The 144,179-nt window shown below is 40.1% G+C and overlaps 1 protein-coding gene across 4 annotated transcripts; it reads left to right on the forward strand.

Annotated features, from left to right (window-relative positions):
* Positions 1-16,002: 16,002 nt before the first annotated feature.
* LOC131223815 (probable serine/threonine-protein kinase WNK5) lies at positions 16,003-87,910 on the forward strand. Of its 4 annotated transcripts, XM_058219324.1 has the most exons (8): positions 16,009-16,646; positions 48,644-48,681; positions 52,857-53,084; positions 53,819-54,042; positions 79,470-79,627; positions 79,717-80,056; positions 80,511-80,861; positions 87,159-87,910. In XM_058219324.1, the coding sequence occupies exons 1-8, from the start codon at positions 16,557-16,559 to the stop codon at positions 87,650-87,652; spliced, it is 1,923 nt and encodes a 640-aa protein (XP_058075307.1). In that variant the 5' UTR covers positions 16,009-16,556; the 3' UTR covers positions 87,653-87,910. The 4 variants fall into 4 exon arrangements, with proteins under 4 accessions (XP_058075310.1, XP_058075308.1, XP_058075309.1 ...); XM_058219327.1 differs by lacking the exon at positions 80,511-80,861 and having other exon boundaries at positions 16,003-16,646; XM_058219325.1 differs by lacking the exon at positions 52,857-53,084 and having other exon boundaries at positions 16,006-16,646; positions 48,644-48,729.
* The last annotated feature ends 56,269 nt before the right edge of the window (positions 87,911-144,179 follow it).

Here is a 144,179-nt window from a genome sequence, read left to right on the forward strand (position 1 = left end):
GATTCAACCGGTCATTGTAGGGCTTGTGGAGAAGAAGAACCAAGTGAAGAAAAAGGTATTTTTCCCAAAATAAAAAGCAAAACTCGAGTTCCACGACTGGTCATGTACATACTAAACCAGTCGAGCTACGACTGATCGAGTGTGTACTCGACTGGTGGTGCAACACTGAAAATTTACAATTTTTTTTATCTATTTGAATTTTTTAAAATTTTAAGATAATAAGTATATACTTTATGATACAGAAAGGCACAAATCATCAGTTCATATTGCACATACCAAGATCAAATTTTAATTTTGCAAACCTATTTTTATCGAGCGATTTTGTGAATATGTCTGGAAGTTGATTCTCGGTCGGAATATATTCCAATGAAATTATCTTGTCTTCCTCTAGTTCACAAATATAATGATATCTAATATCAATATGCTTGGTTCGTGAATGCTGAATTAGATTTTTAGAAATATTAATTGCGCTTGAATTGTCACAATATAAAACCACGGATTCTTGTGTAATTCCGTAATCACTTAGCATTCTCTTCATCCACACAAGCTGAGTGCATGCATTACCAACAATAATATATTCAGCCTCAGCTGTGGAGAGCAATACGAACTCTGTTTCTTACTTAGCCAAGAAACTAAAAAGTTCCCAACATAGAAACAACCACCGCTGGTCGATTTACGATCATCAATGTTACCAGCCCAATTCACATCCGTGTAACCAGTTAATTGCACACCAGTATCATGTAGATACCAGAGACCAAGATTAGCTGAACTAGCGACATATCCAAAATGCGCTTAACAGTAATCAAATGTGACTCTTTAGGGTTCGACTGATATCTAGCACAAATTCCTAGCTAAAAGAAATATCAGGTCGGCTCGCAGTTAAATAAAGTAAACTACCTATCATACTACGATACAATTTAGGATCCACACTTTTACTTGTTGAATCCTTAGAGAGTTTTAGAGTAGTAGTCATTGGAGTATCAAAATTTTTCTCACTCTTAAATCTGAACTTTTTAACTAAGTTCAGAGCATATTTGGTTTGAGAGATAAAGAAACCATCATGAAGTTGTTTGACTTGTAACCATAGGAAATATTTTAGTTCTCTAACCATGCTCATTTCAAATTTAGATTTCATAAGATCTGCAAACTCAATAGTCATGTTAGCATAGGTAAATCCATAGATAATATCATTAACATAGATTTGCACTATAAGAATGTGATCATTATGTTTCTTTACAAATAATGTCTTATCAACACTTCCCATTACAAAGTTATGACTTAGTAGAAACTTAGTCAACTTTTCGTACTATGCCTTGGGAGTTTGTTTCAAACCATATAGTGCCTTTTCAGGCGATAGACATGATTAGCATGCTTAGGGTCTTCAAAACCCTTTGGTTGTTCAACGTACACTTCCTCATGAAAATCGCCATTTAAGAATGCACTCTTTACATCCATTTGGTATATTTTAAATTTTTAAAAGCACGCAATAGAAATAAATAGTCTGATTAATTCTAGATGAGCTACTAGGGCAAAGGTCTCATCATAATCAATGCCTTCAATTTGAGTGTACCCTTATACAACCAGCCTAGCCTTGTTTCTAATAATATTACCAAGTTTATCAGACTTATTTTTGAAAATCCATTTTGTTCGGATAATGTGCTTATCTTTTGGTCTTGGAACTAAGTACCAAATATCATTTCGAACAAACTAATTTAGCTCTTCTTGCATTGCAACAATCCAGTTTTCGTCAGTAAGAGCTTCGTTTACGTTAGCTGGTCCTATCTAAGATGTAAAGCACACGTAGTTACACATATCTTCTAGTTGTTTATGAGTGTGCACACCAATGAGAGGGTTTTCAAGGATTTGATCAGATGGATGATCTTTAACTGTCCTTAGTTCAGTGTTATTTTGACTATATGAAGGGTCTAGTTTATCAAATAAAAGGACTTCATCATTTTATGGACTTGAGACAGGTGTATTGAAGTGATCATCTATAACCACATTAATGGACTCTTGAATTACACCGGTCCACTTGTTAAGAACTCGATACGCTCGACTATTCAGAGCATACCCTAAAAATATCCCTTCATCACTTTTGGTGTCAAATTTACCTAGATTTTATTAATCATGTAAGATGTAGCACTTGCTACCGAAAACTCGAAAGTACTTGACAATAGGCTTCTTATCAAACCACATTTCATAAGCCATTTTACTATTTGATTTTCTAGTATAAATGCGGTTAATTATATAACAAGTAGTATTTATGGCTTCAACCCAAAGATTCTTAGGAAGCTTTATACTATTTAGCATTACATTTGTCATTTCTTGAAGCACTCTTTCTTTCCACTACACCATTTTGTTGTGGTGTTTTGGGCACAGAATATTCATGTGATATTCCTTGATCACTGCAAAATTTTTCAAAACTATTATTTTTAAACTCAGAACCATGATCACTACGGATCTTAGTGACTTTTGATTCTTTTTCAGTTTGGATACGTTTTAGTACCCTTTTTACTTCATCAAGAGTTTTTGACTTCTCTCTTAAGAAGACTATCCAAGTATACCTGGTAAAGTCATCTACAATCACCAGAATATACTTCTTACCACCTCAACTCTCTATTCTTGTTGGTCTAATGAGATTCATGTGGAGAAGTTCGAGCGGTTTAGATGTAGCTTTGGAGTTCACCTTTTTGTGAGCACTCCTGGTTTGTTTACCAATCAGGCACTCGTCACATATTTTATCCACTTTTTGTATTTTGGGTAGACCTCTTACCAATTCTCTTTTGCTCAATTTATACAAGTTGTGATAGTGTACATGTCTTAGGTGCTTATGCCGTAATTCGGTCTCATCGGTTTGGACCATGTAACACGATAGCTTAGATGAGCTAGAATCACTAACAATGTAGTAGTTCTCAGAAGTTCTATGACCAGTTAATATTATAGAACCATTCTTATTTAAAATTTCACACCCTTGGTAAATTTTACACTATGATTATTATCGCATATTTGAGAGATGTTTAATAAATTATGTTTTAAACCTTCTACATATAAAACATTCTCAAATAGAGGGAGGTTAAAGAGCTAAACCATACCTTGGCCAATAATTCTGCAGTTGCTACCATCACCAAATGTGACTGAACCATCAGTCATGTCTTTAAGACTGGTGAACAGACCTTTGTCACCTGTCATATGTCTAGAGCAACCACTGTCTAGGTACCACTTTGAATAGCTTGAAGCTTTGAAAGCGGTGTGAGCAACCAAATAAGTAACATTAGGGACCCATTTCATTATAGTTTTGGGTTTAGGAGCATAGTTGGTCTTCTTATGTTTATAGTTGCTATAAGTCCTACCCACTGAGTTAGATTTTAAGAGCTCCATGAGTAAATTAACAATTTTCTCAGCTAAATGATAACGATTCTGATTTTTATAGTTGATATGGTTGCTTTTAGGTTTTAAAGTCTGAAAAGTTTTAGTATTTTTAAAATTACTTTGATTCTGACTTTTCCCTTTTGAGTTAGAAGACTCCCCTTCAACAAATTTAGGTGGAGTATTTTTATATTTGGGAGGAATATTTTTATCATAGCCCAATCCAAATCGATCACCACATTTTCTAGATCTAAATAAAAGTTTTTCTAATGTAGGATCACTTTGGGCATACCTTCATGTGTCCTTCAAACTCAAAAGTGAAGAGACTTCTATTTTTAGCTTTTCATTTTCAGATTTTAAGTTTTCAACTTGGGAATTTTTGAAATCTAAGTCGCACTTAGTTTTTTCAAAGCAATCTAAAATGTGATTTTCTAAGACTAGATTATCAAAATTCTCTTTTAGTTTTGAAAACTTTTCTTTCTGAAGTTTTAACTTTACAGCTATTTTGCAACTTTCCCTGTATAAGGCATCATAAGCATCCTGAAGGTCTTCTTCATTTTGATGGTCACTATTAAGATTTTCTTCGCTGGTTGAATCATCATTATCTGAGAAAGTGAACTTGGCTAGAGTCATTAGGGCTTTAACATCATTAGTGAACTTAGTTTCAAAATCTTCTGACTCAGAAGAAACTTCAGAGTAGGAAGATTTATCCCATGTAGCCAACATACCTTTCTTTTTAGACTTGTCCTTCTTAGGACATTTGTTTGCTAAATGCCCATATTCATGGCAGTTGTAGCATTAACTCTTTTAAAGATTTCTAAGATTTAGATCTAGTTCTTTTCTTTTCAATAGTTTTTGCAAATCAACCCTCTTTTTACTTTTAAAAATCTTGTAAAATTTTTTTAGCTAAAAGAGTCATATCATCTTCAAAAGTTTCTAAATCAGAATTATTTGTATTTTCATGAGAAATAATTTTAGAAGACTTAAGGGCGATGGACTTACCTTTAGGAGCTTTAAAGTTTAACTTGTAAGTTTGTAAAGAACCAACCAGTTCTTCAACCCTCACATTATCCGTATCACGAAGTTCCTGGATCGCGGTCACTTTTGAATTGAACCGTTCAAGCAATGAGTGCAGTATCTTTACACAGACTTTACTTTCTGGGATCCTATCACCAAGACCCCACATAGAGTTGACAATGTCATTCAATCTTATATAGAAGTCCATGAAAGTTTCACTTTCTTCCATACGTATTTCCTCAAATTTGGTAGTGAGGATTTGAACTTCAGATTTCTTGACAATTGTTGTACCCTTGTGTGTCATTTCTAAGATATCCCAGGCTAGTTTTATAGTGTCATGGGATATAATTCTCTTGAATTCATCCGGTGATAGTGCACCAGTAATAGCATTTAAAGCCTTTACATTGGCACTGCTCTCACTTTTCTGAAGAGCGGTCCAAGAAAAGTAAGGTGTGACTTTTACAGTTTTAAATCCATTAGTACCAGTCACTTCAGTGGTAGGAGGGGTCCAATTGGTCACCATGGCTTGCCACATGGTCTCATCCATGATTTGTTTTTAAAAAATCATCATTCTAGCTTTCCAATAGGCATAATTGGAGCCATCAAATGGTGGAGGCCTAATGACTAAAAGGTTATTAAAATTTGACATCTTAAAAAGCTCATATTGATTATCTTAGGAAATTAATCCAAATAACAAAAAATAAATCAAGCTATTAGGCTCTGATACCACTTGAAAAGGCCGAGCAAAGAGTCCTAGAGGGGGGTAGGGGGGTGAATAGGACTATGCTAAATATATTTTTTTAATACGGAATAAGAAAGAAATAAATAAAGATAGCACTTATCAAGCCAAATAGCAGAAATGAATAGCAACCTCAAATGCACAAATATTGAGAGGTTGATCTAGATGTTATTCTAAGGACAACCTTACACCTAAAACCAATGGCTTATGGTAGGACGACCTAATTTCAAGAACGGTCTATGTATCAAAATCTCAAACAAATACAGAGGAAAAAAAGAATAAAATAGAAATAAATTTCTATTGTTATTACAACATTCACTACATGTGCAAAAAATAAATTACAAACATTCTCCACAAAGGCTTAAAGAGAAATTACAACATTCACACAAAGCCACAATCAAACATCCACCACAACACTAGAAATTATAGTGGTTCGCTTGTATGTACACCAACTGTTAAAAATAGCCACACAACTACTCCACTCTCAATGTCCTCACCCATAGGATATTGGCGTTCACTATAAAATAGGTTTTTCAAGGTTCACATAAAACCTTCACAATTGTGTCTTTCAAGTGGGCTTACACAATTAAAAACCCCACACTCTTAGATTTTCTGGATAATCTCAGACAAACCAAAAAGGAAAGAGAGATTTTTCTGGTACAACCTCAAAAACCAAAAAGAGATTTACAAAAATGCAAATATACTTATCTGGATATTCTCCTTTGATGAAGACCGGTAGAACCAATTCAAAGTAGTGTTCAATGTAGATGTTCAATGTCCACGCTCACTTATAAAAGGGTTCTAAGTTCTAAATGATTGTTAAATTAAATCACCTTGGGCTAGCTTGATTTGATTTTGATCTCAAGAAAGGGAAAAACTTAAATCCCTTCTTCAATTAAGATTGGAATAGAGATTTCAAAATCAAATACAAAAAGCTAAATTAAAGTGAACATTAAATGAACACAATATAGCTTAAGAATGTCACAAACTTATCTCTCAGAGTGGTGTCTTGATTTTGCTTGAATGACTTACCAAACTCTAAAATTCGTACGGAATTTATAGGCACAAATACTGTTAACTCGACTAGCCCAATGGCAGCTCAACTGGTCGAACGACCAATAAAATTTCAAATATTTCGAGTGTGATAAGATAAGACCGTTCCTCGACTGGTCGAGTTGCCTGCTCGACTGGTTGAGCCCTGCACTCGACTGGTCGAGTGAGACCAAGAACGGTTGCTAGACTTTGAGTTGAGCCTACTCGACTGGTCAAGCATTGTTCACTCGACTGGTCGAGCAGTCTCCAGGACTGGTCGAGGGTCCAACAGAAAATCCCAAAAATTAGTAATAAACCTTGGACTGGTCGAGGAAATTCTTGGACTGGTCGAACTAGTGTCTGGACTAGTCGAACATAGGCTTGGACTAGTCGAGAAAAAGCCTATAAAATTATATAATGACCCAATTTAAGTATGCAATCAACAGGACCTAACCTATGGTCAATCTAGGGTCATTCATACCTTATAAGTGAAAATTGAACATTAAAACATCATTTGCTTCGGTTGATAGTTTATCTTGAAGTACTTTGAAGCTTTTCATATTGACGTACTTTGAAGCTTGTCATCTTGATGTACTTTGAAGCTTGTCATCTTGAAGTACTTAGAAGCTTGTCATCTTGAAGTACTCTGAAGCTTGTCATCTTGAAGTACTTGATGTTGTACTTGAATCTCTTATTCTTGTACTTGAACTTCTTGAACTTTTATTTGAGATGCTTGATCTTGAATTTGAACTTCTTGAATGTAGGCAAGGATGATATAAAGTTGAGCTACACAAGATACAGATTTCAAGATGTTTTGGCACTAAAAAAGTTGGCAAATCCAGGAGCTAGATAAGATAGCATTTACAATGTGCCCAATGTTATAATAGTTTAGTGACACACATATCACACATGCAACTCTTGGAAGCATTTTAGTTGTAATCCAAGCTCTCACCTAGGATTTTAAACCTCCTCTTTTTTTTTGCTTTTTTTTTTAAAAAAAAGTTCTTAACTGTTACATGGTGACACCAAGTCCCAATGTCCATTTTCTTTTCTCTCGCTTTTCTTTTTCTAAAAGTTTAACTTTGTGCTTGTTGGTCAGGTTTCAACCAAGCCCGAATCACTTATCCTACTAAGTCTTTAAATTCCTATGTTAAATCTTACTCTCTAGAGCTACGATTTATTGAATTTACTCATTTAAACTCGAAATCACACATACTCAAACACTTTATACACGACAAAACTAACCTGGACGGTCCTAAATATCTTATTTCTAAATTTAGGTTCAAAAGCATAAAAAATTAGGGATTTGTTCCTATTATTCATCATTTCTAAGTTTAAGTTCAAAATCATCCAATAATATATAATTTTATCTTAAAATTCAGTTTCTAAGTTTTGAGTTTCTAAACACAACTAGGCAGAGAATTTAGTCCTTGGTTCAATTAAGTGTCTCAGCACCTAGTTATTGTGGTTTGTATATTCCTCATTTCCAAGTTCCCAAGTGTTAACTTAATAAACTACATATGTGTCCTCATTCATATTCATGTTTATTCAACATACAAATCATCAGAGTTGGGCAATTCACTTTAGCGAAAGCAAAGCGAGGTAGAGATAACAAAAATCAACAAATATAGGATAAAAAATCAAAGTACAATTAAAAAGTGGTGTCCACCCAAACGAGGATTATACAAGCCACAATATACATACCTAAGAAGGTTAAAGTATAGTGTTTTTAATTTGCACCAAATCCTCCAAAACATAAATACGGTAGCACAAGACGATCCAAGACTACCTGTCTGAGGTTTCATTAGTACCAACATCAATGATATGCCTAGTTAGTATTTTAAAACACCATCCCAAGTGGGAGTGAGTATCTAACTCAGTGATTCCATTAGTTCTAAGTCATACATGTTATTAACTCAATTAGTGCAGTTAATGATAAAATAAGAAATTAAGCACTTTTTAAATACTTTTGTTAAATGCATGAGGGAGTTTATTAAATGATGCATGCACCTCATGATCCAACAATCTCTCACAAGTAACTTCAACGCGTATTTCGCAAATGCCAACAATCCCTCATTATGCAACTCTAATGCCAAATCATCACATCATAGCTAATGCAATGCGATTGATGCGTATGTTAGCCGAGTAATTATTAAGTTCCATTCATGCAGCATATTGGCAAAATTAGGATACCGACGTCATATCACTAGTCTTTATCTAAATCACGTGGCTCATTATAGCATGTATCGGCTCCTGAGCAGTGTCCCTTGATCCAAATTTAAGTATCACCCATTTATCTCACAAATCAACAATTTCAAAGATAAGACATGATATCTAAATGTATGAGGATCAACCCAGTATTGGTCATCACCCAAACTGGGTTTGATCACTCAGATATGAGGTGTAGGCTTGTCACATATAACCAAACCATTATAAAGGAATGGGCTCGTCACCAAATTTCATTCACGTCCGGGTCATTTTAACAGTACTTTGGGATGGAACATCTGTCGGGTAGTTTGACGGGGGCCGTTCGAACAATGATCTATCACCTCTATTAGTGCTCACTAGTCACTATGGTGAGGCTCGTCACCCCAACGTAAGTCGACAGATCGTAATGGACTAACGGTTATGAATGGACTCATCCATTGGGAACGGGGTATCATAGATTCTATTTAGTCGTGTCACGTATTTTGAATATACATGATCAGTCAGCTAGTGGACTAATTTGATTGACTTGAAAAAACCCCAGCGCAACCGACATTGGGTGTAAGCATCGCGTGTAGTCCAACTACTATCAGTCATTCATGTTCAACCCGTGTCGATCGAACAATCCTAGGATGGCCACTCTAACTCGAATCATCCCTTTAGTTCGGGCGGTTAGCCAACTGACCTAACATCATAGTAATCATAAGTATCGATATAGACTAAATACTACATCACGCAATTATAACATAGGTTCTACTATAAACCCACTTAAGCATTTCATCGAACATGTAAGCATCCATCAGGTATTACGTTCACTAACGCATTAAATCAAACATGTGAGTATAAATTAAGTAATACAATCACTTAAGCATTAAATCAAGCATATGAGCATCGACAAAGCAACACTTTCCACCACTTAAGCATTTCATCAAAGATGTGATCATCCACATTCAACTAATATCATATATTATCGCAAAAATCAAAATGTTAACATATTACCATGCACCAATTTATCTACAAGCTTCTAGTCATTGACTGTGACCCTCAAGGGTTGATAAAAGATAACCTAGAGGTAATGGTCCACACCTTTAAGAAGGAATCTTTGATTTATATCTCTCAGGGTTAGAGATTTGGAGAAAAACAACTCCTACACCAATTTCAAAGAAACTATGTGAGACTCATGTAATTCAATATAGAAAAGCCTAGGTTGGGAAATAGGGTTCGTTTCTTACCACTTGATCGTGAGTGTGATGGATTCGATGGAGGAGAACATCGAAGCTAGGGCTTGATCGAAGGAAATCTATTTAGAACACTCCAAGATCTCCCTCATAAGATCTCCATCCTTCTCTCTTTCTCTCATTCTTTCTTTCATTCTTGGGTAAAATTCATATGGAATGATGGGGTTCCCAAATAAAGCCCTTATATAGTTCTAGAAGTTGTGTAAATGGCCTTAAGAGCTAGGTTTTTAATATACTAGTCCTATGGGAGAGTGTTTCTAACTTCTACGGCCCATAATGCAGTGTATATGTCGTATACGCCATATGATAGTTAACCCAAATGATGATCTACGTATGGATATGATAGGCCTGCCATTTGGATGCATCGGTTGACAGATATGACTAGAAGTCTGTTCGACAACCACCAATGGTCGATCAGCGCCGTGGCTATGCGAATATGTATGGGGAAATATCTTTAGTCGGTACGCCGAATTTGTCCATAAATCGATGGTTCGAAAGTTACAACTTTGCGAAAGAGCAAAGTGTTAGTTTCACTTAAATTTTAAGTTTTCACGTAAGGCATTCACACATCTCATGCACTTGGCTTACGTTCCAAGTTTAGCAATTCGCGATGCGACCTTGGCTCGATATCTCATGATAGACGTCAAGCCCACTAAGACGAATGTCTTTCTATAGTCTCGTGTTTAATCACCCACTAACGAGCAGTCTAGAGCTTGTTTGGATAATCAGGACATTTCTGGAATGAATTTAGAATCTAGATTTCTTGTACACAATGATTATGGTTTGGATTGGCTAAGTTTGTAGTGTGGCTTATTTACAATTAGTGAAAATGGCGATTCGGTCAAAGTCACTCTAAGCCATTTGTTCTTAGGCTGAAAGGATAATTGGGTCACTTTGGTTTATTAATTAAGATCCAGCCCCTAGTTGTCTCGACTTTGGGTAGATCTTTTTTTAATTACGGTTGTCTCGATTAGTTAGTGATAGTTCGGCTACATTTGGGCCCCATGTTAAAAATTTTGAGGCTAAACTCGAAGTTTATTTAAGTAATCGGCCAGATTCATTGGCTTCCTACAGTCGATTAATCATATTTGTGTGGTTCTTTATTAGTACCACTCGCTTATAATCTAACATCGAGTGTTAATGGTCACCAAGTGACAACATAAGTTAATTATAATGAGAATTCTCAAGGGCTTTTGGAAATCCAAAATAGCGAAAATCCAGGACATTACATGCCGCCCAAGGGAGGTCAAAGCGTAGTTCGGCTCCCATATGGGGGATGGATTGGTGGTCAGCCTAGTGAGCAACAAGGCCCTCACTCAGGCCTAGAATTCGAGAGGATGACCGAGTAACCACCATCTTCACAAGGGCAGGACCGCCCAAGATCGGCGGATCCGCCACATGTTGCACACACTACCTATGAGGCGACCCCCAATGTGCCGCCGAGTGTTGGCCCAAATCATGTCGCATCCCTTACACCACCTACGCCTTAGAGGAACCCTACTCTGGACATGATGGGTCATATGCTACTTTTGATGCAACAATAACAGCAACAACAACAACAACAAGAAGAAACCTTGGTCGCGCTTGTGAGAGCCATCACCCAAAATCTAAATATGCCTCCGCCAACACCATCCACACAGGCATAGGCTCCGATAGCACCTGCCACGAGTAGTCTATTCGAGCGGTTTTAGAGGCTCCGACTACCCACTGACCCGAAGATGTCGAGTACTGACAATATCGAGTCTCAAAGATAATTAGGCCACTTCATTGCTCTGAGGAGAAGCAAGTTGAACTTGTCATGGGTTTGAAAAGGAAGCGGATTTGTGGTGGGATAACGTTCTGAGGTCTGTACTCGTAGGATTTGTATGGACATGGGGGGAGTTCGAGATGCGCTTCTTTAAGTATTACCCACTCACCTATAGCAACAAGAAGGAGAGCGAGTTCCTCTGCTTGCAACAGGGAGGGATGTTGGTGGTGGATATGAGAATCGCTTCAAAGAACTATCAAGGTATGCACCACGAATAGTGACGGATGAACAAATAAAGATGTTGCGTTTCTCTAAGGAATTACGGGCATGCATCCACACAAAGATCTGTTGTGCCAACATCCGCACCTATGTCCACTTGGTTGAGATGTCACTGCGGTCCGAGCAAGATGGGGAACTCGTTTCCTGGGCTCGTCTGCAACTAGGCCCAAGCCACATAATTGAGGCTCAACCCTCGACACTCCTAGGCAATAGGCCTAGAATGGACTCACCCCCAAGACCCATGGCTCTGCCAACTTTCCAAGTAAGGCCTGACTGCATATGTACTTATTGTAAGAAAGTGGGCCACACTACCCCTTTTTGTTTAACAAGAATGAGAGATAGAGGTTACACGCCCCCTCAGTGGATGAACCGCCCACCTCAGTAGGAAATTGCAGCCCCTCCTCTACAAGCTGTGGAACCAGTGCAACAATTTCATCATCCTCCTATGCACTAGAACCGGCCGCCTCAACGGCCCGCTACTACACCGCCAATTATGCGCAGCAAGCACAGCTACATGCAATGATTACTGAGGGCACTGATGCTGCTGTCGCAGTGCCATCTGCATTCGAAGTCACAACCCACATCCAAGGTACCCCTGTATTCCTCTTAGTGGACACTGAGTCTACTGCCTCCTTGATATTGTGTACAATTGTTAAACATATGAAATTGGACACCACCCTATCTCGGGGATGAGGACTATCACCGCAACGGGGACCTTCTCTAATGCTTCTAAGATTTGTTGTGGCTGCCCTTATAGATTTGGGACGTAAGGAGGTACTTGTTGATTTGATCGTGACAAAAAATTTCCACTACGATGTCATCCTTGGCATGGATTGGTTAACCGAGATAAAGGCAGAGGTCAATTGCGAGACCTAGGTAGTCACAGTCCACGAGATTAAGGGCGCCTCCTTCATGTTCCCGATCTAGGTCAGCCACCCGCTTCAAATTCACTGTTACACTTCTCTACTGGATGGGTATGACGGTTCCCCACTTACGAATACGCCTATGGTTCGAGAGTTCATAGATGAGTTCAAGCCGATACCTGGACTCCCTCCACAGCATGAGATCGACTTTGTAATCGATCTCATGCTGAGTGTGAGACCCATTTCCTTGCTGACATACTGCATGCCCCCATGTGAAACGGAGGAACTGAGGACTTAAATTGATGGCTTGCTAGAGTCCGGCTTCATCCAGTCGAGCGTCTCATCGTGGGCAGCCCTGGTGTTATCAGTGAAAAAAGAAGGATGGAACGATGCGACTATGCATTGGTTATCATATGTTGAATTAGGTCATGGTTAAGAACAAGTATCTTTACCCAGGATCGATGACCTGTTCGATCAATTAAATGGGGCCAAGTACTTCTTGAATTTATACTTGAAGTCCGGATATCATCAAGTGCGTATCAGGAAGGAAGACGTACAAAAGATGGCCTTTAGAACTAGCTTCGGACATTACGAATTCCTAGTCATGTCATTCGGGCTCACAAACATGCCGACAGTGTTCACGGATCTTATGAACATAATCTTTAGGCCCTACCTGTACAGATTTGTCATCATATTCATTAATGACATCCTGGTATACTCGAAGTGTTGAGAAGACCACGAGGAACACTTATGGGTAATCCTTAACACTCTAAGGAAAACCAAATTGTTTGTCCAGTTTTAAAAGTGTGACTTTTGGAAAGAGGTGATCAAGGTTTTGGGGCATGTAGTCTCGAAGGACGAAATATTGGTAAATCTTGCTAAGGTGGCGACAGTGTAGGATTCGAGGTAACCAAGCTCAGTTTCAGAGGTGAGAAGCTTCCTCGGACTCGTGGGCTACTACCGCAAATTCATTTAGGTTGACATATCATCCTTTACCCTCCATAATCCCTAAAATTACCAAAGAACCATCCAAGGGGGCTATTAATACCCCATCATCTCTTCATTCCAAACTAAGCAACTCTTACCAAAAGAATGTTAATAAGAGAGAGACAGAGAGTAAGTTAGTGAGAGCGAAAGGGAGTGCTTGAGTTTTTAAGCTCATATCTTCTTCAGCCCACTTTAGCATCCTCTAACCATCTTTTAACCTCCTACACCTACCTAGGTCAATCCTTCCAAACCATAATGAACATAGATTATCCAAGCCACATTCAAGTGCAAGCCGAAGATCGTGCCATCATCACTTGCATTCATACTTAGTCAATCACATTATTACTTTCCTTCTCAACCTTCCTGCTTCTTTAGGTTGTCATTGAATGTATGCTTTGTAATTTTTCGGAACTCCGGATCCTATTACATCAAAAACTCATTGTAGCTTAGTCCTCTTACATAATATTCTAACATCATGACACATCTTTTCTTTAATGTGTTTCTAGACATTCTCTATACATATGATCTGTGGCTTGTCACATTATAAATTCAAGTATGCCTAGTCTCATTTTAATACTTCACATCATATTATCTTATTCCCTAAAATTAACTTACCATAAGAAGTAGAAACTATTCACCCCTATGAGTAGAGAGGGTGCCTAACACATCCCCTCCATATAACTGAGATCCCTTACTCGGAATCCCAGGTCGCAGATCAACAGTCAACTTAAAGAAAGAGAGTCTGGAATCTTTGGCTTTTACAGATTATACAGGTTTTAGTTGACTATGCGATTTTAAGTTAATTGACTAGTAGTGACTCCAAGTCTAGTACATCATCAATCCAAATAAGCTCATACACCGAAAAAACAAAGATAAAAGCGTGGGCGTCAATTTTCAACGTTCACATATTCGTTGAATAAGAAAAACCCACAAGATCTATAAATAAACCACCACACCCTCCTCCCTTTCACAAACTCTCACCACACCCCCTCCCTTTCATAAACTCTTACCATTCAAGCCCACTAATAAAGAGAAAACAAAGAAATATAAGAAACTTACCTATGCTCACCATACCATTCACTTCAGAGATTGTGGCAGGAAAACTTCATAGAAAATTCTTTCTTTTTTTTCTTTTTTTTTTTTTTTAATAACTTGAGAAGTAGATTGAGTTTGGCTGGATCTTGCCGGAGTTTTTTGTCGTCTCCCTGGGTGTGGAGACCGGCCGTACAACTACCAACTGTTGAGGAAGCTTCGACTTCATGTGGTCCCCAGAAGTGAAAAGAAAAAATGAAGGTGAAGAAGAAAAAACTAAAACAATCAAATGGCCTCGTGTAGTAAGGGCTCAATGTTTTGAACCCATTCACATCTTATATATGGCCCATTGGGTTGTCTTGAAGTAAATCTATACTATTTATGTGTAAGGGGTTTTAATTTCAAGTCATCGGCCCAACTTTAAGGGCAAAACTCATAATAGATGGATGAAGAAAATAGTTTAGAATTAACGCACAATATTAGTGTAGTTATGAACCATATAAAACTTCAAATAGATAACAGAAAACCCCTCTTATGAGTTCACGGTTGTTCGATTAAAACGAACGGATCATATTAACCAATGAGTGAGCCAAATTTCGGTTTTTTTGTTGGGCTACCTATCTTTAAAATTTTTTAAAAAAAAAAAAAAAAAAAACACTTCTCCTTTTGAGATCAGAACTGGCTATACCAGAGGTAGCTACAGGAGATGGCCATTTTTGTCCTATAAAGAATGTAAAAGTGATTTCAAGGCTTATGAAAACTTAAATTTGATCCGTATAGACTGATGACACAAGCATGTCAAAGTACGGAGCTATTTGGAACAAAAACCTAAAGAAATATATTTATACAGTAATTCTCTGTGAATAACTAACGCTGTGATTTTAAATTTGCATGAGTGGAGGGCAGTTGGACCCAACGATTCAGAGATCCGAACTGTTGAAATATTGCGTCCCACCCTATCAAACTACCCCAGTTTGGAAGAATCCATACCTCCGATATGTAGTAGTAAAAAGAAAAGATGTTTAATAGATATAAATCAGCAACGGCACAGATTCAATCTATAAAAAGCATATGTAGAATCTTCGAATCTTGGTGGTTTTCCAGTGCATAGGCCATCCACGGTTAGGCCAGTCATAGCAAAGGTGTAATACAGGACCATGGGGCCCACTTGTGCACTCGAAATCCGAATGGCAGTACGCAATCTGTGGGCCCGCGCACTATACAATTAACATGTTTATGTAAAGCTGGCCGAGCCGAGCCAAGCCAGCCATCTGATCCACACGGCTTAGACGTGGCGAGGTGGAATCTTTCTCCGCTGGATAACGGCCGTTTTACATCCTACGTCATTTGACCCCATTGCATCCACACTAGGAGCGTGCCACGTCATTCATCTCAAGTGGGCCCCACCAACAGTTGCCGTCTCCCACTCTCTTATTTACATCAGCGCCCCGACCTTCCGTTCCCCACCACCATCTCTTGTCGTTTTTGTTCTCTTGCCGTCTCTTGTTTTTTTATCTATCGTTTGCCCATACATCGCTCTCTCTTTCCTTCTCGCTCTCTGATATCCACGCAAATGGTACCAACAAAGCGCAGCCACAGATTTTTCAAGTTCAGAAGCCCCATCACTCAAACTCCCACATTCTACACTCTGTAGAAAAAAACATCCAAAACTGCCATCGCGACGAAACAGGAATTACCCTACCCAGGGTAGAACATTGCCTAGAAAGTTCCCTGCACCTCACTTTAAGAGAAGAAAAAAATCCCACGTCTCTCTTTCTCCTGTTACATCAATGTATGCCCAGGACTTCGACTTCTCTCGTTTGGTTGTGACCATGGCTTGGATCATGCTCCGGATCGACTACTCTAGGCTCTTCTGGCTTCTCTTCGGCGTCTTCTCCTATGAAAACCACGAAGGAAAGCCTCGGATCTAGTGTTCGATTGTGTTCAAATTAATAACAAACTCTACGATCTCCATTAGATTTCCTATTTTATCGTTTTTTTTTTTTTTTTTCTTTTTCCTTTTCCGTTTTTTTTTTTTCCTGGGGGTGGGAATGTTCAAAGGGCGGTTTGGCGGACGTGTTGATGGCGGCGAGGATGATTATGGATACGTTGAAACTGATCCAACGGGCCGGTATGGACGAGTAAGTTCTCTCAAAACTGGAATTTTCTAATTTCTTAATGGAATTCTATTTGATTGTTCCATCTTCTAACCTTAAACCAATCAAAGGATGATTACATGTTTGAAATAAGCTTATAATTCTTGGGTGAAAGGGAAATCAAAAGTAAAAAAATGGGAAGACATTGAAAGATTTATTTTTATAGCTGGAAATGATATTGAAGTTGTATTTTTTGATGAAAATGTCTCAGAAACTCTTCATTGTATCATTTTATACATGGTCTACGAGTTAATGCATATCTAGTATCATTTAGTAAATGGTACCATAACACTCTGGGATTGTGCACATGCTGACAGATCTAGACCGTGAAATTAGTGGGACGTACGCCTCTTTGGTGAGCCATGTAGTCAAATAAGAACAATAAAATGACGAAGAGGTAAGAATATTTGGAGCAATGTTCCAGAAATAATGTTGTTGGAAAGAAAATTTTCTAAATAGCTGATCAGGCTGATTTTTGGGCAGTGGCTACCTAAGAAGTGGCCCATTAATTGGATGGTCCTGGTTGATCGATTCCTCTGCCAATCTTATGAGTGGCTCACCGGTGACGGTACCATTTACAAAAAGGTTCTTTAGCCACTGATGGTTTTTTTTTTTTTTTCTTACTTAAGTCAAACTTATTCAAGTGTTTAAAATCATGAACTTGGATGTCTTTCTCTATTTTCTGTTATGGCTGGCCCTCCCAACTTGGCTATCGAGTGGCTGAGAATTTCTCTCAATTTCTTAAATATTTGATTTATAATAAAATCAGTTACACTGGTCATAATTTCATTAAAATTATGAAAATTAGATAAAGAAGAAATATATTATTAAAACTTATTATCAAATGTTAATAGGATTTTGAAATTTTAGAAATTCTAAAAATAAGGATAGAAAAAATATTGAGTACTCAATAATCATAAGGGATACCCTTTTTCTTTTCTTTTCTTTTCTTTCTTTTTCTTTTTCTATTTTTCTCTGGCTTTTCTTTTTTTTTGGTTATTGTTGTTAATACAAATTGTTTCTCTAGCAAGGCCTCACCATGGATAGTCCATGGTACAACATATGCCCCCATCTACTAATCCTTATCATTCCATTGGTGAAATTTTGATCATTAAATCTATTTTTTTAACTTTCCATTTGCAACCACTAAATCATTTAGGTTTATATAATGGAAGATATTTTAGGACATGGCTAATCCTGAGATAGGATAGAATTAGGAATGAATGAATTTAAGGGAAATTAGGAGTAGTACAAATAAGTAATAAGACAAGCAAAAGTAGGCTTAGATGGTTCGGCCACATGCAGCCGACACCAATAAATGCAATGGTTATGAGTGAATCTGTTGAAGTTGAAGAATATAAAAGGGCAAGAGGAAGGTCCAAAAACACACTAAACAGAGATAGTAAGAAAAGACTTTAAAACTTATTGTTTAAATGAGGATACTGTCTATTATAGAGTGAAATGGTGTAGAAGGATTTATGTAGCTGACCTAATTATTTGGGATAAGGCTTAGATGATGCTGATGCCATGGTGCCAACTAAGTGGATTGTTAGGATCTCTATGATCAACCTTAACGAAATGGTTATTAGGGTCAATATTAGGGCTACCCGTTCCTTGGGTTGTTTCATGGATGGATATAAGTGAATACAATGTCTTTCTCTATTTCTTTATTTGTGATTTTTATTTTTTATTTTTAAGTGACAAAATTTTGTTAATAAATTGGGTCCTTTGGAACTAGATCACGAAGAAGTCAAGATTGCAAATGGGACACCAAGATCCATGATTGCAAATGAGACACCAAGATCCATGATCCAATGACTAGGGAAGGGTATGGCAGTGTCTCCCCTTAGATCTAATGACTGTATATAAGGGGTTAACTAAATAGTACACTAATCATCAACACTAGATGTGATTGAAAATTGGAGATGAAAGATGTGGAAAACAAAGAAGTAATAGATGTCGAGCTCTCTACCGTACCATTTGTCAAAAAAATAAAAAAAAATAAAAACCTAAAAGAATCGTTGATTCAATGTGAAATAAACCAAATACGCATGGGTAGACTACGGATGTGGCACTTTTTAATTTGCATCATGATCATGCACCAAATATTTAAATTTTGGAAATTCAATCTTCTTATTGGCCATATATAGTTACCCGATCATCATTTTCTGGAGGTTTTGAAGGGAAGAATGCATGGTCAAGGTGTTTTGAAAAATTGAAAATTTGACTTAAAAATTGATTTGAATACACAGAAAATTTATTAAGATGTGGGAAATTTTGAAAGATTTGAAAAAAAAAAAAAAAAATCTAAAAATGGTGGCTAGGATATCCATACACACTTTGGTCCACCTTTGGGAGAGAGATATACAGAGGACTTGTACAGGGAATGTAAATTTAGGAAAACCAAAAGTAAAATGTTCAATTTCATAATTTATCTAATTAGTATACATGAGTCAAAAAAAAAAAAAAAAAAGAAAAAAAAAAAAAGAAAAAAAAAAGAGGAAGGAATGGAAAAGGCTAAAATGTTGATATGTATCTTCACTGCTCTAAAGCATACATAAATCCTCCCTCAAACTTCCAATGGATCAAAACAATGAAACATACATAAGGAAATATTGCCAAGAAAATTTTCTAATAGAGTAGCAAGCAAATTCAAGGCATAACATAGTTCTCTTGCAAAGCACTTAACCACTATCTATTTGAATGGCATTCTGATTATCATAGAGGAGTGAAATCAGAATCCCCATCTTAATGCCGATATCTGCAAGTAACATAAGAAGTCAAACAACCTCAACCATTAGCTGATACATGGCATAATACTTGGCCTCGACACTAAAATGAGCCACAATATCTTGCTTTTTATGTCTTAAAGGAATAAGAGAATCTCCTGCAAATACACAAAACTCGGAAGATGAACATCGATGAGAAGGATTAACTACCCAATTGACATCTCAATAAGCCCAGGGCAGATGAAGATGAAAGGAATAATGTGAGAAAGGGCCACAAATATTTTTGATGATGCTAAGAATGTGGATGGCTGGAAGTGAATTGATCGAAGAGCAAATATATATTTGTCACCATGTGAGTTGCATTGGTATTGTTGATGTAAAAATCTCGCACACCATTTTTAGAACTTCGAGTACCTGCATAATAAGAAGACAAAGGAGACCTCGGCTAGAGCAGGGGACCCTCCAATGCCAAAGTTAGGCTAGAAATTTGTGTCTAGTAGTATTAAGGGGTTTTGGGTGAGAGATTCTGCGTACCTCTTACTATAGACGGGTCCCTAATTTATAGTGTAGAGGGGTCATTATTGGGATTAGAAATGATTCTCGATCACAGGAGTAATCTTCGTGTATGTTCTTCAACCATTACATAGAATTTGTGGGCGTGATAAGTGTTGAAGTGGTCGGCCCTAAAATCATGTGATGGGCGGTCGAGGCCAAGCTGAGTCGGGCCTTCGGTGAATTGAGCTGACCTCCATGGTCGGCTTCAAGGTGGGCTTCTAGGCTAATCTCCACTAGTTGGTTGACCAGTTCCTTGGTCTGTTTGCATTTGGGCTAGGGGGACATGCTCATTTCTTCAGCAAAGATTGTCATTCCAGATGACCCCTCGATATTGGTCTCCTGGTCGTCTGTCGAGGCCACGCTAAGCCGAGTTTTTGACCAGTCGAACTGATCGTACAAATCTGGGCATTCCTCAGGGATTGGTAGGAGCCTAAAAATGTATGGTGTCGTGACCTCGGCTCGAGAGTTCGGCTCCCGCTATTCTCCAGATCAATCTTGATGTCGTTGGGCCCCTCGGCCATGATCAGTCTTGATCGTGCCTTTCAACCTCAGACCGGGAAGCATGTCTTCATGAGTCCGAGCTGACCTCATAAGCGGTCAAACCGTTTTCACCCATAACAGAAGGCCCCTACTTTTGAGTTCATTGTGCAAACTCAAGAAGTAAGTTGGTGAGATCAGGTCGGGCGTACGAGCTGCCTCGCTTTTATTGTTAGCGGACATAACGCATGAGTGAGGCGTTGTACGTTGTAACAACAACTTTTTCAATTTATGGTTCGTGTGGTGCGGAACCATGGCACTGCCCGGGGAGTCGGGTCGAGAAGGCCAATGGGGAGCTAACGCGTGTAAAGTGGTGGGCGTCGAGACATCTCTTTGCCTGCAGCATTTAATGCAGGTCATCAATACTCGTGGCCGAGGAGGTCTATAATAGCGGAAGACCTCACAGACCGCTCGACTATTTGCATTTCGACCTTCCCATTACTGCTTTAGAGTTCCTTAAGTAGGCGATTTCTGGTGAGTCCTTAATTCTTCTCCGGCCACAGCTGCTTCTGCTCTCCTCCTCCCTTTTCTTTCTCTTTCTCATCTTCTCTATCCGATATATTGAATATGTCAGGCAAAGGGCATGAGGTTTACGCCTTCGAAGGCGATTCAAACCAGGGAAGCATCGACTCCCGATCTAGGGTCCCTTCAGAACCACCTTCTCTGGTTCCACTGGGATTCAGCTGGGAAGTGGCTTCCGACCTTACTGGATGGACGAATGCTCAGACGTCAGCTGAGTAACCAATCGATGTCGGCCTTGGGGGGTCGACTTTGAAGGAAGCAGCTCTGGTCAGGATTCGATTAGAGTTCCAAATCCCGGACTTCGTCCGACTCTAAATTCTTACTCTTTATGAAATCCCCGAAGACTTGGCCAATGGGGAAGTAGCCATCTTCGTCGTCGCTCTTTAGTGCAGGCTTCAACTTCCGCTTCACCCGATCGTGAGGGTGGTAACCTCATATATGAGGTTGGCTCCAGGACAACTCATCCCGAATGCATGGAGGGCACTTCTGGGAACATACATCCTCTGGTTTCAGCAAAGGAACAATGAGATGATAACCAAGGAGTTTATGTATTTGTACCAAGTCAATGTCCATCCCATGCAGTCGAGCTGGTACTACTCAGCATGGGCGAACAGAGGCTAAGGGCTCATCGTCAATTTCCTTACTTCCAACAAGGATTGGAAGAATAAATGGTTCTAGGCATCGAGAGAGTGTGAGGCACCTGCCGCAGAGTTGGTTCGTCTGCAAGTTCGGGTCCCCACCAAGTTCCCCACTCCATGTTGGGTACTGTTAAGGAGTTGAACTTAGATTTCCTTTATAAATTTTTCTTGCCCTGCAATATTCTTACCATTTAACTATTTTTACAGTCTTCCCGAAGGGTCAACCCAATCTACCTGACCTCCAATGCAGGCAAGTGGATAAGGCAAAGGTTTTGAAGGATAACTTTCACCATTGGAACGTGATGATCACCCTAGAGCTGATCTGCCGATCCAAGCTCTGTCAGTCTATCCTTCCTTAACAACCGACCTCTCTCCACACTCCTACCTTTGCTTCCTCTCGTAAGTGAAAGATTGGAAATTTATCAAAGCTAGTAGGATCCGATGCCAACATTTGGCTAACTTGAACTTTGTTATGTGGACATGGCCGAGCCCCCGAAGTCAGGGAAGAGGAAGATCCCTCCTCCCATAGAGGAGACAGTCAAGAAGAAGATCGTAGCTTGGAAGAAGGTGGCGGTCCCTTCCATTGCACAAATACTCACCTCCACTATGGAGGTGAGGTCGGGAGTCGACGCCGAGCAGTCCTTGGCAGGCCAGACGGCTTCGGTCACGACAGGTGAGGGGGAGGCTCCCACTCTGATTGCCCCTCCATGGCCAAGCATGGTGGAGGTGGTAGATTTGGATCTGAAGGAGGCACTTTTAGCCTCCAAGGTCCATGTGACTGATGACACTGAGGCCATCCATGTGGGTGAAGACATCGAGGCCAACATTGCAAACGAGGTTGCACTTGTTGTCGAGGAAGTCGAGCCTCCAGTGGTTGAGGAGACTGATTCCTTGTCAGCCCTTGCTAGTGCTGAAAGGGGTGAGGCTTCAAGCTCCCAGGCCACTGAGGAGCGAGGGCAAACTCGCCTGGTCATCACCTGTCTCGCTTTGCCGACTAGGCGGTGAAACATGTTCCGGAGGCCGAGATTGCCGACTTGATAGATTCCCACCAAGAGGCCTTCCTCACGGATATTGTTGTGCTCTGCTATAAGGTACATTTTTACACTAATCCCATTTTTTATTCTTTTTTCTCCATTTTGCTAACTTATTTCCTTTTTCTCAACTCGTCCCTGCGCTGCTGACCACCCACAAGAAGGTGAGGCAGATAGCCAACGAGTGCGAACAGACTAAGGCGACACTTAAGGAGAAGGCTTCCGAGGTTGAGGCCCTTAAAGCGAGCCTTCAGGAGAAGGCGGTTGAAGTTGAGGCCCTAAAGGGGGTCTTGGGGTGTATTAAGGAGGAGCGAGATGCTCTAAAGATCCAGTTGAATGAGGCCCGACACAAGGAGGGCTTGGTGTTGGCTTAGCTCGAGGGGACAACGTCACACATTAGCTTAGCATGAACTGAGTTGGGGAGGGTGAAGGCGCACCTCTCATCCGTCGAGGAAGATGCCACGGGGCTAAAAGCGGAGCTGGAGAGGGTAAATACGAGCTTGGCAGCTAAGTTGGTCGAAGTCAAGGCGACTTTGCCACTCAACTATATGAGTCTGAGGCGGTTATCCTGCAGCCCTGGAAGAATACAAAACCTCAAAGGAAAGAGCTGACAAGGTGGATGTAGTCTACAACTACAGCTACGACTGTTGTGTCGAAGATGTCGGGTGACTTTACCCTAAGGTGAACTTGGATGCTCTCTTCAATGATAAAGCCTCAAAGGAGCAGCACAGCCTGAAGCCAAAGCCGAGCAGCCTCCTCCCAGAGCTAAATAAATTTTTCCTCTTCTTTGTAAAGCTTTTTGTAATCCTTCTTGCATTGAATGAAAATCTTTTTTGCCCCTATCTTATTTGTGTTATGTATATTTGCATGTAGTAGTTGGTTGAACCTATTAGTTGAGGCACATTTAATAACACTAAGTCCTGAGGGTGAATGACAATTTGACCTTTTTATTGTAGGTCGGATCATCCATTGCTATAGTTAATAGTCCAACCTCTTCTCTAAGGATCAGTTTTTTAGAGGAACATCTCTCCTTACATTGAAGGAGGTTCTCGGTAGTTCCAGTAGCTAGACATAATAGTAGAATTTAGATAAAAATTCCTCATGTTAAGGAGGCTTTATTGTAAATTTTCAATAGATTTACATGTATTTATGTCATTCCTGACCTTGACGGTTGCCCTCGCTTCGTGGCCTGGATGGCCTACAGGTAGTAGATCTTTAGGTGCTCGACATTCCACGGGTGCGGCAAAGGTTGCTCTTCTAAATCCTCAAGTCAATAGGCACCAAGTCGAGTTATTCCTGTCACCCGATAAGGTCCTTCCCAGTTCGGCCCTAGGCTCCCGACCCGGGCTCCCTAATGCTCTGGAATGTCTTGCGGAGGACCAAATCTCCTAGTCAGAATCTTTGGATCTTTACTCTATAGCTGTAGAATTGAGCAACCTATTGCTGCCGAGCCGCAGTCCTAAGCTTGTCTTGTTCTTTCTTTTCTTCGAGAAGGTTGAGGCTCATGGTCATCTACTCGGCATTCTGAGCTTTATTATAGGATCGTAAACGTGTTATAGGGAGTCCCACTTTAACCGGGATGATGACCTCTGTTCCAAAGGTCAAAGAGAATAGAGTCTCCCAAGTGGACGTCCAAGAAGTAGTCCAATAGGCCCAGATCATGTAAGGGAGCTCCTCGGCCCAAACACCTTTTGCCTTCTCGAGCTTGGTCTTGAGGTGGTTTTTTATTATCTTATTGATTGCTTCTACCTGTCTGTTAGCATGGGGGTACCGAGGTGACGAGTAGGCATTATGAATACCGAGCTCCCGACATATACCTCAGAACTTGTCATTATCGAACTATCTCATATTATCTGAGATGATTGTATACGGGATCTCGAACTGACAAATGATATTCTTCCAAACAAAGTCAGTGATTTCTGCTCGGTAATCCTAGCCAATGCTCGGCTTCGACCTACTTGACCACATATCGGGTCTGACCCTTACCCATGGGTAATAGGCCGATGATGTCGATCCCCCATGAGGCAAACGGCCAGGGCCCATTCATTGGAGTTAGTTCCTCGGTAGGCTGGTGAGGAACAATCGTGAACCTCTGACACTTATCGCAACTCTGAGCATACTACTTAGTGTCCTTCTAAATGGTCAGCGAGAATCACCCATGTCGAACGACCTTATGCAAGAGCTCGGCCTCTAAAATGATTACCACATATCCCTTCATGAATTTCCTTCAGTACATAATCGGCTTCTTCAGGTTAGAGATACCTGAGATAGGGTAGAGAGTACCCTTTCATGTATAAGATATCCCATACCATCATATATTGAGCTAACCTAATTCTAAGCTTACATGCTTCTAGTTGGTCGTTGGGAAGCTTGCCTTCTCGAAGGTATTCGAAAATTAGGTCCATCCAGCTCAGGGTTGAGCATATGGGTAGGGAAGTTTCCTGGTCGAGCTTATGAATGCTCGGCTCGGCCAAGAATTCGATAGAGATCGACCTCAGGATGTCTTCCTCAGTACAAGATGCTAATCTCGCCAACACATCTGCCTTTGAATTTTCTAACCTTGGGATTAAGCTGACGTCGCACCTCTGAAATTTGTTTATCAATTCTTGAGTTTTCTGTAAATATGTGATCATTTGCTTCTCCTAAGCTTAAAATTCATTGGCGATCTAATTAACGATGAGTTGGGAGTCACAATAGACCTCTAAGACCTGAGCTCCCATAGATACCGCTAACCTGAGCCCTGCTAGTAGTACCTCGCGTTCCGTAATATTATTAGATGCGTGGAACCCGAACCACAGAGTGTACTGGGTAGAAGTCAAGTCAAGGGTTACAAGGACAATGTCGACCCCGCCATGCTTAGAGTTGAAAGATTGTCGACGTATAATGTCCAGGTGTGCTGGTCGGTTCCAATTCTCTAGGCATCCTCGATGATTGGTCGAGCTCTGGATCACTTGATGTGGTGATTGACAAGCCCATGTTGATTAAATGATCAGACTCGTCCATCGAGTCGGTTGCAGGGTCGTCATTCTTATTTGATTCATCTGAAGCAACTTGGTCTTTATGATCAGTGAACTCGATGATGAATTCAACCACTGCCCGACCCTTGATAGCTCTCCTCAGCTGATATATGATGTCAAACTTGCTGAGTTCAATCACCCATTTTGTAAGTCTCCCCAACACTTCAAGCTTTTAGAGCACTTGGCGGAGAGGTTGATTAGTCGGGACCACTATCGTGTGGGCTTGGAAGTATGGGCGGAGGCATTGAGATGAGATTATCAAGGTCAAGGCAAGTTTCTCTACATCTAGATACCTGATCTCAGCTAGGATCAGGGCTTTACTAATGTAATACACAGGGAGCTTCTTTCCTCCGGATTCTCAGATAAGGGCCGAACTGATCGCTGTTGTCGAGACTACTAAGTTTAGACCAAGGGTTCTCCACGTTTAGGCTTCAAAAGCAGTGGGGGTGATCCCTGTACACAAACCCAAGTGTAGGGTGATGATGTAATAAGAACCCGGTGCGACCGAGGTTGAATCTACATAGACTAATCTTGTACGTTTCTAAAAATAACTAGAACTAAAACTAGAAGAATATCTGAATTAGAAATTTGGAACAAAGAGAGTAATCATGGATAATGTTTAAACTATCAATTTAAGGTGGGAACTAGGGTGCTAAGGATCCACTTGTAGCTATCAGGATGCTACCTCACTTGATCCAGGAAACACAACTGATATTAGAGTCCTATCTTATCTAGTTGGAAGAAGAGATGATCAAATCTCTGAACTTTTCATTGAACTAGCCTCAATGGATGAGGATTGTGAAGATTTAGAAAAGATTCCATCACTCTACCATGCCCAGGAGACGATGGTGAACAACTGGATTTACCAATCCCACAATCTTAAATAGAAAAAGAAGATATTCAAAGCTATCGCAGTGCCTACTATAATTTAAGTCACAACAAACCATTGAAAACTGAAAATATTCCTTAAAATCAACTAGAAATTAATGAATTTCAATATAAATAAGAATTAAAGCAAGATAAACATCCTAATCACGCTACAAGCTTCACCTCTTAGCCCCATCTAAGAGGTTTAGTTAACTATAGACATGACTAAACCAAAATCTCTCAAACAAAACATGAAAACAAACTAAGGAAGAAGAAGAAGAATTCTTGACAGTGGCTCTCCACCCTTTTTCTCTACTCCTTAAACCCTAGAAGATTCCCAGGAATGTCCTAGGGACTCCTATTTATAGTTGTGAAGTTCAATCTTACAAGCTGACTTGGAATTTTCGCAATCTAATCGCGAAATCGCCTCAATTTATGCAACCTCATTACGCGTCGGTCGGACCGAACTCAAGTCTAAAGCTTGACATAATTTTATTTCGTCAGTTGCCCAATTTCGGTTGGACCAAGCTTGGGTTCATTCGGACCGAACATAAGTTGTTGGTCGGACTAATTTAATCTTCGCTCAAACCGACTTAACTCCTTTTAGCACTGGAGCTTTTTGTGCACTTTCGGTCATGCCGAATTAGCTTCTGAATTTCATCTTTAGTCATTGGACTATTTTGTATGGTTTCGGTTGGACAGAACATGGGTTTGATCAGATCGAACTTGTCTATTTTCTGATGCGGATTCTACATTATTTCAAGTCCTTTCTTCATCCTTTGTACTTGGTTTCCTTGGATCTTTGGCATGTGAACTCTTCATTATTGGTCTCCTAAGATCCATCATGTTCTATGGTGATTCTTGAGCATCAAATCCATGCTTTTAACATTCTTTTCAATCCAAGCTCTCAGATTCACCTTGCAACACAAACATGTATAAAATATACCATTAAGCATTGTCATGTTTCTAAAACCAAGATATAATTAGGGAAAAATATGCAATATTTGACACTCAATAATCTCAGGTATTTCTTTAGTTGCTGGAATGCTTGTTCCCAATCCTCGGTCCACTCTACCCTCTTATTACCCTTCAGTTGTTGGAATAAGGGGAGGCACTTGTCAGTTGCTCTGGACATGAAGCGATTGAGGACAGAAACTCCTTCGGTGAGACATTGGATTTTTTTAAAGGTCTAAGGTGAGATCATATCTAAAAAGGCTCTAATTTTGTCAGGATTCCCCTCGATCCATCTCTGGCTGACTAGGAAGCGGAGGAAATTACTTGAGATGACCCCAAATGCACACTTGGTCGGGTTTAGCTTCATCCGATGTTGTTGTAAAATTGAGAACATCTCCTCAAAGTCGATGATGTGGTTAGCAACTCTGACACTTTTCACAAGTACGTCGTCAACGTAGACCTCCATAGAGCGCCTGATTTGCCAAGCAAACATCTTATTCACAAGTTGATGCTAATGTGGCTCCGGCGTTCTTTAGTCCAAAGGGCATGACTTTGTAACAGTAGAGCCCTTTGTCAGTGACAAAGGTTGTCTTATGCTTGTCGTGCTGGTGCATGGCCATTTAATTATAGCTTGAGTATGCGTCCATAAAGAAAAAGAGTTCATGCCCTGCTGTGCTGTCGACCAACTGGTCGATCCTAGGGAGAGAAAAATTGTCCTTAAGGGCAGGCTTTGTTCAGGTCGGTATAATCAACAAAGACCTACCACTTTCCATTAGACTTTTTCACCAAGATGACATTGGCAATCTAATCAGGGTAATAGATCTCTTCGATGAATCCCTCATCAAAAAGTTTTTTTACCTCTTCTGCAATAACGGCGTACCGCTCTGGCTTAAAAGCTCGCCTCTTTTGTCTAACTGGTTAGTAGTCAAGGTCCCATTCAGTTTGTGAACTATCACCTCTGGATCGATGCCGGGTATGTCTTGATGGGACTAGAAAAACACATCGGCATAACATTAAAGGAGGTCCATTATTTTGCTTTGTAGATCGGGAGTTAATGATAAATTGACCTGAACAACTCGAGTCAGGTCAGACTCATGAAGGGGAATGGTCAGGAGATCTTCCATTGGATATCCTCTTTTGAATGATTCCTATATGGGGTCAATGGAAGTGACTGCCACAGCATGGACATGGGTCTTTGCTTTCAGAGTGGTGGCGTAGCACTGATGAGCTTCATATTGGTCTCCTCAGATCTGGCCAACCCCATGATTGGTAGGGAACTTCATCATGAGGTGGTAAGTGGACACCACTGCTCTCATGGAATTGAGGGAAGGTCGTCCGAGGATAACATTGTAGGCTAAGGGACAGTCAACCACTAAGAAGTTAATCATTATAGTGGTTTGGTTCTATCCTTCTCTAGTAGTAACAGGGAGTTGAATGGACCCCTCGCAAATGAATTTATCTCCAGCGAAACTAAGTAGTGGAGTCCTGACAGGTCGGAGTCATGACTTGTCTATTCCCATCTTGTTGAATGCCTCAATGAAGAGTATATCGGCCGAGCTGTCGATGTCCACAAGAATGTGAAATACCTTACGATTGGCTATGGTCATAGATACGACCAGGGCATCATTGTGCAAGTGTTGGACTCAGCATGCATCTTCTTCAGATGTCAAATCGCAAGGGCACATCCGTTGCTCCTTAGGCGGTATGCAGGTGAGATGGATGTAGTGGTTCAAGCTACTACTCTGAGCATGGGCCTTTTCAGCTCAGTTCAAGTCCCCTCCTCCTGCAGGCCCACCAAAGATGGTGCGGATTTTGCCTGTAGGCTAATTATTGATCCCTCTGCTCGGCAGCTCATCTTTTCGATATACCCGCTCCTCGCTCCTGTCAATGTATTCGCACAAGTGTTCGTTGCGAACGAGACCCTTAATTTCTTCCTTGAGATCAAAGCATTCACTGGTGGAGTGGCTGTGGATGTGATGGAAATCACAATACTTTTGTTTGTCGTGCTTGTTGATGTCAGCTTTCATTTTATTCAGCCATTTCAAAAGTCGCTTGTCTCAGACCATAATGAGGACCTGCTCGGGTGTAGGAGCTGAACCGACTTTCAAGTCGTCTACTCGAACCTGATCCTTTGGTCGATTTGTCATCCTTTCTCCTCATGTTGTCAGTGCACAAGGAGTTGTTTCTTCCCTTCGTTTCTTGGCTTTGCTTGAGCCCTCAGTGTCTCGAGTGGCCTTCTTGGAGCTGAAGAGCTCCTCGGCATTAGAGTACTTTTGAGCTTGGTTGATGGGGGATTCTTGCCTACAAAGGAAAGGAACTTCCCTTCTCTTAGGCTGCATATCACAGTGGTTAGGGAAACCTTGTTGGAGTAGTCATCCACCTGGACTGCTTCCTCATTGAAGTGTACAATGTAATCTTTTAATGTATTGCCTTCCTTTTATTTTACGGATGGTAGGTGGGTGGACAAATTTCTTTGATCCTTTTCGACTATGAACTGAGTAAGAAATGCCTTGCTGAGGTCCGAAAAGGAGGCGATGGACCTCGACTTCAGTTGTCGATACCATCTTCGCAATACTCCTGTTAAGGTTAGGGCAGAGGGGTGGCATATGATGTGCTTTAATGCTGACCGAAGCTCCATCCATGCCATGAAGGATTCCAAGTGCATAGCAGTGTCTCCTGATCTGGAATAAGGGGAATAGGTGGCATCTAGAACCTCAGAGGAAGGGCGATTCCATGATGTCATCCGTAAATGGCGGCTCGATTTCTTCTAGCATCATATCTATTGAGGTCGTGGCCTGCACTCGATAAGGACGGAGCATATCACCAGTCTGACCTCGTAGTTCCTCGAGATGAGCCTCTTAGGAGCCCCTGTTTTCCATTACAGCTTCAGGGGTGGGGACCACATCTAGTGCTTTTCTGTGCCTTCTTTCCTCTAACACGTGATGTAGGTCGGAGGTGGTTAACGGGGTTGTTCCTAAGGCTTGGGAGGGCACACATTTTGGTCGTTGGTCTCTCTGGGATCCCGCTGGTATTTGGGATGGCTAGGCGACTTCAACAGTGGTCAACATAATGAAGGCTTAGATGGGGGAGAGATTTTCCTCTCTAACATCTACTTTATCTGGCCAATGTTGCTAGCCAGCATTTTAACCTAGTGTATCAGGGAGAGAAGATGGCCTCCTCAGTTTCATGATCGCTAAGCCGGGCCCACGGGAGCTAACTCAGCATGGAACTGGGAAGAAGAGTCTCGATGTTCCTTAGGTTAGTCTGCTGGCACTAGGTCGATTGCGGCAATCGAGGTGAGGGCCTTCTTTCTTCCAATTGCCATCGTAAACCTCTTGGGGGGCTGGAAATGGTTCTAATGTCATTCCCACAGACGATGCCAAAATGTTAATGCAAAAATTTCTTCCACCCTTTTTAGACCTTCGAGTACCTGCACAAGAAGAAGACAAAGGAGACCCTGGCTAGAGCAGGGGACCTTCCGATGACAAAGACAGGCTAAGAATCTAGGTTTGGTAGTATCAAGGGGTTTGGGGTGAGAGATTATGCGCACCTCTTAATGTAGACGTGTTCCCTATTTATAGTGTAGATGGGTCATTATTGGGATTAGAAATGGTTCTCAATCACAAGTGCAATCTTTGCATATGTTCCTCAACCGTTACTTGGAATTTGTAGGGGTGATAATTGTTAAAGTGGTCAGCCATAAAATCATGTGATGGGTGGTCGTGGCTAAGCTGAGCTAGGCCTTCGGTCAATCGAGCTGACCTCCATGGTCGGCTTCAAGGTTGACCTCCACTAGTTGGTCGACCAGTTCCTTGGTCTATTTGCATTTGGACTTGGGGGACAGGCTCACTTCTTTAACGAAGATTGTCATTCCGGATGACCCCTCAATATTGACCTCCTAGTAGTCTATCGAGGCTACGCTAAGCTGAGTTTTTGACTAGTCGAACTAATCATACAAATTTGGGCATTACTCAGGGATTGGTAGGAGCATAAAAATGTATGGCATTGTGACCTCGGCTTGGGAGTTCGGCTCCCGCTATTCTCTAGATCGATTTGGAGGTCGTTGAGTCCCTTAGTTGTGATCAATCCTGATCATACCTTTCAACCTCAGACCAAGAAGCACGTCTTCGCGAGTCCGAGCTGATCTCATAAGCAGTCAGACCGTTTTCACCCATAACAGGTATCTTGTCGAGAAATTGTTAGATAGATCAATCTCAACAAGAAGTTGTTGATAAATCTATCAAAATTTCAAAATGGATTCCATATGTTGGGCAAAGCTTAACATTAAGCTAAAGAGTTGTCTCAATTATATTTTCATTAGAGATACAACAACTGCTAGCAACCAAGTTAGTAGCATATTTAAGTCGGAAAGTAAATTGCCCTAAACCACTAATCCTATAAAATACTTTAGATGGCATATGCCAAGAGGAAGGGGAGAATTTGAGAGGGATACGATATAGCAAGAACATGAGATGCTTAGGGTGTATTGAAACCCTAATCCTCTATTCTTAATAATGTGGATGGACCCTATGGGCCTTATTATATGAACTTGTGGATTTAAACAGGAATAAATATTGTCACTTCCATCGTAACCACAATCACAACATAGCCAACTACTTTGATCTTAAAGATGAGATTGAGTCTCTCATTTAGAGAGGCTATCTTACTAGGTGAAGAGAAGACCGACCAACTTCTCAGTAGGAACAATGCGAGGAGCACAGTATAACGAGCCAATTGGGGAGCATGTTGAGCCCAAACCTAGAGTGTGAGAACCACTAACGAAAGCCATCAGGTAAACTTCACCGATCGACCTAGGAAAGAGCCTAAGATAGACTCATGCACGATCACCTTTATAGATGAAGATGCTAGGGGAATTCAACGAGGAACTGCATTATCCCGACTAGCTGGCCAATTTAGTGCCAGTAAAAAAAATTAGAGGAAAATGGCAAGTTTGTGTAGACTACACCGACCTGAATAAGTCCTGCCCAAAAGATAATTTTTCGCTACCGAGGATCGATCAGTTAATAAACGTTACCGCTAAGGACACACTCCTCAACTTTATAGATGCATAATCAAGGTACAACCAGATCAACATGCACGAGCACGACAAACAAAAGACCACCTTCATCACAGACAGAGGGTTGTATTGCTACCAAGTAATACCCTTTGGATTGAAAAATCCCGAAGCAACATATCAAAGAATGGTGAAATAAATGTTCACTAAGTAGATTGAAAAAATAATGGAAGCCTAGTTGACACCACGCTCGTCACGAGCATAGTGGCCAAGGACCATGTGATAAACCTGAGAGAGATATTTAGCATCCTAAGGAGATACCGGATGAAGCTTAACCTGAGCAAATGCACTTTTGGTGTTAGCTGGGGAAAGTTCATAGGTTTCATGGCCCACTAGAGAGGGATTGAGGTAAATCCCGATAAAATTCGAGCTCTCATTAGAATGAGCTCGCCTAGCTTGACAAAAGAGATCTAACACCTCATAGGCAGAGTAGCGGCGTTGAACAAATTTATATCCCAGGCTATAGATAAGTGCCTTTTCTTTTTCAAGCAGCTGAAGGGAAGTAAGAAGTTGACCTGGACAAAGGAATGTGAGCAAGAGTTCTAACAGATCAAGACTTACCTAGGGTCCCCTCCATTGCTCTCAAAGCCTATGCAAGGGGAAGAGTTACTATTGTACCTCGTTGTTTCATCGACAACAATTAGCTCAGTCGTAGTTAAGGATGACGTGGTTGCCCAATGACTCGTCTACTACATGAGAAAAGCCAAGGTAAACACAGAGATGCACTATCCAGATATAAAAAAGATGGCTTTGGCCTTAGTCACATTATCTCAGTGACTCAAGTCATACTTTTAGGCACATACCATCATTACCCCAACCAATATCCCCTCTGCCAAATATTGTAAAAACCCGAGGTGTCAGGTTAACTCACCAAGTGGGCAATCAATCTCGGAGAATTCAACATCATATATCGACTCCGAACAACCATCAAAAGGCAGGCTATTAGTGAGTTTATTGTTGAATTTACCTACTCTACAAACTGGCACCCAAGGAAGGGATTGAGCAGAGCACATCACTACAAACATAAACCCTCTACATAGATGGGTCCTCAAATACCCAGGGCAGCGAAGCAGGGCTAATCCTGACCATGCTAAACCAAATCAAGATCAAGTACACACTATGATTTGACTTCTGATCCTCCAATAATGACGAATGATGTCGAATATGAGGCACTCGTGGCTAGTCTACGATTAGCTAAAGCAATGAAAGTTAGAAAGCTAAAAATGTACAACGATTCACAACTATTGATCAACCAAGTGACCACTGAATATCAAGCCAAAGGTGAAAAGATGATCGCCTATCTGACCAAGGTTCGTGAGCTACTCAAAGGATTTGAAAAGTATGAAATCATACAAGTCTCGAGGTCCAAGAACACCAATGTAGACTCCCTAACCAAATTAGTCTCAACGATTGACAACGATCTTGCTAGGACCATCTTGATCAAGTTCATGTCTAAGCCGAGCATCGCTCAGCCTAATCAGAAAGCAATCCTCCTTGTCCGTCATGTACCGAGGTGGATGGACCTGATTGTGTGCTACTTACAATAGGGTGAGCTACCTGAGGACAAGTTGAAAGTTCAGAAAATTAGATATCGATCTGCTTGGTACACGATACTAGAGGACTTCCTATATGAGAATGGGTTCCCATTATCCGACCTAAGGTACTTATGACTAGAAGAGGCTGAATATGTCCTAAGAGAAATCAATGAAGGGATTTTTGAAAACCACTCGGGTGGGAGAGCCTTGACGCACAAAGCAGTCCAACAAGGATACTATTGGACTACTATGCATGACGATGTCAAGTAGTTTTTAAGAAAATGCAATAAGTGCCAGTGCTTTACGTTACTGCCACAACAACCACCAAAATAGTTAGCCTTAATGAGCAGGCATTAGTCATTCACGCAATGGGGGGTCGACATAATCGAGCCCTTACCAACTAGCAAAAGGCAAACCAATTTCGCCATCGTTGCCGTTGATTATTTTATAAAGTGGACAAAGGTCGAGCCCTTAGGTTGAACCATAGGGTAGAAAAAAACTGACTTCATTTGTAAGAACATCATCTGAAGATTCAACACACCCTAAACTATTGTTTCTGATAATCGCAGACAGTTCCACGATGCCAGGTTTTGAGGATTGTGTGAGAAGCTCGTCATTTGCAATGCCTTCACCTCACCTCGGTACCCGCAAGCTAACGACCAAGTGGAAGCAGTCAACAAGAACATCAAGGGCCACCTCAAAACCAAGCTTGAGAAATTCAAAGGAGCTTGGGCCGAGGAGTTGCCACATGTCTTATGAGCATATCAGACCACTGCTCGATCGACTATCGGGGAGACCCCCTTTTCACTAGCCTTTGGGGCAAAGGCAGGAGTCCCAGTGGAAATCAGGATGCCATCAGACTGAACTGAACTATTCTGACTAAAGGAGAATGACCCACATATACTACTGATTCTCGACCTGCTTGAGGGACTCACAGACAAACATAGGTGAGAGTCGTCGCCTACCAATAGAGAACTGCTCGATACTACAACTCAAGGGTGATGCAGCGAAGATTCAGGGTAGGAGACCTAATACTTCAAGAGGTCTCCCTGAGCACGAAGGAGCCCAGCTCAGGAGCCCTAGGACTAATCTAGTAAGTACCCTACAAAGTCACCAATATAGCCTGACTAGGTACATACCAGCTAGAGGATTTAAAAGGATGAGCCCTACCTCACCCATGAAAGCTGGAGCAATTTGTTCACTCCCCAAGTATAGGGTTGTGATGTAGTAATAAACTCGATGAGACCGAGGTTGAATCCCAAGGGACTGAAACCTCTACGTAATTTGAAAATAACTAGAACTAGGACTAGAATAAGATGAAATCTAAATCAAATGAAATTTAAGGAATAATGGTGAAAAAATTATCTAAAACTTAAAGAATTCAGGGAAACAAAACTAGGGATTCAAAGGATCCACTTGTAGAGATCATGGAGATCTTATGCCTGCTTCAAGAACTCAACTAGACTGAGAGTCCCATCTTCATCCAGTTAAAGAGTGTAACCATAGAAATCAAGACTGAACTTCCTTTGATTAAGTTTTCAAGAGATGAAAGGTATATGAATTAAAATGGATTCTATCACCAAACCACGCCCAGGAGACAAGGTAAACGACAGAATTAAACCAAGTAACAACCAATCATAAGATGTATGAAGGTTAGGAAGGGTACCATCATCCAACCATGCCCAAGAGATGATAGTGAACAACAGGGCTTCCTGACGTCATAATCAAAATAAGGAAAGGAACATGCTCAAAGCTATCATAGACCCGTTGTAATTTTAGTCACAACAAACCATTAAAAACTAAAAACATTCCCTTAATTAAACCAAAATCAACATCAATTCAGTCTAAACAAAAGGCACAAGCAAAAAGTTCTCCCACCACGCTACAAGCTTCACCTCTTAACCCTAGCTAAGAGGTTTAGCCTATCATAGACATGATTAACTAAATCTCAAAAGAAAAGGAAATAAACAAAAACAGGAAAGAAAAAATCTTCTTCACAAGTGCACGGCCTCCACGGCTGCTCGTCCAAAGCTTGGATGTCTCTCTTCACTCTACTCTCTCATGTTTTATAGGCAACAAAGGACAACTGGAGTCTTTACACATAAGAGGCGGTATATGTGCATAAGTGTTGTTTACGCAGCAAGGCGCTTTTAGAAACTTCTTTATGCACGCCAAACCATGCACTCTGTTCTGCAGCCGTGTTCGTACCGAGATTGAGAGGGGAGATCACCTCATCTAAGTAATCTGACTTCATGGTGGAGTAAAAAACCCATTTCTCAAGAGATTGAATGGTATGGATCATCGATCCGATCGTCCTTAAGATCACATAAGAGCCCACTGGAGTCGGCAGCGTCCAGGTCTTTTCGGACTCTGTTACATGCATAATAAATGCAAAAACTCTAATTCTGCGTTAACTGTAGGGCCCACATGCCCTGGTGTTCAAAGAATCAGCGTCGTCCATTGAAATACCCTCGAAAAACCAGTCGAGAATAGACGATTTTAGATTGGATTCAGTGTGGCCCATGTGGTTTTTTGCTCTGTCATTTGTCTTGTGTTTGGACGGTTAACAACTGATATCTGTTATCATTTGAAATACCGCCACCTAGGCGATGGTAATATAGACTAAGATGGTCTAATGGACAGTCTGGATTGGACCTTCGAATTATGATGGTGGCCCACAACAGAGGACCGCAAGTCCCTGTTCATTTTTGTTTTTGAATTGGGACCATCATCGGGTCAACGTAAGCTGACCGGTTTTGGTTATTGTGGTACATGGCAGGTGTACACCTGCTGTGTACACCATCCACATGAAGTGGGGCCTACCTTGACGTTTTGAGAAATCAGTTCCACCCATCTGTTCTATCATATCATTTTGGGCGTTGAGTCCAAAATTGAGGCAAATCCAGATATCAAGTAGGCCCTAGATCAAGGATTTAGTGACTGATTTGTCAATTGGGCCACTTCCAAAGGGATCCGATGGCTCAAATTTAACATGTAAGGTTAATTCATGGTCTTCAAGCCATATATGTAGTTTTGAGCTGAACGAATGGTGGGAACCCTATGATCTTGTATTTTGGTCGACTTTCAGGCCACTTAAACTTCACTTTCTCGATTTTCTCGGATCTCTGGCATGTAAATCCGTCATTCTTGGTCCCCTGGGGTCCATCCCTTACCTTGGTGAATTCTAAGTGTTAAATCCGTGCTTTTAGCACTCTATTTCAATCTAAGCTCGTAAATACACCCTGCATCATAAACACGATTAAATCGGGCCGTTAAACAGTACCATGCTTGTAAGTTCAGGCAATAACTGGGGTTTAATATGCAATATTTGACCCTCAACACAATTGAAGTCTACTACCAGTAGAAATTGCTCATAACGAACTCTACAAGCACCCCAAGCATGTCAAATCAACAAAAACACCTTAGGTGTTGCTTGTAAAAATCTTTCAAAAATCAAAATGTTCATTTTCCCCAACATTGATGATCTATCATTAGTGACAACTACAATGGTTAAAGATCATAAGAGCAGCCAAAACACAAGGAGATGCCCATCCAACTGTAAAGGACTCAATGATTGGAAAAGCCAAGGAGAGGGAGAGGCTAAAGAAGGCACCCTGCAGCTAAGCTCATTACCTTAATAAGGTAACTAACCCAACCTGACACAACTATGGACAGATGTCCAACACCAACCTAAGTGCTTGGGAGGAGATAGTCTTGAATAGACTCCTAGAGGGTCTAACCCCTACTATCCCTCATTGTCACACTTTCGAGCTCCAGCAAGCTCAGCTTGGAAGTTGGGAGGGGCATAAAAAGCATAAAAATTAAATAAAAAGTGACATTGATAGAGACAGAGAATAAAATTTTCATTCATAAAACTTTGACTATAAAAGATATATAAAAAAAGAGAGAAAGTGGAGTACAAAAGATGTTATAAAAGGCCCAAAAATAGCCAGCCTAAGAAGGCATGGCTCCCTCCTATTCGAGGATGACCTCAATAGTATCGCCTTCCTTGTTGCAGATAACTCGGAGATATCGGTGACATCTTTAGCCATAAAGGTCACATCCTCATACAAATAGGTCAGGTCGAGCTCAGGGAACCGACGCTAGACCTCCTCCCAGTAGTTCTAGTAGTTGTCATTGAAGATCTAGCTCAACAATGTGGCCCTTAGAGGACTTATAAGCTTCCACAATAGCTGCCTCCTTCACTAGCATAACAACGTCTACCTCACTCGCTTTGGCCTCAACCTCCCCCATTCTCACCCCTACCATGGTAGTTGTAGCCTCCAGCTTAGCCAAGCAGGCCCCCGCCTCGGTAGCCTGTGCTTCCATTTCAGTGACTCTAACTGTCAGCTTAGCCTTTTTGCGCCACTTCACTGCCAACAGGGAAGCATCAACTTCATGCTCCTTCGAGGACACCCTTAAGGCATCAAGAAGGGCCTTGACCTCCACACAAAGTACCACTTAAGTCTTTGTGGTCGACAACAACTCCGAGGCCCTTGCCTTTAGGTAGTCCTACCAACACTGAGCTTCTGGTTTGCATCCTCAACCCGGGCTTTTAGGTTGAACAAAAATTAACGTACAACAAGGGCCCTAAGTACTCCCTACAAGATTAAGGGAAGACGAGTTAGTAGCAGGACATTCTAAAAGTGAAACACAACTTGACCACGACACTATGACTATAGATTCACCTGAATATGCAAGCTCACCATTGCCCCAAGGAGGAGGTCGGGATGGAGGGACAACATCAAGTTTACTTCTTCCTCAGGGACATAGCCCCGACCCTAATTCACTAGCATGACTAAGTGACTATGGATGAAGGAAGAAGAAGCCCCCGATTACAACACCCTTAGGGACCGAGCTCTAGTGCTCAGAGGAAACCTCATTACCCCGAACTGCCTTAGCCTAGGTTTTCTCAGCATGCAGAGAAGGCACGTCAAGATCCACCACCTCCCTCAGCTAAGTGTCCTATGGAGGGGTATGGGTTAGCATAACAACCACCACACCACTAGCCACTGCATGGACCTCCATGGGAGAAGAAGAAGCCTTAGCCTCTACATAGATGGCTTGGGGAGGAGTCTTGATGGCCACCTCAACCACTGGTCGTTCTACTGCGAGGGGAGTAGGTCTGCCCATAGGAGCATTGACAACAGAGGGCCAGACCATATCAGCTGGGGCCACCTTCTTTGCAACATCCTTTAGCTGCTCCATCTCAGCTACAGGTTGCATCTTCTTCTTTTTTGTTGTGGGTGATCTGACATCTCTGTAAGAAATAGGAAACAAAAGTAAGAGTGCAACCTGAAAAGACTTACTAGAAGGAGCAAGGCTACACTGATGATGTAGTGTGAAAGTCACCAAATTTTGATGATCCTAATGCTTGGTAGGTCGGTCCTGAGCAATCCTGATCTAGTGTTCATGGTACACGGACAGGTTAGGCTGCGATTGGGAAAAGGCTACTTCTTATTACAATGTGGGAAAACCCAGACATTTGGGTTTAACTCCTCAGGGGCGACTCAAAGATGACAAAAGACTCCGCTCACCAAGGGGTGGAGAGGCAGATGATGATCATAGGAAAAAAAGGTGGAATAAAAGGCAAACCCCCCCCCCCGGGAGGTCAACTAGGAACTTCCCCAGCTCAGGGAGATGAAGTCCCACCAAGCTGGGAATGGAGAACTCCGACCTGAGGGAGTGTAGGTCAGCTATGTTTAGCCTCAATACAATGGTGACAATAGTAAAAAAAGGTCATCAAAGGACTAGGAGGCTAGCTCGGGTGGTGGCACCACCCTAGTTGGAGAAGTGGGTCTCTGGTGACTAGACTCAACAAATGGGGGAGCAGGCCCCATGAGACCAAACTCAGATGATCCGGCGACGGGCCATGACTAGGATTAAAACATGCCATTATCTGACTCCTCCTAGAAGTGGTTAAAGATTGTAGCTGCCCTAGAGTCCTCCTCAGAAGACATCGGAAAAATGAAAAGAATATGAAAGAAGGAGATGAGAGGGGCTATGGCATACCAGAAGATTTCTTCGGCACAAACTTGGAATTGATGAACGTCGGGAAGCAAAGTTGTTCGGGCAAGGTGAAGACTAGACACAAGTTGGAAGAGCTCAGGCTTCTCAAAATTAAAAAAAATTGAACCGAGGGGGGAGGATCAAAATATTTATAAAACTTCATTGACAATGCATTTACTCTTAAGGTGATGCTTCAACTGACGCGCCCCTCAATGTCGTAACATGGGATTTGTCTGAGCAAAAATGCTATGGCTCAAGTGACAGTTATTAACCCACGATTTGCTTAAAATATAAATGGTGATCTATCATTAATGCACATCACCTTGTATCCCATGACAGTAATCATGCCTTTTCGACCTCCGAATCAGTGTCAGCTTTTCAGCTCTCGCCTTCACCAGCAAACATCAAATCCGACTACTTAAAATTCAAATTTCAATTTCCGTACTTTCAGAGTACTTTAAGCTCTTACTTCTCAATCACGTGCAGGCCAAGCTCGGAAGTTGGGGGGAGGGGTAACTATTGTGTGGAAAACTGAACTGGTCCACCATACAGAAAGAATGACCAACCACAAGGAGCCAAAGCCACTGAAGAGCCAAGGCAAGCTTCTTCTCAAGCTATCAGAGCATAAAGCTTGGAGATAAGGCAAGAAACTCTCCCGACAAAGAGATGAGCCCCTGAGCTGAGTTGTTCGAGGACATAACTCAGTAGGGGAAGAGTCATCTAACCAGAAATGTCTACCCTATAGGAAAAGTTAAGGCAAGTAGCTCAGGATCCAAGCTCCCTTGTGCTCCGAGCTGACCTGGCCAGTCACCACCGAGGCAGTACGAGTAACCCGAAGGTGATTATGCCCTAGACCCATAAAAGGAGGGCCCAACCTAATCCTGGCTGAAGATCACGCTGGGCAAGGCAGGCTCGACAAAAATTTTAAGAGTAGTTTTCCATCCAAATAAGGACCCTCTATCATAACCTATTAAGATACGAAGGTTTCATAACCGCTCATGAACCCTATAAATATAGCCACCTTAAACGGGAGGGGGTATGGAAGCTCAAGTATTTGACTAAGATCTACCTATCTAACTTAGGCATAAGAGGGTCCATGACGGTCATCAACTCCCCTCGTTGTCCACATCTTCTAGTTTCCTTACAGGTCCATTGGTAGCTACTTGTCCACAATCGATTATATCTGTTCCCTAGATTCTGACAATAACACTTATAATTTTACACAAGTTGTCCAATAGATAAAATGATTCAAAGAGATACTAAAAATATAGAGATTAGATAGAAGTAGATGAGCACATTAAGGAGAAGATAGAAATAACCAATTTTAGCAACATGTAAAGCAATACCATCTATATTAGAGATACTAGATGATTAATTTGATAAAAATAATGAGCTAAGAATGATTAATCTTAAGTCATATGCTGAGAGCAGTGAAATCAAACAACCATAAATAGGAATAATTCACATCGAATCTTGTTACTATGGTGCACATGCATAGTACATAGTGTTGATTAATGTCTTAAATTTGTAAATCAGCAGGCCTACCAATGATAGGTTCGATGCCATCGAGCAGACTTCGATGCCATCAAAGTCTGGCTCAATGCCGGAATTTATTGAGTTGGTTACTGGATAGTCTAGGTTCCCTATTCGATGCCATCGAAGGCTGGTTGATGTCATCAAAGGTTGTTCAATGACGTCGAAGGCCTGCTCGACGACATCTGTAAAATCTAGGAAAATTAGGTTTAGTCACTGGAACGTTTTGTTATTAGTTCATTGCAATCAAAGACTATTCGATGCCATCAAAGTCCCATCGAAGTGCCATCAAGAAAATTCGTAGAGTTACACAAAGTTGCGTATCTATATGATTTATTTCTGATTTTGATTGTGATTCTTCTTATGGATATATATAGGGGTGTGATTGGGATTGAGGTGTATCAACTAGCTTTTTATTTCATTCCTAAGATTTTCAAGGGCTTGTAAGGGGAGATTCAAGGCTTGTTCGAATCAGGAATTCTCTTTATCTCTTGTAATTTCTACTTTCATAGTAATATTTGTTGCTTTGAGCCGTGGTTTTTTCTCGAAAGGGTTTTTCCACGTTAAATTTGGAGTCCTTGGGATTGGGCTTAATTGTGCGATTAGAATACTTTGCTTGATTCATCTTTGTGTGCTTTCACGATTCCCCAACAAGTGGTATCAAAGAAAAAACGTTGGGACACCGGTTAAATCTAAAAGCTAGTATCAATGGCATATAATCCTAATTTTGGTGTTAAGAAGTACTCCGAAAAAAAAAAAAATTTTGAATTATGAAAGGTCAAGATGATTGTTTTATTAGTTCAGCAAGGATTGGATGATGTACTCCTTGAGAAGTGACCGGAATCCATGAAAGATGATGAATAGAACAAGATGGATAAGAAAGTGAGAACCTTTATCCAATTATTCCTAACGGATGAGGTCCTATATTCATGCGAAGTTAAAGGACATCTATGCGAAGAAATCTCTTGAAAATTGTTTATACTTAAAGTTGTAGTTGTCCAATCTAAAGATGATAGAGGGAGGTAAAATTGAGGCCTATATTAACAACTTTAACAAGATGATTTGTAAATTACTGGATTTGAAGGAAAAAATTATGGATGACGATAAGGCATCTATCTTTTTGAATTCTCTCATGGCTTTGTATGAGTCTTTTAAAGACACGTTGTGCACCGTTAAATCGTCCATTATTGTTGATACTGTTATCTCAGCCCTTTAAGGAAAGGAGATGAAAAAGAAAAACAGTAACATGGGCGCCTCTACTGATGTATTGGTTATGAGGGGGTGGAATTCTGAGCGAGACAGTGGATCTTCGAGATAGAGATCTAAATCTAAGGGCAAGGGAAAGGGAAAGTTAAAGTGTTAGAACTGTGGGTTGTTTGGGCACATGAAGAAGGATTGTACAAATCCTAAGGCAAGAAAAGAGAACTCAGCGACTTCTTCCAAGGAAGCTAACACCACCGAGTCTTATGAATGTACTTGTAGATGTGATGTGTTGTTAGTATCTTTGGTCAGACACTCATACGATGATTATAAGGACGAGTGAATTTTGGATACTGGGGCATCATATCACATGACTCCTCATCGGAGTTGGTTCACCAATTATAGAGAGTACAATGGTAGCCAGGTATTTATGGGCAATGACAATTCCTGTAATGTGGTGGGTGTTGGATTGGTGTGCATCAAGATGTTTACTGGCATATAGCATACCTTGACTAAGGTAAGACACGTTCCTGATATGAGAAAGAGTTTGGTATCTCTTGGAGCACTCGAGGCGCTTAGGGGCAAATTCATTGGCTTTATTCATGTCCTTAAAGTTTCAAAAGGGGTACTCTTGTTATAAAGGCACAGAGGAGTAGAAACCTTTATAGGTTGATCAGGAGTATTTCATTAGGTGGAGCCGCAACAACTATAGCAGATTCCATATCTAGACGCATGTGGCATGCATGTTTGGGCCACATGAGTGAGTAAGGCATGAAGGCACTTTTTAATGGTTGTTCAATTCCAACTTTTAAAGTTTTTGATTTAAGTTTATGTTAGCATTGTATACATTGTAAACATTTAAGGTTATCTTTTAAATCTAGAAAACATGCATTTAAGGGTGTCCTTAATTATATGCATTTTGATGTATGGGGGTCGTCGCCCGTTGTTTCCTCTGGAAGGTCGTTGTGGTTCATCACAATCATTGACAATTTGTTAATGAAAGTATGGATTTATTTCATGAAAAATAAATCTAATGTTTTCACCAATTTTAAGCAATGGAAAGTAATGGTGAAAAAGTAGTCGGGGTGAAAGGTGAAGGTTGTAAGGACAGATAATAGTGGATAATTTACTTCAAGAGAATTTAATCAATACTGTAAAGATGAAGGGATCATGAGGCACAACACAGTGTGCCACACACCAGAGAAAAATGATGTGGCCGAGCGAATGAATCAAACTCTCTTGGAGAGGGCTCGATGCCTGATTAGTAATGCTGGGTTGGGTAAAGAATTGTGGACTGAGGTCGTTAATATGACATGCTACTTGGTGAAGTATAGTGTGTTTAAAAGGCAGACTACTTAGGATAGCGTGTGTTTAGTTGTCAAGCTTTTTGGTTGTGAATCTTACTCTCATGTACAGTCAATTGAGAGAGATAAGTTAAACCAAAGAGCTAAAAATTACATTTTTATTGAATATGGTGGTGGTGTGAAGGGATACAAGTTGTATGACTGAGTCATATAGAAAATCATCATTAATCGTGATGTCAAATTCGCCGAAGAATCCTTATTCTATAAGGATGAGAAAGAGGAACCGAAAAAAGTTGGTTGTGGACGTTCAGGTTAACACAGATGATACTTAGACAGAGATAGAGATATAGACAGAGGTATAAGAGTAGGTGGAGTAGCGACTGGTAAGAAGGAATCCGTCGAGGGATCATATGTTACCGGCGAAATAAAAGGATGACTCAAATATTGCATATCCCTCATTACGAATGAGGGGGATCCTTCTACTCTTCAGGAGGCTCTTGATGAGCTAGATGTAGAAAAGTGAAAAGCTGCAACGGATGATGAGATTGACTCCTTATACAGAAATGAGACGTAGAAGCTGATGGAGCTTTCTATTAGCTAAAAAGTGATTGGATGCAAGTGAATATTCAAGAATAAACAGGATAGGTACAAGGCAAGGTTGGTAGTGAAGGGATATGTTCAGATGGAAGGCATCGACTTCACTAAGATGTTCGCGCTGGTTGTGAAGAAAATATCTATCAGATTTGTGTTGGCGCTGGTTGCCCAATATGATCTAAAGTTAGAGCAGATGGATGCGAAGATTGCCTTCCTGCATGGGGAATTAGAAGAGCATATCTACATGAAGCAACCAGAAGAATTCAAAATAAAATGGGTAGAGAACAAGGTTTGCAGGTTGAAGATATCGTTGTACGGTTTTAAACAGTCGTTTAGGCAGTGGTATAAAAAGTTTGATTCTTTCATTGTGGGTTGAAAATTTACTAGGAGTGAATATGATCATTGTATCTATTACAGGACACTGAGTGATGGGAAGTTCATTATCACGGTGTTGTATGTAGATGACATATTAATCGACAGTCACAACATGTCTAAAATCAATTTACCAAAGACTCAGTTATCAGGCACATTCGAGATGAAAGATTTGGGGGCTGCAAGGAGGGTTATCAGCATTGATATATACAGAGACAATAAGAGGAGTAGTCAATAGTTATCTTAAGTAGAATACATTGAGAAGGTATTGATCAAGTATGGGATTGATAAAGCAAAGCCAGTTAGTGTTCCCCACGAAGCTCACTTTAAGCTATCTTTAGAACAATGTCTTAAAACCGATGAAGAAAAGTAGGAGGTGTCTTGTGTACCTATTCGAATGCATTTGACATTTTGACGTATGTTATGGTCTGTACTAAATCGAATATTTCATATGTAGTTAGTATTGTTAACAGATACTTGTTTAACTCCGGAAAGTAATACTGAGAGGTAGTGAAATGACTACTTTGATACATTCGAGGCATGCAAGACTACCTCTTATCTTTTGAGAAATCAGGGGCCAAGTTAGTTAGATATGTAGATTTTGATTACGCAGGCACTGTGGATTCTAAAAAGTCGACTTCAGAGTACTTGTTTGTACTAGTGGGTAGAGTGATCAGTTGGATGTAAAAGCTTTAGTCTGTAGTGGCTCTTTCCACAACCGAAGTTGAGTATATTACAGTAACAGAGGCATTCAAGGAAAGCGTTTGGTTCAGAGAGATGATAAATCAATTGGGGCTTCAACAAGAGGCCATGCCAATTAATTGTGAGAGCGAAAGTCCTATCAATTTGGCTAAAAACTTTGTTTATCACTCACATACTAAACACATTGATGTTTGCCACTATTTTATCCGACAGGTGCTTAGGAAGAATACGTGACTTTGGAGAAGATTCACACGAGCGTGAATCCGGTGAGCACGCTCACTAAGGTAGTTCCCACAGAGAAGTTCAAGTTCTGTGCAACTTCTCTGGGCTTAGCGAAGGCATAAAGGGGAGATGGAGGATGCACAAGAAGCAATGGTGGATCTATGCAAGGCAGAATTAGAGAAGAGGAAAAAGAAGCTATGAAGAATGTCGATTGAAGACATGGTGGAGATGTTTGATTAACGTCTTAAATTTATAAATCAACTGGTCCATTGATGACAGGTTCGATGCCATTGGTAAATTTTAAAAGTTATTGAGTTAGTTGTTGGAAACTTTAGCTGCCTTATTTGATGCCATCAAAGGCTGGTTGATGCCATCGAAGGTTGTTCGATGACATCGAAGGCCTGCTCAATGACATCGGTAAAATCCAAGAAAATTATATTTAATTGATGGAAAGTTTTGGTGTTAGTTCAATGCAATCAAAGACTATTTGATGACATCGATGGCTGTTCGATACAATTGAAGTCCCATTGAAGTGTCATCGAGTGAATGCGTAGAGATACGCAGAGTTGTGTATCTGTAGGATTTGTTTTCAATTTCGATTGTGATTCAATTTCAATTATACCCCCAATTATATATAGGGGTATCATTGCGATTGAGGTGTATTAACGAGCTTTCTAATTCGTTCATAGGGTTTTCAAGGGCTTGTAAGAGGAGATTTGACGCTTGTTCAAATCGGCTATTCTCGTTACCTCTTGTAATTTCTGCTTTTATAGTAATATATGTCACTTTGTGCCATGGTTTTTTTGTCGAAATATTTTTTCCATGTTAAATTCGGAGTCCTTGGGATTGGGCTTGATTGTGCGATTGGATGCTTGATTCATCTTTGTGTACTTCCGCGATCCCCCAACACAGTTTTTAGGGTTAGAATAATGCTTTTATGTTAATGAATAGAGAGGGGTAAGGACCAGAGCCCTAAAGATAGTGGGGAGCCTTCTTAGAGAGAGACTTCTTTTTCACATGTACAGAAAAAGGAAAATTAAAGTTGGGCCTTTAACTCCCCTCCCAATCTCTCGTTACGATATATATATATATATATATATATATATATATATATATAGAGAGAGAGAGAGAGAGAGAGAGAGAGAGAGAGAGAGAGAGAGCCATTTACAAGCTCACACCATACTTACGGATCTGATAAAAGTACACATGGTTTAGAGTAAGTTGATGAATATTATTACAAATAGGTAAATAGGTAAATCTGAAATATTCAAACTCAAAAATCTCAATGACAACATAATGAATCATAAAAAAAAAAATAATAATAATAAATAAATAAATAATAAAAAATCTAAACCATCATAAATGTCAACAAGAAATTCTGGACAAATTCTTAATGATATAACCTCAAAAATAATAATAATAATAATAATAATAAAAAATTAAAAAATAAAAAAATCTTGCAAAATATATAAAATTTCCATTTCCTTTGAAATGTGCAACATTAAATCAATCCCTCGAATTGATGATGTCATGCTCATAAAAATGAATATAGACAGTAATATGCAGGATCATATTAAAAGTAATCATACAAGATCAGCAAAACATACCTTAAATGTGTGAATCGCCAAAAAATTTTCCAAATTAAAGCTTAAAGATTGCTTGGAAAAGGGAATAGCGTAGTAAGAGTTGAAAACTGCACCAAAATATCCCAAAAATGTACTGACTAAAAGATTGTTAGATTATGTTACAACGAGCCCAAGATTGAGTGATTCCAATATGCATTGAGGGAGATATTCCTTAAATACCAATTATAGATACCAAAAAGCAACAAAAAATGACCAAAATTAGATTTATTTAAAAATTTAAAAAAAAAAAAAAAAAAAAAAAAAAAAACCTCTCATCATTCATCAAAGGGTTACCAAAAATAGATTGACTCCAAGAAAATCTTGATGTGTATCCAATAATAAAGACCTTGATCCACCATGTTTGTAGAACGTGTTCTGAGACCACCCAAGTACAGTGTCAAACCAATCTACTGTTTGTCTGAGCCCCGATGCAAGTCCTAGTTGAACTGAGATCGAAGCCTAGTCAACTTCTTAAAACTCTTTACCATTGGCCTCTTGATTTCCTTGGAAACAAACGGAAGGCATATTAGAATTACAATATCTTGTCAGAGGAATTTACATATGAAAATAAAATGCGGGATCATTGGCTTTATTATTATTATTGTTATTATTATTATTATTATTATTTTGCCAAAATGTCAATGCGTAGGATAACTATTCCGTGAAAAATGTAAGCAACACCATGATTGATGGCCTAATATAAAGATCAGGTCGCTCCGCTAATCAATCCTTGGGAGGACGACATCAAATCAACGGCCCTTTTATTTATCAGATGATTTACCTATGATTTAATACAACATTGCAGCGTATTGAATACTTACAAATATGAGGTGGTGAAAAGCATGGATGTCTCAAAACTTATATGATAAATGCACTTTATTGATATTCTTTCTTTTTAGTAAACAAGACCTCAATTCATGACCATCTCTAATGATTTTACTAACAAGCCGATGCACGTGCAGTTTGCAGAAGTTCTCGGAAAAGGTGCCACCAAGACTGTGTATCCTTTCCAACATGTTATACCTAAAGCTTCTACGAACATTTTCGGGTACAAATGTGCAAATACACCCCTAGCCCAAACAAGCCCATTCCATGGTGGATGTGGACCATTGGGCTCAAAATCTGAACCGTCCATGTGTTCCATCACCTCATGAAACCCACTGGGGCTGACTCTCACTCTAATCCAAAACTTTGGTAGGCCATGAGAAAAGAGAGACAAATCAAGGGAGGAAATTGTTTCCTTTTCCAATGGACCATAAAAGTTTTGGATTAGTTCTGAAAGTCAGGCCCCTGTGGTTTCACAGGGTGTTGTAACACCTTAACGCTTCAGATTCTGGGCCCGCATCACGTGTGATTAGTTCTGAAAAAGTTATTAGAGTTCTGTCAGAACCGGTGCCTAAGGTGAGCATTCCTCTCTCTTTCTCCCCTCTTCTCACCTCATAGCGTTCCTCTCTCTCTCTCTCTCTATATACACACACACACACACACACACACACACACACACACACACACTTCAAGGGAACTTCCCATGAGGTCAAGCTGTGTGGGCTCCACCATGATGTGTGTCAAACATCAACACTATGCATTTGATGGGTTCCCTTTAAATTATGAGATATCCCAAAAATCAGTCATCTACGGAACTTAGGTGGGCCATACCATCTAAAATCCTACGAAGACATGCATAAAACATATAAAAGCATTTGGTGGAACCCACCTGGTCTGAGAGAGAGAGAGAGAGAGAGAGAGAGAGAGAGAGAGAGTGTGTGTGTGTGTGTGTGTGGTCCTATGCAGTTGACCTCATGGGAACTTCTCATGAGGTTGAGATGTGTGGGCCCACCATGATGCTTGTCGAACATCTACCCCATCAGTCGGATGCACCATTCCATAGTAGGCCTTGGGCTTAAAAATCAAGTCAATCTATGACTTGTGTGGGCCACACCATATACAAAAGTTAAGAGGGAGAAATCATTTGTTAGTGGTCCACTGAGATATAGAGTGTGCATCTGTGCGAGATATAGACTCTGCCGTATACACAGCCTCACTCACACGCATACCTCTCACGAAGTACTCTCTCATTCCCCCTTCCCCCCCCCCCCCCCCATTCCTCTCTCGCATCTTCCCCCATCACCACCAATGCCATTGCACAATGCACATCAGCTCTCTCAACCTCTCTTACCTCTCCCTCCAATGCAACCAAAGCCATCTCTATTCCTCCAACGCCATCTCTCTCTCTCTCTCTCTCTCTCTCTCTCTCTCTCTCTCTCTCTCCCCCTCCCTCCAATGCAATCACAGCCTGACGAAACCTCTGTTATCTCTCTCTATTATGGGCTGATGCTGGTCAGGGCTTCCAAGATTTGGGGATTGGAAGTGATGATATGCAGTGACCATCTATCTGGTACCATCAAATTCAGATTCCAGATTGTGATGAGTAGATGTTATGAGAACATGGTAATGCCTTTTGGGTTGTCGAATGCATCGACATAAGAGACGTTTTCAGCCAAGAAACAATAAGCAAACTTGAGAGAGTGCCACTTGACAACAAATGCCATTTGGTTTGCGTGTGTATCTGTTTCAGCTTAAAAACAAGATAAATCCAAAGATCATATTGGTTATAACATCAGGAAAAAAAATGAGCACAGGCTGCCCACCATCAAAACCCTTTAGATGTGTGTAGCCGCAAACTTTATAGTCACTTAATGTGGGGCCGATGAAGCCATGGCCTCCATTTTCAATTCAGCGTCACTCTTCCCACTAAGGGAATTGCCAACGTTCACGAATAGATCTAAAATCACCATAAAATAGAATCTTGTCACTCAGAGGTGTGTTTGATGGATCAAAGATCGACACCTTAAGAACTAGAGCTAGCAATGCCTGGTATCCCACATGTGTGGAGGCAGTATTGGTGCTCATCTGGCGGTGCATCATGCGGGCTTGATCATTCCTTTGGTAATCTCTCATCAACTACAATTTCATTACTGGTGGCTTAAGTTCTCAATGGGGACATGCAACACTACCTAGAAGGTTAGATGAGGGATGCAGTAAAGGAAAGTGGACGCCAACGACATTAGAGGATTGCAAGGACCAGACGGGCCCCAAGAGTCTCAATGGCCCTTCAAATATTTAGTTGAGAAGCATTCTCAATGTGGTCTGAATTTATGCATGTTTAGCAGTTGGTGTAGATTTACAATCTATGAATGGGAATTTGACTGGAGAAAGCCCATTTGGCTCAGTCAATGCAACAATCATATCAGGAATATCATTGTGTTAAAAATAATAATAATAATCAGATGCAAGACTTTGCATGATTAACTTTTCAACAGAAATTAGAGTTGTCTTCAAAGGACTTTCCACCAATCACCCATTTAGGCTAGTGGACCAAAACATACCATCCATCATCCGAATTACAAGATGATATTCACTTCTTCATGGTTACTTTGACACTAACATCATCTATTGTGATAGACAAAGTATTAACCTGATTCCCCAATTCTTGAACTTCAAACCATATGAAGTACCTTTTTTGTCATTTCTAATTTTTTACTACCTCCGATTCTCTCTTTAGCAAATCACATTCTTTCGCCTCGAGTTTCCCCAGCAAATCTCCGAGTCCTCTCCTATCCTCGTGGTTTGACATAGTTGATAATTTCTCTACATCGTACTTGTACAGTATATTTGGCTTTTTTTTTTCAAATATAAAAAACTCAAATTCCTAGCTAACCAATTAATCCCTAAATCTTAGAAGCCTTGACCAGCATTAGCCCATGACAGAGAGATAGCTGAGGTTTCGTAAGGCTCTGGTTGCATTGAAGGGAGATAGAGAGAGAGAGAGAGAGAGAGAGAGATGGCGCTGGTTGCGTTGGAGGGAGAGAGATGGCATTGGTTGCATTAGAGGGAGAGGCAAGAGAGGATGAGAGAGATGACGTGCATTGTGCAATGGCGTTGGTTGTGGTGGAGGAATATGTGAGAGAGAGGAGAATGAGAGAGTACTTCGTGAAAGGTATGCGTGTGAGTGAGGCTGCATGTATGAGAGAGTCTGTGTCTCACTTCTATTACTTGCGCAATGCGCACTCTCTCTGATGAGAATTCTGCCCACATCCCAGCCGTTCCAGACATCCAACGGCTGTGGATGAGGTGTGCATGTAAGGCCGTGCGAACTATATATATATGTGGAAAAGGTTGGTTGAGCTCGTGGGAACTTCCCATGAGGTTGAGCTGCATGGGCCCCACCATGATGTATGTCGAACGTCAATACCGTGCATTTGATAGGTCCCCTTTAAATTATGGGATATCCCAAAAATCAACCGTATACATAACTTAGGTGGGCCATAGTATCTAAAATCATGTGAAGACATGCCTAAAACATATAAAAGCACTTGGTGGGGCCCACCTGAAATTTGGATGCGTCTGAAACTTGGTTTGAACCCTCATCCAAGTGGGACACACATAATGGATGGGCTAGATTTGTGAACCACATCTTGGTGGGCCCAACAAATGATTATGAATGTTTTAATGGAGGGTAACCCCTCTCAACTTTTGTATGTGGTGTGGCCCACACAAGTCATGGATTGACTTGATTTTTAAGCCCAAGGCCCACCATGGAATGGTGCATCTGACTGATGGGGTAGATGTTTGACACACATCGTGGTGGGCCCACACAGCTCGACCTCATGGGAAGTTCCCATGAGCTCGACCGCATGGAAGCTTTTCCCACACACACACACACACACACACACACACACATATATATAGACACACACACACACGCACACACACGCTCCTCCTATTTTCTAGTAGCTACTTCTGAATGCACATATGTAGCCCCAAAATGCAAGGGGTCCACATGTGTACGGAAATTTGGGGCATTCATCTAAGTTGTGAACCAGCAATTATGGAGCCATTGCCCAAAGAAAAGGTCAGAGTGCTCATCAGATGGACCACTCACATATATTATACATTGAATGTAAACTAATGGACCACTCACGTATATTGTATATTGAATGTAAACTATGTATTATATCCTCCTTGGACACTCGTGGGCCCACTCACGTATACCTGATGAGTACACCGGCCCTGTTTCTTTACCAGGACAAAATCACATGTGGACCCACCTGATTAATATCAGAATCATTCGCATTCCTTGTTTGGATTGAAAATTTTCTTTAAGCAAGAGAACAGTTACAGAGCATTTGATGAGGTGCTGGGGATGGAAGTTGCATGGAACCAGGCCAAACTCAACGATGTCTTCCGATCGCCAGAGGGGTTAGAGCGACTGTATTCTGAAGTCCATTTACTCAGCACCCTCAATCACGATTCCATCATCCGATTCTACACTTCTTGGATCGATGTCGATAAGCGATCATTCAACTTCATTACTGAAATGTTTACTTCCGGCACTTTGAGAGAGTAATAATTTCTTCCCACAAATCTCACTTATAAATGGAGTCTCCTGTTCTGCCCCTCTCTCTATAAGTCGATTTCTTTGGGTAATGATCCATTCTATTGATCTGATAGGCCCCACTATAGACGTGGAGTCCGCCTCTTGGATGGGATGGATGTCATAAAAACATTTTGGTCATTGTGTCATCGTACAATATCATAACTACATGAGCCGGGCAATGTTTGGCCCAGCCAATTCTTTTTAAAGAAAATAAGTGAAGAGCATTTTGGTCATTGTGCCATCGTGCGTCCGGTCAAGACTCAGAGGATACTTTTGAAAATTCAAAATAGTCAACTGTCTTTCCAAAAATTCATTTTTTATGATGATTATTATTATTTTTTGAATAATAATTCCTGATTAACCTTGAGCATTACACACCGTTCTCTTGCGTACAAGATCTAGGGATTCTGGAATCTGGATCAATGGCTCTAATTTATCTATTATTTTACCTTTGCGTACATCCATTTTCTTTCTGTAGAAGGGCTCCAGTAGAATGGTTAGGATTGCCTAATCATTGTGATTTTTGGGGCATGGCACATCCATGGTAAAGCCTCCTAGATGATTGGTTCAGATCTTGTACGAAATTGCCACGTGTGACTAATCCAAGTTACTGATGACTATTATTGAAAAGAAAAATGTGTGAAAAGCCTAACGTGCACCTTGATCATCTAAAGACTAATAACGAAGATGATGGTTTCAGGTACAGACGCAGATACAATAGAGTGGATATCCGAGCCGTGAAGAACTGGGCCCGCCAAATACTTCGTGGTCTTGTCTATTTGCATGGTCACGATCCGCCGGTGATTCACAGGGACCTCAAATGCGACAACATCTTTGTCAATGGTCATCTTGGAGAAGTCAAGATCGGCGATCTCGGCTTAGCTGCGATTCTCCGTGGATCGCAGGCGGCCCACAGTGTCATTGGTAAATCTCTCTCTCTCTCTCTCTCTCTCTCTCTATGTGTGTGTGTGTGTGTGTGTGTGTGTGTGTGTGTGGAAATCTGACATGTTTCTTCGTTTAGTTAAGAGGCCGCTGAACTCACTAAGTCAACTCGGAACTCAATAAATTGGAGATGAGTCCAAAGAAAAACCGTTTTGTAGACAATTGTCCACTTGCCTGATTCCTACTATTCTAAGATCTTTTCTTTTTCCTCTACTTAGTTAAATTAAACTAAATTTTTTGCACGTCATTTTTTTTCTTATTTTTATAGAGATTTTAGGCAATTTGTTGATTCTTTTGACTCAGTTGAGTTAACTCACTCGAGACTCGGTCATTTCAAATGTTGCTATAGGACACAAGTGAGGTAAGACATGACACTTGTATTTTTAGAAAGATTAGACCAAAAGATGCCCAAACGAAAGTAGTAGTTCGTTAAAATCGGACCTAGTCCTACATAGGGAATGATGTAACTAGGTACTAGGCGTCTCAAGTTTGAAGAGAATCATTCCGGATATGGAGAAATTGTTGTCTGAGTGTTGACCCTAAAATGACCATAAAATTTGATTCGTGAATTGTCACAAAATGCACAATCTATCAATCTTTATGTAATGATGGTTTTAGGGTTAATCGATTGTAAAGTATGTTGTGGACGTCTGTTTCACGAGAAATGCTTAAGGGTCAAAATCAAGAGTTTAGAAATTTTTAACTACTTTTGGTAATTTATCTTTCGTCGTATCTCCCTATTCTTGTATGTTTAACATTTTTATCTTATTTACAAATTGCTTGTAATAATGTCGGGAATGCTCCAACCAAGTATATTTAAAATATTATTCTTTTTAAGGTAATTTCGAATTAAGGCTTGAATTTTCTTTATTGGTAGTTTAATCAAGAAATCATACACACATTATTCAATAAAATTTACCCAAAATTTCTCTCTTAATTCTTGTGGACTCAAAAATTACCTTTTTGGATTCAAAGTTTTGATTACTTGATGAGGATTATGATCTTCTTCCTTGTTATTTTACACTTTTCCCCTACATCAGTTGTTATTAGAGCAAGGCTTTTCTTTAATTTGATGGCATCTAACTATAGTTTGGGCAACAACCTTGCGAATGATACTCAAGGGGATAATTTTATGATAGTGACAATTGTTGAAGCTTTGTAACAGAAGAATCTACATGCCATGCATGGACTGCAAGCAGCGATCGATTGTTTGACAGAAGCCTTAAGATAAATCCATATTCGTAATAATGACCAACCTAATATCAGCGATGAATCTCGCAGTCATTATATTTATGGATCGACGCCGGTGGCGAATCATAGGCCACCACCTTATAATGATGAATGCAGGCCACCACTTTGATCGTGAGGAAGCTGTTATATACACTAAAGAAAGAAATAGATTTACAACGGCACAATATCTTTCGAATGAAGTGCATCGTAAAGAAAAAGATCTATGATTTGATCATAAATGGAGGAGAGCAGTGAGAATATAGTGTCGAATACTCTGGTGGAAATTAAAGCTATAACTAAAGACAAAGAAGCACCACTCTCCAATCACGATTGGATGAATCAAGAAGGTTGGTGAAAAAATGTATTTGAATTATGTTGAATTCTCATTTTCATTGGTAAATATGATAAAGATGAAGTAATATGTGACGTAGTTGATATGGAGACTTGTCACATATTACTTGGTCAACCATGACAATATGATAAAGGCTAGGATAACATATTTATTTTTATCAACGATGGTAACAAGATTATCTTTGTCCCTATGAGAATGGAGAAGAAACCTAAGGCTTCTAAAGTGGAGGGGCAGTCTCTCTTAACCGTATGAGATTTCATTAAAGAATATAAGGAGACAGGGGAGATCTATGGATTGGTGGTAAAGGGAAAAAAGTACAACCCACGAACATTCTAAAGAATTTACAAGAATCTAATGTCGATATAAGGAAGAGGCTAAAAAACATCTACGTTAGAAGGAGTTTGAATGGTTGAAAATGTGCTAGTTCACATATGTAAGGAAAGGTTTCTGATGGGGACATATAATAAGTTAAATAATAAGAAGATTGACCATGTTTCGATACTTAGGAAAATCAATGATAATGCTCATGTTGTTGATCTTTCTGAGAGCATGGATATCTCACGAATTATTAATGTGCCAGACCTGTATGACTCTCATGAGCCAAGTCTATGGAATAACTCAATGACAAGTTCTTTCCAAGTGGAAGAGACTAATGTAGAACGCGCCACATATGTATTCTTAGCACGAGTGGACTAAAAGAAGTCTAAACAAAAGTGGAATTAGTCCATCATAACTAAACCCATTTGTACGTAGGGCTTGACATAATTGAGTCCTAGGCATGTCCGACTCAAAGAGAATCATTTCAGATATGGACAATTTGTCATTTGAAGTGTTGACCATAAAAACCATAACTTTTGATTCGTATATCTTCAAGAAACACACAACCTATCGATCTTTATGTAATGATATTTTCGGGGTCAACTAACTTACAAAGCAAGTCAGGCATGTTCGTTTTGCGAGAAACTCTTATCTTAAAGGTGAAAATCGAGATTTTATTTATTTTAACTAGTTTTAACCATTTCTATTTTTTATTATATCTCCATAGTCGTGCCATTTTTTTTTTAGAATTTATTTTGTAAAAATTTCAGGAATGGTCCGATAATGTTTACTTGACATTTCTATTTTTAGCAAATTTAATCAGTTGAAAGAGTTTTTGCTATTTATTTATTATTATTATTTTGTAAATTTGAATTAGGGTTTAGATTTTCTTTATTAGTGATATAATCGAGAAATCATATATACATTATTTAATAAAATTTACTCAAAATTTCTCTCTTAATTCTAATGGTCTTAAGAACTACCCTTGTAGATTCAAGGTTTTAATTACTTAAGCAAGATGGTAATCTTCATCATTGTTGTTTAACACTTTTCCTCTGTCAACAAGGGATCAATATAATGTAGTGATCCATGGTTGGTCTTTCTTACGTAATAGATACACAAAGAAAATGGCAGAAAGATCACCATATTCTCTCTAGCAAGATTTAAATCCACAAGGAAAAAATCTCTCAAAAGAGAATAAAAATGACAATAATGTTTTTTTTTTTTTTTCATTCTACATTGTACTATATGTGACTTTTATAACAAAGACATTCAAGACTCCTACTTTGAACATAACTATTAAAAAATTTGAAATTGTAAAACTTACTAAAAATAGTAAAAATGTTAAACCTATTTAAACTCATTAATCTCTCTTTATTAACCCAAAAAAGAATTTTGAAATAAAGCGAGACTCCTAGAACCCTAAAATCAATGAAAATAGAAAATTTGAAACTTTTAATAAATTATAAAATTTGACCTCAAACTAAAATTTAACCAATTAAATGACTTTATTATGAAAAACACTCAAGGGAAATTACCTTTAATAAATTAGCCAGGTCATAGGGCTAATTGGTAGCTTTCAATTAATATTTCATGACTTGACGAACTATGATGGATGTTGATGTTCACATGTGTGGCCCATTTCATATGGAATTTATAGTTTATATTGTTTTATTTTATTATTCTTTTTGTTTATTCATGAAGGTGATGTATTAGCATTGAGTTTAAGAATATGTATGGGCTTTGGTTGTGGGTAACTAAGCATGAGGTATTATTTATACTTTCACATATATTATGAAAACCATAATACTAATAAGAGTGGCTAGGGGCCGCACCACTTTCTAAGCATTCTCTCTTTTCTCTTATTTCTTTTCACACACACACACACGCACTCTCTCTCTCTCTCTCTCTCTCTCTCTCTCTCTCTCACAATTTAACTCAAGGAACATGGTATCTGAGTGGTAAAAGATTCGTATCACATTCCTTCCCGTTTTCTTTCAGTATTTTCATATTCTCTTCCTTTTTCTTCTTATTATGGGCTTTCTAACAATGTACTTATATGTTAGAACCTCATTGGCAAGTCAATTTAGTTTAATCTTCTCATAACGGTTCTGAGGGTTATGTAATTTAGTTCATGTCAGTTTATTCTGGATTACGTATGACAGGTGATATAGTTATGTTGTCTAAAGAAGGTTTTAAGAAATTGCTAAAAAGATTGTTCTAATTACACTTTCTCTTCCACTGTAACTCTTGGTTAATCAAGTATAATATATTTTATGTCTTTTGAAATGTTCATTAGATAATTAATTTTAAAGCTTCAGATCATATGACTAGTAAGCATAGTGTCTTGTTTCAGTTAGATGATACTCCAATTTCCTCTATAACATTAGTTTATGGTACCCTAATTTGTGTGTATGAGTTGGATACTGCTCATCATGCATCGTCTATTCCATTACCATTAGTGTTATATATTCCTAACTTTCTCTAAATCTATTATAAGTAAATTATCTAGATCCTTAGATTGATCTGTTACATTAGATCTCTCCTATTATGAATTTCAATATCTAAAGGAAAATGGATGATTGATGAAGGACATAAAGTGAAATGTCAATAGTGGAGTATTTTGAATGATGTTAGAAGCAGATGCCTCTCCTCATCAATGACATTGTAGGCTTGGTCACCCTTCATAAGTGGTTTAAAGAGTTTTGTTCCATCGCTATCTTTCATTTTTTGAGATAGAATGTGGAGCTTGTGAGTTAAGCTTGCACCAGTCTCATTTATGTCTTGTATAGACAAAATGAGTGATAGTTCTTTCTCTTTAATACATTCGGTTGTATGAGGTCCAATTTGTACTACTATTTATTTGACTTCAAGTACTTTATTATTTTTAGATATGATTTTTCTTTCATGAGGTAGTAATATTTAATGAAAGATCTCTCTTAAATCTTTTCCAACTCTAAAGAATTTCATATGAAAGTTCAAACACAAATTAATGATGGGGTATGCATTTTACATTTAGATACTGTTATGAAATATATATTTCATGAATTTAATTCATATCTCTCATCTTGTTATATTATTTATCAAACTTTACATGTACACACACCATAATAAAATAATGTCATTAAATGTAAAAATTAACACTTACTTGAGATTACACAAATTTTTTAATAATATGAAGATATTAAAAATATTTTGGAGTAATGCAATTTTAACTTATGTTATTTAATTTAACAAATCGAATACTTTTAAATTATATATATTTTTTAAATTTTATTTAAATTTTTTTTTTTTGTTTTACCGTTGGAGCACAAAAATCAGCAAGAAAGAAGTAATAGGAGACTAGAAGTTAAGGAAGAAAAGAGACAAAAGAAGAAAATTTTCTATCAGGCGTAGAGAAGATGTATTGCGCTTGCAACAAGTATGTTGTACTGCTAAATAAGTGGCCCATTGCACAGTGCTCAATAAGTACTCTATAAGTCCGCGTAAGGATGAGTGATTGAGTGGAAATTAGGTTCACACGTGTGGTGGTCTATAAATACCCCTCCCCCCCTTCATTTGATTCATTCATAAGTGTAGAGCTCTACAAAATTTTGAAGAATTTCGGGATTCATATGAAGAATTTTAGGTATACTGCAGAAAAAGAAGGAGAATGGGAGAAACCCTATTGCTCAAAGGCGCGCAATAGGGACCCATTGTGCACAACGCAATGGTCCTGTTGCGCATGCAATGGATTTTCAAGCATATGTGTTTCGTTAGTTCTTCATAGAGGCAATAATTTCTGATGGGATTTGATTATTTCCTTCAAGATTATTATCTCAGATAAATCAGAATAGAAGTGGAGGGTTTATAAAGGATTCCTAGATCCACATAATTCCTCCTTTATTAAGATAAATGCCCCTCAAGTCAGAATACTGCCTAAATCATAATTTGTAATATTTTCATTTACGTTATAGCATTCATTAAATATACTTTGTATTGGAATCAAAAGAAATACGAGAATGTATATTGATTCTAGAATCAATAAAAATATTTAATGATGATTGTTCTCTTATGTTTATTTATTATTATTGAATAAGATATTCCAATTACGATACATTTATTTATTGTCGAAACAAAATGACGATTCTGCTGGGAAACTTATCTTATTCAATATTAACTTAGGAATTATCTGAAAAACTTTTATCATCACAAGACGTCATGATGGTGCTAAAATGGCAACTCTTAATGGGAATATTATCCCCTTCATCTCTAATATAAAGTATATTTTGTTTGGTTTGTATTACTAATGCATTCTCATTTATTTTGAGACTTTTAACTTTTCCTAACCACAATGACTTCTTCACCAATCACATTGTTTTCTACTTCACGCCCAATGAATTCGTTATTGAATATGTACAAATGTCATCTAAAACAATGGTCGACAAAGTTCAATCGACTCCGACCATGAACAACAAGATGAAATTGAATATTATACATAATAGTGAAAAAGAATGGGCGATAATGTCATCCAGGAAAATGAAAGCCCAATCCCCTCCAGCTATAAGTCCAATTCCACTATGGGCGATCAGAGGGCTTATTATTCATAACATTAAAAGAAAGAATACCGCATTAGCTTCACCTTCACTATATCCAAGACAAGCAAAAGCTGCTTCCTTCACTGCAGAGGATTTCTCGACTCTTTTGGTTATGGTTTCACACTGGACTCAGAAAGAGAAAGAAAAGGCACCCTATATTATATATACGCACAAGTGAACATGACTAATGCTACAATGGCTTGTCAAGAAATGAGTTTACAGGTAGTAAAAGGTAGTAATGAAGAAGTCAAACATCCAGAGACAGTTCTTGAACAAATAGAGGATGGGGGGCAACCGACAGTTGATACATTACGAGAAGTGAATCTGGGAAGTGAAGAAGAACCCCGAAATACTTACATAAGTGTCAGCCTATCAAAATAAGAAACCGACCGGTATATTGAATTGTTAAAAAGAAACGGAATGTATTCACCTGGACATATGCATAAATGCCTTGTTTGGAACCAACAGTTGTAATGCATCGACTTAATATCTCTAATGACAAGAAACCGATTAAATAGGCACTGAGACAATTTCATCCCAATTTAACACCCTTAATAGAAAAAGAGGTGATTAAGCTGATTAAAGTGGGGTTTATAAGGGAAGTCAAATATCCCAAATGGAATCAAAGTCGATCTAGGAAAAATCAAAGCTATTTAGGAAATGTCACCTCCCAAAACATTAAAAGAACTCAAAAGTTACAAGGAAATGTGGTGTATATTCAATGTTTCATTTTAAACTTAGCTGGAAGATGCCAACCATTTTCTCATCTTATGAAAATGGGGTAAAATTCGTATGGGATCAAGCATGTCAGAATACATTTGACTCCATCAAATAGCTGTTGAAATAGTCTCCGGTGCTGACGATACTTGTGAAGGGCAAACCTCTGATTTTATATATCACTGCACTTAAAAACTCTTTAGAAGATCTGTTGGTTCAGCACAATGAATAGGGAAAAGAAAGTGCCCTCTATTACTTGAGTAGGACTATGATAGGAGTAGAGTGTAATTATTTTCCTAGTGAGAAAATATGCTTGGCCCTTACATTCGTCGTGTAGAAATTGCGGCATCATTGTCTTTCTCATGACATAACTTTGATCTTGCGAGCAGATTCGTTAAAATATCTGATGACAAGATCAATGTTGTTTAGGAGATTAGCCAAATGAATGCTACTTCTCTCTGAATATACGATTACTTACGAACCATTGAAAGTAGTAAAAGGACAAGCAGTTGTGAATTTCTTGGTAGCACATCTGATTCCAAACAATGAAGAAATTTTTGATGAATTACCAGACGAACAAGGATTGTTAATTGAATCGCCTAACTCATGACAAATGTATTTTGATGGCGCTTCTCGAACATTAGAAGCCGGAGCTAGAGTAATATTTATTAGTCCTCAGGGTGATTTACTGTCATATTCTTTTACATTAGGTCTAATATGCATTAATAATGAAGCTGAGTACAATGCTCTCATCATATGTAATGGCCCGACTCTTCTAGACTCGAGTATATGACTCGTTTTTCAAAGACCTGAGTGTTAACCTTAAAGGATGGTCAAATTCGAGTATATATTTTTTTCAACTATCAGAGTAAGTAGATGAGCATATAATGGACAAGTAAGCATAAAAGAAAAATTGTAATTACATTTAGAATATACAAGAGGTTGCCCATAATGACTTATACAAACCAATGTCTCAACATTAACCATTACAAGATTTACATAGATGAGAAATATAATATATATATATATATATATGAAAGTCGCAAGACTGTGCAGCTTCCTTGACAAGTATAACCACACATCCTTGACAATCATAACGGTTCTTCATCAGTCAGAACCTGCATATCACTTAAGCCACCTGTACTGCCTGTATAGTTGTATATTTGATGGATGAGTGGCCAACTTAGTGTGAATTTCCCTCACGATTACACACCGCCGCATTAGGTAATCATAGTTATAAAATAAAGCATACAAAACAATACATGATATAGGCTTATTAGATACATGGATGCATGAATGCAGTCATCGCCCCAGGGATGCACATTCACGCAGAAGTTGGGCTCGTCACCCATGCAATCATCAAACCTGGAAAAATCATCTAGTCAGACAGAGGCTAGTCGCCAGTGAAAGCATACTACGTTTGGCGTAACGACTGCCTTTCGTACATCATGTACGTTAGCGATAGACGCTGGTCTGTGCCATGTATGCATGATTAGCCAAACCATTATTAGTCCAGTTACAATCAGCCAGTTTTAAATAAGCTCAAGGTCACTATGGGGGCTCGTCACCAGCGTACGCCGCCAGCTCGGGCATAGGTCCCATACCACTATCTCCAGCTCATGAGACTACCATCTTAGGATGTTTAATGGAAACCTGTTGACTAGTGGCCAATCATATTACAGTATATGGGACTTATCATCGTATGGTTGCACAGTATAAAGCATCAAACCCATATAGAAAAAATACCAAGATAAAGCCACATAAGGCCAATATTAAAACAAGTCACAAAGGGCAAATATCAAAATAAGCCACATTGGGCGGGTATCAAAACCATGCGATAAAAGACCATCCATCCTTGAAAACCAGTTAGACACAACAACCCTTGATGGTAGGCCCACATCAATGATTCATTTAGACTACCACTCAATAACCACAAAGTCGAAGGTCTAATTCAATCACAACCAGTCGGGTTACATCCCAAGTATGGGTGTACATTTATAGGTGGGAGTTTCCTACTGATGTACCAGTTTAAGTTCCATAAGCAATGCACAAATAATTCACAAGCATAAGATAAGTATGCAGGATAAACATTAAGCATGTAATATAGCAATTCAATTTCCACCAGCTAACACATGTGATTATAAAAGGGAGATATCAATTATAAATTAAAATACAAACTATAACTTAAGCTAATTGGAAGATGGAAAGCTCAAGGGGAAGAATCATCACTTTATACTTTGAATCACTAACTGACGTTGTTAGGAAGCGCGTGCACCCTCAGAGTTGAGTCCTACCATGGATTGTGAAGTTGCACATAAGATCAATGTTCTACCAAGTGTCTATGGTCAAGATTTATAACCTAGGGTTTAGATTACTTTTAGGATTTTAGTATAGAATTAGGACTTCATCCTATAACTTACATATAAGCTTTAGATTATAGGATTTAAATCCGAGATTAGTATTACTATTATTATTATTATTATTATTATTATTATCATCGTACGATGAATCGAATGATATTCATAGTAGGAGTACTAATCCATTATTAATGATGGCTCCTAGGTTCCTATTTAAATATACCGACATTATCTAATATTCCTATAATGACTAAAAATCTACTAAATAATGTAAGTAATAATGATAGAATCTTTAGTAACGATAATAATAAGGGCTTACGCTAGTAATTATGTCAACAAATATTATACTAACTTCATAAGGAAAACGATAAATATTTTCTAATGCTAACAGTCACAATTATCGATAACGAGTCTAGTCATGATAATGGATATTATGATCTACCATGTATTACGAAATTCTACACTTAGGCCAAACCTAACACACTATCTATGCTTAGGGTATTGACCTAGAGTTTATATTACTTAGGTTTAGGATAGATTTTAGGTTTTGAGTGTTACTTGGAGTGTAATTGCAACCATTATCATTAACCATATAATTAAGGTTAGCTATACGACATTAGCGATCATTGCAGTGAAGTAAGTAGTATGATCGATTATCAAGGATTGTACCTAAGGATGATAGGTAAATTACTAATGTTTAATAATGGTAATTTTATTTGTAATAACTACTATTAGCATGGATAATCTACTAGTCATGCTTGATAATCACAATTATCATCATAATGCTAACAATAACAATAACTCAAAACAACCTATTTTGGAGGAGAAGAGTTGACTCACTTTGTTGGCTCAGTTCAAGCCGAGTCGACCTAGCCCAACACAACCACTCTTCTTCCTTTTCTTCTTTCCATTTCTTTTCTTCCTTTTCTTTTCTTCAACTCCCATGGCTGGAAATGACTAGCAAGGAGCTGGATTAGACCAGGCCTTTTAACTCAGCCGAGTCGAGCCCAGTCGACTTGGCAATGAGTGCCAAAAAGAGGACAACGTTCCTCTCCTTCTTCTTCTTCCCTTTCTTCTCCTTCACTCTTTCCTTTTCTTTTCTTTTCTTCTTTATTTCCCTAAAAGGAAAGAAAACCCAGCCATTATACTGGCTTGAACCGGGGTGAGTTGCGTCAGCGAGTCCCAACTCGGCCGCGACCCATCTCTCCATCTCTTTTCTTTCTTCCTTCCTCTCTCTCTGTTTCTTCTTCTATTTCTTTTCTTCTCCTTCCTTTACTGCTGCTGGAGGTCCAGTGATGACAACCAAACATCTAGGGATGATCCAGTTCGTCCTCATTTGGGCCGGACTCAGTTGACTCGGCCGTGAGTCAAGGTGCAGCACCGATGCACCCTCTCTCACTTTTCCTCCATTTCATTTCTTTCTTTTCTTCTACCTCTCTCCTTCTTTCTTCTACATATGTTGAGACGTCCAGCAATGGACACAACAGATCATAGCCTAACTTGGCCCAGATTCGGCTCGGTTCAAGATGTTGCCGTAGCTAGCTGATGCTCTCCCTCTTTCTGATTCTTTCTTCTTTCTTTATTTTTCTTTTCTTCTTTTCTTTCATTTGTTGCAGGTCCAGTGGAGTCACTGGACCACCGGATTCGACCCGAATCGACTCACTTTGGTGTTGCTTGAACAAGGATGAGGCTCCGCTGTTAATGGCGATTTCTCTCCCTCAACTTCTTCCTTTAATCCGACAACATGGGAGGGCTTCTAGGGGGTGTAATGGAGCTTGGAGGATGGATGGATTGAAGCTCCGCAAAGGTTTTCTTGGTGGGTTCGTATGAATAAGGAAAATGGTGGTTTTGGGTCTTTTCCTTTGCAGAGCCCTAATGACATGATATAAACGGCTGGGATTGCTTGGGAATGAACGGTTAAGATGTAGGGAGGGCAAGCTCATGTGGATCGCTCTGTTGGTAGTAGCAGGTTCCCAATTTTGGAAACTTTGTGTTTTCGGGACCCTGCGTCGGTTGTTATGTGAACACACGTGCTCGTCTTCATGTGAAAAGGCTAGGGTTTTGGTCAGCTCCTAGTCATGCACATGATGGACGGTTTGGATTGTCCCAACAGGGCCGGACAGTAGGCCACTGATCAAAGTTCTTAGACGATAGCCCGTTCCCTGCCAGTGTTAAAAGGAAGAGAGGAAGTTTCTCTTTTTAGAGAAACACAGGTTAGAGGCTCTGACCGAGCATCCCCTATTCAGTGCACGGCGAGTGCACATCTCAGCTGTGCACACGCGCTATGAGGTGGGGCCCATCGTGATGCATGTGAGAAGTCTACTCCGTCCATTCTTTTAAGGAGCTCTTCCAAGGGATCTTGGGCCATTGATCAGGCCGATCTAAGGTCTATGTGGGGCCCACAAGTCGATTTGGGTCATATTGGTGGATTCCCATCGATCTACTGGTCGGATCATTCCAAAATTGAACGTCAACGGTTAAAAGGGCCCTAAGAATTTATTTAGATGACTGGGACCCCTGTTCTATGGATTTAAAACATTAAATATTATTATTAGAATAATTTTAACATTTATTATTATTATTATTATTAGTATTATTGGATTAAAATTGTAGGGCCTCATTTTAAGGTGGCCATGTAAACATGTGGACTACAAAATGATTTAATTAAAATCCCTAATAGTTGGTTGCATGTCTTTGAAATCCTATAGTCTGTTGGCCCATATAAATCCAATGGTTGGATTGATCCTGATCCGACTATCAATGGCCCTAGGAGGTTTTAAATCATGTAACCGCTTGGTGGATTCCGTCTAATGATATGTATTGGGCCTAATGGGCAGATTGGATCTTCTTCTTGATAAGTGAAAGTGTAACATGGGTGTGATGCACACGATGAATGGTGGATCTCGTGTCTTTGATCTCTAACTTACTTTATATGATTTATTTATACTAAATAGGTGTACGCTGAAATATACTCACGATCAAGGTTCTAAGATTTGTATTTATTTATTTATTTATTTATTTAAGTACAAGGTTAGTGAAATCTTGCTGTGATAGTTAAATGGACAAATCGATCTCAAGTCTTATTATTGTGTCATGAGTTTTCATAGTCCAAAATCGAATGCTTGAAGGGACATTAGGGATCCAGGACAGATTGAACTTAGATCTTAGAGTTCTGGTTGTCATAGTCAAAGTCAGACGATTAAGATAGATTGATAGCGACTATTTAAGTAAGCTAGGTTGACGCTCATACTAAGTTAGGTTATACGGTAACACCTGAGTACTGAAAGTACAGGGTGTTACATCATAGGATTGGAAATAGCTCACGAAATGAAAATACGAATCCTGCGAATCTACAGGGATTCTAAGTTGGTAATAAATCAATTGACGACAAATTTTGAAATAAGAAAGCCAAAATTGGTACCCTACTGTCGACGAGCACATCAATTATTAGAAGGTTTTTACGATGTTGAAATTAAGCATATACCGCGATATGAAAACGCGAAGGCAAACATATTGGCAAGTTTAGCCGCAGCTCTTTCCTACCACAACAGGAGTCCTCTTTAGATAACAATTGAGGAACAGAAATTTCTGTTGTAAGCAGGGCTCTTAAACGAAGCCATTGAAACGCTGCCAGTATATTGTTTGGAAATTACTATTGAAGATTAGCATCAACCTTTCATCAATTATCTTAAAAATGGGATTCTACCGAATGATCAAGTTTTGAGATCACAAATTAAATAGAGATAAAAAAAAAGGTTTGTTATGCATAATGAGGTATTCAATAGGAAGTCTTATAATGAAATGTTGCTATATTATTTGGATATAGAAGAAGTGAATCATGTATTATAAGAAGCACATTCGGCGAAATGCAAAGCTCATTAGGCGGGTCAAAATTTATTTCATTGTGTGAATCATATGGGATATTATTAGCCTTCTATGTTCAAAGATGTAATAATTTATGCGAAACAATGTCATGAATGCCAAGTGCACGGTGATATTATACATGTGCCTCTAGAAGACTTGCATCAGTTAGTGACTTTATGGACTTTTACAGCCTGGGGACTGGACGTTGTCAACCCTGTTAATTTGCCATCATAAAGAGGACGTCAGTATATTATGGCAGTAATAGATTATTTCTCCAAATTGATGGAAGCAGTTACCTTATGTAATGTCAAGGAAAAAGACGTTACTAATTTTATTCGTCATGCAATTATATATGACAACAGAATTCTAAAGAATTATTACCGATAATGGTACTCCTTTCAAAAACAAAAATAGGGAGAAATTATGCCAAAAGTTTGGTATTCAACATTCATTCTCGATACGTTACTATCCCCTAGCCAACGGATTGCAGAAGTTTTTAATAAGACAATAGTCAAAATCCTGAAGAAAATTGTCGCGCGAAATAAATGTGATTAGGATGAAAAGTTATTATAAGCCTTGTGGGCCGATTGAATGACTTATCGAATAGCGACAAAAGCTACACCCTATTCACTAGTCTATAAAGTCGAGGTCGTTATCCTAATTGAGACGTAGGTTGCATTGCTCAAGGTAGCAGTCCACGAATCAATAACCGATGATGAAAATGACAAAATAGGCTTATGGAATTGGATGCCTTAAATGAAAAGCGATTAGCAGCACAACAACAGTTAGAATTATATCAAACATTGATATCTGTCGCTTTCGATAAGAAAGTCAAATACCATTCTTTCAAGAAAGATAACACAATACTGATGTTGAAAAGTCAAATACCATTTTCGTTACTCATAGAACTGGGGGGAAATTCCATCCCAAATGGGACAAACCTTTTATCATTACAATATTTTATTCTAATGGAACCTATTGAGTAGTAAATTAGAATGGACAAGGCATCAGAATACCTATTAATGCTTGATTCATTAACAAATATCATTCTTGAGAGAAGAGCAAAATTTTATTATAAAAGATTATCAAGAGAAATTGTCACAATCAAAAGGGAGGAATACAAGTACAACTCCATGACTATGAAGAATTCTCTATAAAGCACATGTATTCTCTAGGTATTGCTCCAAATGAAGAATAGATTCACGAACATGTTATCTCTCTTGAGGCTCTGTGAAAATCCCCTTCCGTCAAGCCTTTTCAGCTAACGATTGATGATAAAACGACAATCGAAGAATCTGCGATAATAATAGTGATATAAAGATTAACAGTTAATAGACGACTTTCAAACTGCCAAAGAATTATCGATTACCGCCTTATATAAAGCATCACTGATTATTGAGTCATTATCGGTTATCGCTATTATCACAAATTATTACCGGTTATCACAAATTATCACCGATTATGGAATATTATTAAAAAGCATCGACGATCACTGAAAAATTGTCTATCACAAACTATTATTGATGTCAACCATCGTTGATATGACCATCAAGTCGATATTAGCGCCCCAATTGAAATGAACTATTATTATCGTCGATCATCGCTAAAACGATATTAGTCCTTAATGGATATCATCACCTATTATTGTCATTTATGATAACACCAATTATCGATCATCGATGACTGCACTGGATTAACTATACTGGCGATTTATCATTTACGACAACAGCGAGTGCCCCAGTAGGCTAGCACGCATAAGCCCTATGTTATTAGCGATGCTAATTTATCATTTATGATAGCAGTTAGCACCTCAATAGGCTAACTATACATAAGTCTTATGTTATCAACGATGTCGATTTATCATTTACAGCAGCGGTGAGCGCCCTTGTAGGTCAACCATGCGTAAGCCCTATGTTATCAGTGATTGCAATTTATCATTTACGGCACCAATGATTACCCTAATAGGCTAACTATGCGTAAGCCCTATGTTATCAATGATAGCGATTTATCATTTATGGTAGCGGTGAGCGCCCAAATAGGACAACCCCTCATAAGACCTATATCAATATGCAAGGCAATGGTGAGCACCAGCGGATCAAAGCTTAGACCCATGTGGGTAGCGGAGAGTGCTAACGACTCAAAGCTCATGAAGGCCAACTATGCATGAGACTAATACCACTTGTATCGCTCTTTAACAGCATCATGAAGGAATGTGAGAGAAAATGCCCTATTATGAATGGGTCCAGGTTATACATGCGAAGAAAAGTGGGCCACAATGTGAGCTTTTTGGTTCATCCATAGATAGGCCAACCATGCGTAAGACCACCAGGTTCCTGACTTGATTTTAGTAGAAACTCATGGGGAAGGGTTGACCTCTAAATGAGCTCCCCCCTCATCGATGGAATAGTGACTTTGGATCTAATACCCCGACAGGTAGCCTTGTGAGCCTTACGAACTCTAAAGAGTTACAGAGGCCAACCCTGCGCGTAAATCATACCGAGTTCACTATCTCGATAGCTTCATTGGGCCCTCTGATGGACTGCGATTTGTGAACTCCCTTAGTAGCTGTGGTTCAACAAACTCATAAGAGTTAAAAAGGCTATTTGCATATGCTTGGTTACCCTAACTACTCAAGAGCCTAAAAATTGTGTTTGCTCCAACTACTCCAGAGCTTAAACTGTGTGTAGCACCTTAAGAATACTAACTAGACCCTAAAATAGTCTCCCCCATTAAAAGGATATTGCGTGTTAAATGCTAACAAATATGTAATTATCCCATTACTATGATACCATTATACATCTTCAAATTGTAGAATTGGAATATACAGTTAAAGTATAAAATTATAGAAAGCATGGAGTAAAGTATAGACATCTGCGATTATATGTTAGGATATGCAAGCAATTCATGCCATTTATAAAATGTTGAAGTCTCACATGTGAATATCTATGTATGAATAAATCTTAATATAAAATGATTCTTAAACTATTCATTCAGAAATGCCTAAAGCACTCATAAAATTATGTAGGACATGCTAAAAATGAATCTGGACGACAACAACATTAAGCTCAACATCAATAATGCACATGGCTTGATCATGAACATTTATCGACTTTTGTTCTAACAAGGCAAAAACGCTCTATTGCTAGAAAGTTCTGACTTTTCGAAATCAACTATGTCAATATTCTCCATAAGATTATCTTGATTTTGTTTATCTTTAATTATTCTTCATGTCTCTCAGATATGAGAACAATTATTTTTTCATTGACAGCCATTATATTCTGCTCAGAAATCTTCAATTGTTCTTGAAGGGAATCATTTTCCTATCACAACTAAATATGATAGTCGAAATCCAAGATATTTTATCATTGAGAACCAATAATTCTTTCTGACAATTGAGAATGTCTGGTGCGATGACTATACCAAGAACTAATTCAAGTTGTCACAAGGAAGCACAAAAATGAGTTAGAGAGTCATGAAGTAACGTAATATCTATTCAGGTCAACTTTACAGAATTATCTAAAATCGCCAAAGCATCATTGAGAAGAGGCCACTACTCTTGGTCTTAAAATGCACGAGCCATGCCTGATAAAACTTTCTTGAACATGATTAATTTATGTGGAGGAACTTCTTCTAGCAAAAGAATATTTAATGCCATAGCAGTCGTGAAAGATGTAGTCAAATCACTCGAAGAAGGAGCAACTGCGGAAGATGAAAAGAAATAAGAGCATAAAAAATAGCATTACGTGCAAAAAGGATACTATACAAATATATACCTATTGCATGAATAGAGGATATGGGAATTGATATAGGCGAACTCTTGGCTTTAAAAGGAATGAAGGAAGGAACATGATCAGTATGGAAAAATAATTTTTCATTCTTATCTTCTCCTAGGGATTCCTCTCAATGGGTTCTTCAATTATTACTTATTTGCCTTTCTGAAGAGTATGGTGATCTCTTTCTGATGACTTTGATCCTGTAGCCAAAGTAGAGTCGTCTCGAAGAACCCGTAATTACGGAGGGGACCAAAGTTACCCATCTGGATCAATTTTTGGAGATGAAGACTTCATCGCAATGGTTGCGTTGTGGAGGATGAATCTAGATTTTCTCTTGATTTATGTGAATCATCTAGGAAAGTACAGAACGCGATCCACCCCTCGAGACTGTCAGCAGGTTTTATCTCATAAGTGGTCTCTTTAAAAGAAATCTATATGCAAACTTAACCAGAACTGAGGGCATGATCCATTCTGTAGTTCTTCACCTGTGATGGGAGAATCCATCTAGGGCAATCAACTCGATGATAATTATGTATAAAAAAAGTATTGATGAGCACACTAACATATCCAATAGTATGAAGTATGAATTGAATGATTATAGCATATAATCATGAAGCGTGATCCCGTACGTACATTCAGAAGTTGTCTTCATATTAAAGCCCAATTATATGGTCGGAAGTCGTAGCTCCTCATTATTCTCGTAACATCACCACAAGTCTCTAGCACCATTTGATTAAAACCAAATTGATGAGAAAATCTACACGGATAATATGGTTTGCACCAGAATTTGCTACCTTCTCTTAGTGGGAGAGTGTTGGATTTGATATAGATGAGAAAAGTGCATTCACTAGAAGAGAGAGAATCATCGTCAATAACTTCTTTATCTTTAAAGAATTTGACAAGTAGAAATTGAAAGAAGTGGATAGAATTGGTGTTTTCTATTTTATCCATGATCTAAGCTTATGGTCTATTGATCATATTCTGTATATAATAATACTGGAGAGGGAGACGATGTGGATGCACGTATACCTTCTCTGGTCCATAAAAGTCCATGGAAAATAGACCATAACCAACCTGCAAAGTAGTGTCACGGGGTATATGTTGAGGAAGCTCTGATAGATGGATTCTTATAGTGAGTGGCGAGATCTCCAAAGCAACGATATAATGAGCAAAGAAGCAAGGACGCTAACAAATATTTTCAGCCTTCTGCCACGCACCCATGATCACAAAGAGTGTTGGTTTGACAGTATCTGCCCACTGCAAATTTAGGAATACTATCAAGCTTAACCAATAAGTCAGAAAGGTAGCCAATTCGCAAGAAGCGTTGTATTTAATAGGGCCTTTAACCATTCGACAAAGAACTTTAAGTTCTTGAGAGTTATGATCTGCAAAGCTGTCAAGACAGTGAAAGTAGAAATACAGTTATTGAACGAGCAACAAAGAGTACGCAGAGGATGAAATTTTAATGAAGAGGGAAAGAGAAAGAAGCGTACTGTAAATCTTGAGAGAAATGAGCCAATAGTCAAGGGAAGAGATCTTGTCGATATTCTGAAATGTTTCCATCTCCTTAAAAGTTCAATTGTAGTCTATGAAATTGTAGACTGACGACTTTCTAAGGAGATGTAGGCAAACTCCTCACCATCTAGTGCAAATCCCACAAAGTAATGCTAACTTCACCTACGGGAAGATGGAACGAATTAGTGGTTGGGCACCAATACCTCGATAAACTTTTGAAGATTATTGTATCTCTGCAAAAATATTCAGATGTGGCTTTGATTGCATCCAAAAGATTAATTTGTTTCAGGACATCTAAATGCTTCTCCATAGTTCGGTGCCGGTGGAGATTGCCATTCAATCTAGGAGCATTTCCTTAGCTTCGAGGTGCGTTTGCTGCAGAGAAGGATCTATTCAGGGCCCAGCTGGGGAGTCTTTGTCCCATCTTTTTCTGGATGGCGAGTTAGCTGAATCAGTGTGGAAGTATTTTGGGATGACTTTCGGGATTAACATAATGCAGGCCTCCTTGGTGGAAGCTAGGATTACGCAATGGAGGATGGCCTCTTTGGACAAAAAATCGTACCAGCTCAGCCAATAGTTGCTGCTAGCATTCATTTGGTGGGATTTGTAGAAAGCATGAAATGTGGCAGTTTTTGAGGGAAAGGCTCCTATGGAAGGATCCGTGATCGCTAGAGTTTCCTGGTGGTTAACCAGCGTCAGCAACAAAGTTGTAAACAGACAGTCAGGTATGTTTCCTCCCATTTATGACCTTATGCTAGCTGTAGGATCATTTGGATCGATGCATGGATGCCAATCGGTAGTTACATGGCTTAGACCCCCAGTAGGTTGGGTCAAAGTCAATGTGGATGGGTCTTCTAGAGGCAACCTAGGCTTGGCAGGGGGTGGTGGAGTCTGCAGGAACGACAAAGGTGATTTCATCTTCGGTTTCTCGTATGGGTATGGGGTGATGTCTAACATTAGGGCCGAGGCGAGAGCGGCTCACGATGGGTTAACAATGTGTCTAAACAAAGGTTTTTCTAAAGTGGTGGTAGAATCCGATTCTGAGTTGGTGGTTAAGGCGTTTAAGGAGGGAGTTAGCCTTGGTTGGAAATGAAGATGTTGGACGGCAAGGATGGATATGCTCCGCCTCCAAGGGTAGGTGGAGTTTACGCATATTTTCAGGGAAGGCAACTCCTTGGCCGATACGCTGGCCCGCAAGGGGAGTTCGTCCCAATCAGTCTTTTGCAACTCTACATGGACTGAGCTTCCCCAGCAGGTGAGAGGGCTTTTCTTCTTAGACAAGGTGGGGTTAGGTGCCATCAAGGATAGGTAGCTGTTTTGTTAGTCTATTTTCTTCTTAGTTTAGGGATCCGGTTAGCCCAGTTTTTTGTTACAATAAGTCTTCTCCAGGTCCTTTTTTCCTCGGAAGACCCGAAATGTAAGTTTTGTCCAGAATGAATATATGAATCATGAATCTTTTCCAAAAAAAAAATGTGGAGATAACAAGCCTCTGGTTCTAAATTCTCCTATGCCCCACAAGAATTCTCTAGCACAAAAATGTTGCTGAATGGTTTCAAAGTAATGAGTGGGATAAAGATAACGAGGATTGTAACATGGCCGTAAGAATCACATCGGATGGGTTCTATTGGCTTTCTAACAAGATCCTTTTTCTATAAGATGACCGAATAAGATTCGAGACTCTATCACGATCCAATGATCTACAATGATGAGTCTGCTTTGAATCATTTCGTCAGTTGGCTCGCTATGAAGAATTGACTAGTGACAGCATAAATTCATAGGAATGATGATCATTTCATCTTTAAATAGATTTCAAAATTCAAATATTTCTTGATGAACTTCTATACAAGCCCAAGTATCATGGGGCTTCTTCTTGATCTCCTCTTGGGACTATCGATTCTTAATCTTTGAAGATACGGGGTTCTTGATTATAGTTATTGATCGTTTCGTAGGCTTATCTTCAGACTGCACAGATTTGGCAGATTCAGGGATAGATTGTTGAGTATTACTGCACGTACTTTTGTTCTTCCTTCTACCCATTTGATTATAGAAGAAAAATCAGAGGAAGAAAATCGAACAGCATTCCGGTATGTAGAAGATTTTCTGTCAAGAGCAAAATGATTGCGCGACGTGCAGAGGATTTGTTGCGTGATCGTGCAAAGCAACTGTGTTGTGCAGCAGCTTAAAAAAGAGAAGAAGTTTGGGGAAGTTGACATAGAATGAAGTTTTTAGAGGTAAGTTTTGGCTTTTATAGACGGTTTAGACCCGATAACCTTTGCGTGGATCCGATTGCATAATGAATTTCATATGAGTATAAGGACTTTTTACGCGAGTGATGAAGAATGCTAATCATTTATGCGAATCTAGCAATTGATCATCCATTTGATTGTTATTTCTAATCAAAGAAGGATCAAGGGGGGATCTGTTAAAGCACAAAAACTTAGCAAGAAAGAAGTAATAAGAGACTAGAAGTCAAGGAAGAAAAGAGACAAAAGAAAAAAAAAATCTCTATTGGGCGTAGAGAAGATGCATTGCGCATGTACAAAAAGTAGGTTGTGCACCCAAATAAGTCGCCCATTGTGTGGTGCGTAATAAGCACTCTATAAGTCGGTGCAAGGATGAGTGATTGAGCGAAAATCATGTTCACACGCCTCCTTCCCCCCTAATTTGATTCATTCATAAGTGTAGAGCTCTAGGAGATTTTGAGAAATTTTAGGTATCCTGCTGAAGAAGAAGGAGATGGGGAGAAACCCCATTATGCAAAGGCGGGTAACAAAGACTTATTGTTCGTACAATAGATTTTGAAGCCTATGTGTTTCATCAGTTCATCATGGAGGCAATAATTTCTGATGGGATTTCATTATTTCCTTCAAGATTATTATCTCAGACAAATTAGAAGAGAGGTGGAGGGTTTATGAAGGATTTTTAGATCAGCACAATTCCTCCCTCATTAAGATATACACCTTGCAAGCCAGAATACTGCCGAAATCATAATCTAGACTATTTTTATTTACGTTGTAGCATTCATTAAATGTACTTTGTATTAGAATCAAGGGAAATACGAGGATGTAAACGAATTCTAGAATCAATAAAAATATTTAATAATGACTGTTCTCTTATAGTTATTTGTTATTATTGAATAAGATATCCCAATTGCGACACATTTATTTCTTGTCGAAACACTTGCCTAAGATGTTTGGGTGCACATTTCATATATCAGTTTGATCATGTTCTTGGAAAGTTTAAACCCAATACTATCAAGTGTATCACCTATTATATTATGTTCTTTAAAAGTACCTCTTATTTTTCTGAGTATGGTAAGTCATTTTAGTTTGGAGAAATGCCTACCACTCTTTCCATTGTGCCTGACACATAACTTACATCAGAAGAAATTTATTTACAATTGTGGCTTCTACTAATTCTTCAGGCCCATCTATAAATGAACTATGAAAATGAGATTGTTGCTCTCTATCAATCTAAATTACCTGCTTAAAAACATATGGTTGGATGTAATGGGTGTAATAGTTAGTACAATTCTAATGTCTCATCAAATAATAAAAGACCTACTTGGTCAATTAAGGGTACTCTCCAAACTTATAAACTGACTATTCTGAGATATTTTCTCTTGTAGTAAAGCTTAATTACGTGTAATTAATAATTTTGATTCCCACAAATTTATATTTAGCCCTTACATTAACTTGATGTGAAGAATGTGTTCTTCATGACGATCTTACTAAAGAGGTCTACATGGAGGTATCGTTTGACTTTGTTGTTCAAGTTTTCCATCTGTGATTTATAATAATCTCTAAGAGCTTGATTTGAAAATTTTAGTAAAGTGATCTTTGAATATATAATGAAATAAAGTTAGTATATGGAGATGATATCATTGTCACTAGTAGTGACACTTCTCCGCACAAAACTTCAGCTATCTTAGATACTTCTTTTATTTATTAAAGTAGCATGATCTAAGGTGGGGAATACTTTTTCACAACAAAAATATGTTGTGGATTTACAACCGAGATTAATTGGTCTTCTAAGTGCCAAACTATTTGAAAATTCTATTGACCAAAATCAAAAGCTTAGGTGAATTAAAGAGAGTTGATTTAGGATCTATGAAGATTTCTTCCACTCATTTGATAATTAACTTACTTAACATTCACTTAACCTCTTCTTTTTCCTTTTCATTTTTTGTTTGTAAATGTGTTTTACCAGTTTATGCAAACTCCCCGTGTTCATCATATGAAAGTTGTGTTTTATATACTTAGATACATAGAGAGAGTTCTTAACCATGGTATCTATATAAGTGCAATGGTCATCTTCAAGTAGAAGGATATTTAGATGCACAATGAGCTTGTTCACCATCTGACAGTCAATCTACTATAGGCTATTATAGATTTATAAGGGATAACCTGATGTGGAGATGTAAGAAAGTATGATAGCCCATTCAAATGTAGAGGAAAAGTATAGGGTAATGATTCATGTTACGTGTAGGGTTGTTTGGCTGAAGACATTGATGAGTGGGTTGATGTTTATGGCTCATGTTCCTATAAACGTATATTGTATAATTAAGCTACTTTTCAATAATCTAATTTACCATGAGTGAACCAACAATATGAAAATTAATTGTCACTTAATAAGAGAAAAACTTATAAGAAAATTTGCATGTAATTCATTAAGTTTAAAGATCAATTGGAAGATGTGTATTAATGTTCTTGTTTGCATTCATTTGGATATATATATATATATATATATATATATATATATAGAGAGAGAGAGAGAGAGAGAGAGAGAGAGAGAGAGAGAGAGACGTGTGTGTGTGGGGGGGGGGAGTGGGGGAAATGGTTCTATGCGGTCGAGCTTATGGGAACTTCCCATGAGGTCGAGCAGTGTGGGCCCCACCGTGATGCATGTAAAACATCAAAACCGTGAATTTGGTGGGTACCCTTTAAATTATGGGATATCCCAAAAATCAGCCGTATACTGAATTCAGGTGGGCCATACCATTTAAAATCATGTGAAGACATTCCTAAACCATATAAAAGCATTAGTGGGGCCGCCCTAAAATTTGGATGCATCTGAACATTGGTCTGCCCCTCATCCAAGTGGGACACACAAAATGGATGGGCTAGATTTGTTAAACATACATCGATGGGCTCAAAAAATAATTATGAATGTTTTAATGGGAGGGTAACCCCTCTTAACTTTTGTACGTGCTGTGGCCCATAAAAGTCATTGATTGACTTGATTTTTAGGACCTAGGCCTACCATGGAATATTGGTGCATTTGACTAATGGGGTAGATGTTTGACACGCATCACGGCCCGAACATGCATCACGGTGGGGCACACATAGCTCGACCTCATGAGAAGTTCCCATGAGCTCGACTGCATAGAACCATTTCCCCACACACACACACATATATATATATATGCTCTAGCTTAAGGGCGAGTGTTGACAGATCGTGATAGATTGTGATGATCACATGTCAGACCCACTTCACATGGAGTTTATGGTTTTTATTGTTTCATTTCGTTACTCCTATTTTGTCCTTAATGTGATGCATTAGCATAAAGTTTAAGATTATGAGCTTTAGTTACAGGCTGACTTAAGTATGAATGTTATTTTTGTACTTTCATATATATTAGAAAGCCCTAATGATAATAACAGAAAGCTAAGGCATCATCACCTTTTAAGCCTTTTCTCTCTTTTCTTGATTCTTCTCACGTTCTCTCTTTCTTGTTCGCAATTTAACTTAAAGGAAAAATAATGATTTTGATAACCGGTAGCAAAATTATGCTATTGGAAGCTATAGTGCATTGTTAGGTCAATTTTTATCCCATCTTGAACCTTTCACTCTGATTTTCTATATTTTGGTGCTCCATGAAGCCATCTGTAACCTTTTCTTCATCACATAACTATCCTTTTTGGGAGCATTACTTTGTTTCCAAAGAGAAAAATCAATGTCATCATTTAAATAAGGCATGTTGTGAACATTGAAGGTCTTTACAGTTCATTTAGTGGGCCCCACCACGGAGAGCGCATCACTAAAATGATCCATTTGAATAGCAGCTATAAAGAATTGCCTGCGAACCCCGTGGGAAGTTCCTTAGGTCGGAAGATAGGTAGGGCCGCCAAGATGTTTGTTAGAAATCCACTCCATCCATCCCTTTTACCACTTCATGTTAGGACATGAGACAAAAAATGAGGTGGATCCAAAACTCAAGTGACCACAGGAAACGGTGGGGATTGACACCCACCGTCGAAACATTCGGGTGGCCACAGATCCCAGTGGAAATGACCTTATGAACGGTTTGGATGGCATATAAACATCAAGGTAGATGAAAAAGGTTTCCACGGTAGGCATTTCCCTCCCTACCTTTTTCTGTCATGTGACTCACTTTAGTTTTGGATCCATCTCGCTTTTTTGGGCTCATGTCCTCACAAAATGGATGGACACATAGATCGATCATGGTGGCCCCACCTAGCTTCCGACCAAAGGAAGTTCTTGTTATAGTTCGTGGGAAATCCTTGTCTCAGGTATACTAACAAAAATAAAAATAAAAATGATCCAAATCCAATGGGAACAACTCTTCTGTTGGAGGCCAAACACAGTTACTAACGTCGGAAAGATTTTGTATCTGCTATGTTAGGAAGTATATATTTTCTTCTTCTTCTTTGTCTACCTTTTATCTTCTTCCTTGACTTTTCAGGCACACCAGAATTCATGGCACCAGAACTCTACGAAGAAGAATACAATGAGCTGGTCGATATATACTCCTTTGGAATGTGCGTGCTAGAGATGCTTACATCCGAGTACCCATATAGCGAGTGTTCTAATCCTGCACAAATCTACAAGAAAGTGACGTCGGTAAGCTTCAGAATTCCGATGGTGCGGTGATTTCATATCATCCATCTGATCAGAGTCTAACTCACATTTCACCTACTACTAATATCTAGGGAAAATTGCCGGACGCATTCTACCGACTTGGTGACTCAAACGCCAAACGATTCATCGGAAAATGCCTTGAAAATGCTTCAAAGAGATTGCCAGCTAAGGAACTCCTACTCGATCCGTTCCTATCAATTGATGATGGTGAATTGTTGCCAATCCTCAAGTGTGGGACACACAAGATAATACCCGATGATATTAAACTAGGGGAGACATTATATGGGACGTTGCAGAATGTGGATGTTTATGATCAAGATGGAGCAAGGACCACGGACATGACAATCACAGGAAAGATGAACCCAGAAGATGATACCATCTTTCTCAAAGTACAGATTGCTGATAAAGATGGTAAGTTTCATTAATCTTTATTAGGTTAATTAATTCATTTGATTAAAAGATGATACTTAATTCATTTGATAAAAAGAGGAACTTCATGGATCATCTGGACTGTATCATAGACAGGAATTTTGCAACTTACCATGGTACAGTTGGGTGTGTAGCTGCTCAATCTGAACTTTCTATCTGATGATCTGATGAAACAATTTATAATCTTCCAATGAGCAGATCGATTATAAAATAATAATAATAACGGGCTTTTCCCATTTAAATATGGACCATTGATCATCTTTTATTTTTAGTTTATGTATTAAGGCCACATATAGGACAACTATGCCTGCCTGATTGGCGACCATTTGAGATAAGCCCATCAAATGGATGGTCTAGATTCTTAATAGCAGTGACATGCACTTTCGTGATGTCATATGTGCTTATCTTAATTATCTATGGTAATTATAATTAACAGGTAATGTTAAGAACATATACTTTCCCTTTGACATCACAAGCGACACTCCAATCGACGTCGCAACAGAGATGGTTAAGGAGTTGGAGATCGCTGATCGTGAGCCGTTCGAAATAGCTGAGGTGATTGATGAGGAGATTTCAGCTCTGGTGCCCCACTGGAAGGAGTGGGACCAACCCCACGGCCACCAACACATTAGCTTTAGCTACCAAGATGAAGATGATGGGGCGCACCAACCCTGTTACTCCCCTTCCTCCCCTTCTTCTCAAGCTTCATTCTTTGGTATGCTCCCTTCACAAGGGCCCCACTACAGGTGTGGTGATGAACTATCTTACCATTCTGATTGGCAACAAGGTAAGCATGCATTGTTTTTTTTTTTTTTTTTCCATCATTTCTAAATTCAGGAGAATTTAATTTCCTTGCATGATGAGGTTGCATTGGAACCACAAGCTTTTGGTGCACATATTTTAGATAGTTTCCTGTCAGCAATAAGCTCTCATAGTAGATTGGTCAAAATAACACGACAGTTGCATGATTGGACAACCACTTATACATTTGATCAATGTTTTGCATTTGGGTTTAGACAAAATGGTGAACTATTCTGATGTCTTTTTCTTATCATTTTTTTTCCTTGAAACGAAGATGGTATCACCAAGAGTTCTACTAATGAGAAAAAAGAAAGAAAGAAAAGAAAGTACAAGTATACATGTGTATAAATACATTCATAACTCTAATCCCTCAAAAGGATACATACAAATAAATGACCTCATTTGTGGCTAACATTGTAAACCATACCAATCATTACCGGTCTTTCCAATCACTTGATTGCAATGACGGTATACAAAATCACCTGATTGGAGAGTCATTCAACTCTGAAACATTCAAGTCACATATGTAAAATTTCTACCACAAGTATCACTTGCCAACTCCTCAGAGCCCATATAAATTATTGGAAAAATAAGAGCTTGCTCTCTTCGCTAATCAATCCACTACTGCATTACTCTATCTAAACAAATAGGGAAACTGTCTGACAATTTTGAGGCATCATCCATCTTCTTAATACCATTTCACCAATATGCCTATGTGATGCAGGGATGGGTGTGATGAGGTCAATCACCGTCTTCCTCAAGTGGATAACTACACCAAATCTACGGAGCTTCTCTGGACTCCTAATAGAGCTACCTCGAATCCACGACAGAAAATTAGAAAATATAAATAAGTTCTAAAAATTCAAATATTCATTCGTAGATAATAAAAACAAATTTAAGATCCTTTAAATAGTGATACCAAACCTTGGAAGAAAATTTAGAATCAAACTCTAACTCAAACTCCCTAAAATTCATAACTTATCCTATCTGGATTAACCATGTTATTTTTTTATTTTTTATTTTTTATTTTTATTTTTCACACATGCACACACACCCCACACACTCACGCTAGTGGAATTTCACCACCTATGGGTACTTGAACCCTTGATCGGGAGTTAAAACTCCTGAGAGTCTACCACCCGAGCAAGAGTAAGGACCCATGATTAACCATGTTATTCTTCTAATTTTTCTAAGCACTTTTCATGTTGGACACAATTCCTAAAGCTCAAAGGATGAAGAGTTATAATCAAACCAAAACTTACTATAAATAGTAAAAATCGAAACAAAATGGATTTTCGATCGTCTATGTGATGAAATCTCACAAATTTTGGATGGGAAACCTGGCATAGCAGGGCTGGTTGGCTAAAGTAGTTTCGCCTACTTCAAAATCAAATCTGGTACGTTGAGTAACTCATTCCAATTTGGGAGATATGCCTATTGTAAGGATCTGATAGTCCGGATCACTTCCGCCTCTGATCAAGCCTTCTCTGGTCTATCTTGGACATGAAAGTGTCCACGATTAACTCTACATCAGTCTCCTCAACTTCAAAAGAACTTGTCCACAAGTTCTCGTCCTGCTTAAGTTCATGATACTCGGTCAGGTGTGCCCCATAACAATACTCGTATCAAAAGTTATGGCCAATTTACGGTTCACCTTCTTTTGGTCCAACCATGCCAGGAATGTATTTGTGCCACGTCCTACGTCAGATCCCTCAACTTGGAAAAAACTCATCCTTGAGTTACTCAAGGTACTTGTCTCACAATTCTCAAATAATTTTTGGCACCAATGTTTATTAGTCTTTTTCTTGTACTTTGCACTAGGCTCTTGAGCTAACATATTATATGTACTCATGCTCTCCTTGACTTGACTAGTATAAATCAGTTCCTTTACTTGTACCTATAGGATCTCATATTCTTTCTATCATCTGACAGTAAGGGTGGTTGAACAAGCTAGCCCTAGGGACAAGGTCTATATGATATTGTATATTCCTCATGGGAGTCAATCCATTGGGTAAATCTTTGAGATAGACTTATTTGAATTCATTCAGCAATAACCTTAAACTTGAAGGAATGTCTAAGGGCTTTGATCATTCGCCCTTTACCACCACACGTACACCTTGTTAGTTTCCTTAGATTCCTCAACGAAATTTCGAATGGTCAAGAGAGAGCTTTCATCCACCTTAGAAACTTTAGAGTGATTCTCTGGTGCCATAGGGGCAAGGATAATCTTTTCGACCATCCTTAACGAAGATATAAACATTGTCTCATCCTCAGTGGGTCACATCATGGTTCGATTACCATGATCGATCGAGTAACATATGATATGTTTCCATGTCCACCATGTCATAAAGTATTTGATCCTCATAATTTTTACCAATTGAAAATGAGACAGTGCATTGTTTGGTTACCTTTGTCTCGTTCACCTTTTTTTATCTAACTAATCGAGTAAGAGGAATGATACTTTGTTGTAGGTAGCCACAATTTGTCCACCATTACTTTTGAGACGATGTTCTCATTGCTGCTACTATCTATGATTAAATCATAGACCTTGTCATTGACGGTACATCGCGTACAAAATATATTGTGCCACTGTGGATACAACTCCTTCCGTAGGGTGTATAGTAATCGCCTCACGACCAAGGATTTGCCATGATCCTCGGCTGTCCATTCTTCGTCACCAAATCCTTCCTCAGTGACTCGTTCATCTTTATCAAAGCCAGAGTCTTCTTCTAGTGCATCACTTTTAGTGCCCCTTCATTAATGGTTAAGTGGGTTGTAGGGCGTTGAGGCAGGTGTTTGATAAGTGGTCTAGCTAACCACAGTGGTAACAATTGTTTGGTCTTGGCTGACCACAAGGGTTTGAAATCATACTCAGACCTATAATTATGGGTGCTACACATTGAGGCATAAATGGGCCGCTCCCCGTGTCATGGTTCGCGGTCGTAGAAGGTTGAGGATGTCCTCCTAGCGGCTCTTTTCCATGTGTTAGCACCACTTCTTACGTGGGAACTGCCATGGGGGACTGAGTTGAAGGATAAGGCCGAGTGCGGACTCTTGCAAGCTGCGACTCCTCCTTACCTTCCAATTGAATCGCTTCATCCATGGTTTTGACAAAGTACATTTGGACTCGGTCCTGAATCGTCAGTTGTAACCTACCTATGAATCATGTCACCTTCTGTGATTCAGTCTCTTATAGGTCATTTTGCGTTGCTAACCGTTAAAATTCCTCAGTATAATCTGTGACGGTTCGATTCTCCTGGTGACAATTTTGGTATTGTTGGAACAATATCTGCTCATTATCACTAAGGAGGAATCGTGACGTAGAAGGTGCCTCATTCGTGGCCATGATCGGATGGGCTCTTTGCTTTGTCGGGCACGTGAGAGTTGTAACTGCTCCCACCATGTACAAGCACTAGATTTTTATTTGAACGCTACTAATTTCACCTTTTTATGTTCGGGTACATCCATGTAATCAAAATATCGTTCTACTTCGGCTAGCCAGTCGAGGAAATCTTCTATATGTAATAAGCCATTAAAGTTAAGAAGTTTAGCCTTACCTCGATAATCCCGTTCAGCATGATCGAGTCGATCACCTTCAAGGATTGGTTGTCGAGCAAAGTCGTCATCGAGGTCCTCATCACTAAAGCTCGAATCACCTGGGGTAACCCTATGATTCACTAGTGGTGGTGCTCTACGGAAATCGGAGTTGTGCCGTACAACAACCATTGGCAGTTGAGCATTGCCTTGAGCTCAGTGCAGAATTAGCACATCCGCAATATGGTCGAGGGTTGCCTGCAGCCCTTTCATAGTCAACCGACTCTCTTAATGGAAAACTTCCATTCTTTCCAGAAGATTATGAATCCCTGCATCACCATCCATAGGATTTTGGTCCATATATTCGTTATTTGCCATCGGTCTGAGGAGTGTCCTCGCTCTGATACCAATTGATGCAGGGATGGGCATGATGAGTTCAATCACCGTTTTCCTTAAGGAGATAATTACATCGAATCCACAGAGCTTCTTTAGACTCCTCACAGAGATATCTCGAATCTACGACGAAAAATAAGAAAATAGAATAAATTCTAAAAATTCAAATTTTCATTGGTAGATAATAAAATGAATTTACAATCCTTTAAATAATGATACCAAACCTTGGAAGAAGATTCAGAATCAAACTCCAACTCAAACTCCCTAAAATTCGTAATTTACTATAAATAGTAAATTTACTATAATTTACTATTTATAGTAAGTGTCCTATCTGGATTAACCATGTTATTCTTCTAATTTTTCTAAGCAGTTGCAATCAAATTAAAACTTACTATAAATAGTAAAAAATGGAAATAAAATGGATTTTCGATCGTGGATGTAATGTAATCTCGCAAATTTTGTTTGGGCAACCTGGCATATCTAGGTTGATTGACTAAAGTAGCTTCACCTACTCCAAAATCATACAATGGTATGTCGAGTAACTCATTTTGGTTTGCAAGATACGCCTGTTGTAAAGTTTTGATCGTCCGGATCACCTCCGCCTTTGATGAGGCCTTCTCTGGTTCATCTTGGACATGAAAATGTCCACGACCCGCTCTACATCACTATGGTGGAGCTCCATTCAGTATTTAGCTTTACCCATCCTAACATTGATCTCATTCATTTCGGTACACGGATCTGCTCTGCTTTTGCCAGACTCGTTTGAGCATCCAAATAGCTAAGAGGAAAAAGTTTCCACTCGAGAACAATGTTGAGACTAAAAGAGAAAATTGAATAAATTTTCATTCTTCCCATTCACATGTGTTCCTTTCCAACCAGGTTTTACAAATGAGGCCATTGATTTACATACAACTGATTAGAACCATTTGCCAAATGAAGCCATTGATTTACCTTCTGCGTAACTGATTGCCCTATATAGAAGGAAACCTCAGGAAGATTTTAGGTCCTGTTTGGTTGTCACTTAAAAATGATTTCATCTCATTTTAGTTAACATTTATTATGTATTAGAGATCATAGTTTATATAAATAATGAGCTATCAATATTATTTTTAATCCTTAACAAACTCTCTAATACCTGATTAATGTTACCTAAAATGAAATTATCTCATTTTTGAGTGGCAACCAAACAGGGCCTTTCTATAAAACTGGCATACCTTCCTGGAAAGGTCTTCATGCTCAGCCGGATTTCCTCTAATTGCTGGTAGATGGAATTGAAACTCCTGCTCGTCCAATAACTGAATCTACTTGCAAAACGGCCTTTTAAAGACACCACATAAGAACTGCTATAATCCTTGTTTTTCTTTTCCTTTTTTCTTTTTAGCTCTGGCCAATTCCCATGAAGATTTAACTAAAATGCACACTATTCTAAAGGTTTCCATATCATACAATCATCGACATCTTTGTATAACTGAAGGCCGTTGTTAAGCAAACAATGCAGTAACACTTCTTGCAGAGGTTTGAAACAGAACGGAAATTGCATTTTGGCTACAAAATTTTTTGACACGAACTCTAACAAGCATTCCCTAAGAATTGATCAATTCGATTATCAATTGTATCATTTTAAAACTATATATCAGTCTTTTCCATCTTATCCAATGCCTTTTCAATGTACCCTCATATTATCCTGAAAGAATTTAGGAAATAAAGCTTCAATACGAATGCAAGACACCTCATTGCAGCAATATATAAAAGGAATACATGACACTGCATTTTCAAAAGAACTAGTTTCCGTCCTACTTATAATAATCTCAATTTCCATCCTGCTAATTTGCTCACAAATTTCTATATTAGAGTCTGAAAATGACCAGCAGATTCATGGTCTTTGAGTAACGAAAGGCCCAAGAAAGAAATTGGGAATCCAAATTATTTGAAACCAATTACTCTTCCCACCATTTACACTGCTTGAGGAATCTTTGGAAGTCATCATGAAGCTACAATTTTATTTTATTTTTTGAAAATTCACCCGCTCTCCAGAGACACTACAATAATCTTGAAAGAATTCCTTTACTTTCTTTGAATTATAGATTGTCTGCCACTTACAGATAACATTGACTAACAAATAGTAAATTGTGAGGAAGTTGATAGTTTTGACAATGGTGGGGTCTACCTCTTTTATGAATTGGGTGGAATACGCATCTGATGCATTTGCAGATGTTCCCCACATTTAGGGTAATTTACACAAATGAAGTATATGAGAATGATCCTAGCATTAAAAATATTACATCATCCATTTCTAATTTGAAAATTAATTAATTTCCAATACACCCTAATCATCATTATGTGATGTTGAATGCAGATGATTTGTTTGCTGATGATGACTCAAGCTCTCAAAGCTCCTTATGTTCCGGCAAATACTCAAACATGAATTACAACTCCGGCAGTGACGCCGACCATGATATAAGCCCAAGAAGAACCGAATGCCACTCATTCGTTAAGAACCACAAGTCGTCGAGATTTTGCCCAGACGAAAACCAAAAAGCAGCCCACCCGATTAACTCTAAGTGTTGCAAGCAATGCGATTCGCCACAATCTCGAAATACTACAAGCAGTAGCAGCCACAGGACAATTGGTAACCGTTGCTTGTCGAGAATCCGTTCAATGATGGATGTGCGTAGTCAAATGTTGCACCGATCACTTGTTGAGGAAATGAACAAGCGACGATTATTCAAGACAGTTGGTGCTGTAGAGAACATTGGATTCCAGACGCCGTGTGGTTTCCCCAGCAAGGTTCCAATTTCGAAAGTTCATCGAGATTGTAAAGGGAATGGATCTACATGGGGAAGATGGTGAAGTATGAGGAATCTCCATGAATGTGAGGTTCCATGGTTGAAGTTCAAGAGTGGTTCTCTAAGTGTGCATGGACTTGATAATGCAATGTTAATATTAATATCAATATCTGTTGCAGGGTGTGTGATATGTATTAGTAATGTGTCATATAGAACCTAATAGTGATGTTTTTGAAATACAATAAAACGTTCTCGTGGGCGTTGTGAGAAACTAAACCCAACTTCTTTCTCATATGATATCGTAGGAAGAGTATTAGACAGACGCATCTTGTACCATGGCATACATTATTTAAATCCAGACAGCGCAGCTCGCGGGGGCTCCACTTTGGACGGGGCACAACGTGAAAATTAACAATGGTCTGAGGTTCTTAAGCATCTGATGTTTGCTATTGAAATGATGGATGCATCTTTCTCACCCTCCATTTGAGGGTCATCAACTGGAAGTTGAGAATCATCTATCGGATCGTAACAACAATAATACGACATTTTCACAATTCTGACAGACATGTATGTATGTAATGTCGTAGGTGCACGGTGAATGCGAGTTCTTTGGACGGACACGAGAACACAGTAGTATCTAAAGAAAGCTGGGGAAGTTTGCATGGGGACGTAAGCGTGTTTAAATTGACACTGATGGAGTTGTGTTATTATTATTATTATTATTATTATTTTAAACGCACACACCCTCGCACTCACATACACTACAATGGGTACTAGAATCCATGACCTTAATGTTGAAACTCTTGTGAGTCTACCAGTAAGCCATGTGCGGGCTGTTGGAATTGTAGTCATATACTACGTAATTCTATCTGGCAATGTAATAAACGGTTTGGATCAATCATATGACCATTAATATAAAACCTACATTGTTAATGTGTGTATATAGTTTTATGCCCTAAAGTACAATAGACAACTATGGACTTTGCCGTTATTTTTTGCATTGGGTACGCGGGTGTGCCAGAATTGAATTTGCAGCATCAATTCAAACCGAATAACAATGACCCCAAGTGCCAAGATAGGCAGACACATAGTTTATAACCGAGATTTAAATAAATTGGTCGCCTATTCAACCACTCGCTCATTGTGTAAAATTGGATCAGGCAATATTCAGAGGGTGCGGTTCGTCCTCTGATGATGGGTTACTCCTTTGCCTTCCATATAAAAGGACTTCTCAATACATATCAGAATTACATGGAAAAAAGATCTTTACAGTCAATCACGAAGAACAACTGAAGAATACATTCCCGATGGAAGAACCGAGTCCAGTGTGCTAGTGTAAACTCGAATTACAATTAAAGTGTCATGCCCCAAACCCGAAAATCAGGCTCACAAATTTTCGATCGCCGAATCCGGTTCCAACAGCCTCCGTAATACCCCATTCTCGGCTCCCAACATCCATGTGCTAGATTCTGATCCTGGGATCTTAGAAGGAGGATTTTTTTTTCAATGCACAAGCATAACCACAAGTTTACCCAAATCATAAAGGGAACATCATCATCACATATCCATTAATATCAAAACTTTCAAGTACAATGCATAAAAGGAAATACAATAACAATTTCAGAAGCTCCAGAAGTCTGCTGCACGCTCCAAGCTCAATGCTGTTACGACCTAACGCCACCTGTACGCATCTGTCGTGCATAAGCTTATAGAAAGCTTAAAGGGTGGTGTAAGTGTGTACACAAGGTAAGTGTCAAGTATTCAATACTATGCCATAATCATACAATATCGAAAAAATTACCAAGATCATGAATCATACGATATCAGAGTAAGCGGAAATACTGACAAGTCCATGAGTCATACAATATCAGAGTACGCAATACAGATCAGTTATGCAATAAAGAGTCATAAAGAGCCAAATATCAGATGTCGAGGATGTAATGCAATATGCAGTGCTAATGACCATGCAGGAGTGTGAAGTTGGGATGATAGTATGTAGTATCACAGGCTACAGGGTCCATCATAAGGGACTCTATCCAAACTAGTCCCATACCTAATTTAGATAGTCAGAGTCAATGTGGTAAACTCCTTATCTCAGGTTGGTCGTGCGCCCCAACTGAAATCTGGGCCATTGAGAAGGTACATATATTAAATTAGTTGTGCACCATCAGCCCGAGTGGATAGTGAATGAATAAATGAATGAGTAAGATGCTAAGTATACAATTCTTGCTCAATAAGTCCACATATCAATACCGTACATCTCTAGGATCATCACCGGGGTCTATTAAACTCTACACCAGCTTGCCGCCCCTATCCGAGTGCACAAATGGGTAAGTGAAAGAGACCTCACTATCCACTTGCCAAAATTGGGCCCAGCTCGTCGATAGCGGACCCATTCCTCAAGCTGGTCATACTCAACCTAGATATTGCCCCCTCACTAAGGTGGGTAAGGTCACATTCCCTCCCAACCAACTACGACATAGTGAGAGACGCAGCATACTGGTATACGGCTCTCATGCGCTCATATATATCCACTCGATCTAGAAGTTGGGGGCATCTCCTGGCTACGGAGATTCAAGAATTTTCACCTAGGGACATCTATGACGCCTGTATGCTAGAACCAAATATTTTCGGTGTCCCATCTGGCCATCCACGACATGCCTGTGGAGGTCACGACCCTGATGTCGCTAGGGCGTACGGTGGTCATATCACGAAATGCGAGATGCATGAGTCATACCATCTAGTCATGTAGCAATTTTGCGTGTACCGTGCGCTCATGTGGGCAACTCCTCCTATCAAGTAGTCCCATAATAATCCGTCCTATGACATATGCAATGGTCAACCACATCTCATAACAAACATGCAAATGATGCGTATGTGCATGTATCATGATGTTATGCTGTCACATACTCATAATCGGTATCGATAATTAGCATCAACAATTAGCCTCGATAATCAGCCTTAATAATCGACCTAAGGGAAGGTCACAATGTGGACATTTAACCATCATTGCCCATCAATGTGGACATTTAACCAACATTGCTCCCAAGGGGTGGCCCACATAGAGCCAAATGTATTGTGGGCATATGGCCTCACTTAAGAGCCTAATACACATCATTATGGGCCTCACTCATAGGCCGCATATACATCACAATTAGCCTTGGCACATGAGCCATAAATACATCACATCGGGCCTCACTCATGAGCTGAATATACATCACAATGGAGCTCGGCACATGGGCCATAAATACATCACATCAGGCCTCACTCATGGGCCGCATATCATCACAATGGGCCTCGGCACATGGGCTATGGGCCTCGGCACATAGGGTATAAATACATCACATCGGGCCTCACTTATAGGCTACATATACATCACAATGGGCCTTGGCACATGGGCCATAAATACATCAAATCGGGCCTCACTCATGGGCCGCATATACATCACAATGGGCCTTGGCACATGGGCCATAAATACATCACATCGGGCCTCACTCATGGGCTGCATATACATCACAATGGGCCACATCTCAGGGCCTTATATACATCGTAATGGGCCACAACAATGGGCCTGAATCATAGTGGGCCTTGTTCCATGGGCCTCATGTACAACAGGTGGGCCTGCACGAGTCAAATGGACACTACCAGATGGATAGCATGGATATACAACACATACATAAGATGGGTCCCACCATCCAGAGTATTGGACGGTGTGGATTGGACCCACAAATGGACGGTAGGATATCAAACATATCATGGTGGACCTAGCCCATGAACGACGTGCACACAAAACATACCTCACGTGGGTCCCGTCCCAACTGGACAGTGCCGATAAAATACATACACTACGGTAAGGCCCACATCCTTTAAATGGTATAGATAAAACACATACATCATATTGTGGCCCGACGGATGGGTGGCATGGACATACAATGTATACATCAATGTGGGCCCCACACCACCCTGGACAGATGGATAGAGTGGATATAGAATAAATACATCAAGGTGGGGTCCACGTCCCCAAACGGATGGACGTTGAGGATACAACACCTACCTCATATGTGGGCCCCACATAGACTTGCTGATGTCATACAGTGGGGCCCGCAGAGCTTGCTGGATGGATGGGGTTGATAAAACACATATGTCAGGGCGTGGCCCACCATCTAGCAATCTGGACGGTGGATATAACACATATTACAGTGGCCCCACACATCCCGCACAAATGTTGGGGCCCACTTCAGATGGACGGTGTGGGTGAAACCCACTTGTCTAGTGGGTCCCATGTAGGGCCCACCATAATATATATAATTATATATACATATAATATAACATTTATTTATTTATATTATATATATATATATATATATATATATATATATTAAATCAAGTTGTTGCTTGTATAAACAGATGGGCGGTGTGGATTAAACACATGTGCTGGTGGGTCCCATTGTCCATATTGCTGGACGGTGAGGGTATAACATCAATACATCAAGGTGGGTCCCACCCCCACACCTGTCACATGTGTGGGGTGGGCCTACGTCTCATACAGATGGACAGTACATAAAATACATACATAAATGGTGGAATCCCACCGTCCAGCAGATTGGACGGTGGGGATATAAGATATATACACCACGTGGGGTACACGTGTACAGCGGACACAACCAGGTGGGACCCACAGAACTGTTGCTGTCAGGACAATAGCCACATGCTGCCGGATGGACGGTCTGGTACAACACATACCTCATGATCAGGTGCACAAAACTTGTTGTGTGAGACAGTGGCTGCTACATGTAGCGGATGGAGGGTTTAGATCTCACACATAAATAATGTGGGCCCCATGGTTGATGACCAGCGTGAGTACATACATCACACGGCCTCAAGGCCTGAACGGTGTGGATTTCACACGCACATTGCGTGGGGTCCACAAATCAAGCTGATGATTGTGATTCCCTTCATCTAGGACCTATTGGTCCTGGATGGCCTGGATGTGCTGTGACATCAGGGGGGCCACACATCATCATAAAAAGGGAGAGAGAGAGAGAGAGAGAGAGAGAGAGAGAGAGAGAGAGAGAACGGTGGAGATGGGAGGGACCCTGCCACTATGGGTCCCTCTTTGATAAAAGACATACATCAAGATGGGTCCCACCACAAGTGGGCGCTCAAATACACAATAATCAATGATTAAAAATTTATAAAATCACCCACGTTTGATCTTCTTGGACTTCTCCTCATCTTAGCGCCAATGGGACATGATTCAATGGTTGAGATTGATTATGGAGGGTGGGATTGGGTTGTAGGAAGCGGGTCATACCTAGCTTCTCTCTCTCCTTGGAAGCCATGGATGGCTGCTCGAGGAATGAGAGAGAAATGAAAGAGAGAGAAGTTGTATGGAGTGAGAGGGATGGGTGATGGAGTGATGGGTGATGTGTACTTTGACATATAAGGGATGGGTTGCTTTGACTTTGGGGTTGCTTGGGGATGGGGTGTTGTACTTGACATGTGAAGTGATTGATGGGATTGATTGATGGGATATTTCTTTAGGATTTTGCAAAGCGTGACCGTTTCCTCGAACTCAACACGCACCCACATCTCCTGGCCCAGGTATCGCTTCAACGCGTAGTATGTGGCATCGGAACCGCGATGACGGCGCGGTCGCAAGGGTACGAGTTTCGAGTCGAGCCGACTCAAAATCACTAGATGCGACATAGGATTGCGTAAAAATATCAATTTTCGGTCATGGGTTACCGAAATTCGACCGTGAGGACCACAGAAGCCTACGGAACGGTATGGTCTAAGATACAGGTGACCGCGGAAGCCTATGGAATGGTACGGTTTAGGATACGGGTCTTACGTAAAGATTATCAGCTACTTGGTTAATGTTACGGATTATACTATGGAATGTAAAACAGCAGGCTTGTAAAGTAATGATTGCACTATGAAATGTAACTTATTCAATGGGGTAAGTAAAAGATTACACTATGGAATGTAAATCGATAAAATAATTGAAAGATAGATTTGCTTTGTTTGGGTTGGTATGAGATGATGTTGGAGCACAAAAAATGTCCTTATGACCAAGGCCTTCCTTCTGCTTCTTAGTTGCACGCCCAGTCTCCAACCCTTGCCCACCTTGTTGCACGCCTGGTGACCAAGGCCTTCCTTATGCTCACCCTATTGCCCGCTCAGTGACCAAGGCCTTCCTTATGCTCACTCTGTTGCGCGCCCAATCTCCAAGCATGCCTGCCTTGTTGCACGCCCCTGCTTGGAAGATCACTCTGCCCTGTTTCCCTCCCCTGCCTGTAGTGCACTCAGCCCTGTTGCATGCCCTGCTCCATTGCGCCCTTGTCTTGTTGTACGCCTGCCAGAGTTCTGTGGTGAGGAAATCGAGGTCCTCACATGTGTGAAAGCCTATAAATACTCTCATACCCTCCTCATTTGGTTCATTCAAGGAGTTTGGGAGCATTCGAAGAACTCTGGGAATTCGAAGATCGGGTATCCTATGGGATTCCTGTTCATAACCCTAATTGCAGGGTTGTAATGTAGTAATAACTTAGTGAGACCGAGGTCGAATCCATAAGGACTAAACTTGTATGTATTCCAAAAAGAACTAGAACTAGAACTAAAAGAAGATCTAATCTAAAATTTGAATAAAAGAGAGTAATTATGAAGGATTTGTCAAATATCAAAAGGGAACTAGAGCGCTAAGGATCCACCTGTAGCTATTAAGATGCTACCTTGCTTGATTCAATAAACACAGCTAGAATTGGAGTCTTATCCTATCCAATTGGAAGATAAAATAGTTAAAGCACAATCTGAACTTTGCGTTGAATTAGTTCACATATGAAAGAGTATTGTGATGATTGGAAGGGATTGCATCATCCTACCATGCCCAGGAGACAATAGTGAACAACACGATTTACCAATCTTACAATATTAGAATGGAAAAGAAGATATTCAATGCTATCACAGCATCTATTGTAATTTGAGTCATAAAAAATCATAGAAAACTGAAAATCCTTAAAATCAAACTAGAAATGAATGAAGTTCAACATAAACAAGAATCAAAGAAAAATAAACATCTCAACACACTACAAGCTTCACCTCTTAGCCCTAGCTAAGAGATTAGCTAGTTATAGTATAACATCCCGAAATTTCACACTCGAGTACATACTTATGCCTGAAATTCGAGGTGTTAATAATGTAAGGTTTTGGATGCATTTCAAGTATTATTTCAAATATACTTCCATTAGGTTCACATCCAATTACATTCATGAAGGTAATCATTAATTCATGAAAATAAAATTAAGCGTATTTATTATTCAATTAGAAATAAAGTTCAACCAACATCAAATGCTTTCGCTATGGAAGCTTATTACATTATCAAGTTTGTAATGAAAATATAAATAAAAGCATATCATAATAATACAACAATTTTCTTAATTCAATCAGTGTAGTCCTCCATTGGGAGTTGGTCCTCCGAGTCTTCAACCTGTACTTCACTTGTATCGTCTGTACGGTTGGAGAGGGTCAACGCCCTACTCAAAGTGATGGTTATCCTTTAAGATTAACAATAAGTCAAGAGATTCATAAAAGTAGTGTAAGGGTTCTAATATGTCATGTACTCCACTATTATAAGAGGTATCAATATATACAAGCAACCTATATGCGATGCATGTCTAGCAAAGTATATTCAGTTCATCACACTTAGCGATTACCACAATGTGAAAAATGATTTAGAATTATCCGACTCACCCTACATCCCATTATACGAAGATTCGTAGGTGTGTCCCACGTTTTAAATGGATTTACGCAGTTATCCCAAGACAACAACAACGCATGACTTAGATGAATTACATGACACGATTTGGTCATAGAGTGGCTATTTGCAAATCCAATTCCGGAAGTGATATAACACATATTGCGAATTACTTACATCGATTTGTACACCACTATCCAAAATTCATGGAATTACGTGCTAGCCTAGGGACTGCTACTGAAACCGCATTACGTCCACGATGTTTATTTGATCGCTAGAAGTGAGATTTCCAACATAATATTTACATGCAAGGTGGTGACATAGTGTTTCGAGGTATACATTGATAGTTTACAGTAAAGATTGAAATTTGAAGCATGTAAAATAGGTGCAAGTGATTCAATTCAAATTTTAGAGGGAAACAAGCCCTCCTGTGAAATCAAAATAGTCATGCATGATTTACATCATATTGTAATCATTATTTTCAAAGGATAAATAATTGAGGGGGTAAATTGAATATTTGCGATTCAAAGCATGTGAGGAAACAAAATGAATTAACTAACTCGAGTAAATATAAGCTCAATGGAAATCCCTCACCTTTAGTTGTTCGACCATCCACTTAGCAATGTTAATGGCCTAGGGGAATCTTAGGATAAAACCTATCTCTTTTTATCCTAATCCACAAGATTCGAATAGTTAGGATTAGAGTCTAGTTATAACTCTACTAGATTTCATTTAGGTTTAAGAAATCTGAAGGGTATCTCAACATGATTTATCTTAAAATTCTCACGTCCATTATTGTGAAAGGAGAAGAAGGATTTGGAAAGGAGAGGATGATTTGGATTTTTGGACCTGAACTAATCGAGCCGAGCTTGGAACCCGTTGAGTTGACGTCCGGCTTCTCTTCTTTCCTTCCTCGTTTCTTTTCTCCTTCTTCTTTCTTTCTTTCTTTCTTCTTCTTTCTCCCAGGCGTCTATTCTTTGTATTCTCCTCAATTTATATAGTGGTTGGTCTTAGCGGAAGAAGAGTTGGAGTTGGACAACTGCTCTTCTCTCGCATTCTGTTTACGTAGAGGTTTCACAACCGACCATCGAGTGGATCTGAAATCCTACTGCCGTTGTGGTGTTTGATCCGGTCGGTCTATTGGGGAGATTTTCTTTGATGATGGGCCATTAGACGAACGCTTCTGATTCTTCCTTGGGTGTCTATCCCTGTTCCTGTCACTCTGCGTTTGATCAAGTAGAGGATTGCTGCACTAATGGAAGGTTACTTCCCAACCTTTCGTAGTCTGAGATCTTTCCTTTGGACGGTCAGGGATTATTGTTCGACAGTTTCTACCCCACGGGACTCCCATTCCGATCACGTTATTCCTTTACGAACATGGTTTCCGGAGGTCTTGCGAATAGGATTTCCGCGAGCGTGTTTAGTGAAGGAAACCGGTGGAAGGCCGCATCTTCTGATCTTTTTCCTTCTTGCGGTCAGCTTGGGTGGAGTCGGGCCATTTGTTCCCTGATTTTGAGTGGTCCAGATCACATAGGGACGTCGTCGTGGGAGGACGGAAGGTCCGAGATTTCCTCATTTGGTTTGGTGCGACATTCATCTCAATCGGACAGCATGCTCAGCCTCATCATCCCTTCGATACAAGTTGATGATTTCTTGGATCGTGGGTGAGGGCCACATTTGATGAATGACTTGGATTTGATCACCTCATCGTGTTAGTGGGTCCCACCTCGTTTCGAGCTCGTCCATCTATTTCGCAGCGTATCGTGAAAGGTGGGATGTTGTATTCTTATCGGGAGAAGCCGATCCGCTGTATTTTGACCAACAGTCGTGTTGCGGGTGTACACAGGTTTGTGTACACGCCGTTTGATTTTTGGGACCCTACATTATTTTTTTGGTAAATCCTTTCCGTCTGTTTGACCATTTACTATGTGTAATTTCCTAAGTTTAAGAATGGACTGGACAGAGGTTTTAATGCTCCCATTGTGGCGTTACTGGACTTTGATCACGGTTTTATTTTGGTAATTTGACAGCGGTTTTCTTTTGAGTTTGATTTTCAGTGTAACTAACAGTTTGAAGTTTGTTTTAAGGTGATTGTATTTATTTGTGTTGAGAGGATTTCCGGATGCTGCACATAGCTAACTCAAAATCATAATAAAAACAAGAAAAACTACTAAAACTCAAGAAGAAATCGAAGCAGAAGAACGTCGTCGGCGCTCCACATAGGCCTCCTTTCCCTTTCCAAACCATAGAAGATGCTTTGGAGCATCATAGGGAGTTTTATTTATATTTATGGAACTCCAACTTTCACACCAAGTTGGAAAAATCTAGAAACCGCCTAAAATTTACGCACTCCATGTAAAATTTGCGTACACCTTCGATTGAATCTTCGATGCCATCAAAACTTGTCCAGAACTGTCTAGTGAGTTTGGCTTGAAAAATCTTGAAATTCTCAATTGAATCGAACTAGATTCGATTGCACTTTCAATGCCATCGAAGTACCTTTAATGGAATCGAAGTCTATTCTGACACTTTTTCAGAACTTTCTTTTTTTGGCCCAAAATTTCAGAATATCTTTTTTTAGGACATTTTTCAGGAAAATTTTCAGAATTCCTTTTTTTCACTTCAAATCTTCAATTCTCTTCATTCCTCACTTGGTTTCCTTAAATCTTTGGCATGTGAATTCTTTAATCTTGGTCTCTTAAGATCCATCTCTTGCCTTAGTGATTCTTGAGCATCAAATCCATGCTTTTAGCATTCTTTTCAATCCAAGCTCTCAGATTCACCTTGCAATAAAAATATGTATAAAATATACCCATTAAGCATTATCATGTTCATAAAACCAAGATATAAATAGGGAAAATATGCAACATTTGGCACTCAACAATTCCAGCCTTGTTGCACGCCTTCGTAACATGACCTATTTGTGTACCCGCGCAATGGACCCTTAGTGCCCACGCAATAGGTCATAGGTCCCTCTATCAGGGATGCTATATTTGTGTGGCTTTACAGATTCATTCAAGATTTGTTCTCCTACATGTATATCTTTCTCATATTGGCATGAAACAAAGGATCTTGAGCCCACACAACTTCTTTGTCGTTTCAATGGACGTTTTCCCAATTGAAATGCTACCGAAATTGTCATTGAATTTCTTCTCTTTTCTGTCATTGTACTTTGTTTCAAAATCAAGGGAAACACGAGGATGTAAATGAACCTTTGAATCAATAAAATTCATGATGATAAATATTCTTCTATCTTTCCTTTGCTATTATTAAACATAAGTATTCCAACCAAAGTACATTTATTTCTTGTTGAAACAAAATGGCAATTCTGCCGGGGATCGAACCCAGAGTCTTTGATTGGGATATCTATGTGTAATACTAATGTTGGAATTATCAAAAGGACATTCATCATCAATCGGCATTGTAAAGGCGTCAAAATGTCTAGTCTTAACAGGAACACCCTCCCCTTCATCTCTAGAAAAAGGTATAATTTAAATTTAATCGAAATGGCTAATATTTTACTCTTAAGCATATATTGTTTAACCGCAATGGATTTTCTCCCGACTAACGTAGTTGTCTATTTCATGGCCAATGGACTCGCTATGGATTATATCAGCAATACGCAATCATCATAAAAAAATGTATTTGGAAATACTAAATTAGCTATGATCAGAAATGATTGACATCGGGTTTCGTCTGGAATAGTCTCTGCTTCACCAATAGTGCAACAAGTTAGTGAAAAATGGATAGTGGTAACATCTAGGAGACGAAGAGTTCGATATCCTCCCGTAAGAAGTATGATCCTGAGTACCGTTAGAGGATCGATTGTACGAAATGCCGCAAGACGCAGCCTCGCCTTAGGCACACAATCATTTTATTCGAGAAGAACTGAAAAGCTCATCACTCCATATGGTTTTCCAGTACCAGCAATTGCAACCATAAAGACATCTTCTGCAAAACCATTACGAGTTTAGAAGAATAAAGGGAAAGCCATCGCAACAAGAGAATGTTCGCTTACAATACCCACTGTAAAGAATTTAATGCAAGCTCATGCATCAAGAATACCAAAATTTGAGTTAGTTAGTCCTTTGAGGCGAAAGTACACTAGTTTCAAATCAAACAACAGTTCATCTTCCTCAATGCCACCAATGATGCAGCACTCATTTCCTCCTTTAGTATCAGAGTGATCAAAGAATAAAGAAACAAAAGTCTTACTAGAAGACATTAATTGGCCTAATAAGTTTTCACCAGATTAGCACGTGGCTGAAGAAGTCCCTAATCTTCCCACAGGGACTGTTGTAAACAATGTTGAACCACAAGCAAAAGAGCCACAACCACAAGTGGTTAGATTTCAAGGACCTGCGCCTATTATTACTCAAATCATAACACAAAATGAAATCTGATAGATGGTAATCGAAACCATTCATCTAGAGAAGGAACGAAACCAAAATAAAAGGTTCCGATACTAGACACCATATCCCCTTGAAATAAAAGAAGTTCTATTTCCCACTGATTTCAAACATCTGGACTTTCAAAAGTTTAATGGAGGCGGGTCACTAGAAGAACATATGATGCACTTCATAATGATGATTGTTTAGATTATTTAACTCATCTCTAACACGGAAAGCCTCTAAATGGTATTCATCTTTGGATCTAAGGTCTATCCATACTTGGGAACAAATGCAAGGTTCTTTTATGGCAAACTTCTTATCTTTCGACAGAAAAGTTAGTTTGACCGAATTGGCTTCTGTCCGCCAAGGGGAAGATGGATCAGTCGAAGAATTCATTAGTCAATGGAAAAATGTTGAGGGTCAAATATTTTATATTAGACCCTAGTTGTTACTTGGTTTTATGAACATGATAATGTTTAACGTTCTATTTTAATCATGTTTGTGTTGCAAGGTAAATCTAGGAGCTTGGACTGAAAATGGTATTAAAAGCATAGATTGGATGCTAAAAAATCACCAAGGCTAGGGATGAATTTTAGGAGATCAAGATTGAAGAATTCACACGCCAAAAATTAGAGAAAACCAAGTGATTAACGTTAAAGAGGCTTGAAAATCGTCCTGAAAGCAGGATCACAGGGTTCCCACCATCAGTTTGGCACGAAACTTTATATCTGGCCTGAGGATCATAAAGTAACCATACGCATAAAATTTCAGCCATTGGATCTTTGTTAAAGTAGTCCAATGGGAAAGATCATCCATAGATCACTGATTTGGGGCTCACCTGATCTCTGGATGTGCCTCAACTTTGGGCTCAACCCTTGAATTGGAGAGATAAAAGGAATGGATGGAGTAGATTGACCAAGAATATCACTGTGGGGACCACATGTGTGCTATAAGTGCACTACAGGGGTGTTCTCGCAGTGCACTGGACCAGAACTTTGGTTAAAGTTGGTTTAACTCGACTTTCCAAAACTGAGAGAGAGTTTCTCTCTCCTCTCCGTGCACACGTATGTCTGCTGGGACTAGTGGTGGCCCATCACGATCATCCAATGATGATCCGAGCCGTTCATTGTGTCCATGGGAGGACGCCGACCAAAACCTTCTTGTTTTTGTGCAACCATGCACAAGATCAAGGTTACAAGATAGGAGAAGGTGACACCATGTTGATCAACATTGTTGCCCACTAAGAACTCTGATCTAGTTCAAACTTCTATCTGTGGCCTGAATCGACCCTAAAGAGCCAATGGACGGCTCAGATATCTAGGAAAATACCAAGAGTGGGCCACACAGGGTTCAACACAGGTTGACGTGTGCAAGGAATGCACGTCCAGAAATTTGGGAATTTTTGGGAAGCTATGGCCCACCACCTTTAATCGGGTGGCCAATCCGGACTGTCCAGACAGTGTCCAGGCCAAAACCGACCCCATCCATGAAGACCAAATAGAGTTTGGGACGATCAGCGACCCAAAACTCATTCCAACGCAAGAACATGTCGTGGTTTCACTGCGCATGAAAGGAGAGTTGCGTAAGCTCCACTGCCCTTCTCCACTCCAGCCGACTTACCTCTTATCTATAAAAGGAGAGAAGGAGCACCATCAGCCTGTGGAGCCGAGACGGACGAGAGAGAGAGAGAGAGAGAGAGAGAGAGAGAGAGAGAGAGAGAGCGTGTGGCCGGCCTCCAGTCTTTTTCCTTCTTCTTTAGTTACCTTCTTTGATTTATTCTAAGAGATTTTTAGCTTAATCATGACTATGATTAGCTAAACCACTTAGCTAGGGCTAAGAGGTGAAACTTGTAGTGTGATGGGTAGTTTCCTATTGATTTGATTCATGTTGATGTACTCTCTTTGATTATAGTTTGATTATAAGGAAAGCTTTTAGTTTTTAATGGTTTGTTGTGACTTAAATTACAATGGATCTGTGATAAGTTTGAGCATGTTCTTTTCATTGTTGAGGTTGTGAACGTAGGAACCCTTGTTGTTCACCATCGTCTCATGGACATGGTTTGATGATGGAACCCTTCCTAACGTTCATAATTCTCTTAGAGCGGTTGTGATTGGTTGAATTTCATTGTTTTCTTTGTCTCATGGGCATGGTTTTGTGATGGAATCACTTCTAGTTCTCATACCTATCATTCATAGAAAACTAGATCAAAGGAAGTTCAGATTTGATTTTTAATGGAATATCTTTTAATTGGATGAAGACGAGACTTTGAATCCAGTTGTGTTTTTGAATCAAGCATAGATTTCCCTGATCTCTGCAAGTGGATCCTTAGAAACCTTAGTTTCCCACCTTTGAATTTTACAAGTTTTAGTTAAGTACTTTACAATTATTCTCTTAAATCCTCCTGGTTTAGATTACATCTTCTTCTAGTTCTAGTTCTGGCTATTTTATGAATACGTACAAGGTTTAGTCCCTGTGGATTCGATCTCGGTCTTACCGAGATTATTACTACATCACGAGCCTACACTTTGGTTTTGAACAAGTTTTTGGCGCCGTTGTCAGGGACTAACGGTTGCATTTTTATGAAATTAACTAGTTTTAGAATTAGGTTAAGATTAGGGTTTTCTAATTTTAGGTTTAGATTTTTCTGTTTGATTTTTAGAAACTAACCTAACTTTCCTGTTTTGTATGACCCTGATATAAACTTGATAAATTGGTAATATCTTTCTAATTTTTCTACTTTTTCTATTTTTAGGATTAGGGTTTTATTTTCTATTTTTAGAAACTTTCTAATTCTAGGATTTCTTTTATTTTTAGAAACTAGTTTACTTTCTATTTTCATTTTTAGAAACTTTCTAATTTTAGAATTCCTATTTTAAAAACTGACTTGTTTTATTTTGTTTTGCAGGATTTTAATTAGGAACGTCTAATTTGGTGACTTCTCTCCAACTCTCTTTCTATTTCTACATTTCTATTTCCTTTCTTTCTTTTAGGGTTAGGTTAGAATCTGAGATTGAGGGCTATGAGTGTTTTATGCCCAAGTGGGTCTGTGACAACACTCGACGTCTCTTGACCGAAGGAGGATTGGTTAACGGATTAACTATCCATTGCAGGACTAGACACCACTCGAGATCCCCAGGGTTAATTGAGGATATGGTTGCAAATCAACTGGCCAATCAACTAGAAGGACAACCTCAACCTCAGGTTGGGGAAGTCTAGGATGAGAATGAGGTGTATTAAACACCCCCACCTCGTACTTTATGAGATTATTTACAACCGGCAGGGGTGAGTATGCCCTCATGCATGATTTTTTCAGAAAATACTGGACACATGGATATTAAGCCAGGGGTGATCCAACTCCTTAAAAAATTTCATGGGCTTGAGTTAGAAAATCCATATGCACATCGGAAAGAGTTTGATGAGATCATATCCACTCTATACTTTCCTAACGTGTCTGATGACACGATCAGGTTGAAACTCTTTCCTTTTTTTTTAAAGAGAAAGCTAAGACATGGTTGCATTCACTACGTCCTAGATCTATTGGTAAATGGAATGACATGACAAGGGAGTTCATAAAGAAATTTTCCTATACCATAAAATGAACACCCTTGGAAAGTCGATCATGAATTTCGCCCAAAGGGAAGATGAAACATTCTTCCAATGTTGGGAACAGTTTAAAGATCTTGTCAATTCATGCCCACAACATGGTTTTGAAACGTGGCGCATCACAAACTTTTTCTATGATGAACTGACGTCTCCCATGCGCTAATTAGTCGAGACGATGTGTAATGGGGAATTTATGAATAAAGGTGTCGATGAGGTGTGGGATTACTTTGATAAGCTTGCTGAAAACATAAAATCATGGGACATCTCCCCAAAACTAAGCACCGTGTCTAGGCCGACTCAATCTAAGGAAAGGGGTGGAATGTATCTCCTAAAAGAGGACGATGATATCAGTGCTAAAGTGGCTAATCTTACTAGGAAACTCGAGGCCATGGAATTAAAGAAGGAAAAGGCTAAGGAAACTATTTACGGTATTTGTGCTTGCAACATTCACACAACTAAAAATTGTCCAACAATACCTACCTTTCATGAGATGTTAAATGAGAAATCCAATGCCATGAACAATTACCAAAGACCTTTCAATGAACTTACCTCCAATACATTCAATCCTAGTTGGAGAAATCATCCAAACTTCAGTTAGAGGAATGGACAAACTGATACCCCTCAAAGTTTCTTCAATCAAATTCCACATCAAGAGAAACCTCAAGAGGAACCAGTTCCAAAACATCTTCAAAAGCAAGAGCTTTTCAATCAGGGTATGCTACAAGCCTTTCAATACCTCACAAAGGCCATACAAGGGCTTGATACTAAAAAAGTGATTGGGAATAAGGGGAGCCTTCCAGCTCAATCTCTTCCCAATTCAAAACCACAATATGAAGTTAGTGACCTGAGTTCTTCGAATCAGATGGAGCAAGCTAAATCTATCATCACTCTTAGGAGTGGGAAGACCATTGACAAAATTATTCCGGTTAGGGCTGAAAATCCTAAGGACCCGGAAGAGGACAACAAGGATAGACCTATCATTGCTCCAAAAGAATTAGAACCGGAACCTCAAGGGAAGCTGATTGTTCCATTTTCCTAATGGTTGGTTGCACTAAAACTTCTCTCTAACTCTCAGGACATTCTAGAGCTGTTGAAATAAGTGAAGGTCAATATTCCTCTATTGGATGTGGTTAAACAAATACCTTCATATGCCAAATTTCTGAATGACTTTTTTACGACCAAAAGATGAAAAATTATTCAAAAGAAAATCTTCTTAACTAAGAAAGTGAGTGTAATCTTAAAGAAAGATGTGCCACAGAAATTCAAAGATCCTAGTAGCCTAACCATACCTTGTGTAATCGGGAACTACCAAATTGAGCACGCGGTTCTTGACTTAGGAGTGAGCGTAAATCTAATTCCCTACTCTGTGTATAAATAATTAGGTTTGGGTGAATTACAACTTGTTGATCGCTCTGTTCATGTACCGAGAGGGATAATTGAGGATGTGTTGGTCCAGGTTGACAGATTCTACTACCCTGTAGATTTTATCATCCTGGATATTAAACCTATCAGCAACATGAGCACTCAGATTCTTGTCATTCTTGGTCGCCCATTCCTTGCCACTTTAAACGCAATTATTAATTGCAAGAATGGAGTCATGAGTATGTCTTTCGAGAATATGACATTGAAGTTGAATATCTTTTTCAATATAGGCAGACGGTTAGAGGATGATGATGATTTCCATGACATTAACATGATTGACTCTTTCGTGGAAGATAGAACACCTTTGACCTTATCCTCTGATCCTCTAGAGACGTGCTTGGCCCACTCCCATGATTTTGATGATGTTATGATTAGGGAGATGGGAGCCATGCTTGATACTGTGCCGGTACTTGAAGTTAACCGATAGAGGCCACAATTTGAAGAGTTGCCCCAAACTGATGAAGTACCTCTACCGTCTAACCTCAAGCCACCGAAGCTTGACCTAAAACCCTTGCTCTTGGATTTGAAATTGTTTATTTAGGTCAAGATGAGACATACCTGGTGGTGATCTCTTCCCACCTTGAGCAAGAACAAGAGAGTACGCTCATATTTACTCTCATTGAGTATAAGGGAGCCCTTAGATAGACAATTGGAAACCTCAAGGGAATTGACCCTTCGATTTGTACTCACCACATTTATCTTGAGGATAATGCGAAGACCTCTCGGTAATCACAACGTAAACTAAATCTAAACATGAAAGAAGTGGTTAAAGCTAAGGTTCTTAAACTATTGGATGTGAGTATCATATACCCTATATCCGATAGTCAATGGGTGAGTCCAACTCAGGTGGTTCCCAAGAAGTCTAGAATCACCATCGTATCCAATGCTGATAATGAACTTGTGCCAACTAGAATTAATACTGGTTGGAGAATGTGCATTGACTATAGGAAGTTGAATACCGTCATGAGGAAGGATCACTTTCTTTTGCCCTTCATTGATCAAATTTCGAAAAGGCTAGCTGGTCATTCATATTACAGTTTCCTTGATGGATATTCGGGCTATAACTAGATAGAGATAGCCCCTGAAGATCAGGAAAAGACCACATTTACATGTCCTTACAACACCTTTACTTACCGAAGGATGCCATTCGGACTATGTAATGCCCCTGCTACTTTTCAGGGATGCATGTTGAGTATTTTTTCTAATATGGTGGGGCAATATCTAGAGGTCTTCATAGACGACTTCTCTGTCTATGGTCCATCTTTCAATGATTGCTTAAAAAACCTTAAATGTGTGCTGAAAAGATGTGAAGAAAAGAATTTGGTACTCAATTGGGAGAAGTGTCATTTCATGGTTCGTAAGGGAATTGTCCTTGGGCATATCATCTTGTCTAGAGGAATCGAGGTAGATAAGGCAAAAATTGATCTTATCTTTAACCTACCTCCACCCAAGAACATAAGAGACATGTGATCCTTCTTAGGACATGCTTGTTTTTACAGAAGATTCATAAAGGACTTTAGTCTCCTCTCTTGTCCTTTATGTAATCTACTTCAAAAGGAAGCATCATACGAGTGGACTAAGTAATGCCAGGAAGCTTTTACTAAGCTTAAGGGCATGTTAACCATTGCACCTATCATGCAGCCACCCGATTGGAGCCTTCTTTTTAAACTTATGTGTGACACGTCTGACTATGCTCTTGGGGCAGTTTTAGGCTAGAGAAAAGATAAGAAGCCCTACGTTATTATTACATAAGGTAAAGCTCTAAATCCTGCCCAAGTGAACTACTTGACTACGGAAAAGGAACTCTTAGTTATAATGTTCGCTTTGAACAAATTTAGGTCATACTTGATCGGATCCAAGATCGTTATTTACATAGATTATGCGATGCTCAAGTATCTTCTTTCTAAGAATGATTCTAAGCCCCGCCTGATTAGATGGATCCTCCTACTCCAAGAAATTAATTTGGAAATAAAAGATAAAAAGGGAGTAGAGAATGTAGTGGTTGACCATCTTCCTCGCCTTGATCTTTCTGATTCCCATGAGATGACACACATAAATGACATGTTCCCTAACGAATAATTGTTCAAAGTCTCTCATTCACCTTGGTTTGCTGATATTGCTAATTATCTTGATATTGGTTTCACATCGATACATTGGACTGCGCAAGATAAGAAGAAATTTTTCACTGAGGTGCACAATTTTTTCTGGGATGATTCGTGTTTGTTTAAATATTGCCCAGACCAAATCTTATGGAGATGTGTGCCAGATAATGAACATCAAAGTGTCATCTCCTTCTGTCACTCTCAGGCCTGTGGTGGTCACTTTTCTACTAAAAAGACCACAACCAAGATTCTGCAATGTGGCTTTTACTGGCCCACTATGTTCAGGGACACTCATGAGTTTTACAAAGCTTGTGAGCATTGTCAAAAATTGGGAGCATTGTCTCGTCAAAATATGATGCCTCTTAATCCCATTCTGATCATTGAAGCATTTGATTACTGGGGCATTGATTTCATGGGACCTTTCCCCAGTCTTTTGAAAATTTATGTATTTTACTCACTGTATACTATGTCACTAAATGGGTCGAAGTGATTCCATGCCAGAACAATGACCATCGAGCCGTTATTGAGTTTTTAAAAGAGAACATCCTTTCTCGGTTCGGAACGCCTCGAGCCATCATTAGTGATGGAGGCTCACATTTTTGTAATAAGCCATTCGCGAATTTAATGAAGAAATATGACATTTCTCATAAGGTGAGCACCCTATATCACCCACAAATAAGTAGGCAAGTTGAGATTTCCAATAGGAAAATGAAACACATTTTGGAGAAAATGGTTAACCCTTATCGTAAAGATTGGTAAATTCAATTGACCGATACTTTATGGGCTTACCGTATCGCATTTAAGACCCTTATTGGAATGTCTCCCTTTAGACTTGTTTATGAGAAAGCTTGCCACTTGCTTGTGGAGTTGAAACATAGAGCCTACTAGGCAATCAAAAATATGAATTTCAATCTAAACAACGATAGCTCACTACGCAAACTTCAGTTAAATGAACTTGAAGAAATCTGGAATGGCGCGTACTAGAACTCAAGAATTTACAAGGACAGGATGAAGGCATTTCATGACCAACACATTCTTTAAAAATCATTCACGCCAGGTCAAAGGGTCCTTTTGTATAATTCTCGACTACATCTCTTTCTACGCAAGCTCCGATCTCGTTGGATTGGCCCTTTCACTGTTATCAATGTTTATCCTCATGAGGTTGTTGAGATTTAGAATCCAAATAATGACAATGAGTTTAAAGTAAATGGGCATTGATTAAAGCCATTTGTTGAGAAATTTGATTCAGAGGACATGTTCATACCTCTGAATGATCTTGTTTATCAGGATTGATCTCCTAGTCCGACGGAGGTATAGTTAGGTTTACTGCTTTCATAGGACTAGGGTAGTTTGCTTTTTGTCATTCTAGGAAAGTCAACTTTATGATGTTAGGATAGATTTCTTTTTGTTTGTTTTAGGATAGTTTGCTTTTTGCTGGTTTTAACTATTGTGATGACCCACCTTCACCCTAAGATCTCTTTGGAAAAAGCCGTACAGTCTCCTGACATTACCTTTCCATCACTTCACCTTTACTTTCGGTGTCTCATGTGCATTGCATGCCTATATCTTTTACATTGAGGACAATGTAGATTTTAGGTTGGGGATTGGAGATTAGGTTACCTAATCAGTATTTTCTTAGTCTTGAGCAAAAATTATGAATTTTTTTTCTGGAAATTCTTATGAATTCGAGTGATTTTGAAGGATAGTCTTAATTTAAGAAGTATAAGGTACTTAATGGTGGTGATTTACGACTCTTAGATTCAGTTACCTGTTAGATTTCACAGTTAAGTTCGAATTATTAATCCATGATTAGAAGTTTTAAACATTAATTGAGTTATGATTTCACATGTCACATCTAGCTTACACATTAAGGTTTTAGTTCGATATTGAAGGGTTAACTTAGTAATCACTAAGCATGGAAGGAACCAACCTGCGGAAATTGTCCATCACGTTAACCAAAAAACAGTTGTCATCGAAAACGACTACCTATTAAAGATCTTTAAAAAGGTTGACACAGCATGAAGCCATCGATGGAAAAATCAAAGTTGGAAGAATAAAAAGGTTGAACTATAAGGCAAGTTTTGGTTTAGGTTTGGTTGTCTGGAATGTTCTTTTTGGTTACCAATGATATCATGAAAATTGAAAATTGGACCTTTAATTGTGAGGAGTCGAGATTGCACTCTACACCCATGGAACTCACTGTTTAGAATTGTTCTAATTGATGGATTAATACTTTAAACTTGGCTATGAAGTTCACCGTGTGCTCGAGTTTAGGAGAAGGTAATGCTCAACATTCATGTATCTTATAGTTCTATTGTCCAGATTATTCTTTAAAAATCACTCAAGTTTATAGAAATTGTCCTATAATTCTTATAATATTTTTCGCATACTTTGCTCGGGACTAGCAAAATGCTGGTTGGGGATTGCTTTGAGGGTCAAATATTACATATTAGACCCTAGTTATTACTTGGTTTTATGAACATGATAATGTTTAATGTTCTATTTTAATTATGTTTGTGTTGCAAGGTGAATTTGGGAGCTTGGACTGAAAAGGGTACTAAAAGTATAAATTTGATGCTAAAAAATCACCAAACCAAGGGACGGATCTTAGGAGATCAATATTGAAGAATTCACGTGCCAAAGATTTGAGAAAACCAAGTGATTAAAGTTAAAGAGGCCTGAAAATCATCCTGAAAGCAAGATCACAGGGTTCCCATCATCCGTTTGGCACGAAACTTTATATTTGGCCTGAGGATCATAAAGTAACCATACACGTAAAATTTCAACCATTGGATCTTTGTGGAAGTAGTCTAACGGGAAAGATCAACCATAGATCACTGATTTGGGGCCCACTTGATCTCTGGATATGCCTCAACTTTGGGCTCAACCCTTGAATTGGAGAGATAAAAGGAATGGATGGAGTAGATTGATCAAGAATATCACTGTGGGGCCCACACGCCTGCTACAAGTGCATCACAGGGGTGTGCTCACGATGCACCGGACTAGAACTCTGGTCAAAGTTGGTTTGACCCGACTTTTCAAAAATGTGAGAGAGTTTCTCTCTCCTCTTCGTATGCACGTATGTCCGCTGGGACTAGCAGTGGCCCATTACGATCATCCAAATGATGATCTGAGTCGTTCATTGTGTTCAGGGGAGGACGCCGACCAAAACCTTATTGTTTTTATGAAACCATGCACAAGAATAAGCTCGCAAGATAGGAGAAGGTGACACCACGTTGATCAACACGGTGGCCCACCAAGAACTCTGATCTGGTTCAAACTAATACCCGTGGCTTGAATCAACCCTACAGAGCTAATGAACAACTCTGATCTCCTAGAAAATCACCGAGAGTGGACCCCACAGGGTTCAACGCAGGTTGACGTGCGCAAGGAACACATATTCACAAATTCTGAAATTTTTGAGAAGCTGTGGCCCACCACCTTTGATCAGGTGGCCAATCCGGAGTGTCCAGACGGTGCCTAGGACAAAACTAACCCCATCCATGAAGACCAAATAGAGTTTGGGACGATCAACATCCCAAAACTCATTCCAAATTAAGAACATGTTGCGATTTTGTTGTGCACGAAATGAGAGTTGCGTAAGCTCCACTGCCCTTCTCCACTCTAGCTGACTTACCTCTTATCTATAAAAGGAGAGAGAAAGGAAAGAAGGATCATCATTAACCATTGAGCCGAGATGGACACGAGAGAGAGAGAGAGAGAGAGAGAGAGAGAGAGAGAGAACGTGTGGCCAGCCTCGAGTCTTCTTCCTTCTTCTTTAGTTTCCTTCTTTGATTTATTCTAAGAGAATTTTAGCTTATTCATGTCTATGATTAGCTAAACCTCTTAATTAGGGCTAAGAGGTGAAGCTTGTAACGTGATGGGTAGTTTCCAATTGCTTTCATTCATGTTGACAAACTCTCTTTGATTATAGTTTGATTATAAGGAATGCTTTCAGTTTTTAATGGTTTGTTGTGACTTAAATTACAATGGATCTGCGATAGCTTTGAGCATGTTCTTTTCATTGTTGAGGTTGTGAGCATAGGAACTCCTGTTGTTCACCATCATCTCATGGACATGGTTGGATGATGAAACCCTTCCTAACGTTCATAATTCTCTTAGAGTGGTTTGTTTTCTTTGTCTCATGGGCATGGTTTTGTGATGGAATCACTTCTAGTTCTCATACCTATCATTCATAGAAAACTAGATCAAAGGAAGTTCAGATTTTTTTTAAAATGGAATATCTTCCAATTGGATGAAAATTGGACTCTAAATCCATTTGTGCTTTTGAATCAAGCATAGATCTCCCTGATCTCTACAAGTGGATCCTTGGAAACCCTAGTTTCCCACCTTTGAATTTTACAAGTTTTAGTTAAGTACTTTCCAATTATTCTCTTAAATCCTCCTGTTTTAGATTACATCTTCTTCTAGTTCTAGTTCTAGTTATTTTCTAAATACGTACAAGGTTCAGCCCCTGCAGATTCGACCTCGGTCTTATCGAGATTATTACCACATTGCGACCCTACACTTGGGGTTGTGAACAAAAAAATTGGGGGCATTATGTCGATATCTTGTGGGAGAATTAGATCAGGTCAAGCTATGTTTGGAAGGTATAAGACGAGAAGTGGCGTGCAACCTGATTAGTGCAGATATATAGACATTTCGTGATCTTGCTACGAAGGCTCATATTCTTGAAGAGATGGTTAAAAAGGAGTCCGCTTTTTACATAAAGTCACTACGCTAGAATTTTCATGAAATATCAGCCAATGCTGCTAACAAAGAAGAAAAGAGAGGAATACAAGAATAAAGAAAGAAACAACGGTAAAGGAGATGAGAAAAACTATGCGTTCAAGATGACATATGAAAAATTCAGATAATACAAAAGTCGTAGGAAACGTGCACTCGCAAGGGAAGATATACTTCCTATGATGAATTAACTATTTGCTGTAGGGGAAATTAATCTACCTCAATTAAAATGCCGTAGAGAAACGAATAAGAGAAAAGAAAATTATTATTGTCATTATCATCGTATGTTCAGACATAGGATCGAAAATTGCTATGTTTGAAAGACATACTTCAAAGGATCATCAATAAGGGTAAAATTGTGATGGAAGAACGCGATAGAAAGAGAAGAATGGCGAGTTTAAAGCATTGATAATCTTTCGAAAAACTAGACAGGAGTCTAGTGTTGATACGGTCCATCATACTTATGTATAAGAAGAAAAGCAGAATAGTTATGTAACAAGCATAATAAGACGAGTAGTCTTGTTACAGCACGATCTCCAGTTGTACGCCTTCATTATCTGGTAAAACAAGAATAAAGAACGACTAATGAATAGATAAATCAAAGAAAAAAATGTTACTTCCAAATATTTCTTTAAACATACCCCTCTGAGCAGTTGGGCAGGATTTCAGATCCTTTAATCCCGGAAAAGGTAATTGTTGATTTTCTGATATGATAATTGTTGATACAAATTTTACAGGTCGACATTGGGGCCAAAATCATTACTGTGGGCTAGAATCATTACTGCCGTTAAATTATTATATATCAATACTCAAGCTTGGGATTATTATTGTGATAAGATTATTACTACGGCTTTCAAAAGTGTTTTCAAAACTACATATTCCGAAAAGGCAATAGCAAAACTATTTTTGAGCCTTGGCCGATTCAAGATTTATTGAGCGACAATTATATCTAGACTATGGGCAATTATTAAGCTTATAATGACAATCAAGATATAAAAGATTATATATATATATATATATATATATATATATATATATATATATATATATATATATATATATATATATATATATATATATATATTCTTCAAGAAAGGAGATATACTGTGGCCTATTGAAGGACTTATCAGCTCATGAATAAGAATGAATAGGGTATCAAAATGCCTACATATATTCATCTTATAAAAAATTATTGTTCTCAAAGGGTAAAAGAGTTTTGATTGTGAAGATTCTCAGAGAAAATCTCACCCAATCAAAAGGGGGCAGATCAGGCAACAATTGTATAATAGCCGCAATAAGCATACTATCGCCTGACGCCTTATCAAGTTGTAAATCCATATATTATCTTCAATGAGCAACAATTATAAAGAAATAAATACAAAAGCATGATCCTTTCGAGACAACAATTGGCAACAAGGCGATAATCACCTTATATCATTCTTATGACATAATATTATTATGGTTATTAGTCAACTAGTAGAATTATTCTTACAAACCGCCAAAGAATTATCACCTTATATCCCTTACAAAACATCGAGATCGCTAAGACATCATCTATTATGTAATATTATTATACATCATCACCGATATTGCCAGGCCCCAAACTCAGAAATCGGGCTCACAAAATTCCTGATTGTTGAATCCGGCATCGACAGCCTCCGTAGTACCCCATTCTTGGCTCTCAACACCCATATACCAGGTTCCGATCCTGGGATCCTATAAGGAGGATTTTCAACATGAATTTGATCCATAACAAGCATAACCTACGAATAATAACCAAAACATCATCACAAAATCCATTATAATAAAAAAAACTTTAGATACAATGCGCATGAGGGAAGTACAATGATGATAATAACAAAACTCCAGAAGCTTTGTGGCATGCTCCTACTCTTACTTAGCTACAACTGCGTCCTGGCATCACCTGCACGCATCTATCGTGCATAAGCTTATAGAAAGCTTAGAGAGTGGTGAAAGTGTGTGCACAAGGTAGAAATGTAAGTATGCAATGTCAGAGTAATACGGAAACATGCTAATAAGTCCATGAATACTATCAGCCGTACCAAGGCTATGCGATGCAAGGCATGGATGTTATCGGCCACACTAAGGTCATGTGATACAAGGCATGAAAGCTATCGGCCACACCAAGGCCAAGTGATGCGAGATGCAACTCAAGCATACCAATCCTCATCTGAATCCACATATCAATACAGCTCAACTTTGGGATATCACCAGGGTCTAATACTCTATACACCATATTGTCACCTCACACTAGATGCACAACTGTGCAAGCGGAAGAGACCTCACTATCTGCCTGGCCAATAGTTAGCCAATATATATCCGGCACATCGATAGCAGACCCATTTACGAGCTGGTCAGACTCAACCAAGCAATTACCCCCTACCCTCGGGCGAGTAAGGCTACACCTCCTTCCAATTAACCATGACACAGTGGGAGATGTGACCTCTTGGTATTCGGCCCTCGAGTGCTCATACATCCACTCGGTCTAGGCATTGGAGCATCCTTCATGGTACCATAAGGGTTTGCGGAATTTCACCCTGGGACATCCTTCGCGCCCCCATGCTTAACAAGAATTTTTGGTATCCAATACTTTCATCCACACTATATCTATGGAGGTTACAGCCCTGATGTCACTAGGGCATACAGTAATCATAATCACACAATGCAAGTTGCAAGAGTCACACAGTCTAATCATGCATTAATCTCACGCATACCGTACGCTCATGTGGGACAACTCCGCCTATCAGGGAGTCCCATCACTCCATCCATCACCACTCCTCTCTCTCTCATTTTTCTCAAGTCCATCTCCTAAGCAACTCCCAAGGAGAGGACGTCCATGCTTCCCATGGAGAAGCTATGGTGTGGCCCACTCCCTACCACCCAATCTCCCATCCTAGCCATCCAAACTTCATCATCCTCCATCAAAATTGAAGCTTAGGAGACAAGGAGTCCATGGAGCTAAAGAAGAAGATGATCGGTGGGTGTTTTTGGCATTAGATCTTGATTTTTGATGAAGGGCTCACATGATTTGGGACTCATCTTGATGTATGCATGTACATGGAGGAGCTCATAGTAGTGGAGCCCCTCTCTTCCATTACACGTCTCTCTCTCTCTCCCTCTCTCACTTTTTTCATGTTGTGGCCCACTTAAGGAGTATGTATTTTATCCATGCTGTCCAAATTATTTGGACCCACCTTGATATCCATGTGTGACTCCACTGTCTAGCAGCTAGGATGGTGGGTCCTACATGGAGTTCTTATCTGTCCATCCATCAAATGAACATACATGAGTTGGATGTTTGAAATAAAAATAAATAAATAAATAAATAAGCATATATATGATATATTATATTATATTATATATATATACGTATATGTGGTGGGCCCCACGTGGGACCCATCTGATGTGAGAATCGGATTAGCATGTGAACCTTAGCAGATGCAGAGCTGCTGTAAGTGACATCACCAAGCTCTGTGGGTCCCATCCACCATCTACCGTCCATTTACATGGATGTTAGCTAGTGGAGCCAGCCGTGATGCATGGGCTGCATCTGCACCGTCCATGTAGTGGACCACACCATGATTTATGTGTTTTATCTCCACCGTCCAGATTGCTGGATGGTGGGATTACACTGTAATGTATGTGTCTCTCTATGTTGTCCATCCAGCAGCAACATAGCTACTATCATGCCGTCAGCAAGTTCTGTGGGCATGAAGTATGTGTTATATCCACAACCCATCTGTGTGGCACCCATGTGATGTATGGGTTTGTCCTCATCGTCCAGACCCTGGACAGTGGGACTCCACCGAGATGTGTGTTGCATCCACACTGTCCAGACTCTAGACGGTGGGGCCTGCTTGATGTATGTTTTATTCACACCGTCCGTGGGACGTGTGACCCACATGAGGTATGTTTTATTCACACCATCCGTAGGACGTGTGACCCACCATGATGTATGTTTTATTCACACCGTCCGTGAGACGTGTGACCCACTTGATGTATGTATTCTACATCCATGTTGTCCATTACATGTGAGGTCCATGGGTGAGACCCAATGTGGTGTGTATGAGGCCCATGAGTGAGGCCCAGCATAATGTATGTGAGGCCCAGATAGTGAGGCCTATTGTGATGTGTTTAAGGCCCATGAGTGAGGCCCAACATGATGTATGTAAGGCCCATGTGATGAGGCCCATTGTGATGTATATTAGGCCCATGTGAGTGGCCCATTATGATGTATATTTGGCCCGTGTGAGAGGCCCATTGTGATGTATATGAGGCCCATGTAATGCGGCCCATTATGATGTGCATTAAGCCCATGAGATGCAGCCCATTTCGATGTGTAAGGCCCATGTAATATGGCCCATTGTGATATATATTGGGCTCTTATGTGAGGCCCATTATGTAGTATGTGAGACCCTTATGTGAGGCCATGGGCCCACTATACGTTAGGCTCTATGTGAGCCACTCCTTGGCAGCAATGTAGGTTGAATGTCCACATTGATGGGCAATGATGGTTAAATGTCCACATTGTGACCTTCCCTTAGGCCTCGTTAGGCCCATTCTTGATATAAGTAGACTGTCTAGGCCCATCCTTAATATGAGGAGAGTACATCATCATTATATAACATGCTTAATATAGCTTCATGATCCATGTCCATGCGCATTATATATATGCTTAATATGAGGAGTGATTGATCATAGCACATGCCATTAGGTGGATTATTATGGGACTCCCTGATAAGAGGAGTTACCCACATGAGCACGCGGTATATGAAAGATTGCTGCATGATTAGATGGTATAACTCATGCATCTCGCATTTTGTGATATGACCACCGTACGCCCTAGTGACATCAGGGTCGTGGCCTCCACAGGTATATCGTGGATGACCAGATAAGACACCTAAAATATTTGGTTCTAGTATACAGGCGCCATAGATGTCTATGGGTGAAAATCCATAAACCCCTAAGGCTAGGGGATTCTCCAATGTCTAGACCAAGTGGATATACATGAGTGCATGAGGGCCATATACCAGTAAGCCGAGTCTCCCAATGTGTCATGGTTAGTTGGAAAGGGGTGTGACCTTACCCACCTGACTAAGGGGGCAATATCTAGGTTGAGTTTAACCATCTTGAGGAATGGGTTTGCTATCGATGAGCCGGGCCTGATAATGGCATGAGGATAGTGAGGTCTCTTCAACTTACCCAATTGTGCTCTCAGATAGGGGTAGCAAGCTAGCGTAGAGTGTACTAAACCCCGGTGATAATTCTAAAGATGTATGGTACTGATATGTGGACTTACTGAGCAGGAGTTACATACTCAGCATTTTATTCATTCATTCGTTCACTACCCACTCGGGCTGGTGGTGCATAACTTATTGTTATGTGTACCTTCTCAATGGCCAGAATTTCAGTTGGGGCACGTGATCAACCTGAGATCAGGAGTTTACCACATTGAGTTTGGCTATCCAAATTTAGGTATGGGACTAGTTTGGATAGAAGTCCCTTGTGATGGACCCCATAGCCTGTGATACTACATATTATCATCCCGACTTCACACTTCAGCTTGTTCATTTCATTCGCACCTCATATTGCATTACATCCGTGGCATATAACATTTTAAGTTGCTATGTTTCTGCATTTATATGGCCTAGATGAGGTTGACAGTATTCGTGGACTTGTCAAGATTTGCATATTGCATTGTATCCTCAGTATATAATATTTGGCTTACTATGTCTCCGCACCGCATAGCCGATCTGCATTATATACTCTGATATTGAATGACTTATAACCATGTCAGTATTTCTGCTTACTCTGATATTATATGACTCATAGACTAGTCAGTATTTCTGCTTACTTTAAATATCATATTTCTACTTACTCTGATATCGTTTGACCCATGAACTTGCTAATATTTCTGACATTGTATGATTTATGGGCTTGTATTATATACTTGGCACTTACCTTGTGCACACACTTACATCACCCTTTAAGCTTTCTATAAGCTTATGCACGATAGATGCATGCAGGTGGCATTAGGTCATAGCAACGTTATGGTTGGAGCATGTAGCTGTCTTCTGGAGCTTTGATTTTTTATATATGTATTTCCCTTTCAGCACTATATTCAAATGTTTATATTAGTGGATATGTGATGAAGATGTTGTCTCTGTGATTTGGGTTAAGTTGTGGTTATGCTTCTTATGAGATAAATGTACATTAGAAAATCTTCCTTGTAGGATCCCAGGATCGGAATCTGGCGTATGGGTGCTGGGAGCCGAGAATGGGGTATTATGGACGCTGTCAGCACCAAATTCGATGATCGGGAATTCTGTGAGCCCGATTTTCGAGTTTGGGGCGTGATAGTTTACCACAAAGAAGTCGACCATTGTGGTAGTCTGATTTTATCCCTTCCTGACAATGACAGAGAGTAGGATAGAGCCTTCGAAGATGACCTTATCCCATGCGAAGCCATGCAACAGGTTTTAATAGGTTAGAGACGTGACCTATCAACCCCCATTTTTATCAATCACTTTGGCGAAGAGTATATCGGTCGAACTACCTGTGTCCAACAGAAAGTCATATATCTTTCGATTAGCTATGGTCATGGCCACGACTAGAACCTCGTCATGCAGATGCTGGATACCACAGGCGTCCTTCTTAGAGAATGTCAAGCTACATGGGTGCATTCGTTACTTTTTGGACGGCTTGCTGGTGAGATGAATATAATGGCCTGGGTCGGTACTTTGAGCATGGGCCTTCTGGGGTCGGTTTGAATCACCACCTCATGTGGGCCTGCCATAGATAGTACGAATTTCAAGACTACCATCGGTGGCTCTGCTGGGCTGCTCGTCTTTCTAACCTAGTTGTTCCTTTTTGACGTACTCTTGCAGATGCCCACTGCGGATGAGGGCCTCGATCTCTTCCTTGAGGTCAAAGTAGTCGTTGGTGTTGTGCCTCTGGTCGTGGTGGAAGTGGCAGTATTTTAGCTTATCCCATTGGTTTGCACTAGTTTTCATACAACTCGGCCATTTCAGTAGTCGTCGATCTTATACTTCCAGAAGGACTTGCTTCGGTGAGATGTTAAGAGGGGCGTATGAATTGAACCGGCTCTCAGGACCTCTTCTCGGTCGTTGTCCTCTTGTCGTACCCTCGTCCGATCTCTTTTTGTTGGAGGGCGCTCGGGATGAGGCTTCCTCTCTACATTTTTTGTCCTTCGCCGAGCTCTCGATGTTTCAAGTAACTTTTCGAGAACTGAAGAGGTCCTCAGCATTAAAGTACTTCTGTTCTCGATTCATAAGCTCTCCCAGGATTGTCGAGGGGTTCTTTCCTATTGAAAAGAGGAACCTTCCCTCCCTGAGATCAGCTATCATGGCAGTCATAGCTATTTTGTCTGAGTAATCATTGACCTGCACTACCTGCCTATTGAACCACATATTGTAGTCATTCAAGGTTTCACTTTCTCTATGCATGATGATGAGCAGGTGAGTAGATAGTTTTCGTCATTCTTTCCCGACAATAAACTGTGTCAGGAATCCCTTGCTGAGGTCGGTGAAGGAACTGATCGACCTCGGCTTCAATTGTCTGTACCAGCTTCGTGCAGCTCCTGTTAAGGTTAAGGAGAAGGCGCGACACATAATTGACTGGATGCCGACTGGAGTTCCATCCAAGCTCTTTAGGATTCTAGATGCTCAGTAGGGTCTTCAGTACCTGAATACACGGTGATGGGCGGCATCCGGAACCCTGAGAGTAGAGCAGAGCTCATGATCCCTTCCGACCTCCGAGCACTTGCACATAAAAAGAGCAAAGGAGATCCTGGTTAGAGCAAGGGACCCTTCGATGCCAAAATCAGACTAGGAATCTGGGTCTGATTATGTGGAAGGCTCTAGGGCAAGCAATTCAATGTACCTTTTCATGTAGGTGGTCCTCTTATTTATAGTGTTTGTAGGATATGGTAGTCCATAAATTTAGGCATGATCTTAGCCGTTGGGTGGGATGTGCGCGAGTGGTGAGTGTGGACAGTTACCTTGGAATCACGTTGTGGATAGTTACGTAAGTGATGGGTACTGATGGTTACTTTGGAGTTGTGTATAGCCGAAGAAGGTCATTTGGTCAGCCGAGGAAGTATGTCTGCATGGTATGGACTCTTCAGTTATTTATGTTGAAGCCAAGCTAAACCCATTAATCACCCAGAGGTGGTCGAGCCGACCTAAACCGAGCTAAACCCATCGATTGAATAGAGATGGGCCGAACTACACTGGGGAGCTCAGAAGTTTTGTATTGTTTGTCTAAGCTATAGGCTTTTTTCGAACTGAAGGTTGAACTTGTCTTCTTATCGGTTTCATTTGTTCTCGATGAGCTATTTCTCAACTTTACCGAGCCGACCTACTAAACGTGCTTGCCCTGAGCTGAGTAGGACTGATGAGGGCACTTCAGGACAGTCTTGTGAGGTACGTAGGTGGTGGCTCGGGGATGTGCACTACTGAGGGTTGCACTTGGGGATGTGGACTCTAACTTCTATGGGTGAGATGGTGTAGGTGTCACCCCCAAACTCGAAAACCGGGCTCACAACATTCCCAATCGTAGAATCTGGTGCCGATAGCCTCCGTAGTACCCCATTCTCGGCTCCCAGCGCTCATATGCCAGATTTCGATCCTGGGATCCTACAAGGAGGATTTTCAACATGAATTTGTCTCATGAGAAGCATAACCACAAGTATACCCAAATCATAAGAACAACATCATCACCACATATCCACTAATATAATCATTTGACTACAATGTTGAAAGGGAAATACATATATCGAAAATCAAAGCTCCAAAGGTCCGCTGCATGCTCCAAGCTCCACGCTGCTGGAACCTAACGCCACCTGCATACATCTATTGTGCATAAGCTTATAGAAAGCTTCGTGGGTGGTGAAAGTGTGTGAGCAAAATATGTGTGCTCAGAATGTAATATCAGAGTAAACGGAGATACTGATAAGTCCACAAGCCATACAATATCATAGTAAGCTGAAATATACTAACGAGATCATAAATTAAACGATATTAGGGTAAGCGAAAATATACTGATAAGTCCATGAGTGCTATCAGCCGTACCAATGCTATGCAACGCAAGGTATGAATGCTAACGACCATATCAATGCAGAAACATGGCAACCCAAAATGCTAAATGCTGCGGATGCAATGCAATATGCGGTGCGAATGAAATAACCAAGTTGGAGTGAATTCATGATAATAGTATGTAGTATCGCAGGCTATGGGGTCCATCACAAGGGACTTCTATCCAAACCAGTCTCATACCTAAATTTGGATAGTCAGACTCAATTTGGTAAACTCCTAATCTCAGGTTAGTCGCGTGCCCTAACCAAAATCCTAGCCGTTTCAATGGTATACGTAACAAATAGTTGCACACCATCAACCCGAGTGAATAGTGAATGAATGAATGAGTATGCAACTCCCGCTCAATAAGTCCACATATCAACACCGTACATCTCTGGGATCATCACCGGGGTCTAGTACACTCCAAGCTGACTACCGCCCTAGCCGGCCGCGTAGCCCAACGAGTGGAAAAGACCTCGCTACCTGCCTTTCAGTATATACCAATGCCTACCCAGCTTGTCGATAGTGAACCTATTTGGGAGCTGGTCAAACTCAACCTAGCTTATAACCCCCTCACTCGGGCGGATAAGGCCACACCCACTTCCAACCGACCACGACATAGTGGGAGACATGGCCTACTAGTATTCGGCACTCGGGCGCTCATGTATCCACTCGGTCTAGACGTTGGGGGCTTTCCTAGCCTCGAAGGTTTATGGACTTTCACCCACAGACATCCAAAGTGCCAAGATGCTCGAACCAAATATTTTCAGTTTTCCATCTGGCCATCTACGACATGCCTGTGGAGGTCACAACCCTGATGTCACTAGGGCCTATAGTAATCACAATCACATAATGCAAGATGCTGAGTCATGTAGTCCAATCATGCATCAATCCTGCGTATACTGTGCACTCGTGAGAGACAATCTCCACCTATCAGGGAGTCTCATAACAACCTGTCTAATGACATATGCAATGGTCTACCACATCTCATAATAAACATGCAGATGATGCGTATGGGCATGTACATGATGCTATACTGTCATATACTCATAAATCAGTATCAATAACTGGCATCGACAATCGACCTCGACAATGTGGACATTTAACCAACATTGCCCCCAAGGAATGGCCTACATAGAGCTTAACATATAGTGGACACATGCCTCACACAAGGGCCAAATATACAACACCAAGGGCCTCACTCAAGGGCTTAATACACATCACGATGGGCCTTTCACATGGGCCTAATATACATCATAATGGACTCCATCGCCTGGCCCTCAAATGCATCACAAGGGGCCTCATCACATAGACCTCATATTCATCACATTTGACCTTAAACATGGGCTGTATATACATCACATAGGTCTCAACAATCGGCCTTAGCAATCGAAATCGACCTCGAAAATCAAAATCGGTCTCAACAATCAGAATCGACACTAGGAATCGGCCTCGATACTCGGCCTCGACAATAAGAATCGGCCTGTACAATTGACCTCGACAATTGAAATTGACCTATACAATTGGCCTTAACAAATTGGAATCGGCCTCGATATTCGGCCTCGACAATCAGAATCAGCCTCAACAATCAAAATCGACCTCGATAATCGAAATCAAAATCGGCCTCAACAATCGAAATCAGTCTCAACAATCGACTCGACAATCGGAATCAGAATTGACCTCGACAATTAAAATCGGCCTATACAATTAGTCTCAACAATCAGAATCAGAATAGGCCTCGATAATCTGCCTCGACAAATCGGAATTGGCCTATATAATCGGTCTCGACAATCGGAATTAGCCTATATAATCGACCTTGACAAATCGGAATCGGCCTATACAATCGGCCTCGATAAATTGGAATCGGCCTCGGTACTCGGCCTCGATAATCAGAATCGGCCTATACGATCGTTCTTGACAAATCAGAATCGGCCTCAATAATTAGAATCGGCCTTGTTACTCGGCCTCGACAATCGGAATCGGCCTATACAATCGACCTCGACAATCGGAATCAGCCTATACAATCGGCCTCAATACACGGCGGGATCCACGTATGAATGGCCGATCAAACCATAATGTAAAGATCGACCCTCGGCCATGGTTATATCATATCCGATGGCACGGAGCCATCCGTTTATGGTGAATGGAGCCCACTTATTTGGGTTAACCCACTAAGAGAATGATGAGAATGGGCCTAGCAAGGCTTAAGGGAAGGTCACAATGTGGACATTCAACCATCATTGCCCATTAATGTGGACATCTAACCAACATTGCTCCCAAAGAGTGGCCCACATAAGGGATTCATACACAACGTATCGACCACACATACATCACGTTGGGCCCCATTATGGGCCTCCCATATATTGCATTAGGAATTGTACAAGGGCCTTAAATGAATTACAATGGACCACGCCCATGGGCATCGAATATACCACAATAGGCCTCGAATACATTACAATGGGCTTCGCCCATGGGGCTTGAATACATCACAATGGCCTTGCCCATAGGCCTCATATGTTAAGTGGGCCACATCACATGGGCCGCATAATTTGGGTCGCACCGATGTGCTTCATGTATATCAAATAGGCCACACCGATGGGCCTCATATGTATCAAATCAGGCCCACCCTTATGTGTTTTTTTGAGATCCGACCAATTCATAGGTTAACATAGAGATAGATGAAGTGAAAACCAAATATCAGCTTGAGTGGGAACCACTGTGGTCCTTAGTAGTTTGGACGGTGGATGTCGCTGTTCACTATTTAAATGGTGGGGTCCACTTGAACTTTAGATCTGACCCATTCTTTTACGCATGCCATAAAATGATATCTCAAATGGTTGGACGGTTGGACACAACACATGCATCATGGTGGACCCCACCGTCCAAACAGTGGACAGTGTAGATAAAGCACATACATCATTGGGGTCCACACCACAGGGATGAATCACATACATCTGGAGTGGGTCCCACTGTCAGAACATCTTGGATGTCCACGTACATCGCGTGGGACCTGCGGAACGCACTGACGTTTAAGAGAGAGAGATCAGCTGCATAGCTGCTGTACGAGCAACATTGTTGCCTCTTTAAAGAAAAGAGAGGTGGGTTCCATGTAGGGCCCACCATAACATATATATGAAATATAATATATTAATATTATATTATATACTAACATGAAGCCTTTACTGCTTTTTAAAAGAAGCAGAGGTGGGTCCCACGTAGGGCCCACCACAACATTTGTATTAAATATATAATATTATATTACATTATAATATAATATATAATATATCATATAATATACTAAATTAATATAATATAATATATTAATATTATATTTAATAAATATACAACATCTAAGCCTTGGACGGCCTGGACATACACATACATCATGGGTAGCCCCACACGTGGGGTGGGTCCCACCGTCCAGGGATGGTGGATGCCCCACACACATCACGGTGTGGCCCATCAAGATGAGTGGACGATGTGGGTGGGTCCCATGGACCCCACTATCCATTCACACCTCACTATTAGCACCCACCCCACCGTCAGTCACACCCCACTGCTAGCCACCCCCATGATGGTTCACACCTCACAGCTAGCCACTCCCACTATTCGTCCACACCTCACTGTAGAAACGAGGTATCTTTCACTCAGTCTACCACTAGAGCTATGGACCTGGGTGTGGATAAATACATCAAGGAGGGCCCCACCCACACGCATGGGGTGGGCCACGTCCTAGATGGATGGTTGGGATGTCATATAAACATCATGGTGTGTCCCACATGGATGGGGTCCATCGGTAGATGGCGTGGGTGTAAACATCATGGTGGGCCACACACCTCATCATCATTATTGCCATACAAAGAAGGGAAAGAGAGAAAGAAAGAGAAAGAGGAGAGATTGGATGATGATGGAGGGACCACGCCACTATGGGCCCTCCATGGTTGTAATACATAGATCAAGATGGGTCCCACCATATGTGGGCCCCCAAATCACAAAAATTAAATCATAAAACACCCACCGTTAGATCTCCACTTGCTTCTTCCGGCAATGTAATCTAGAGCTCCAAGGGGTGCGATTCAACAGTCGAGATAAACTTTGGATGGTGGAGATGGGAGGTAGGAAGGTGGGTCACACTAGCTCCTCTCTTTTTCTCCTTGGAAGCCATGGATGTTTCCTCCTTTGGGAATTACTTGAAAATGAAGAAATGAGAGAGAGAGAGAGAGAGAGAGAGAGAGAGAGAGAGGTTATGGGAGAGAGGGATGGTGAGTGAGTGATGGGTGATGGGGAGAGTTGACTTTAGGGTACTTGGTTGTAAGAGAGTTAAGGGTTACTTGTACTTGAGGATGGGATATGGTACTTGACATTTGATGTGATTGATTTGATATTTCTCTTAGGATTTGCAACACGTGGCATTTTTCTTGAACTGAACGGAGGCCCACATCTCCTGGCTCGGGTATTGCCTCAGCATGTAATACGCGGCGTCGGAACAGCGGTAACGGCGCGGTCACGAGGGTACAAGTCTCGGTTTGAGTTGACTCTTATATACGGGACACGACTCACGATCACACGTAAATGATGGTAACAGATTGCGGGTCGCCCAAATTCGATTGAGAGGACCGTGGAAGCCTATGGAATGGTACAGTCTAGGATATGGGCCTTACAGCAGGGATGTGTGCTAATCAGCCCGAGCCAACCTTGAGGGTGGTCAGGCTACATTTTCTCACAATAATTTCTTTGAGCAGGATTCCTTCGACCGCGATCCTTTCGACCACGATTTCTTCATTCATGATTCATCCAAGCACGATTTCTTTTAGCTCGTGTTAAGGTATAAAAAGAAAGATTCAAAAGTAAATAAGAAGAAAGACTAAAAAGAAGAAAGCAAAGAACATGTTGAAGAAAATAAGGAAAATCATTATGTTGGGCGCACCCACGCAATGATCGTTTAATCAAAATGGTTCAGACAACTAAGATATTATGAGATGTGGGATCCACGGCACAAAGATCAAGGGTTCGCACATGTGGAAGCCTATAAATACCCCACTCCCCCTCTCATTTGGACACAACAAAGACAACAAAGAAGATCAGAGCTCCAGAGAAGACGAAGACCGTGAAGGTATTCTGAAGAGAAGAGAAGGAAGAGAAGAGAAGAAAGTGTGCTTTCATCACGCCGTCCCGTGCAACAATAGTATGTTGCGCGTGGATAGACATCAAAGAATTGAAATGCTGTCAAAATTATTGGAGCAGGCCAGCTTTTCTCCAATTCAGGGTCATAGTTATGAGTTGAAGAAGAAGACAACAAGATGATCATATCTACATAATATTCGTCTCAATGAGATGAACAAATCACAAGTCGAAATGCTGCCAATTTTGATATTCGAATTCATTTTGTACTTGTACCTTTTATATTCTATCTTAGAATCAAGGGAAATAGAATGATGTAAATGAATTCAGAATAAATAAACTTGATGATTATTCTATATACTTTCTTTCTTTGTTATAATTGAATAAGATAATCCCCAAATCAAATACTTTTCGTTTCTGGTCGAAACAAAATGGCGACTCTTCTGGGGAATTTCTTATTGTATTTAATATTAATGTAGAAAAAGTTTAGAGAATTTCATCATAGTTTGGCGTCATATCGATGCCAAAATGGCGACTCTCAATGGGAGCATCCTCCCCTTCATCCCTAAGATAGAATATTTTACCATTGAAATATTGATTAATATTTCATATTGTCAAATACAGATAATACAAGATAGAATTCCAAACTACGATCAATGGCAACCATTGCAAACAAAATGAATTTTTACTTCATGATGACTAGGTTCGTCGTAGAATACGCTACGAATCAGTCTTTAAATCATGAAGGTTAATCTACGACAAGTAAAAATGATAAGTCTCGAGTCATGGCCGGAGTTATAACCATCTCGCCGCTGGCTCAGGATAACAATAATGATTGGATTGTCATGTCATCGTGAAGAACAAGAGCCCGAAACACTGCAATTGTCAGGATGAGGTCTCCGCAGAAATTCAAAGGACCGATAATGCGTAATGAAGCCAAAAAGAACCCTGAACTCGCTCCTTCAGCGTTATACTTGAGTAAATCAATTCCTTTATTCACGTTGCATGACTTCCCAGCTTTACCTGAGGCTAACACTCAATGGACAAGAAAGGAAAAAGGAAAATCACCTATGAGAAGCACATCGGTCCCCACATTACCTCAAAAATTCACTGCCATAAATTGCATCAAAATCATCTGAATTTCACGGAAACATAGAAGAATCAAATGGAACTCCTCTCTCATTAAGCCATATCATGCCAAGGCATTTGTCACACCCTAAATTCTGAAACTGTGCTTTCAAAATTCACGATCGCCAAATCCGGCGCCGATAGCCTCCTTAGAACTCCATTCCCGGCTCCCGGCACCTATTTACCAGGTTTCGATCCTTAGATCCTATAAGGAGGATTTTCAACATCAATTTGATTTGTAATGAGCATAACCATAAGCATAACGCACGAACATTAACCACAAGAACACCATCATGAAATCCACTATGATAAAAAAACTTAAGGTACAATGCGTATGAAGGGAAATACAAAATAATAAAGCCAAAACTCTAGAAGCTCTGTAGCACTCTCCTGCTCCTGAACTTGTAACGCCCTGAAATTCGGGGGTCGAGCATAACTCAGCTCCCGAGTTCCAAAACATCACTTATGCAACATATTTAATGAAGGATGTATGTTGACTGTATTAGTGCATAAGACATGGAATAGATTAAGCCAAAATGCAGATATGTTTCAGGGATAAGTGAATAAAACAAGCGGAAGACTTATAGTAAAATGTGTACAAGTGTAAATCCCTGAAGTACATATACAAGCCAGGTCGAATAAAAGTGTTATTTAACAAAATTATAAGTATCAAGTTACATCATTTCAGATCCCAAAAATAATCCCAAAGATCCCGCGCATCAGACCGAGGCTCGCTAGAACCCATCTGAAAACTGCATATAAGAGAAGGCAGCCTCGTCGTCATCCAGCTCCCGCTCTGCCTCAGACGTTGCATCCACATCTGCAACATCAGGGCTTAAGACAGAGTCTGGTGGGTGTTTAACACCGCCCTAGAAACGTGGGAGTGAGTGATCAACTCGGTGGAACAATAAGGCACTGGTTAACATATTATCAGTTCAATCAAACAGTAATGATAAAGCAGAACACGTAAATAAATCCTAAGTACTCTTATTAATACAAGGATGTATGCAATATGATGCGTGCCCTCACGCGTACACCCTCAGCGTCTTCATCTTACGTTACGCATGACATCGCCTCAAAGTGCGCCACATCTACAAAGCACATGCAAATGTGGTGCATGGATATGATTACCAAGTTATTATTAGTCCATTTTACGCAGCCGGATTGGGAAGCTAAGATACCTTCCTCATATCACCATCCAAACAGTGATCCATACTAGGGTCGTCAATCCTAAAAATCTCATACGATCATATAGTTGAGGTCGTAGCAAAGGGCTCGTCACCAATCAATGCACGCCTTTCATGCCTTTACTATCACAATTTGGCTCGTCACCTCCTTGCAGTATCCAGGTATGCTCGAGGTCACTGCAAAGGGCTCGTCACCAATCAATGTAGGCCGACAGCACGAATATAGTGTCCCATATCACCATAATCGGCTCACGAGGTTAGTTGCTCACTGGTCACTACGGGGAGGCTCGTCACCCCAGCGTAGGCCGACAGCTCGACCACGGTGTCCCATACCACCATGTCCGGCTCATGAGTCTTAGCGGATCAAGTACCATAGTTAATAGGATGTCACTGGTAAGTTCGGTACCCTAGATTCAAGCAATAGCGTTCATACATGGTAAACATACATCGGACAATCGGGTTACTTGACGAACTCGACTAACACGAGTGCACGTTGAATTGAACGACATAGAGTGCGCAAACACTCCGCGTGGCCAAACCACTGCCGCCAACTCTAATACGGCTCGAGTTCGTCTAATACGTCCTACGTGGCGAAAGCAATCTCAACCACGAACATAGGGTCAATTACCGATTGCCTGGACTAAGGCATAGTCCCAAATAGCTTACACTACTACAGATATTCATATGGAATGTAAAACAATAATGGAACAACAACTCAAATCATGGTACATACGCATCTGAAGAATATCAACTTAACATAAATGTAAGCATAGGAGATGCTTGAATTTAAATAACTTGGAATGTAACTGCATAAAGGAAATCATGCGCATCAATAGGAGTATTGAGAATCACTTCTCAATGCCCACAATAAATGTAATAAGCTACACTTTAGATCATTCATGCATTTCTACAAACGCTTAGCATACATGGAACAACGTACATGACGTATGTTGAAATACATGCATTTAGACAATACCTTTTACCAAGGAGTTGTCATACATGCATCTAGCATACATACATGACAAATAATCATGGCAAACACAAGTGCATATTTTATACGTATACGGTACTTTATAAATACACATAGAATACACAAATCTCAATATAGCACATGCATATCAGGAAAGCAATGTAAACACAACATTTGGCATGTGAAATCTCATCCATAACAAGAATAAATCACTAACTGGGATTGAAAGCCTTGAAAACCATAACCTATACACTTAAAGTCCACACCTTAAGCGAAGAAAGAACCACCGAACTGATTTAGACGAGTTGTCTTTGTCAACGGCGCTAGAATACCCTAAAACAAGGATAGAAATGAGATATAACAACACCAAGACTAATCGAAGCTCTAACACAGGTTAGGGTTAGGTTAACTTACCCCAAAAGGAACTCAGAATCGTCAGAAGAACGATTCAAAGCGAAGGTTCAAAGATGAAGAAGAACAAAGAAGAATCCAAGATGATTTACCAACTTATCTCTCACTTCCTCTCTCTTTTCCACTCTCTTTCCAAGCTAGGGTTAGAGAAAATTCGTATGGAAAAGAGGGCTAGGGTTTAAGGACTATAAATAGGCCTTTACTTGATGAAAATAACCCTAGGGACAAGGTATACTTAGGTTATAACCAAAGTAAGCCTTTCTCGATCCAACGAAGCACTTCTGGTGGGCCTATAACCACGAAAGGTCAAACCTAAGCTCCTTGACCATGGATCTAGGTCAAGCAGAGTTTTGATACCGACCGGCTCTTCAGATCAGCCGTGGCGGACCACACTCAATTCAACGGTCACGGAAACTCGATCAGGTCCACAAGCACCAGGATATGCCTGGGCCAACTATCCTGATTAGAGGGTGAAATTGGGTCAGAATCCAATGGTCAGATAGCTTAAAATCGTCGCGCAAGCGACACGACTCAAATTTCAATAAAAGCTTAATAAATTCCAACCGTTCTCACACTCTTCACTCCGAGCTCAAGCAAATCGACCCAGAACATCAGATGGACTTGATTTTCAAGGAGATGGTCAAGCCCAACTCGGTGACCGCAACAGCCTAAGATCATCGCCATCGGACTTTCGACGCGCCGTCCAGGTCCGATCCAGATCTTCCAAAAATTCCCCAGAACAACTGGATTTAGCAATGGATCACAGGTTTCAGAGTAACATAGCGCTCACTAATCTACACGTTTAGAGCCATGCAGATACAATTTAAAGTGATTGATGCGGACTTCACAAGGAATCGAGTAAAGCGCTAATTACCCCAAAATAACTACTTAAGGAAAGATTTGCACAGAAAATTCCAAGGTCCTTACAGAACTGCTATTGCCTAGTGTCACTTGCACGCAACGGTCATGCATAAGCTTATAGAAAGCTTAGAGGGTGGTGAAAGTGTGTGCATATGGTAGAAATGCAAGTTTGCAATATCAGAGTAATGCAAAAATGCCGGTAAGTCCATGAATGTCATCAGCTGTACCAAGGCTATGCGATGTAAGGCATGAGTGCTATCGGACATATCAAAACCATGAGATGCAAGGAGTGAATGATGTCGGCCATACCATGGCCATGCGATGCAAGATGTAACTCAAGCACACCAGTCTTCATCCGAATCCATATGTCAATGTAGCTCATCGCTAGAGCATCAGTATAGTTCTCACTTTGGATAATCACCAGGGTCTAGTATACTCTACGCCAGCTTGTCACCCCTATCCAGGCACACAACTGGGTGAGTAGAAGAGACCTCATTATCCGCCTACTAATATCGGGCCGGGCTTGTCGATAGCGGACCTATTCCTCAAGCTGGTTAAACTTAACCTAGAAATTGCCCCCTCACTCAAGCGAGTAAGGTCACACCCCTTTCCAACTGACCACGACATAGTGGGAGACGCGGCCTACTGGTATACAACCATCGTGTACTCATGTATTCAATCGGTCTCAATGTTGGAGTCATCCTCTAGTACCATCGGGTTTAGAGATTTCCACCCAGGGACATCTATGACGCCCCGATGCTATAAACAGTATTTTCGATATCCAATCCGACCATCCACGATGTGCCTGTGGAGGCCACAACACTAATGTCACTAGGGCATATAATAATCACAATCACACAAATGCAAAGTGCATAAGTCGCGTAGTCCAATCATGCATCAATCCTGCGCAAGCCGTGCGCTCATGTGAGATAACTCCGCCTATCAGGGAGTCCCATAAACTGCCTACACTATGGCATATGCAATGGCTAATCACTTCTTGTAACGCCCTGAAATTCAGGGGTCGAGCATAACTCAGCTCCCGAGTTCCAAAACATCACTTATGCAACATATTTAATGATGGATGTATGTTGTCTGTATTAGTGCATAAAATATGGAATAAATTAAGCCAAAGCACAGATATAATTCAGGGATAAGTGAAGAAAGTAAGCGGAAGACTTATAGAAATATATGTGTACAAGTGCAAATCCCTGAAGTACATAAACATACCAGGTTATAATGTAAGTGTTGCTATCAAAATTATAAATATCAAGTTACATCATTTAATTCCTAAAAATAATCACAAAATCCCGCGCATCAGAATAAGGCTCGCTAGAACCCGTCTGAAAACTGCATATAAGAGAAAGCAGCCTCATCATCATCTATCTCCCGCTCTGCCTCAGAAGTCGCATTAACATCTGCAACATCAAAACTTAAGACAGAGTCTGGTGGGTGTTTAACACCGCCCCAGAATGTGGGAGTGAGTGATCAATGCAGTGGAACAATAAAGCATAGGTTAACATGTTATCAGTTCAATTAAGCAGTAATGATAAAGCAGAACAAGTAAAAAAGTTCTAAGTACTCTTGTTAATGCAAGGATGTATACAAAATGATGCGTGCCCTCACGCGTACACCCTCAGCGTCTTCATCTTACGTTACGCATGACACCACCTCAAAGTGCGCCACATCTACAAAGCACATGCAAATGCGGTGCATGAATATGATTACCAAGTTGTTATTAGTCCTTTTCATACAACAGGATTGGGAAGCTAAGATACCTTCCTCATTTCACCATCCAAACAGTGATCCATTATAGGGTCGTCAATCCTAGGCATCTCATACGATCATATTGTTTCAGGTCGTAGCAAAGCGCTCATCACCAACCAATGCATGCCTATCATACCTTCATTACTACACCAAGGCTCGTCATCTCAATGCGGTATCCAGGCATGCTCGAGGTCACTACAAAGGGCTCGTCACCAATCAATGTAGGCCGACAGCGCGAATATAGTGTCCCATACCACCATAATCGGCTCACGAGTTTAGTTGCTCACTGGTCACTACGGGGAGGCTCGTCACCCCAGCGTAGGCAGACAGCTCGACCACGGTGTCCCATACCACCATGTCCGGCTCATGAGTCTTAGCGGATCAAGGTACCGTGGTTAATAGGATTTCATCGGTAAGTTCGGTACCCTAGATTCAAACAGTAGCGTCCAATACAAGGTGAACATACATTGGACAATCGGGTTGCTTGACGAACTCGACTAGCACGAGCGCACGTTGAGTTGAACGACATAGAGTGCGCAAACACTCCGCGTGGCCAAACCACTGCCGACAACTCTAATACGACTCGGGTTCGTCTAATACGTCCTATGTGGCGAAAGCAACCTCAGCCACGATCTTAAGGCCGATTACCAATTTCCTGGACTAATGCATAGTCCCACACACATTACACTATAACAGATATTCGTATTAAATGTAGAACAGTAATGGAACAACAACTTCAATCATGTGGTACTCAAGCATTTGAAGAATATCAACTTAACATAAATGTAAGCATAAGTAATGCTTGAAATTAAATAACAAGGAATGTAACTTACATGAAGGAAATCATATGCATCAATAGGAGTGTTGAGAATCATTTCTCAACGCCCGCAAATAGTGTAATAAGTTACACTTTAGATCATTCAGGCATTTCTACAAACACTTAGAATACATAGTTCAACATACATGACGTATGTTGAAATACACACATTTGGACAAATCCCTTTACCAAGGAGTTGTCGCACATACATCTAGCATAAGTACACGAGAAATAATCATGGCAATCACATGTTCATATTTTATACGCATACGGTACTTTATACATACACATAGAATACACAAATCTCGATATAACACATGCATATCAGGAACGCAACATAAACATAACATTTGGCATGTGAAATCTCATCCATAACAAGAATAAACCATTAACTGGCACTGAAAGCCTTGAAAACCATAACCTATACACTTAAAGTCCGCACCTTAAGCCAGAAAAGAACACCGAACTGATTTCGGACGAGTTGTCTTCGTCAACGGCGATAGAATACCCTAAAGCAAGGATAGAAATGAGATACAACAACACCAAGACTATTCTAAGCACTAACACAGATTAGGGTTAGGTTAACTTACCCCAAGATGAACTCAGAATTGTCAGAATAACGATTCAAAGTGAAGGTTCAAGGATGAAGAAGAACCGGAAAGAATCTAAGATGATTTACTAACTTCTCTCTCACTTTCTCTCTCTTTTCCTCTCTCTCACTTGGCTAGGGTTAGGAAATTCGTATGGAAAAGAGAGCTAGGGTTTAAGGACTATAAATAGGCCTCAAATTGATGAAAATAACCCCAGGGCCAAGGTATACTTAGGGTATAATCAAAACCAGCCTCTCACGATCCAACGAAGCACTTCCGGTGGGCCTATAACCACGAAAGGTCGGACTTAAGCTCACTGACCATGGATCTAGGTCAGGCTAAGTTTTCGTACCGACCGGCTCTTCAGATCAGCCGTGGCGGACCACACTCAATTCAACGGTCACGGAATCTCGATCAGGTCCACAAGTACAAGGATGTGCCTGGGCCACCTTCCTTGATCAGAGGGTGAAATTGGGTCAGAATCCAACGGTCAGATTGCTTAAAATCGTCACACAAGCGACACGACTCAGATTTCATAAAAGCTTAATAAATTTCCAATCGTTCTCACACTCTTCACTCCGAACTCAATCAAATCGACCCAGAACATCACATGGACTTGATTTTCGAGGTGATGGTCAAGCCCAACATGGTGACCGCAACAACCTAAGATCATCACTATCGGACTTTCGACGCGCAGTCCAGATCCGATCCAGAACTTTCAGAAATTTCCCAGAACAACTGGATTTAACGATGGATCCCAGATTTCAGAGTAACATAGCGCTAACTAATCTACACGTTTTGAGTCATGCAGATACAATTTAAAGTGATTGATGCAGATTTCACAAGCAATCGAGTATAGCGCTAATTACCCCAAAAACAACTACTAAGGAAAGATTAGCACATAATTTTCAGGGTCATTACACTTCTTATAACAAACATGTAGATGATGCGTATGGGCATGTATCATGGTGTCATGCTATCACAAACTCATAATCGATGACGGTAGCCGGTATCGATAATCGACACCAATAATCGGCTTCAATGCAAGGCGGGGTGCATAAATGGATAATCAATGATGGATCAAGCAATATTAATGGGGCCCAATCATTTGGGTTAACCCACTAGAGAATGATGAGAATGGGCCTAACGAGGCCTAAGGAAAGGTCACAATCTGGACGTCCGACCATCATTGCCCATTAATGTGGACGTCTAACCAACATTGCTCTCAAGGAATGGCGCTCATAGGGCCAATCGGATAGGGGCCCACGGCCTAGCACAAGGGCCTAATATACATCATCGTGGGCCTCAATTACATCAAATGGGTTGAATCAATCAAGTGGGCCGAATCAAGTGGGCTGATTAAATGGGTCGAATCAAATGGGTTGATACAAATGGGCCAAATTAATTGGGCTGATTAAATAAGCCGATATAAATGGGCCGGTTCAAATAGGCTGAATCAAATGGGCCGATACAAATGGGCCGATTAAGTGGGCTTGGGTTACTTGGGAGTGAAGAGAGAAATGAGAGGGAGAGAGAAGTGAAGGGTGAAAAGGGATGGGATGGGTGATAGGTGTAAGGAAGGGATGGGTGGAGAGAGAGACAGCTAACTTTGGGAATGGGAGAGAGATGGGTTGCTTGTACTTGACTTGTACTTGTGATAGGGTGTGCACTTGGTTGAAGTGTTTGATTGATTGATTGATTGATGTGACATATTTGGGTAGAGATTCTCTCAAAATTCACAATGTGCGGTGTTTTCCTCAAAATGAACGTGGGCCCACATCTTTTGGCTTGGGTATCAGATTGGTGCACGAGTCACGATGTTGGAACTGCGATGATAACGCAGTCGCTAAGGTATAAGTTTCGAGTTGAGCCGACTCTGATATGCAGGACTCGGCCTAGGATCACGCGCAAACGTCAGATACAGGTCGAGGGTTGCCGGAATTTGATTGGGAGGACTGCGGAAGCCTACGGAACGGTACAGTATAAGATACGGGCCTTATAACATTCTTACTCTACTCTAATGACTACTCTATCAAGAAGTAGAGAAGCTACTATATATATGACAAGAACAGGTCAAGTCCCACTGCAGACTGCAAAAGATAGCATAGCCGAGATGGCATAAGCTCAGAGAACACTGAAGGAAGAATACATGAATCTTTGAGAAGCTTTAACCACCCTAGCACATAACATGGCTCAAATAGTAGCCCCCCCCCCCCCCCAAATGATGGCTCCCACAAATGAATGTGAACGATGACTTGAGGGCTCACAACCACCGAGAGTCGGATCACATGGATCCACTCCAGCAATAAGAGCAATAACTCAAGAAGAAGTACGGCAAGTGGTTGTAAAGGCTGTTAGAACTGAAAGAGAATGCAAAAATATTGGAAGATTTCACCATAGAACACCATATCTAAGGGAAGTAGAAGATATACCATTTTCGGCCAATTTCAAGCATCCTGGCTGACAAAAATTCAATGGGGATGGGTCATCGGACAAACACCTTATTCACTTCATTATGACCATGGGAAATTTCTCTACAGTCTCGCAATATTGCCTATGACTGTTCGACTCTTTATTAACAGAAAAGGCATTTCGTTGGTATTCTAGTTTGACTCCAGAATCGATAAGAACCTAGGAGCAAATACAAGATGCTTTTATGTTAAATTTCTTCTCATTAGATCACAACGTTAACATCACAGAATTAGCTTCTATACGACAAAGAGAAGGCGAACATGTAGAAAAGTTGATAGATAGATGGAAGACATTGGGAGCTTCATGCAGGCAATTACCTAATGAAAAATACAAGTAAAAAATGTGTTTAAACTCTATGGAGGTCGGAATCGCATTTGGCCTCACTAGTGCCGACATAAGAACTTTCTGTGATCTAGCTACCAAAGCTCATGCATTGGAACTAATGATCAAGAAAATGCTGACATTTCATTACTTGATAGGCAGGAGGGGACATGGAACACTAATGGCAAATGTAGTGGACTGAAAAAAGAAGAATGACCGTGACAGAAAAAGAGTAGAAACAAGAGAAGATTTAGACCATTACAGAGGCAGATTCAACGATAAGAGGCCGAGATCTCTTAATTCCCATGAAGGATTCACGTTTAAGAAGGAGGATGTCGTCTCCATGATGAAACAACTATTAAGTGTAGGGACAATAGAATTACCTCCATACAAACGGCCCGAAGAAGCAGAAATGACAAGAGAGAAATTTCTGCCATTATCACCATTTGTTGGGACATGCCACGAAAAATTACTTTACATTAAAATGCGTAATTTAGAAGATGATAAACAGGGGTGAGATTATAATAGGCAAGGAGAAAGAAAGAAGCAGAAAAGTGCCGATAAACATTATCTCTAGCTGAGAGATTATATATGAGAAAAAGAGAAGACTAAATAAGAAGGAAAATAATAGAATAAGTACTGATAATTCTGCAGAACAAATGGGTGCAGTAATCACATTACGCTCAGGAAAAGGGTAATAAGTGGTGTGGGAAAGAGTAGCTAGGATACACATCGATAATAAAAAAGAAGAAAAGAATGAAATCGAATTATGATGTGATAAACCATTTGAAAGGTATACGAGCTCAATTAAGTGTGTATGATGCACTACAGTTATCAGAAGACTGTTGACACACTTTAATTCGAGCATTGTCCAATAATGAGGTTAAAAAAGCATTACTCGGGGAAATGGAAAGCACAGAGCAAGAGATACAAAGCAGTTGCATGCCCGTCATTTCCTTCTCTGACGATGATTTCATTTGTGATAGGGAGCATAATAGGCCATTAATGATCATGGGTCACATTTGTGGTAAATAGGTTAAGCGAATAATGTTGGATAACAGATCATTAGTGAATCTGTTGCCATTAACAGTACTGAGTAAACTCGGATATCGTCTCTCACATTTGCGCCCTAGTGGAATGATGATAAAAGGCTTTAACCAAGGTGGACAACGCGCATTGGGTAAGATCACGCTAACCTTGGAAATAGGGGAGTTGACAACAAATGTCATTTGTCATTTCATTAATGTAGTGACAACGTATAACCTCCTCTTGGGTAGGTCGTGGATGCATCAGTATGGTATTATACCGTCCACTTTGCACGAATGATTAAAATATTGCAAAGATGGAATTCAGTACAAGGTAATAGCCAATCCAAGACCGTATATAGAAGCAGAAGCTTTCTTCATCGATGCCAGTTATTACGATGGATTTGCCATAGAAGATAGGGGGAGAATGATAAAAATAAAACCTCAAGAAGTAATCACACAGAAATAATAGAGAAAGCAATTGTAAAAATAGAATTGTCTGGGAAAGTGAATACGAAAAAGAAGTTTTATTTTGTGCCATAACACTTGAGACAATCAAGATAGCCTCCATTAACATTATTATCGCTTGAGTAGCTAGAGATTCTACAATCAAATTGTACAGTGCCATTGCCATATGCTGAAAGGAACAAGCTGTTCCCGGCCATCCCAAAAATATTTCAAGTCAAACCCAGTTCAAGGTATCCCGAGTCGAATGAATTTTATGCACCTTCGGAAATGAAAGTAGAAGAAAGAATTGATGAAAGTATAAATTCTGAAAAGCTGACATTCGAAGATCTCAAGAGATACAGTCTAATTAACAGAAAAATTATGAAGAACATGGTTTTGACTACAAAGAACCAACTGGCTTGAATTATGGAAAAGGAATTCAAATTTCAATCAGAGTAAGTGAGAAAAGGCGAGATAGATTCCGTGGATTGGGGGCAGAATCTTCAGTAAACATGATCGAAGTAGATCCGGCAGAAAAAATAAATTCTGAAATAATCAGGCATCCTGAAACAGTTCCAAAATAAATAGAAGAAGGGGGGTAGCCGACAGTTGATATTTTGTGAGAAGTAAATATTGGCATAGAAGAAGAACCACAAAATACATTCATGAATGCTAGTTTGCCCGAACACCAATACATCAAACTCCTGAAAGAAAACAAACATGTATTCGCCTGGACATATACAGAAATGCCAGGATTGGAACCATCAGTAGTAATGCACCGAGTGAATATTTCCAATGATAAAAGGCCGATCAAATAAGAGCAAAGGCGATTTCATCAAGATCTAATTCCTTTGATAGAAGATGAAGTAAATAAACTGATAAAGGTCAGATTCATTAGAGAAGTCAAATATCCTAAATGGATATTAAATATTGTCACGATGAAGCTGACAAATCAGGGCATGTGTCGACTTCAGAGATTTGAATGAAGCCTGCCTGAAAGACGACTTCCTGTTGCCAATAACAGAATTATTAATTGACAGTATGATTAAATATGCTGTTATGTCCTTCATGGACGGTTATGCTAGATATAATCAGATAAGGATGGCTCCAGAAGATGAAGAAGCCACGACATTCAGAACTTCATTGGGAATTTATTGCTACAAGTTATGTCGTTCAGTCTCAAGAATGCTGGCGCAACATATCAAAGAGCAATGCAGTGTATTTTTCAAGATATGATGCTTAAACATATTGAATGTTATGTAGATGATTTGGTAGTTAGATCAAATAACCATGAAGAACATCGTGAACATCTGATTTCAGTCGTCCGTCGGCTCAGAAAGAAACAGTTAAAGATGAATCCGGCCAAATGTGCTTTCAGTGTTTAGTCAAGAAAATTCCTTGATTTTGTTATCAAACACAAGGGAATTAAAATTGATCTAGGAAAAGTCAAAGCCATCCAGGATATGCCGCCTCCTAAAACGTTAAAAGAACTAAAAAGTTTACAGGGGAAGTTAACACATATTCGTCGTTTCATCTCTAATTTAGCTAGAAGATGTCAGTCATTCTTACACTTGATGAAGAAAGGAACAAAATTCCTAAGGGATCAGTCATGTCAGAATGCGTTCGATTGAATTAAAGAACTATTAAAATAGCCTCCAATATTGGTAGCCCCTGTGAAAGGCAAACCACTCATACTATATATATTTGCAGTTGTGAACTCATTAGCGGCTCTACTGGCACAAGAAAATGAACATGGGAAGGAAATCACGCTTTATTATTTAAGTCGGACTCTGATAGGGGCAGAATGCAATTATTCACCAATTGAGAAAGTATGCTTGGCATTAATATTTGCAGTGTAGAAACTAAGACATTATTGCCTTCTAATCTCACGAGTGTATCCCATAAAATTCTTGATGACCAGGCTGATGTTATCAGGAAGATTGTCACGCCCTAAACTCGAAAACCGGGCTCATAAAATTTCCGATTGCTGAATCTGGCGCCGACAGCCTCCGTAGTATCCCATTCTCAGCTCCCAGCGTCCATTCACCCGGTTCCAATCTTGGGATGCTACGAGGAGGATTTTCAACATTAGTTTAATTTGTAATAAGCATAACCAAAGGCATAACCCACAAACAACAGCCAAAAACTCCATCACATTTCCACTATGATAAAAAACTTCACAAGTACCATGAGCATAAAGGGAAATACAATGAGAATGGACAAAAAGCTCCAAGAAGATCTACTAGCACTCTTGCCTCAGCGCTGCTACGGTCCAATATCACCTGCAAGCAACGGTCGTGCATAAGCTTATAGAAAGCTTAGAGAGTGGTGTAAGTGTGTGCACAAGGTAGTAATACAATTATGTAGTATCAGAGTAATGTGAAACATGCTGGTGAATCCATGAATACTGTTAGCCGTACCAAGGCTATACGATGCAAGGCATGAATGATGTCTGTCGTACCCAGGCCATGTGATGCAAAGCATGAATGATGTCGGTCATACCAAGGCCATGCAATGCGAGATGCAACTCAAGTATACGAATCCTCATCTAAGTCCACATATCAATACAGCTCAAATATGGAATATTACCGGGGTCTAGTACACTCCAACCAGATTGCCGCCCCATCACGCATAATAAGGTGAGTGGAAGAGACCTCACTATCCGCCTGCCAATATCGGGCTCGACTCATCAATAGCGGACCCATTCCTTGAGTTGGTCAGACTCAGCCTAGCATTGCCCCCTCCTCTCGGGCAGGTAAGGCCGCACACCCTTCCAACCGACCACGACACAGTGGAAAGCGTGACCGTCTGGTAATCGGCACTCGGTGCTCATGCACCCACTCGATCTAGACGTTGGAGCAAACTCTTGGTACCATAAGGGTTTAGGGACTTTCACCTAGGGATATCTATAGCACCCCATGTAGAACAATATTTTTGGTATCCAATCCTACTAACCAAGATATTCCTGTGGCGGTTATGGCCCTGTTGTCGCTAGGGCGTATAATATACATGTCACACAATGCGAGATGCATGAATCACGCAATCCAGTCATATAACAATCATGCGCGTACTATGCGCTCATTGGGCATCTCCTTCTACCAGGGAGTCCCATAACAATTCTCCTAATGGCATGCGTTATGATCAATCACTCGTCTCATCACAAACATGCAGATGATGCGTATGGGCATGTATTATGATGTCATGTTGTCACATACTCCTAATCGATATCGATAACCGGCGTCGGCCTCGGCAATCAGCACTGATAATCAGCATCGGTAATTGGCATCGGCCTCGACAATTGGCATCGGCCTCAACAATCGGCACCGATAATCAGCATCAGTAATCGGCATCAATAATTAGGGTCGATAATCGGTGTTGGCCATGGTTATGAAGTCATTCCTCTACAGCGAATGAGGCCCACTTATTTGGGTCAACCCATGAAGAGAATGGGCTATCAAGGCCTAAGGGAAGGTCACAATGAGGACATCTAACCATCAATGTCCATCAATGTGGACGTCAAACCAACATTGCTCCCAAGGAGTGGTCTACATAAAGAATTCATACAGAATGTAATGGCCACCCATAGATCACATTGGGCCTCACTTATGGGCCTCACATACATCGCACCGAGCCGATTAAATGGGCCGATTCGAATGAGCCAATTCAATGGGCCGACTAAGTGGGCCGAATCAAATGGGCCGATTCGGTTGGACTGAATGTATGTCAAATTGGGCCCACCCTTATGTAATTTAAGACCCGACCTATTCGTTAGTTGACATCGGAATAGATGAAGTGAAAAACAAATATTAACTTGAGTGGGAACCACCATGGCTCCTAAGAAGTTTTAAATGGTGGATGCCTCTGTACCCCACTATATGTTGCAATTGGTGGGGTCTACGTGAAATTTGGGTCCCACTCATTTATCCCATTGTCCTAAGATGATCTCATCGATGGTTGGACGGTTTGGATACAACACATGCACCATGTTGGATCCCATAGATGGACGGTGTGGGTGAAACAGATGGGACCCACGGAACTAGCTGACATTGAGAGAGAGAGAAAGAGAGAGAGAGAGAGAGAGAGAGAGAGAGAGAGAGGGAGAGAGAGAGCAGCACGTGGCTCCTTTCTCACTTCCTTTTTTTGTGTCTGAGACAAAACAAAGGTGGGTCCCATGTAGGGCCCACCACAGTAGCATGTATTATAATATATTATAATATAATATAATATATCATATTATATCATATATATATATATATAATATAACATAATATAATATAAAATCTAATATATATAATATAATATAATATATATTATATGAATCAAACGTCCAGGCCGTCCAGGGCCTGGACAGTACACACTTCACGGTGCTGCCCCACACGTGGGGTGGGTCCACTCCACACGCACCACGGTGTGGTCCAACAAATGGGTGGACGGTGTGGAATAGGGTGGGTCCCACGGACCCACCATCCAATCACACTTCACTGTTAGCCACCCTAGCAGGGAATCGAGGCTAAGACCTCAGTGCTGCAACGAGCTATCCTTCACTCAATCTGTCAGTTGAACTGTGGGTCTGGGTGTGTCAGGGAGGGCCCCACACGGACGTGGTCCCCACCATTCGGGAATGGTGGACGGGTTGGATACAACAAATATACTGTGGTGTGCCCCCCCCCCCCCCTCAAAAGGGATAGACGAGGTGAGTGGGTCCCATGGACCTTACTGTCAGTTAACACTTCACTGTTGTCACCACCCCACGTCAGCCCACACTTCACTGCTGACCACACCTATTGGTAGTACACACCTCACTATCAATTTACATTTCACCATTAGCCACCCCATGTCAAATACGTCCAGCGTCTCTGGACGGATGGTGTGGATGTACACCTCATCAAGGTGGGTCCCACATGGCCCACCTGCTTTGAATCAGCTTGATATTTGTGTTTGCTCATCACCCAGGCCTACTGGATGGCCTGGATAAAACAGATGGACGATGTGAGCTAAAAGGGTAAGATCAAGGCGGGCTACACCATTTTGGATGGGTGGACCAGGTGGATAATATCATACATCAAGGTGGGCCACAAGCCATTATACACAAGAGAGAGAGAGAGAGAGACATCGGTGAGGATGGAGGGGCCCTGCCACTATGGGTCCCTCTTTGATACAAAGCCTATATCAAGGTGGGTCCCATCATAAGTGGGCCCTTACATCATAAAAATACAAAGAAATGGAGATCCAAGATCACCCACCAGCTTCTTCTTGCACCCCAGGCTTCCTTAGCTCCTTAGCTTTGATTCCAACGGAGAAGATGAGGTTTGGATGGTTGAGATGGGAGATGAAAGGGTATGAAAGGTGGGCCACACTTGTGGCTCTCTTGGAGTGGAAGAGCTTGGACGTATGAAGGTTTTTTTTTTTTTGGTTGCTTGGATTGTGATTTGAAAATGAAGGAGAGAGAGGGTTATAAAGAGATATGGGTGATGGATGTGGTGAGTGATGGGTGTAAGAACTTTTTGACTTTTGTGGTTTTTGGTGTAAGGAAAGTATGGGCTTGTGTAAGAAACTTTTGACTTTGGAGTTTCTTAGGAATGGGTGAAAGGTGATGTGTACTTGACATGCTGGGATTGATTGATTAATTGATTGACGTGACAAGTTGTAGAGATTCTCTCGAAATTTGCACGCGCGGCATTTTCTTCGCACCGAGCGCTGGCCCACATCTCCTGGCCAGAGTATCGGATCGACACGCGAGATGCGGCATCGGAACCGCGGCGACGGCGCGGTCGCAAGAGTACAAGTCTCGGTTTGAGTTGATTCAAGTTGACGGCGTGTAACACAGAGTCACACGCAAATACCGGTTAAGGGTCGAAGGCTGTCAAAATTCGATCGGGAAGACCGCGGAAGTCTATGGAACGGTACGGTCTAGGATACGGGGCTTACAGCTCTCCCCTCCTAATAAAAATTTCATCCTTGAAATTTACATAATCATCACAACTAATCATAACTCATGAGGGAGAAGAAACATAGCATCACTATATAAAATCAGAGATAACATACAAAATACAATATAATCAATCATCAAAAAGATGGGGATAGAGCTCTCGAATCTCAGCCTCGCGCTCCCAAGAAGCCTCCTCAATAGAATGGTGACCCTACTGAACCTTCACCAATGGAATAACCATGGTCTGGAGGACCTGCTCCTTCCGATCAAGGATACGGACTGGCTGCTCAATATAGGAAGATCCTCCCGAACCTCTAACGGCTGCCAATCAATAACAGGAACGATGTCTGACCCACACTTTCTCAACATAGAGACATGAAAAATATTGTGGACGCCAGACAATTGAGATGGT

This window comes from Magnolia sinica, chromosome 13 (genome assembly GCF_029962835.1).
Source record: "Magnolia sinica isolate HGM2019 chromosome 13, MsV1, whole genome shotgun sequence".
NCBI lineage: Eukaryota > Viridiplantae > Streptophyta > Magnoliopsida > Magnoliales > Magnoliaceae > Magnolia > Magnolia sinica.

Excerpts from the sequence above, each read along its gene's own strand:
- LOC131223815 (XM_058219324.1), top strand. The coding sequence starts at position 16,557 with ATGTTCAAAGGGCGGTTTGGCGGACGTGTTGATGGCGGCGAGGATGAT. Across the intron at positions 79,628-79,716 it reads TCTACAAGAAAGTGACGTCG|GGAAAATTGCCGGACGCATT; the intron begins GTAAGCTTCAGA and ends ACTAATATCTAG. Across the intron at positions 80,862-87,158 it reads CCATTCTGATTGGCAACAAG|ATGATTTGTTTGCTGATGAT; the intron begins GTAAGCATGCAT and ends TGTTGAATGCAG.